The sequence below is a fragment of the Caretta caretta genome, chromosome 3 (assembly GCF_965140235.1).
Source record: "Caretta caretta isolate rCarCar2 chromosome 3, rCarCar1.hap1, whole genome shotgun sequence".
NCBI lineage: Eukaryota > Metazoa > Chordata > Testudines > Cheloniidae > Caretta > Caretta caretta.
In genome coordinates, this window is record NC_134208.1 from 210,855,038 (window position 1) to 210,976,438 (window position 121,401).

Below are 121,401 nucleotides of genomic sequence, written 5' to 3' on the forward strand. Positions count from 1 at the left end.
CCAGGGGTTCCTTGCACTCAGGCCACATGCCTGAGGCAACCGCAGGGACTCAGAGCCCCTGGTTAGGGGCATGCATGCTGCGAGTGGGGAGTGCACAGCAATGCACAGGGCTGCAACGCGGGAGCCTCAGCCCCATAGCGGGGGAAAGAGCCAGCCCCTTGGGGTAGAGGAGGGGCGGCCCTAGCAGTAGAGTGGGGGCGGAGCCAGCCCCCTGGGGTAGAGGAGGGGCGGCCCTAGCAGCAGAGTGGGGGCGGAGCCAGCCCCCTGGGGTAGAGGGGGGGCGGCCCTAGCAGCAGAGTGGGGGCGGAGCCAGCCCCCTGGGGTAGAGGAGGGGCGGCCCTAGCAGCAGGGTGGGGGCGGAGCCAGCCCCTGGGGTAGAGGGGGGGCGGCCCTAGCAGCAGGGTGGGGGCGGAGCCAGCCCCCTGGGGTAGAGGGGGGGCGGCCCTAGCAGCAGGGTGGGGGCGGAGCCAGCCCCTGGGGTAGAGGGGGGGCGGCCCTAGCAGCAGGGTGGGGGCGGAGCCAGCCCCTGGGGTAGAGGAGGGGCGGCCCTAGCAGCAGGGTGGGGGCGGAGCCAGCCCCCTGGGGTAGAAGAGGGGCGGCCCTAGCAGTAGAGTGGGGGCGGAGCCAGCCCCCTGGGGTAGAGGAGGGGCGGCCCTAGCAGCAGGGTGGGGGCGGAGCCAGCCCCCTGGGGTAGAGGGGGGGCGGCCCTAGCAGCAGGGTGGGGGCGGAGCCAGCCCCCTGGGGTAGAAGAGGGGCGGCCCTAGCAGCAGGGTGGGGGCGGAGCCAGCCCTACGTGAGGGGAGGAGCCAGGCCCGTGGCGTCAGGGCAGGGCAGCCCCGGAGGGGAGGAGCTAGCCCCGCAGGTTGGCGGGGGGAAGGGCCCGTTGCGGAGCCAGGCGCGCGCTCCCCTGTCACGTGGGGCGGCGCGCGGAGCTGACGCGGCGCAGGCGCATCGCGCGGCGATCGTGTGGCGGCGCGGCCGGAGTCGCGGAGCCGGGGCGGCCATGTCGGGCGCGGCAGGCGCGGCGGGCTCGGCCCGCAAGCGGCTGCTGAAGGAGGAGGACATGACCAAGGTGGAGTTCGAGACCAGCGAGGAGGTGGACGTGACCCCCACCTTCGACACCATGGGGCTGCGCGAGGACCTGCTGCGCGGCATCTACGCCTACGGTGCGGGCCGGGGCCGGGGCCGAGGGGGCCGGGCCGGGCGAGGCGAGGCGCTCCCCCAGGGCCCCGCGGGCCTGGCTCTCCCTTGCCGGTCCCCGCTGTGGGGGGGGGGGGGTCCCCGGGGCTCCGCGCGCGTGGCCGCCGCCCGCCTCTGGCCGCGCTCCCGCCCTTTCGCGCGCTCCCGGCGTGCGCGCTCCCGGCGCACAAAATGGGGCCCAGCGTGGGCGCCGGGAGCGTGTCCGCGGCTCGGCGGCGCCGCTCCGGGCCGGTTCCCCGGCGGGCGCGGCGCGGCGCTCGCTGGCCCGGGCTCCGTGAGAACGGGCGTAGTGCGGCCGGGGCCGGGGCCGGGGCCGGCTCCCCCTCGCGCGGGCTCGGCTCGCCGCCGCCGCCGGCCGGGCTGGCGTTAAGCCGCTTTCACCGGGCACGTGTGTGCTCGGCGCGGCAGGTCGCTGGGCTGAACGTTGCCCCTTCCCGTCAGCAGCCGCCGGGCGCGTGGCCCCCTCGCCGCTGCGCCTCTTGGGTTTGTGAAACACGGACAGCGCTGTAAGGTGTCTCTCTTTAAAACAACATTCCAGGTTTTGAGAAACCATCCGCTATTCAGCAGAGGGCGATCAAACAGATCATCAAAGGAAGGGACGTGATTGCACAGTAAGTGGGACTGCGCGCTGAAGGCGGAGGATGGAGGCGCTTTGTTTTTAAAAAGGTTGTTAGCAACTTAGCTCCTCTTTCCACGGGCCTCCGAGCTTTTTAAAATAATGGTATTAAACAAACCTTAAATGGTCAAGGTTTCAAGAATGAGGTATCGCCAGCAACTTATTGCTGGCTGTGATTGCATGAAAGAAAATTCACCATCTACAACCTTAAAAAAATGCTGCACGCAAGCAGAGTTCAAAAACAACATTGGGCTAGATGTGATCGCAGCTGAAATGTCGTTCCCCCTCCCCCCCATAATAGTTCACTACTTCTCATTTTATCATCCTTCTGTTAAAAGGAAAGCAGTGCAAGAGCTGCACGTGCTATCGCCTTGAGTACCTGTTGTCCCTACAATGACTGCGGCCATTTCTTGATAAGACAAGCGTTGGGGGAAAATAAGGGTTAGATTCTGCCAATGGATTTGCCCTGGTGTACTTGTGTCTGTACTGATCCATTTTCGGGATCTAGCCCTTATTCGTGATTGTGTGGTTTTCTGCAGACAGCGTGTTTTCAGATGTTAATGTGAGTGCTCACTAAACTACCTGTACCTTTTTTTTGCAGTCTTTATAGAGAGTTATATTTTAGGATTATACATTTTCAGTGTGTAAAATATGGTGAATGCTCTATTGCTTATTTACTACATAATTAACATTTTGCTCATGGTTTGTCAGGCTGCATTAGGATGGTAACTGGAATTTAAACAGCATATAAAATCAATTTTTATTACTAAAATAAGCCCTTAGTACATGATATATTGTGCCATATTTATAAAGCTTGACCTCAAATGTTAATTTCCCTCTCCCCCAATTCTCTTTATATAGAAGAGCGGTCTTTAACTCAAAGTTTTTGCTAGAGGCTCTTGGATTCAGCAGTTTTTTATTTAAATGTTTTAAAAGATTATAAAAAGAAAAGGAGTACTTGTGGCACCTTAGAGACTAATTTATTTGAGCATAAGCTTTCGTGGGCTACAGCTCAATTCATTGGATGCAAGCTCACGAAAGCTTATGCTCAAATAAATTGGTTAGTCTCTAAGGTGCCACAAGTACGCCTTTTATTTTTGCAAATACAGACTAACACGGCTGTTACCCTGAAACCTAAAAGATTATAGTAAGCTTAGGTCTTAACATTTTACATTAAGTTCAGATTTTATTTTAAACAGTTTTTTTTTTAAAATCTTAATCATTTAAACAATTTAAACTTTTTAAAATTTTTGTTCACACTGCTGAAACTTGAGTGGTCTAATGTAGAACTTATTAAAGCACAGATCTGGCAAATGTTTATGTATTCATTTAAATGTGTATGCAAAAGTTTGCAGGATTGGGCCTAAGTAACATATCTAGCCCTGTCTACCATGGGAAATTGTGTACACTTGTCTACACTGATGAACTTCCCTAAAACTTCAAACAAGTTTACTGGTTTTAAAATCTGATGGGATGTTTTTGTAGCTGAAACCTTGGTTTTACCTAATATGCCAGTGCTAGCCCATATTGGTTATGAGCTAGCATCGTGAAAGTCAATCTCAGGATTCAAGTTCTTGCCTGTAATAGGGTTCTGTCAAAGCTATGGAAGTGACCCACGATTGACAATGAGGGTCAGCCAGAGAGCCTATCTAAGCAGCCCCTAACCAGGGTTGACAACAGCTTGGGAGCTCATGTAGAAAGGCTATACTATTTACTACACCCATTACAGAAAGCATGCTACAATTCTATAACAAGTGTTGTGTGGTGTGACCTCCCGTAGATAAGCTCCCAAGTTGTGTTCATCTGTATCTGAGTAACAGTCTAGCTGGGCCTTCTGGTAGACCTCTATTGTCAGCCGTGTCTATCTAGTGGCTGAAGATGACATTCCAAAAGGAGAGAGAATTGCGCTTGTGCCGGATGTTTGCTCCTTTGTCAGGGGAGAGTGTTGAAGGGTTTTATAAAATCTGCTGCTGCTTGTTTTCATTTAGAAATCTGGGATTTTTTCTGCCATAAAAGACTTAGCCCTGTCTACACTAGGAAACCATCTGAAAATCTTCCACTGTTGCTTGCAGTGGTTCTTCCATGGAGTAAGCAACAGTGGGAGCCCTGGGATTGGCTGCCAGTGTTTTTAAACACTGTCCTAGAACCCTGTTCAGAGCAGGCTGAATCAACTTGTTAAAACAGTGGCAGGTTCTTAGCATTGCTAATGCCAGTGGACCTGAACCGTTAACCAGTGGTGGGAAATTTCTCTGTTGTCCCAAACTAGTGCCTGGGATAGCTGGAACTAGGGAAATAGCGACATTGCAAGTGTAGAGGGTGGAAGTGGAGCAGTGTAGAGATTTTTAGTCATGGGTTAACACCTGTTTGACTTCAGTGACTATTTGAATACAGGGGTTGGATAAAGATCTAGCACTACACCTTTAGGCTATGTCTACTCTACAGTCTGTTGGCATAACTTATGTCACTCAGGGGTGTGAATAAGCTGCCCCCGAGCAACTGTTACATCGACGTAAGCATTCGTGTGCCCAGCGCTACATCGGAGGGAGAGCTTTTCCCACCAACATAGCTTCTGCTGTTCGTGGAGGTGGTCGACGTAGAGCGTCTTCACCAGACGCACTGCAGCAGTACAGCTGCGCATGTAGACATGCGCTCAGTTGAGATATGAGCTCCCAGTAAACATGCTCTAAGACTCTCAGGAAAGTCTTCTAGCAAAGCTGGAGAAGCAGACTTGATATTCTTGGAGAGATCTAAGGTAAAATACAAGCAGAAAACACCTTTACCAACCCCTCTCCCTGCTTCTTTATGACCTGTTTTTCAAAGAAGCAAAATCATTCCCGAGTCGTCATCACAGGCGAATAGTCCCTTAGTTTGGAGACTGGGGTTCCAGAGCTGGGGATTTACTAGTGTCAAACGAGGTTTTTTTCATTATGCAAATGACAACTGTTAACTAAAATTTTGTAAGGTACATTGTTGAAAATTAACATTGTTAATTGTAAAATTGACTATTAAAGGATGAGCAGAAAAGTTAACTATTTTGTTTTGGGGAATGTTAAAATTAGCTGGGTGTGTTCTCCAGAAATAGATTCTTAAATGCTTTATCTTTTCAGGTCACAATCTGGAACAGGCAAAACAGCAACATTTTGCATCTCTGTTCTACAGTGTTTAGATATTCAGGTAACTTTCAGCACTTAAATAGACTACATTTTACAATTTTAAAATGAAACTTTTGAAATAGATTTAATAATTTATATGCATTTATTGTTAAGACTACAACTGGATGAGTGAAGCTTTAAACTGAAATCTTCTAACCATAGGCAATGGAATTTGTCAAATTTAATTTAGTCAGAGATTTTGGCTAAAATCCATTTCTACAGAAATTTAACTCTTGAGTCTACTTGGCTGTATTCCTATATTTTAATAGGCGTCACTGGAAGACAGACGTGGCCATCTTCTTTCCACCTTTCCCATGCAAGCAACCCATGAATTCATTGGATCCACTCATGTGGCTCAGAGAATTGTGGCCTAAGGAGGTTCTTTAAGGGAAAAATACTGAAATTTCATCACAATAAAGCTGATTTTTCATTATCAGCCCCACCTTCCCCAAATGCTCACATTTACATTCTGTAAATACTGAAGTAAACGATCAAGCAATTATAAAGAGACCAATAGTCCCTTTACAGTCTGGCTTCATTTATGAGTCTGATTCTTCCACTCGCAGCTCCCTGCAGTCTAGTAACTTTAAAATAAATTCACATTTTCCAAATGCTAAATTTAATTTTATGGGATGTTTACTTAAAATTTTCAGTGTTCCCAGTGGAAGAGATTTAAATTTTCGTCTCTTTGATTTTGACTAGTAAAATTATACCTGAGAAAATCATCTGATAAATTGTTTCCATCTTTCATGGGAAGTCCACTCACCGCTGGTGGCACCTCCTCCAGGTGTTGCGCCCTCCTGTAGCGGTGTCTCTCCCATTGTCCTCTTGCCCCAGGAACCGCAGCCTCCTCTCTGCAACTTCACCCTTTGGCCAGGTCACTATCTTTGTTTCCCCGTGCTGGGGTAGCAAAGTCTCTCTTGACAAATGGGCTCAGGCAGTCTTCCTGGCCAGCCGGTGCCACTTCCTCAAAAGCTGGTAGGGAAACCTGGGGCAGCCCTCTCATCAGCATTGAAGGCTGTTCCTTGCTGCTTCCCCTCTCTGGGTTTGCCAGCCTCCCAACTCCCTCCCCGCAGGGAGCAACTGTGAATTACCCATCTCCACAGATTGCAAACACTCCTCCCTCTTCTTAGGGAGTGACTGCAGCCTTTCCCAGCAGCCCCCACTGTCAGCTCTCTGGTTTATATAGGCTCTTCTGGTTCCTGCACAGGTGAGCTTCTTCTAATTAAGGCTTCTGTCTTAATTCCCCCCAGCTTGCAACCTCATAGATTAATTGGCCCCTCTGGCCTGCCTTTCAGGGCAGGTATTGGGAGGGCACACCATCATATTCATGTGCAAGCAACATTCATAATTAGTAGTTTTCAGAAAGTAGGACTGAGTGTCTAGTTGTAGCTAGCATAATGGAAAACAAGCCTGTGGAGTGAAACATGCTTCTGGATGATACTGTTGAATGTGATTTATGCAGGGAGGTATTCTCGTGTGAGTGGGTTCGAGCAGGAGCAACTTCCCAGATGCGTTGATTGACCCTTACGCATTTTGTACTAACATCTATGCTGAATCCTTCTTGGTTTCTGTCATTTCCAAGCCCTTTCGGATCCACTGCCCCCGTTATGTTTGGGTGATACTGGACTTGTTTAATTTGTCTATTGTTTCATTCAGGTCCGTGAAACCCAGGCATTGATCTTAGCACCAACGAGAGAGTTGGCAGTACAGATTCAAAAGGTAAGAACATTTGAAGCAGCCAAACTTTTGAGCACATTCTTCATGCCTGTAAGCTCTTTCCAGTGTTTTACAGATGTTGGTAAGTGCCAAGTGTTACTAGAACAGTTGGTGACTTTTTAGAATTTTGTCAATTTGCAGTGATTATTTTCCTCCAGAGAAAATGAAGTGGTGGCACATATACTTGTTACTGTATCTAATACTGTATTAAGTATAGTAACAAATTGATAATACTACTGGTTTTACTGATATTCCATAGGAATAACTCTTGATTAGCCCAAAAGTACATATTTTGTTGCTTGCTGAGGTACTGTTGGCGCTCTTAATGTTAGACTCTCTGACTGTACAGTGTTGGTTGTTCCTCTTCTTATCATGCTCACATGGTACAACAATTAACTTTTTGGCATTGTAGTGAGCCTTCTGTAAACACAGCTGTGATGTGTGCAGATCTCTTGACGGTGTTGTGAAGCTGAATTTATTCATCTTTTCTGTCCAGTCTGGGTGGGAGATTGCAGGTTTAGAAGATGTCCAGTGGAGTGGGTTGAAACCTTTGCCTTGATGCTGTGGATTTTTGGAATGTGGCACCATAGCATTTTCTCTTTCTTGGAACTTCAAAAAATCCTACAGTGTGTCCTGTGATTGAGAAACTCATACATAGCTAGAAATGCCATAATCAGAGAAAGTGTTGCCTTATTGATACAGATTGCAATTCCTCTTTTTAAATTCAGCTGCAAATTTTCAGACACTTGTGATTTGACCTACCAACTCTAATTTAAATGTTGAGGGAATTAGATTAATCATGGAGATACTATGTTCCTGCCCATAGTCCTGAAACTCCCTTATCAGTGCGGGAGATGTGTGTCTGTGCTGCTATTTCTGCATACAAAGTGTCACTGGAAGACCGACATGGCCATCTTCTTTCCACCTTTCCCATGAAAGCAACCCATGAATTCATTGGATCCACTTATATGACTTAGAGGATTGTGTCTCCAAAGATGCCTAAAGACATGACAGCAGTCCTCCCTTTCCCACTCTTGCTTTACAGAGAAAGCACAGGAATAACACCACAGGCTGGAGCAGGGGGCAGAAAGGTGTGTGATGTGGAAAGATCTGCATATAAATAGCAGGGTGCTGCAAACAGGGAGGGATCTGTCTAGGGATCTCATTGCAAATAGTTTACGTGGTGCTATTGTAAACTGTCTAAATATTTTTTCTATGCTGATGTGACACAGGGCCTTCTTGCTCTTGGTGACTACATGAATGTACAGTGTCATGCCTGTATTGGAGGCACAAATGTTGGTGAAGATATCCGGAAATTGGATTACGGACAACATGTCGTTGCTGGCACACCAGGCCGTGTGTTCGGTAAGGAGGTCACTGGCTAGCTATGCCATATCTGGCTTAATACCCAAGATACACATAATTACTCAGCATAAATTTTGTATACTTCATGTTTAAGGGATTGTTCTGCTCCTGCGAATGTAAGTGGTATGAAAACTCCATTTAAAGGGACACTGTAAACCTAAACACCCTAACTTTTACCAACCATTAATAGTAACTTCTAAGATCACTCCTGCAGAAAGAATTGGAGAGAGATATCATTTTGTAGTTGTTTTCAGTTTATCATGTATAGTCAATTTCACTTCTCTGAATAATGGGTTTCCTGTTTGTGTGGTATTTGCACAGCAACAAGGCAGAGAATAATTTACGAGGAAAATGTTATTGCGTACCCCCAGAAATGGGTATGAGGCTCGGGGGAGGGGGAGGAGCTGAAGCTACTTTAATTGACTAGATTAAAAATTGTCTGAATCCTTTTTATGTGGTTTGTAAAAAGTTCTCAGCAATATATTTCCACTCGAAACTAGCTACCAATCCTCCCCTTTTGGCTAGCCCAGCGTGCCAATGCAGCTTTGTTTTCTGGCTTCTCTATAATAACTTCAATTTTTACGGCTACTGAAAGGGGCCTGGATGACAGTATTGGAGACTCAGTTCCTTTAACAGTGCAGGCATGGCACGGCATGGGCAGCAGCAGTACAGGCTTCTCACACTGCCCTGCCAATGTACCTTAGTGCTGACTTATCTCCTGGGCTGAATAGCCCTCCTGTTCAGTCCTTGGACTCTCTGAGCCTGGCAACAAGTGTCAGTTCTGGTTGTATTTATAACGTATCGATATGTTTAGTTTGCAAAAGAGGAGATTAAGGGGTGGACATGGTAGCAGACTTGAAAGGCTGCCATAAAAAAAATGAAGAAAAGCTGTTCTCTCTTGTCACAGGGGGCAGGACAAATGGCAGTGGGTTCAAACTTCAGCACTGCAGATTTAGATTAAATCTCAGGAAACGCTTCCTAACTGTAAGAACAGTGGAACAGACTGCCTAGGAGGTTGTGGAAGCTCCATCCCTGGAGGTTTTCAAAAGGAGGCTGGGTAGCCATTTGTCCTGGATGGTTTAGACACAACAAATCCTGCATCTTGGCAGGGGGTTAGACTAGATGACCCTGGCGGTCCCTCCTAACCCTGTGATTTTAACATGGAGCCAGTCTTCATATTCCACAAAATGGGAATTAGTTGGTAACTACCCTCCTGGTCTGGATTGACCCACATGATAATAGTGAAAGGCTTCCATATCACGGGACCAGGGGCTATTCTGAGCCATCCAGAAATAGGAACGAAACCTGGATCCGTGTGATTGGTTTCTTGTGCAGCAGTTTCCAAAGGATATGCACATCTCTCTTTCCAGCTGAAGTCCCCCGTATCCTGCTGTCTCACTGGTGTTATGCAAATGGCTGCAACTCACCTGTCCTATCTTCCTTGCCTCAGATAGCAAGTTGTGTCCTGGGGCTTGGAATTCTGAATTTTTCCCCCTGTCTTTGGTCCCTTAACTGGCATGTGAGGAGCCAACCCCGAATACAATATACTCTTGTTTATTCAAAACCCTATTATCCAGATTTCCACATTATCCAAATCCTGTCCTTGTCCCCAACACCCCTGCCTGCATACAACCCCCCAGTTAGCCACTCTGCCTCCTGCTGGCATGCAGCCCTCCAGTGAAACCCCTTGCCACCCAGGTCCAACTGCCTATTCGCACATCCCCACCCCCACCTTCTCCCCCCTCGCCACCATCTTGCACCTCTGGGAGGGAGGGACAGCTTAGTGGAGAGGGAGGGATAGCTTAGTGGGTTGAGCATTGGCCTGCTAAACCCAGGGGTATGAGTTCAATCCTTGAGGGGGCCATTCTGTGTGACAGTTGTTTTTTTGGGGGGCGGGGGGGAGGGATAGCTCAGTGGTTTGAGCATTGGCCTGCTAAACCCAGGGTTGTGATTCAATCCTTGAGGGGGCCATTTAGGGATCTGGGGCAAAAATTGGGGATTGGCCCTGCTTTGAGCAGGGGGTTGGACTAGGTGACCTCCTGAGGTCCCTTCCAACCCTGATATTCTGTGACTCTGCTGCAGAGTTGCTCTTGTCACCTGGTTAATGCCGTAGCTCTGGCCCTGGCAGATGCAGCACCGAAGTGCCCAGCTCCCTCATTGGCACAGCCTCCATGCTGCTCCTTGGGCAGCATGCAGGATCCAGTGCTGGGGTGCACACCAAACTGAGCAACCACAGAAGGAGCCCAGCTGCTAGGGAGTCTGCTGCTTTGCTGTTACTGCACATGTGTAGTGACAGCAGTGAAATCTGTACCCTATCCATCTGTTTCCTCTGCAAGGGAGAGCCCTGGGAGGGTTGGGGTGAGAGGCTGTCCTTTCGATTATCTGAACTCCCAACTATCCAAATAGTGTGAGGGACACAGATTTTATTTGGATAAATTAAAGTATACTGTGTATGATTTCTGGGGCTTGCAAAGTGGTGTCAGGGCTGCAAGCACCCTGGCCTTCCTAGGTTGCCACATGAATATGGGGCAATGATATGGAGAGAATCGCTGCCCCAGCAGAATGCATAGATCAGTAGAACTGTCTGATGGTGGTGGTCAGGGAGTGTTGCAAGTATCTGTGTAGCTGGAAACTTTCATGATACTGAACTGGAATCTTGCAGATATGATTCGTCGTCGAAGTTTAAGGACTCGTGCCATCAAAATGTTGGTTTTGGATGAAGCTGATGAGATGCTCAATAAAGGTAAGAAATACCCTCTGCACGCCTTTCTCCTTCCTCCGCCTCATGCTCTAGTGTGCACAGCAGTGGGAATCCTGTTACCAAAGGGCGTGGAATGTAGCTGCTTAGAACTTCAGCAGCCCTGTGGCTGTACTTGCGACACCTAATCTGATACAGCGAGAGATCCCTTAGGAAGAACGCACACCCCTGGAACTAGTAGTCAGCAAAGCCTCAAACGATCTCCATTTTCTGTGGGGTTCAGTGGTTTTGCAGCGTGGGGGATAAGATAGAGTTGAAGTTGTTTGGGTGACTTTAGCTGTGAATTCACTACTTTCTAATGTTTGTCTTTAAGTGTAACCTTAATTTTGAATTCCAGAGTCAGTGTAAGAACAAGGTTTTCACAGAAAACGCAAACATTAACACTGCTGTGCTATTTGGTTTGCTTTGTCAGGTTTTAAAGAACAGATTTATGATGTGTACAGATACCTGCCCCCAGCTACTCAGGTGGTTCTAATCAGTGCTACCTTGCCTCACGAAATCCTGGAGATGACCAATAAATTCATGACTGACCCAATCCGCATCTTGGTTAAACGGTGAGTGATGCTCCCACGAGAAAAGCAGCTGTCGAGTTCCACCAGAAGTTGGGCTCTTGTCAGTCTCTGGAATTAGTCTTCCTCTGTAAGTGATGGCTTTTGAATGTGATTGCTTCAGATACCTTCATTGTTGGACTAGAAAGGGACTAGTTAAGGCTGTAAACTTGGTTTAAAGAGCAAAGCCCATTCAGATGTTTCTTCTAGTTTGGTGCTGTTTGCCAAGCAGCTTGCAAACCTTCTGTGCTAAAACTTGGGATAGTTTTGTTCTGCAGCAAACATCTCTCCTTCATAGAACTCTGTAGCTTCCCTCCAGCCTGGCTGGTAGCTCCCTACTCTGCTCCCCAGACCACTTCTGCTGCTTTTTCATGGCCTTCTCCCATGCAGTGCCCTCCTAGAAATCCCTTCTTCACCTCCGCCCTGCCACCTCTTGCTCCTCCTATAGAGGTGACCCAGAAGATATTTTGATGCCTCCTCTCACATCTTATAATGTGTGAGGTAGGTCTAAAAAGTGTTGCACCTTGGAAATACCTGGAAAGCTCAATTTGGGCTTCCTGGGTTTTGCTGGAAGACTTTTGGGGGAGGTGAGGTCTGATATGTCTCAGCTTTCACATCATAACCAAAGGGGATGGGGTGTTTGGATCTTAAACAGATCTCTCTTGTCCCAAATTCCCATTATACATTGGAGTTCTATGTGTGGCAACAAAACCAGAGTTTTAAGCAGGATAAGTAATGGGTCCTTCCCCTTGCTTAGCCATCTCTCTTGTGATGTCATGATCGCATTAGATTTCCAAAAAGAAAAGGAGGACTTGTGGCACCTTAGAGACTAACACATTTATTTGAGCATAAGCTTTCGTGATGCATCCGATGAAGTGAGCTGTAGCTCACGAAAACTTATGCTCAAATAAATGTGTTAGTCTCTGAGGTGCCACAAGTCCTCCTTTTCTTTTTACGAATACAGACTAACATGGCTGCTACTCTGAAACCTGTCATTAGATTTCCCGTCTTTCTGACAGAACTCCTAAGGTCAAAAGCAGCAGCATTGAAAATCTCACCTTTTGGGTCCTCTGTGTGTAGTGCACGGAGGGCACAAGCTCAGTTTTGTCATGCGGGTCACCTTTACGTCCATCCTCAAAGCACGCTTCCCAGAGAACACGTCTGAACCATTAACAGTACATGAACCATTCCCCAAATCCGCATAACCCTTAGGTTGTGCGCATCACTCCACATAAGTGGGTGCATGACCCTTAGCCTCCCCTGCATCACTGCTTCCTGTTGATTTAGGCCCCAATTCCACAAGTTGGTCAACACATGCAGACTCATTTAGCCCTTCACTGGGGTTCAGCACATGCACACAACCCTCTCACATGGAACAGCTTGCAGTCAGAGCCTTAATGGAACTTCCAGGCAAGGTCTCCCTCTGTCTGCTTTTTAAAGCACCATGTGCATGTAGGACCTTGTGTAAATAAAATATCAGCAGTTCGCAGTGTATGTGACAGTAGTATGAACTCTGTTCAGCGTGGTTGGCAGGCTGAAATGTATTGGCTTACAGATTGCCCTGAAGTGTCTGTCTATTAAAAGACACGATGGCTTTTTTCTATCTGCAGTGATGAATTAACTCTGGAAGGAATCAAACAGTTTTTTGTGGCCGTGGAAAGGGAAGAGTGGAAGTTTGATACACTGTGCGATCTGTACGACACACTCACTATCACGCAGGCTGTCATCTTCTGTAACACCAAGAGGAAGGTATGTCAGCTACGAATCAGTGTTCATGTTTACTTCTTTAGTGGTAGCTGTGTTGTTCCCTGGCCTGTCAGAGTTATCAGAATCTAATAATGTGAGACTGAAGACTAGAGGCCAACTGTTAGCCTTGGGAACTGTTAATCTCTGCAGTTTCTCTTACTTTAAACTGCAGCCTTCTGCTCCTGGCGATTGACTTTTAATAACAAAAGCCTTGAGTGGATATGCCAAAGAAAATTCCACTCACGGGTTAGGATCCCTCTTCTAACAGCTTCTTTCCAGGTTGTTCCTAGTAGAAGTAGGGAGAATCTGCTGAGGGGTCTGGAGGATTTTCCACCACTAGCCATTTTTTAAATCAAGACTGGACTAGAGCCAATCTTTTAAAAAACATCTAAACAGGAATTGTGGGGATGGTCTGGCCTGTGCTATGCAGGTCAGACTAGATGATCACAGTGGTCTCTTCTGGACTTACAATCTACTCTCTCTGTCATGCCTGCTGGCCCTTGGTTACAGTGATCAAGTCTCCTGGCTCAGGTGTGTTGGGTGGGATGAGCCCTGGGCAGTGAAGGCTGCTGAAAAGAGAGGAGGAGCATTGTCCTCCCTGCCCACCCAAACCTGGCCTGGGAAGTGTCAACTAATTTACCTGCAGCAGCCAGTTACAGTGGAATTGTAAATCATGTTGCTGTTGAACTACCTAGCCAGTCTTTTAACTAACCAACATGAACCGTGACTTGATATTGACTAAAGGCAGCATGTAATGGGCAGTAGAACCAATTGGAAGAGGGATTTTGTGCCCTGATTTGAGACTGTTCAGCTAGTAGCTTATGGAACTAGAACCAAATGGCACTGGGTGCCTGTTTGAGACATGCTAACCTGGTGCTGGGTTTCTTGTTGGTTAGGTTGATAGTGAGCTAGTCACTAACCAGTTATGTGCTGTCCTATTGCCATCCTGTCCACTAAGAAAATTGCAATCAGAGGTGGAGTTGCCCGTTTAGAACAATAAAATTGACTAGCAAGTAGAGATCCATAGTCCCCTTGGGACTATTAAAAACAAAACTGAACCCCGGGAGGAAATTCACTTAATCCATACATGGGGGTTGGGAGAGAAAAATACAACTTTTTCTATCACACAGGCAAGCCCACTGCTAGGTTTGGATCCCCCTCCTGATGTATAGGGGCAGCTTGAGCTGTCACTCATGGATGTTTAGGAATAGTGGAGCTTGCTCTTTCTGGATCAGCTGTCTCTCTCCCTGGATGGTTTTAATGCCCAGGCAAGTATATTGAAGGGGGTCCAGCTGTTCCCATGTGGAGTTAGTCCTGGCTGTTACTTATTAGCTTGTAGGAGTCTTGCAGGTGTTAGTTCAAATGCAGTGATCCACTGTTGCTAGGATCGAATTCACTGAACCTTGCATTGGGTCCGTGCTCCATAAATAACGGAAATGCTTCATGTTCCACAGGCAGGATGCTGACTGCTTTTTCCTCCTGAAAGTCTAATCTTCAGAAGCAGCCATGGAGATGTCTTGTAGCTCCCTCTAACATCTGTGCTTTTTCATGAAAGCTCCATAAGAGGGTGCTTCTTCAAGCATGGCTAGCAAACTCTTATTTCAGGAACAAAGAGCATGATAGTACATGTACAGAACTAATCCTCACTACCTGTTTGTGTGTGCAGGTAGACTGGCTAACGGAGAAGATGAGAGAAGCCAACTTCACGGTGTCCTCAATGCATGGTGATATGCCACAGAAGGAGAGGGAATCCATCATGAAGGAGTTCAGATCTGGGGCAAGGCAAGTGACTTAAATACTCTTCTGTGTATGGTGTTACAGCAAGAGACCAGGATTCCCCAGTGTCCTATGGAAGACTGGCTGAACTATGCCTTCAGTATCTGTCCTTCTGCATCTCTGCCCTAAAAGCCCCCTTCACCTTTTCACCCTCATTTCTGGTGATTCTAGAATAAGCTATAAGATGAAAATATAAGTTCTGAGACTCTCACTGAGATCACTGGACTGCTCTTCCATAGCACCTCAGGGTGGGGGACCTCTGCATAGGCTGGGTGGAGAACTGTGATGTTAGAAGTAGAATGAGCTCATGGTATTTATTAAGAGTAGGTGGGAGCTGGAGAAAGCTGCAGAGATTGAGCTTCATTTCTCAGCATGTGGAAGGAGTTGCCTCTGACTGTGCCATACCAGGCAGCTGCTGTTGAATGTGATACTTCGTACTGGAGGTTTTTAGCCCCCATCTTCCCCGACCCTAAAAGCTCTAGTTTCTTGTGTATTCTGCTGAGTCCTCCCTGGAGGAAGCACATAGCTGGTTCCCCCTGTTGAAGAACTAGAAGAAGGAGCCTCCTGCTGAAGTGGCAGAACATGAAATGACTCATTCCATCTGCTGAATATCAAAATGAGCTTCTCACCAGCTGTCCTGTCATCAAGGGGCTGGCGTGAGCAGTTTGATTACAGTAGAACCCCTGTTCGATGAACTAATAGGGGATCAAGGAGTTTGCAAAATTGAATACCTCAATTGTAGTAGCTCCAGTGTGGAAGTTGCAGCAGGTGCACTGCATCACTTTGTCCTTCAAAGCACTGCAAAGCCATTTAGTGTCAAGGGATGTCAACTTATCCATCAACATCACATTTGTTATGCCATGTGTATTTTGTCAGGAAAATGATTTGTATAACTGGTCAGTCATAAGATTCATGTTCGTAAAGTTGGAGTTTGACTGTAGCTCTTTGAAAGAGTTTTCTTATTAACTAGTTTCCTAAAGCTGCTAAGTGACACTGGGCATGTCAGTGCACCGCAGGAAGAGGGTTGTCAATATCTCCCTAACTCATTTCACAACACCCTTCCTGTGGGATGTGAGTGTAATAACTCTGCTCTTCTCTCTTGGCAGCCGCGTGCTTATTTCTACAGATGTTTGGGCCAGGGGGTTGGACGTTCCTCAGGTGTCCCTGATCATTAACTACGACTTGCCCAACAACAGAGAACTGTATATACACAGGTACGGGAATGGCTACTTTTATTAAGTCTGATTGAACTATGACTACCCAGTCAACTAATCCTGGATCCTTTCCTTCAACAGAATTGGTAGATCAGGTCGGTATGGCCGAAAAGGTGTTGCCATCAACTTTGTAAAGAATGATGACATCCGTATCCTGCGTGATATTGAACAGTACTACTCTACCCAGATTGATGAGATGCCCATGAACGGTGAGTGTAGGGTGCATCCAAATATGACTCCTAGCTCAGCTGGGCAGAATGGCAGCTGCCTCCTAACCTAGTTGTAGATCACCATGTAAAATATTACAACAATCAAATAGGGAAATGTAAAATACTAAATTTTATTGTACTGAAGTTTTTGGCCATTTGTAAACTCAAATCCTAGTGGACTGACAGGTGCTTGTATTCCAGTGAAGAGGCTGAAGCAGTTATGTGCATTGGCTGCATTACTGTGTGCTGCAATCTGTAGCATGTTCAGCATATGCTTAACTTATGTTCTTTCTCTTAATTCAGTTGCTGATCTTATTTAAAGAAGCAAGACACCTTGAAGACCAGTAGACGGGGAGAGCTCCATTTTAGACTTACTTTACAAGGACTCAGTCTTATGTGGTATTTTTATTTAACCGTGAAATTTTTGAAGTTCCCTTGGAGGAACATTGCCCTTTTCTTGATGTAATCTGCAAATTAGGATTTGTGTAAATAATGTGTTCACTTCCATTCTAACTACTATTTTCAATTAAAATTTTACCATAAACTCTTCATCTGATCACTGTAAGTTGGTAACTGGGTCCAAAGAGGGGTGTGTTACAGCTGGATGCAGCGTTATGAAAGGGCAACAGCTGTCACGGACTGGGGCCCCTCAACAACATAATAAGCAAACCTCCCAGTCATGTTTGTTCCAGTTGTAACATTCCTGTAAGTTCTGGCTGGTTTGTGTAAGGAAAGAAAGCCACCATGAGGCTGAACTCTTCCACTCTTGAAAAGCAAATAGTACTAGTTATTAAGATAACTTCATGGTGGCTCACTGCACAAGCTGTTTACTTTTGTACCAGACCCAATGTGAGGACATCTGTCTCAGTGAGGTTAGGGTTATCTGAAGTGACATGTCAGTGGTGGTAGACTATGGAGTGCTGAACAGGAGCAAATGTAAGAGCAACATGACTGCTTGGGAGTTAAAGATTTTGAAGGGCAGAGGGTGTTAGGGGAATGTCTTGACCTAGACAACTAGGTTTCCTTGCAGTGTTTAGTCTGACAAACCTTATTCATGGGGTTATTGAAAGCAGCAGGGGCAAGCTGAAGTGGCAGGATGGAGCAAGAGAATGGGGGGCTGGTCAGCACTTAGTCTGACATTTACAGGAGTCTCTGCAAACCTGTAAGCCGAGCAAAAGCATGATTTATTTAAAAAAGTATATTAAAAGAATAGTCACAGAAACCCAACCTGGATAGTGTGAAGGTTAGTTCTATCAGTAACAAAAAATAAGGATTACAGTAGCTTCAGGGGGCTCTAGTTCTTTTACTGCACAGTTCCTCTGTTGATTCAGCTAAAAATAAATGTCTGGTAACTTTCAGGAGCTCCAATCTTCTAACATGAATGGGGCTGGAAGGTGGTAGGAGTTGCAGAATTGGCAGCCCCACACATCACAAGGCAGGGGTCCCTTATTAAAGACAAACTTTAAAAAATTACCTCCTTCCCTTGGTGAGGGGAGGAGCTGGTGAGCAGGTCAGAATTTACTATTGTCATCTCACTGCCCTGGCCAAACCTAGCCAGCAGCTGGCTCCCATGGTCTGGAAACAATTTCCCTAGGGGGAAGGGCACTTCCTATTCAGTGCACTGCACTTGATCACTACCATGAGCTGTAAACTGCAGCATGAGTAGATTTTATGTTCTGTTAGGTGAAAGGCTGAACTCTAGCTCCAGTGTCAAGTTTGGGATTTCAGTTTCAAGTCTTATTTCCAGTACAGCTAATTTGTTGGAGTGAACTACTCTTTCAGAGCAGCAGTTATGTTAATATATATCTGCAAAAAGGAAAGGAGGACTTGGGGCACCTTTGAGCTTAACACATTTTAGTTGAGCATAAGCTTTCATGAGCTGTAGGTCACACAAACTTTTAGCAACTAACAAATTTATTTGAGCATAAGTGCCACAAGTCCTCCTCCTCTTCTTTCAGAGCCAGCATCAAATGTGCAAAATAAGATAGGTGGTGACATGCAGGGAGGTCTGGCTGATTCAGCACAATGGTAGGTGGTTGTCAGTTGTAACATGCCAGTGGTGTCAGATATTGGACAGTCACTTCACCTGTGTTTCCTCATCTGTAAAATGAGTAATACTTACCCCCTACTCCACATGGGTCCTGTGCGGATTAGTGAGTGAACAGCTGGACAGTTCTTTAGAAAATAAAGTTCTAGAAAATGCTTAGTACTGTACTTTGTTGTGGGACAGTATCCTTTGCTCATTCAGGTTTTTGAGGGTACCCATCACTGCTATGAGCCTTGCTGGTGTAGCTGAGGCAGGAGGAGGGTCTCTGACACTGGTTCTACACTGCAGTCCTCCCCCAGCACAGTCTGGATCCACATCAGCAGTCAGGCTTGGTGTTTGAGAGAAGAAGGTAGCCTACTGAGCTGTTCTAAGCCTTTCAGAAAGGAATCAGTTTTAGTTTAGAAGTAGTAATTTTTACAGCAGGACAACACACTTCACCCTCAGGAGGCTGTTTATAGAAGCATGGCAAGGTTTACTCCTTGGCCAGCTGGCTAAATCTAAATCAGCATCTTCTGAGAGAGTCTACAACTATCAGAAAAATCCCAGGTAGGGATTCCCTTGCTTTGCTCCCAACTTAACAGAGGAAGAGGCATAGCTTGATGCAGACATCAGAGAAACAGGTGCAGTTCAGCACTTCTGATTCTCAGCCAGGGTCAGGGTGGTGGTCTGGATTCCAATTTAAACTGTCAGTGACAAACAGGTGCAAACACTCCATCCAAAAGGAATAGCAATACACTTTAGTGGAGCCTGCTGAAGAGGTTTCCTGCTCTCCTCTGTTGCTGGCAAGAGGTGTTTTGATAAGTTCAGTAGGAGCCTGGAAGCATGCACAATGCTGCAGAGCAAAGGGCAGCTACTGTCAGTTCTAGGCAAGGACAAGGGGGGGGCTCAGCCAACCTTTTTCCACCACCAGTGTTCGGTCTTTAGAACATGCTTAGTGTCAGCCACACATTCAGAATCTATTTGTTTGGAGCCAATAATGTTCGGAGCCAATAAAGTATCTAAAATTAATGGAAGTTGCAGAATTAGTTAGAGCTGAGGATGAATCAACTGTATTAAGGATAGAGATTGTAACAGGAATCCACTTTATTTCACCTATAGTGCATGCCCACATTTATCCATCTGTTGAGCTGATATTTGACTAGCTTTAGAAGCAGGTGATTTCAGATGCTTAGCTCACTTAACATGGGTGGCAGGCACCAAAGAATGGGATTCACTGAAGCTGAGTAGAGAGCTGTGTAAGCTAGTCCCTAGGAAGCGACAAGGAGGGGTGTGGCCTGCTCAGAGGCAGGGAGACACAACTTTGTTTGGGAGGCAGTCACACTGCCACTGCTGAAGTTAGGTACCTCAAACAGGCCAGCCCTTTTGCATGGAGGAGGGGGGTAGAGACACCTACCCACAGCAAAGTGGTTAGGAGGTGCACCTGTGATGTGGAAAACCTGGATTGAAGACCCTGCTCCAAATCAGGCAGAGCTAGGATCTGAAAACAGGGCTTCCAGATCCCATGTAATTGTGCTAATCCCTGGGCTGTTGGACAGTGTGACTAAACAGAGCCCTTCAGCTCTGTGCAAGAGGGTAACACTGCCCAACAGTGCAGTACTGGCCTTACAGCACCCCCGTAGAGGGGGCGAGGTGCTCTGCTACTTAGAAACAGAAGACAGATGTATTTTAGAAATGATTTTTAAGCTTAAGTTTTAAAGCCTTTACAAGATTTAAGCAGCTGAGATTTTGGTGTAATCATGACAACTGGAGCTTTAAGAAAGTTTGAAGGCCTGTACATACAGCTGGCATGAATGCTCCATTCTACTCTTGCACAACAGTCTTGGATACAAGCAGCCACCTACAAAAGGGCTTCCAGCTGAAGGGAGGGGAGCTTCAGTGTTAAAACACAGTTTCAGGTGAAATCCTTATGGTAGCCTATAACAAGCCAGTTGACAGGCATAGAATTCCTCTTGAAGAAACCTGGATGAAAGACAGGTATTGGTACAGAGATGGAAAGCAGTTCAGGAATACTGAAATAAACTGAAGTTTAACTTACTCAGTGGGTTTAAGACAAAAGTTTTCTGAAACAAAGTAGACCGTGCAGAAGTCAAACCATATACTGTAGAAGGCATGTCAAATCTTCCACTTTAGAGCCAGAATTGGGAACCCAAGAAGTGTTGCCTGCAGTCATTTGATTGTATTTTAGGATCCCATCAGGCTAACATTTGTGTATAGGTTTCTAGCAAGACATCCAAGGAGCAGATGGTTTTGGGACAATTCTTCTACAGGTGACACACATCCTTCCACCACAACTTGATGGCCAGCACTGCCAGGAGTGTTAGAAAGGCTGCACCTTCAGGGGCTGTGAAGTGAGGTCGACAATCCTTCAGAAAGAAGAGAATGCTTCTTGTCAGCAAGTTAAAGAAGTATGGGCTGGATGAATGCACTATAAGTGGGTAGAAAGTTGGCTAGATTGTTGGGCTCAACGGGTAGTGATCAATGGCTCCATGTCTAGTTGGCAGCCGGTGTCAAGTGGAGTGCCCCAAGGGTCAGTCCTGGAGCTGGTTTTGTTCAATATCTTCATAAATGATCTGGAGGATGGTGTGGATTGCACTCACAGCAAATTTGCAGATGATACTAAACTGGGAGGAGTGGTAGATACGCTGGAGGGCAGGGATAGGATACAGAAGGACCTAGACAAATTGGAGGATTGGGCCAAAAGAAATCTGATGAGGTTCAATAAGGATAAGTGCAGGGTCCTGCACTTAGGACGGAAGAACCCAATGCACCGCTACAGACTAGGGACCGAATGGCTCAGCAGCAGTTCTGCGGAAAAGGACCTAGGGGTGACAGTGGACGAGAAGCTGGATATGAGTCAGCAGTGTGCCCTTGTTGCCAAGAAGGCCAATGGCATTTTGGGCTGTATAAGTAGGGGCATAGCGAGCAGATCGAGGGACGTAATCGTCCCCCTCTATTCGACATTGGTGAGGCCTCATCTGGAGTACTGTGTCCAGTTTTGGGCCCCACACTACAAGAAGGATGTGGATAAATTGGAGAGAGTCCAGCGAAGAGCAACAAAAATGATTAGGGGTCTGGAACATATGACTTATGAGGAGAGGCTGAGGGAACTGGGATTGTTTAGTCTGCAGAAGAGAACAATGAGGGGGGATTTGATAGCTGCTTTCAACTACCTGAGAGGTGGTTCCAGAGAGGAGGGTTCTAGACTATTCTCAGTGGTAGAAGAGGACAGGACAAGGAGTAATGGTCTCAAGTTGCAGTAGGGGAGGTTTAGGTTGGATATTAAGAAAAACTTTTTCACTAGGAGAGTGGTGAAACACTGGAATGCATTACCTAGGGAGGTGGTGGAATCTTCTTCCTTGGAAGTTTTTAAGGTCAGGCTTGACAAAGCCCTGGCTGGGATGATTTAATTGGGGATTGGTCCTGCTTCGAGCAGGAGGTTGGACTAGATGACCTCCTGAGGTCCCTTCCAACCCTGATATTCTATGATTCTATGATGGAGTAAATTGGCACCATTGTGAAGGCATTGTAGAATTCTCATTTATCTTTGTTGTAATTTACTAGATTGTCCAACACCAACCAAAAAAACCTTCAAAAGTTCTATTTGCTGTACTTTAAACTGCATCCCATCTTGTTAAATTTTAAAGAAACCACATAACCCAATATACATGCCTGTTTGAGTTTTTGTAGCTTGAAGGGTTGTCTCTTTCACCAACAAAAGTTGGTCCAATAAAAGATATTACCTCACATACCTTGTCTCAGTTAAACAAAGACTTTCTCCAGACTCAAAACACCTGCTACTCCAGAAAAAAAATAGACAAGCTACATTGATGTTCCAGGTGTTTCCCTATCTGAATTTATTGCCTATTGCATGAAACAATCATGGCAGAATTCCCTTATGCCTAGTGCATGTTATTTTTAGACTTCACTTGATTCCTTGATTTGTCTGAAAAAAAATTCTAGGAGCTTTAACCAATCAGTTTCATGCTTTTGCTACTAGGTAAGTAACTAGGGATGCAAAACAATCCACTGCGCAACTGATCATTTTCAGGTGAAACTGAAATAGTTAAGATGCTATTTAGTTACCCTTCTTAAGTTGTCTTATATATATTTGAAAACATTTTCATTCATATCAGCTTAATACATATGGAACTGAAGGTCACAATCCATAACAAAACCAAGTTTCTGAAAAATACAATCAATGAAGTTTGGAAACTGACATGCAACTCAACAAGTGACCTAGTGTGCTTTGTGGGGTATTAATTAGGATGAGATCTTATACCACCACCACCACTTTTGTGTGTGTGTTTTTTTAAAAAAAACACACAAGACTTGCTAGACAAAGTGTTCTCTTTCAAAGACAGACATTCCAGCATGAAAGGGGACCAATATACTTTCAGGTTCATCTTCATTAAAAGCTGGAGCATATATTTGTGCTAAGTACAGCATGCAATTCTTGTTTTATCTTTTCAGATTAAATAGCTGGCATGATTTATAGAGTGAGTACATGTAAACACCATTTCTTAAATAAGAGAGGAGTTTCATTTAATATATACACAACTTAGTTTAATCATGTACTGAAAATAAATTACAGGAAATAACTTTAAAATGCAACAGAGGACAATAAGTTTCACAACCAACATTCCCATTGATTTCCCGGGGTGAGAGATCGCAGTGCTCGAGGCAGGTAAATATCACAACTATATCAAAAACGTCGAACTGTTGATGCATTCACACGTTTACATGAGCCACAAGCATTCCATCACAGGGACTGTACTTAGCCTACCGAAGAACCAGGTTTTGCCATAAACTACAAAACTTTGATACAAAATTGTATTTATATATTTATATTTCATGTACACGCCCTATCTGACTTCTTAAAAATAAAAACTCAACACGCTGTACAAACCACCCTCACTCACTGCTTCCTAGCTGTAGGCAACTTTTTTTGGATGGAATTGCCCTCCAGGAACGTCAATGGCGTATTATTATACGCACGAAGGCTAAACTGCAGAAAAAGACAGCTCAGTTTCCTGATGTGCCTCTCCGACAAAGTGTGTGAATCAAAAAGGCAAGACAAATGTACACTTGGAATCACTTCCTTAGTTACAATAGTTAGTTCTAATGTCATTTTTTGTAAGGAACCAACATGCATTCGGATAACACTGGTGTAAAAAGCAGTCAAGCAAGATCCTCTTTATACAGTGGCTCAATAATGGCTTCACTGACGTTTCAATTTGACTCTTGATACAGTGATTTTATAAATCCTCCAGAAGTTAAAAGTTCCAATGGGATATTGGGTGGCTAAACACACTGTTACATGATTTCCTTGTACACATTTGACAATTACTTCCCTGAAATATCCTTGTAGAGAGGATACGTTTCCATTGCACGCCAGACTGCACCATCTCAGGAAAGGCGGAACGTCACTCACCCTGGGACACGTGCACAACACACTAAAACCGCATGTAGAGTCCCCGCACTTACCAGTCTCCATGGCACTGGTCTGTCTTAGAAGCAGATTAAAGAGAATGCTTAATGTTGACAAACTTATTTTTCACACTTGATGGCACCAATCAGTGAAGCCAGTCACACTAAACTACTTCTATAGTTGATTGTAAACTTTGGTTTATTTTTATTGAGTTCTCATTGTACAGCATGTCTAGGATGAGAGGGCAGAGTTGAAGAGGAGATGAATGGTCAGTCTGTCTTTAATCGGGCACGATGAGACACCTGTTCGGTCAGGCCTGCTTTGATAGAGTTTGTTACAGACTGCCTCATGTTATCCTCCATCAAATTATCACTCAGGGGCTTCAATACCTGTGGTATGAGAAATGTGCAAAATAAAGAGGAGGTAAATAAATAACCCTTTAAAAATATAAAATACAAGAATTCAAGTAATGAAAAAATTAAGATCTTGGAATCTGAAAAATAAACAAGAACATGATGCACTAAAGGAAATGGTGAAAAGCTGTGCTGCTATAGTAATGAGGTGAATCATGAACAAAACCGATCTCCTCCTACACAGCAGCATTTCACGGAATTCAAACCACTTTACAGTTCCTAGAAGATGGCTGTGCAGTTCCATACCCTATATGCAGCATCAATCTGGTATGTTTACAGCATTTATGCAGACCGGCCCAGACGGTCCTGCTTATTGTCCTATATGTGTAAGTGTGAACACTTCAGATACAGAAAGAAATGTAAAAATACTGTCTAATTTTTCTTCTTGTTATTGTTGGACGAGAGTCGCTGTCGCTGCGCTGATGTAAGAACACGGCGAATCATTCGACGTCTAACAACTTCAAAGAGTTTGGAACACACCTAAAATATGAATTCAGTGGTTAGGAAAAGGACTCGCAGCAAGCAGCAGGAAAATAAAGGCAACTAATTAATAAGACTAATTGCTGCTAATTTCTCACCTTCCTGGGATTCCTCTGAAGCAAAGAGAAAAAAGAAAAGCAGAGAGATTTAGAAGTGGTCAGTAGCAACAACATGCATGAGACATGGGACAAAGGAATCCATCTTCAGTTTCAGAATGATGATGGGCACATCTACACTACAGCTGCTGCAGCTGTACCCCTAGAGAGCTATAGTGTGGACGTTTCTTACATTGGGAAGAACCCATCCATCACAGATGTAGCTAATCCATCTCTCAGAGGTGGGAGCTAGGTCAACAGAAGAATTCTTCCATCAGAGGAGCCGCGGCTACACTGAGGGCTAGGTTGAACTAACTACAGCTCTGAGCAACACAAATAGGTCAATCTCATTTTTAAGTGTAAGCCAGGCCTTAGGCTAGCAATCGGAGAGGAACTGGTTCTTATCTCACAGTATAATGCATAGTCCAATGGCAATGACAGGTGTTGTCCGTGACGTTGCACTCCATATGTTTATGGAAATATGCTTACGAGTGTGGATATGATGTAACTGGAATATGCTTCATGCAAAAGATCCCTTGTAAAGTATCATTACAAAGCTTATAATCTACTGAGTGTGTTCATCTGATTTGTATGCATGTATCAGTCTTATACTTTATATTTCTAGCTTCAGATACAACTCTGAGGTCCTATTGTAATTATGCAAAGTGTGGGCCATTGATGATGGCTTACAATCTTGCTGGCTCCCATTGACTAGGACAATTGGTTGTAAATGGCTCTGTTTACTTGCAAGCCCTCCTGTGTTCATGTAAGCCAACCCAGAGAGAATGATGGAATCCATCTTAAACCTGGTGCTTTTCCATTTAGAAGGAGGGGTGGGGATCCAGAGAGACAAGAGATTCCTGCTTTGTGCAAAGCTATAAGAGGGGGGTGGGAGAGAACAAACAGGTGGTCCCAATCATGAGAAAGCCACTGCTTTTCACTTAAGATGCCTGCTGGAACTAACAAGGAATGTACCGAGGAAAGGATTGGGCCCAGACTAGGAAGGAGTCTAGTCTGTGAAAGAAGCTTATGGGAACATCTCTAAGGGTGAGATTTACCTGTAAAGAGTTTCTTAATGTATTAGGCTTAGACTTGTGTGTTTTGCTTTATTTTGCTTGGTGACTTACTTTGTTCTCTGTGTTATTACTTGAAACCACTTAAATCCTACTTTTTATACTTCATAAACTCACTTTTGTTTATTAATGAACCAGAGTAAGTGATTAATACCTGAGGGAGCAAACAGCTGTGCATCTCTCTGATTTAGTTGGGGATTGGTCCTGCTTTGAGCAGGGGGTTGGACTAGAGGACCTCCTGAGGTCCCTTCCAACCCTGATATTCTATGATTCTATGTTCAGTGTTATAGAGGGTGGACAATTTATGAGTTTACCCTATGTAAGCTTTATACAGAGTAAAATGGATTTATTTGGGGTTTGGATCCCATTGGGAACTGGGTTTCTGGGTGCTGGAGATAGGTGACCTGCTGAGCAGTATTTGGTTAAAGTCTGCAGCTTTGGGGGTATGGACCAGACCTGGGTCTGTACTGCAGCAGGCTAGCATGTCTGGCTCAACAAGGCAGGGTTCTGGAGTCTCAAGTTGGCAGGGAAAACGGGCTCAGAGATAATTTCAGCCCATCAGGTGACAGTCCCAAGGGGGTCTCTGTGACGGGTTCGGTCACAGAGTCTACACTAGAAAGGGTTAGTCAGTACAGCTGTACTGGCAAACCCTCGTAGTAGGAATGGAGCTTTCACCAGCAAGAGAGTTCCCAAGCAAAGTAAGTGACACCAGGAAAAGGCTTTTATGCTAGTATAACTGCATCTATACCAGAGTCTTCGTCAGCACAGCTAGGTCAGTTAAGGGTGTGATTTTCCTTCACACACCCTGAACCAACATAGCTCTGCCAGCAAAACTGAAGTGTTGATTTACTATGACCTGGTCTCTTCCTTGGAGTAAGGACCCAACCGCATGCTTAGAAACCCTAGTTTTACATGTGAAGCTGATGAAGTCTAGACTCGAGGAAGCCACTTCAAGCTAGGACAAAACAATTCTGAAGTCAGAATTTATATCAGACTGCAGGAGGGTATGGATTTTTTCAAAGCTTCAGGAATTAGGACACAGAAAGTAAATTACGAGAATTTAACTGATTTCCTCAAATTACAAACCTATTGTCTAGTTTTGCTTCCTGTAATTTGAGAAAAAAAATCTGTCAAAGGTAACCTACATAGCTGAGAACAGAGATTGATCATCCTGCACATTGCCCCGTACCATCTCACATACAGTAATCCTGAACTGAGATTCAGTAATTAAACAATCAGTTTCCATTGTGAGGCCTTAAGTATTTATTTTCTACCTCACACAACTATTTGCTTGTCACTTTTTAGCATCACATCTCTCATCTGAGATCTCAGCACAAGTCATTGCCTATTTTTACTCAAAGCATCACATCCACTACACTACAGGTACTAGAACTATAGAATCTCCAGTAACCTTTCCTAAAGGCATTCCCTATTCAGTCTCTGAAAAGCAGTCAAAAATCCTATGTTCTAACCTCAAAGTTGGACCCATATAGTTGGCCAATCAGATAAAGTAGTAACAAGATTGGCTTGAGGCTATAAAGGCAGAATTACATGTTCCCAGATTAAGAGTTGAATGAAAATTCATCTACCACCATTTGCTACCTTAATGTAAGGTCATATCATATGTTAGCTTTAAAAAGAAAGGCAAATTGTTCCAGCCAGTGGTTCTCCAACTATTTACCATTGTGGGCCACATATGCAGCTTTCTGAGTTATATACCACATCCACGCAAAATATATATTACTTGTATGGCCCTGAGAATGTCGCATGGGCCACAGCTGTGCACTGATTAGGCCACAGGTTGAGAACCACTGGTTCCGGCAAACGTTTTTACGTGGGCAACTATACTAGCCACTATGCTACTCAAAATATTATTAGTAATGTTTAAAACAGTCTGTCTTCCCAATATGAGAAAACACAGCCATCTCTCCTATGGAAGCTGCTGCAAGCTGGACTCCTTGCAGGTATTCATTACCTCTAATTTTCTTCCCTGCAGCCTTTAATTAGCTTTCTCTTCAGTGCCATGCATGCTGTCCAACAGCAAGGGGATGACAGATACAGAGATGATTCTGGGCAGTGTTGTGGCGTCACAGTTCTTGCTCCAGTAGATCAATGGAGTCTCGCATGCACCATATCAGAAATGAAGACGTTCAACAACTTCAACTTACCTCTCTAAGAATTCTTCACCGGGTTTTCAAACTTACCTTTTAGAGAAAAGTAAACAACAAGGATTTTTTTAAAAAATCCTTCCACTTTTGTGCTACTCTCAGAACTTAGTGTCAGCAAAGACCTCAGGTAATTAGACACTGGATGATATCCTGGGCTGGTTTTATAGTCTAATTTCTCCAAGGTATCCTCCTTGAAAGTTACACAATGTCTATACTTCTGAGTTCATTTTACCTTCCAGAAGAACTTGAATTCTTTAGTCTGCTCTAGAACAATTTTTGATTAACAGCATTAAACAGAAATCGTAATTGGCAAGTTCATCCAAGAAAGGACACTTTCATAGTTCAATAGATACCAACCTGTTCCCATAGTGCTTCAGCGATTTGATCAATGGCTGTTCCAACTTCTCTGAATTCCCCAGAGTACTTAACATATGCCCAAGTACAAAGGGATATCAGTGCTAGCCCCATGACGAGATTGCACAGGCTAGCGATGGAGTTCATACCAAGGAAGCCAGTCAGTCCTGAGATGATATACATGGCAAACATAACAGCAAACAGAGTGGCAGGGGTACGAGCAGCATAAAAGATGTTTTTGCCATCATTGTGCTTCACAAAGTTTGCATAGATTTCATCCAGCTCCGCCTCAAGCTGGTCCTGGTAGCGACGGCAGAACTCCTCTCCTCCCATTTTTTTCACAGAACAGAACTGTCTGACAGCTGACTCCTTAAAATCCTGGTGCTGTCTCTCCAGGTCTGACGGAGCAATGTAAGGCTTATCTCCTCCACAAACCTGTGAGAAGAATAACCAGACGTGAGGGGTCAGGGTACAGCAGGAAGAGCTTGTGCTGTCCAACGTTGCATTCGAAACAACAAACCATTACCTGCTTGATGTTCGATCCTTAGAGGGCAGTAGCTCGAGCACCACACTCGCCTGCAACTGACCACAGTCAGAACACTCCAAAGCTCAAGGTAAGCAGTTAAGACACTCCTGCTTCAGACTGAAGCCTAAGAATCAGAAATGGCCTCGACCATCTGGTAATGTTCAGTCTAACATGACTTTATATTCTCCAGCATCTTTTGTTGGGGGTTTTTTGGCAGGGGGCTCAGTGGCAGCAAGGAAACTGTGGACCTGCTGTAACATTCACCTTCACAGAATAAGTACACAGAAGCAAGTCTCTCCTTTTAGGTGAAACAGAATCTCAGAACCTCTTGGCTGTTAAAACAGGTGGGAAAGGGGTAACGAACTCTAGCCTTCGCCTCAGCCTCTGTTTTGGACCTAGCCGGGTGAACCTACCCACGGATGCCATCTAGGCCTCGTCTATCCCCAGTTTTCACTGGGCTGCAGCTGGGCAAAGCTATCAATAGTGGCACAGGCTGTAGCTGTGCCTGCAGACTTGGGAAGACAGCATTGCATCAAGCGACACTGTTCACTTAGGGGTGGAAAGCTAATGGCCCAGAAGGGTTAGAAACATTCCCTCCCCCAGTAAAACCAGAGATTCTGCAAAACGTGATGGCCCCAGCCTGGGAGAGCTTCCCTTTCTCCCTACGGAAGAATGGATTTTTTTAAAACCCTGCTGGCAGCTGTGACTGCATCCTGTAGATTTAAATATTCCATATCAGAAACTTGATTTCACAGGACTCTAATGGCTCACAGAGTCTGAAATATCAGTCAGATCTCTGAAGGTGCCATCTCTTCATTTCTGGACTACAGAAAGTAATCAAGTTGCTTGGGGGAGCAATTTAAAGGGATTCACCAATCTACCTCCAATTAAAGTTATGTGATTTTCTGGTCTGTTAAAAGGACACGTAAGACACCGCTTGCACGACTTCAAACTACTCAATTTCCACCCTCAGCAGCCTGGTTAACAAGAACAAATCCTAAGCTAGGATGCAAAGAGATGCTCTGGTTCTAAATGATCAGATGTGGAAAGGTAGCTAGCTTGATGGATCAGCCACTGTACCACCTCCAGCCAGACTAGGAGGCTACTGGGTTTAGCTAATGTAAGCCACTAGGACTGTACAACCAGTGTCTCATGAGCTTGGTCAAAGCCCTAGCTGTGTCCATCTCTCTGCTTGTGTTGCAGCCCCAGCCCCCTCTTGAAGGGGGCAAGTGTCCATTGCTGCCATGGGTCCTTTCCAAAAGAGCTTTTAAAGGAACAGAGGAAATGCTATAAAATCATTTAAGTGAAACTAGAAAATGGGACCCACAGCATGGAGTGCCTCTCACCAGTCAGTTGAGCAAAAGATGACCGAACCAGTTATGATGCAACAAACAAGAACCAGAGGCTGGGGAAGCGTTCTTAATCTGCTCAGAACTTCAACTTTGCAGTATTCTGAAAAGTGTCCAGCCCAGAAACACACATCCATAAGCACAGCTCTTTCAAAGTTGGGATGATTTCAAACACAGCAGATTTAACAGGTCTACCCAGAATCAAACACACTGGGCCATATTCTGAGTTCACAAAAACAAATGCTGTCATAATTCCTTGGCTCTTGGTAAATTCAGCAGTGTGTGAAGACAGACCCCAAGGAATACCCCAGCTGCCCATCCCATCACATTACCTTTTCATGAGTGCATCAGAGACTCACTAAGGGCAAGCAGGTGATTTGAATGATAAAGGCCTCCCTCTGCCCGAGGAGGTACTTGGGCATGCTCAGTTTCCTATTCAGTGGGTTTGCTATGAGCAGCTTTACTGAACAGCTGGGCTGCTAATCACAGCACCCTGCCTTTACAATTCTGAATATGAAGCCATGGTCTTCAGCAAGTCGACATGTCTGGTGCCATATTCTGAAGGGCCATGCAGGAAAGATGGGTTTCACTCCTGCTCTCTTGCACCTGGGTAATGGGAACCAGGGATACAGGAGAGAGGACAAGTACCTTGTGCCCCAGGGACCCTTTCTGGCAGATGATGGAGCTAGTCAATGCTGCTCTAAGGAGTCCCATCCAGTCCTCTTGAGGTAAAAAGGTGATCTGGGAGAGACTTAATGCTCTCAAGGGGAGATTAAGGACAAGAGTTTATACCAGCAACATGCACCTGCCCATCCATTCTGCCCCCTTCAAGGGAGGCATAAATCAAACTATCATTCTGGATGGTTTATCCTAGTCTTCTTTCTTTACATGGCTCCTGCTAAAGATCGGTCTGTAGAAGAACTCCTCTAATCTCATCCCGACCCTCTCCAATCTGGCATCTGCCCCTTACACTCCACCGAAACTGCTCTTGCCAAAGAGCAAGATGAACTTTTCCACACCAAAGCTCAGAACCAGTACTCTATCCTCATCCTCCTTGACCCATCAGCTGCCTTCAACACCACCGACCACTCTCTTCTTGAAGTCTTGTCCTCCTTTGGCTTCTGTAACTATCCTCTCCTGGTTCTTCTCCTACCTCTTTAATTGCTCCTTCAGTGTGACCTTCAGAGGATCCTCCTCATCCCCCCATCTGGCTCTCTGGGGTGATTCCAGAGGGCTCCGGCCTTGGTCCCCCTTCTCTTCTCCCTCTGCACCTTCTCTCTGGGTAATCTCATCCACAAATACAAATTCAAGTCTGCTGTTGACTCTCAGATCTCTCTCTCTCTACTCCAGAACAGTCGTCTTCTGTCCATACTAAAATTTTGGTCTATTTCTAATATCTTGTGGCTGTCTAGCTGTCAGCACAAGCTAGTCACAGCTAAAACAGAACTCCTTGTCTCCTCCCTCACCTTCTCAAACACTGTGGACAGCACCATCATCCTTTCAGTCACTCAGGCCCATAACCTGGGCATCACCAGACCACTCTAGGTCCTCACATCCAGGCTATGGTTAAGTCATGAAGGTTCTTTCTGCATAACATTTCTAAGCTAGGGCCTTTCTTATCCATCCACAGAGCTAGAACTCTTGTCCAGTCTCAAATCATCTCAATTACTACAACATCCTTCTTTCTGGCTTGACAAATGTAACCTAGCTCCATTTACCTCCAGTCAAAATGCTGCTGCAAAGATAGTTTTCTAGCCCGTTGTTTTGACCATCTCTCCTCTCTTTGCATCCTTCACTGACTCACCCTTCTCTATCACCTCAAACATAAAAGTCGCTTGTGTTTACTGTCAAGGCCGTTAATGAGCTCTCTCATTCATTATCAACTTACTGACTCCCACCTTTGATTGGCCTGTGATGTTAGCATCCATCAACCACAAGTTACATTCTCAAACAAGTCCCTTCATGCTTCTTCCCATGCTGCCTCTCATGCGCTTGCCAGCAGCCTAACTGTAGTGAGACCATTGCTCATCAAGATGACCAATATGGCCTCACTGTTTCCTTGTGCTTCCTTGTCTGTATCCACCTGTTCTTCCTTGTCATACTTAGATTATAAACTCTTTGGGACAGGGACCGTCTTCAGTATTTATACAGCACCCAGCACAGTGGGGTTCTGGTCCATGACTTGGGCTCCTAGGCACTATGGTAGCACTGATAATAAAGACTTGATTAAAACTAGTGTTAATTAAGATAAAGACCAAAACAATTATTTCTACTCTGTTCTTAGTGTCAAAAGTTTCAGACCCATCTGTCACACCAAGACTTGGTATAAAAAATGTTCAAAGTTATCCAGAAGATGTTTATAAAGACTTGTTTTGTTTAGCCACACTTATTTTGTACATAAAATATAACACTTGGGAAGTTCCTATAGAAACAGGATCTGTAAGAAAACATCTGTTCCTGTTTATTCCTTACCTGAAGTCTAAATTCTCCAATATTTCAATCATCTCCATGGCCAGTCATGACTTCAGGTGAGAAATAATTCAGCTCTTTTATAACAATTCATCTGAAAACCTCAAAGGTCTTCACAAAATGGGAATACTCCTACTCCATTTTATTACATAGGTATTGCCTGACTGGATCAGACCTGGAGTCTGCCTAGTCCAGTATCCTGTCTCTGACAGGCTCCAGCACGAGATACTTCAGAGGAAGGTATAAGAACCCTGCAATGGGTAGATGTGGGGTAATCTGCCCACATTAGGCATCATCCTGATCTCTAATACAGAAAAGACAGGCTTAATCCCTGAAGCATGAGGTTTAGTATCCCTTCCAAAGATTTTATCATCTAGAATTATCATCAGTGATAATCTTGATAACCACACGTACCCAATCTTTTTGAATCACGTTAAGTTCTTCGCCTCTGACTTTCTGTGGCTGTGAGCTCTACAGTCCATTTACAAATTGTGTGAAAAAGGATTTCCTTTCATCAGTTTTGTATTTACCACCTTTTAGTTTGATTCGATGGCATCCCCTTGTTCTGGGGTCGTGAGTCAGGGAGAACAAAAATTCCTGATCTACCTTCTGGGTACCATTCATTATTTTAATAGACTCATTCCCCTTTAGTCTCCTTTCTAAGGCAAATAATTCCAATCTCTTCTCTCATAGGACGTTTTTCCATGCCCTTCTTGTCAACCATCTCCAAGCTCTCATCATCTGCAATGTTGGGAATCATTAAGAAAGGGATAGATAATAAGAAAGAAAATATCATATTGCCTCTATATAAATCCATGGTATGCCCATACCTTGGATACTGTGTGCAGATGTGGTCGCCGCAGCTCAAAAAAAGATATATTGGAATTGGAAAAGGTTCAGAAAAGAGCAACAAAAACTATTAGGGGTATGGTACAGCTTCCGTATGAGGAGAGATTAAGTATGGGGCATTTCATCTTGGAAAAGAGATGATTAAGGGGGGGGATATGATAGAGGTCTATAAAATCATGACTGATGTGAAGTAAATAAGGACGTGTTATTTACTCTCTCATACAACACAAGAACTAGGGGTCAACAAATGAAATTAATAGGCAGCAGATTTAAAGCACACAAAAGGAAGTATTTCTTCACACAACGCACAGTCAACCTGTGGAACTCCTTGCCAGAGGATGTTGTGAAGGCCAAGACTATAATAGGGTTAAAAAAAGAACTAGATAAATTCGTGGAGGATAGGTCCATCAATGGCTATTAGCCAACGTGAACAGGGATGGTGTCCCTAGCCTCTGTTTGCCAGAAGCTGGGAATGGGCAATGGGATGGATCATTCCCTCTGGCACACCTGGTATTGGCCACTCTCAGAAGACAGGATACTGGGCTAGATGGACCACTGGTCTGACCCAGTATGGCCGTTCTTATGTCCTTATGCAATATCCTTTTTGTGGTGTAGTGGCCAGTACTGCACCACAGTAATCCAGAGGTGGCCATGGCACTAATTTACAGTAGCTACAGGAGCAGATGAACTCTTAAGTTGATGCTGTTTTCATGGGCACATGCTTCACAGTAAGTGAAAGACCTTCTGATATCTATAACATAGATGTACAATTGTATTTCAGAATTTCCCACATGGTGTCAATGGTTCTGTGATAAGTGGCTTTAAACTGTTGCCCAACTTTGTGGTCTGAGATTGCAGTGGGCCTTGGTAGTGTGTTCACTATAAAAGAGTACCTTCACAATGGAGTTTGAAGTAGCATATGGTGAATGAAATTGTTAGCTACATGTAGCTATTTGGAAGAAATGTTTTGGATTTTGCAAATACTGAATATTTAAGTACCTTTTAATCTTCACATTTTACGGCACATTTATATTGCTCTATAGCCTTACAGAAAATCATCAGAAATCAGTAGTGTAATATCTCCAAAACCCAAACAATTTTTTTTATATTTTTTAGTATGAACACTGTACGGTGATACTACTACCAGATGTATCTGTTCATTCTACTAGCTGCTTCGTATCTTTTTAATCAGCGGCTGTTAACAGAATTCTCAAGTCATTTAGCATGTAGAGAATACATCTCAATCCCACCCCCCTACCTCACCATCAATTTCCTTCTCCCTCCTTCACGAGAGATCTTGTGACTTTTGCAGCATGTGTGATCTTCACACATGGGAGTCCTGATGCTCAGCCAATTTGTCCATTAGTATGTTAACCGTGTAACAGTTTAACACCACATTACGCATAACTCTACAACAGAGGCCTTACTACACATACCACTGCCTTAATTTCGTAATCAACATACCTGCTCCATGCCTTTGTTGTAGGTGTCTTTTGCTCCTGCTACTGCAGCAAGATTGTTGGCTTCAGCTGTTGCCTTCAGAAAATGAAAGCATACAGATATTGATCAAGCACTGCACATGGTTGTATCCGACTTGCCAGTAACATTAGTTATACATTATGAAGCACCAACACCTTTAACCAGTTTTGTACCATTTAATTTTGAATGTTTACCCATTAACTTCAGACCTGAAGAAAACCTTCCATGTGAACAGATAAAGGATCTGCTGTAAAATAGATTAAAATAGCTCACTAGAAGCAAAGATTTCAGCCCTGGCACTCTAGAAAAGCTACGTATTATACATCCATATACCTGTACATGATCTTTCCATCATGAGATAGGTATGGAAGAGACTATTTTGATGGTTACCAAATGGAAAAGGATATCCAAATTAATGTTAGAAAGCGGTCAGGAAAAAATTCCATCGCTATATAAAAGGCAGTTTCCCCCCTCCCCTGAGTGTATTACCTCTGGTCAGGTCACAGGCCTGCAGTTGTGGGCTCAGAATTTATAGTAAGCAGCGTCTTTTGGGGTCATGCATGTGTCCATGTCAGAGCCAACCAGTCTAAATAATGTTAGAGGAGAGAATGTGGTCCCATCCTCCCTCTGAAAGTCACAGGAGGAAGGGAAGTGGTGATCCACTGGAGTCTATCCCTTGTCTTTGGATCTGAGGGAGCACTGGAAGTGGCTTTCTGAACCCTTACACAAGTCCAAGGAGGAGATGGTTCCTTGAAGGGGAGGTACCCAGAACAATTTCAGATTCTAAACCAAATAACTCCTCTGGCTTCTTTCACTAGAGGGGCTTTCAGCCCTCAAGACCCAAGAGGTAAAGCCAGCATAAAGTGAGCACCTCCCTTGTTGCAAGTCCTAAACCCCAAACAACGTAAGCATTGCACACTTGAGCAAGGCATGACTGGATGCACAAAGCTCAATCTAAATCTGATTTTCCTCTCTGGATCAGCCATAGAAAAGAATATTGGTACAGTTACCTTATCTGACACAGACCCACAGAGTGAAAAGTGGCCTGACACCATGTAAAGGTGCACTTAGTTAGTTACATGTCTGCACCAATCTATTAGCACTAGATACTAAGCTAATAAAAATAATACCGGAAACTGAGTCAAAATGTAGACAACATGGCAAGGTTTCGAAGGAGTGTATACGCTAATGTACAGCAGAACCCCAGTGGCTACCACTTCGGGGACTTGTGTGGGCTCAGAACCACCTGAAGTGGGTAACTGCCTCGGCCCTTCTTGAAGAAACACAGCTCCCTGGGTGCTAACACTTCATTCACAACCTTCAGTCTCTTGAAGAAATACAATCCTTAATGATAGCACAGAATTTAATTTTTATTTCTTCACTTCGCTTATGTTCAAAGGATAAGGAAATACCTGGAGCATTGATTTAGGATGAGGTAGCGCCTCTCCCTGATAGATTTTAATGTAAGCCTGAAAAACAAAACAATTACATTTTGTTTTATTGATTTTTTTTGACTTGAGCATTTATGATGGGAAGAAAGCCAGGGTCCAAATCAGTCCTGCATGTTAATCCTAAATATTCAATTAAGCAAATCTCTACATGTAAGAGTAAAATAATCTATAACTGACATTTACACGTTTCCCAACACTTTAATCCCTTTACATTCCAAACCCCTTATAATAAATGCTGTCCCTACTAATCTCCATATTGAGTGAATCAAAGCAATACTGTAGTGACACATGGCAATTAATATGTGCTTTTACCAAGATTAGAGCTATATGTCTATCATGGTATTAAAACCACTTTCTACTTCAGTGGTTCTCAAACTTTTGTACTGGTGACCCCTTTCACATAGCAAGCCTCTGTGCGCGACCCCCCCTTATAAATTTAAAACACTTTTTAACATATTTAACACCATTATAAATGCTGGAGGCAAAGTGGGGTTTGGGGTGGAGGCTGACAGCTCGCGAGCCCCCCCATGTAATAACCTTGTGACCCCCTAAGGGGTCCCAACCCCCAGTTTGAGAACCCCTGTTCTACTTGCTTCATTTGAAGGTTCTTCTCACTGACACGTTTACAATTTACACACACACACACAAAGTGAGTTAGGGATGAATCTTGGAGTTTTATTTTATTAAAAATACATCTCTGTTCAGAGACACCGCACCCCCCCCCGTTCAGGTGTGTCTGCATCACCAGGGCTGAGGCCTGCCGTACAGAAGAGGGTTTTGAAGAGAAAAGAGGCTACTACTGTTTCAAGGAGTGGCAGCCTGGAGCTCATCAGGGAAGAGTGAGCACTTATGCCCCCCCACACACACCCAAATGTATGTTGGGGGGAGTCTTTGGGGGGCTGGGAAGAACCCCTCTTCTGAAAGATGGGGGGAAGACAACCCTCCTCCCCCCCCGTGCCCTCCCCAGAATCTGGAGCAGCAGAGAGTTACATCCCATCTCCAGGAGGTGAACAAGTTTGGGGTGGAGGAACACTTATGTCCCCACCCCTGTAGGAATAAGGGATAATCTGAGGGAAGGTGAAGAAACTACCAACTTTGGGACATGGGAGACAACTGTTAGGGTGGCAGGGTGTGCTGGGGAAGCTAAGTGGGCTGATTACAATTGAGCTGGTCCTCAGCTCCCCACCCCTAAGAGCTTCAGTTGTCCTTTGTCCGTGCCTAGGAGGAAAGGAAGAGGACAACGCAGTGTGTCCAGTCTGCACACTCCTCAGAGGTTGGTGAGGAGCAACGCCCTGTATGCAGTGAGCTGGGGAAGGAACTTAGGCCTTCTGGGTCAGATTAATGGGAAACTGGGGCTCTGGTCAGCAACATGGAGTTCACTGCTTTGGGCCAGTTGCACTAGCTAGCACACTGAACTCTTTTGTTGTTCCTCCTGTATCCCTCTCCTTCATAGTTATTCATCTCTAGGAGTGGGGGAGGGAGAGAAAGATGGGATTTCTCCTTCCTCTGCCATTAGTCCTGGTCCCTGATGCTGATGTACAGACCTCTATGCTTGGAGTGAGACTTCCACTTTCAGAAAGGAAGTCAAAGAACAGGGCACCTGAGCACCCAGAGTTTTATGTTATGAGACAAGTGGCCAATCTGCACGGAATTCTTCTGAATAATGTACAACATGAACTAAATCAGAAGAACAGCAAAGTAAAGCTCTCAACTTCACTATTTTCTGACTTAAGGCTGCCCTCCTAATCTTAGTTCTACTCCCTTGTGCCTATATGTTGGGAATCTTTATTTGCATGATCACATATTAGTCTTTTCACAGCACCCCATGTCATTCATTGCATAGGTTGGACAGTGCAATGTGAATCAGGCAGCTGTTCTTAAATATTTATATATTTTATCCTCACTTTTCAGGGTGTGGTCTCTTCCACATTCACTAAACATTCAGTCCCTGAACTAAGTGCGGTAGAGGTCCTATGGAGAAAAAAATCTGCATGCAATCATGTAATTAAAGACTGTCCTACTACATTGGCTCACCAGGGCCAGGGTTTTGGTTGTCAGTGCTGCCTTAACTTTGGTATTTCCTGACTCAAGTGCTTCACTTTGAAACCATCACATTCTTTTAATGTAGATTTTGATCTGGAATTTCCAAGGGGATTTTGTTTTAAAGAGAAGTTTGATCATGAAGAACTATTTGCTAGGTAGCAATCAAACATTGCTGGGTGTGTATAGTGTGCAGAACACAAAGGAAGGGTTGCTGCAGGGCCCCTGCCTCATGCCCTACATGCCCTCACAGATCCTACTTCGCACACCCCCTCATATTACAAATTAAGTTCTTCAGAATTTACCCACACATGCACAAGTGGAGCCAACACAACATGTGAGGTTAGGAAAAACAACCCTTTTCTTCTCTGACAACAGCAGCGCGCCTGCATGATATAGACGTGTTTAAACCCTTGCAATTCTCCCCAGGTCACAACAGATTTTTCACCAGACCACCAAAAGGCACACTGGAAACTTAGGAACTACACACGGCTTACTTGCAAGTTCCTGCTGTAACCCCTGAGACACCACAAGCCTTCAAAGGTGGCAGAAGTGTTTTGCTTTGGTTAAACAGCAGCAGCATGTGCTCCCTACACATACCATTAAAAACAGCTTTGCCATCTTTATTCTAATGTTTCAAAGAAGAAGAGTTCTCAGGTTGAGAGAGAACATGGACAATTTCAGCCCAAAAATTTGATTAAGTTATGAGCTTGGAAAACAGGCCTTCAAATGGAAGTGCTTAGACAACTTTAATTACAAGTGTAACTACACACAATACCTATATTTAAAGTTATATCAGGACCAAGATTGGCACTTTGCTCTAATTTGTCTCAAACTCAGTTTAAGGACACGAAGTAATAATCTCTATTCAAGAAAAATATGTCAGATTTGCCTTTTGGTCCTACACCTATCTAAAGGCACAGCCAAAACAGCAGCTCACTTAGGGCAGGTCTATACTACGGGGCTCAGTCGAACTAAGTTATGCAACTCCAGCTACGTAAATAACGTAGGTGGAGTCGACATAGCTTAGGTCAAACTTTTGCGGTGTCTATACCGCGCTCTGTCGACAGGAGAAACTCTCCCATTGACTTACCTTATGCTTCTTGTTCTGGTGGAATACCGGAGTCTATCAGAAAGCAATCAGTGGTCGATTTAGCAGGTCTTCACGAGACTAACTAAATCGACCCCCAGTGGATTGATCACCGCATGCCCTCAAGTAAGTGGAGACAAGCCCTTAGAGCTGTACTGGTGGAAAACCATGCATACCAGTTTCAGCAGACGTGCTGAAGTTAAAGTCAAAACTACCTAAAGCTCATCAGTGAGTGGCAACCTAGATACTATCATCTCTTCTTTGGGAACGTATTCTAAAATTAGGATAAATTTGGTAAGGCGTGAAAAAATAATTAGTACAAGAGTTTGCCTACCTTAAAATATTCTACAAGATCTCTACAAGTCACCTTGGATCCACTGATCTCTTTCTCTACCAAGTTTTCAGGAGCAAGTAGTAATGGAACCAGATTCCGCAGCTCTCTCTTGAAATCATCATCAATGTCTGGTGGAAATTGAATCAGCCGGAGAAAAAGGTGGTACGTCTCAATTTCAAGCAATAATGAGTTTCTCCTCTAGAAAAACACACTGACAACAAATCCCTTTAAAAAAACAATGCTTCCTGACTCAGAATAATTTGCTTATCCTGAAGAAATTTTTAGGGCTTAAAGAAACACTTTGACAATTGGAAACTATTGTAAAATTAGAGTAGGGTTTTTTCCCTTCATCTATATAGTACTGGAGTAACTAGAATAAATTCTTTGAAGACCGCTCACAGTATAACCGCTCAGGTCTCTGCTCCCTGCACATAATTGGTGGGAACTCCACAAGATGCAAGAATTTTTTTTTCTACACCACCCTTTGGCACATTAGCAACTTCTCACCCACCAAAATGTGAGTGGAATTCCTAGGATTCTGCTTGTAAATCCTCTGATTTTAGGCACCGCATAATCCCACAGCTGGCCATCTTGGATAGTGTTAAATCTGCAAGGTTACAGCCAACAGCTACCTGAGAACTTAAAAAGCAACACAGAACCAGGAAAAAAATAATCACTTAATTCCTCCATATGTTTAACAACCCAAAAAGAGAATATGCCAATGCACACTTCTAAGTTTTACCTTTCAACCCCAAACTCTTCAATAAATTTAAGGCAAGATTTAAGCAAGTTCTATGCTACAGCAAAACAATTCCAGTGATATATATCCAAAGCAAATTAACACAATGGAATGCTTCCTACCATTCAACCTCCCATCAAAATTTGGATTAGTCGCAACTTTAAGACCAGGGTGGGGCAACAGGAAACAGCCAAGGTTGCTGAAACATGAGCGAATATGCTTCCTTACGTTCTGTAGCTCTTCGTGCTGGTTTTGCTTTACCTGAAAAAAGCAAAGTAAGAATTCTAAATGGCTCTGTGGAGCTGACTGCAAGATTTATAATTGAATTTAATGGCGGAAAGTTTATGAATAGATTTAACATAGTCTAGCCTTTTTCTGAACTTCTATAAAAATGTAGATCGTACAAAGGCAATCACTTGATGTCACATATTTAAATATCATTTGTATTGAGAAAATAGCAAGCAGAAAATATTTAGCCAATCGTGTGTAGCTATCTCAAACACAGAACAGCACCTGAACTAAGGAACCAGTGTGGGTTTTGTAAGTTGTAACTTACCTGCAATCGCTTTTCTAGAAATTTTTTTCCTCCTTCCAAGCCATACGAGTGTTCATAAGGATAGCTCCAATCTCTAATTAAGAACATTAGTGTCTACACAGAAGAGTACAATAATAATGAATGGTTAATTTAATATTCCTTATAGCTGCAGAAAATGACAGAGAATCAAGAATTCTACATCTGCGGCTGGTAATTCAACAAACTATAACCCCAAACCTGATTAAGCTGAATACAAGACACTTGTTATTCCTCTCTGTTGTGAGTAAGAACAGCTGAAGGAGCACCTTCAAGCTAGCATGTACTTGTGACCTTTGATAGCGAAAAGGACACTCTCACCTGTTACTCTAGTTTTTCTGTCTCTTGCCAGCCCAGATATAGGAGTGTGATCCTCCCTTCCATCAACTGGAGACATGAAACAGATCTTATGACATCACTCCCCTACCAAGAGGGGAGCTAGCTGGATGGCACTAGCTATGTACACTTACAGTATTTTGCATATTTAGTTCCTAAGTAAAAGCTAGGACCTAGCAGAACCACCACACATGGAACAAAAAGAAGGATTTGGGAGACACCAAATTAACAGAGAGAAACTGCAAGGGAACCCTAAGATCAGGATGTTCACAGTCCCTTGGTGTAAGCCTGCCTGGAGCAAGCAGATATGAGCACCAGAGCCAGAACACCCATTCACCCTACAATTTGCTATTAAAAGATCCACTGTGCTGAAACCCCTGGCTTTGTCTCTCCTCAAAGATCACTGCTTCAGCATAAGGCACAAAACAGGATTGCCAGACAGTGTAATATTGTTGACAACACAGTCTGTTTAGACTTTTAAAATCTAGCATGAACTATGTAAGGGCACCTACAAAAGAAGAAGGAACTTGAGAGGTTCCAAGTCCGCTCACCTCCACAGCCAAATGGAATGGGGTGAAGCTGGGGCTACTGCTCCCTACATAGTCCCACATTGAACATTTGGGTCTGTACATGAACACGTGAGAGTCCTAAACTGCTTTCCAGAGGACTTCAACATTGGTAACTAGTGCACACTCCCTCAAGAGTGGGGATCTATACTGCCATAACTCCAAGGAGAGTAAGACAATTTGAAGGATTCAGTGCAAGCTGTTTTGGAAATAGAGTTAAACATAAAAACCCATCACTACCTTAGGAGGGCTAAAAAGTGGAAAAAAAATTAAAAACACTTTGTATCTTAAACTCCTTGTCAGATTTCCTTCAGCCGTTTCAGAAAGATTCTATGCTAGCCTAAGTTCACCTACATGAAATTCCATCAAGCAGTTACCATGGTTTGATTTTTCACACACATCTCACCCAGACCTATAAAAAAAAGACGATGAGCTTCAGCCCAGCTAATTTCTCTCCATAATGTAAATTAACTAATTTCCTACCCTTATGAACAGGTGTTGAAAAACTAGGTCAGCGGTTCTCAAACTGTGGGTCAAGACCCCAGAGTGGGTTGCAACCCTGTTCTGATGGGGTCGCCAGGGCTGGCTTAGACTTGCTGGGACCTGGGGCCAAAAGTGAAGCCTGAGTTCCACTGCCTGGGGCTGAAGCCCTGGGCACAGGACTCGGGTTACAGGCCCCTTGCCTGGGGCTGATGCCCTTGGACGGTGGGGTTCGGACTTTGGCCTCCACACCCTGGGCAGCAGGGCTCAAGCGGGCTCCGGATTCAGTCTCCTCTCCTGGGGTCGTGTAGTAATTTGTCGTCGTCAGAAGGGGGTTGCAGTGCAATGAAGTTTGAGAAGCCCTGAACTAGGTAATTATGTAAAAAGGTTAGAGTTTAGAGTATATATTACCTGAAATGGCTTTTGGTAAATTTCTTCCATAGCAAGTCTTCCATACTCTGTAAACAACTATTAAATGAAACTGTTAAGAATAATGCCATACACAGATTACAAAAAGAATTTGTGTTGCCATTAAGAATACCATCTTTTATCAATGGCAAAATTAGTGGCTTCCAATTTTTAATTGAATTATCAAGAATAGCCCTGAAGTTAACCCTAGGCACCTGGAGGATGGGAATACCAATGTTCAAGAAATTGCACTGAGGGAGGACTATCCTTTCCCTGGTCTCTCAAGGAAGTCTGCATGTCATTCCAGCAAAATACACTCCTCTTCATGAAGATCTCCCCTCCACCTTCCAATGGCTCTCCTAGACCCCACAATGGTCTCTGAAAAGCCCCCAACCCCAATAGGCTTCCAGCTTCATTATCCAGATCATCTGCTCTCACATAGCTGTTACCTTCCCACCCTGTGGTTTCTTAAGCTAAAGGAGTACCCCTGCCCAACCTCTCCATCCAGGCCTCCCTGGGCAGCCACCATCTGACATAGCACGCTCCCAACTCCCCCAAGGAGTGCCCCTCCAAAGTGCTGCATGTTGATTTGGGTTTCTACAAAACATTCCTCATCAGAGGCTCTAGATGCCTGACACCTCTTACAAATAAAAGCCAATTTAGAATTGCAGCAGCTTCACCAAATCAGAAAGGACAGACCAACCCTCACGCCAGCCAATGATTCCTACCCACCAGATACCCTTCCCAGCCTGCAACTCCTCCCTCCCTTTTCAAGAGCATAGGAAACAGACACAGCAAGCTCTGGAGATCAGCACATTTCTATTTTAGCCTGGGGAAAGGGGAAAAGAAGGGGATCCAGTTTGCACTCTGCACCATACAGTTGGACAGAGATATGGTCACTTAGAATCATAGGACTGGAAGGGACCTCGAGAGGTCTTCTAGTCCAGTCCTCTGCACTCAAGGCAGAACTAAGTATTATCTAGACCATCCCTGACAGGTGTTTGTCTAACCTGCTCTTAAAAATCTCCAATGACAGAGACCTCAACCTCCAGAGTCAACATACAGGCAACTAAAGCCGATCCTTGAACACGTATTATATCACAGCAAGAAACTCAAACAAGCCACTGCCTTTTGCGCAAGCTTCAGCAACAGAACTGATTAAAGGCGTAGCCCCAGGCAGTGCAGTAGTCTACATGAGACTACAAAGGCTTAGATTGTGGTTGCGAAGTGTGCATTCAAGAAAATGATTGCAGTCTCTTGGCCAGGTGCAGATGGAAGAGAACCATCCTACTCACTGCTTGTATGTGATCTACCAGGAGCAACAAGGTATTAGACTGCAAACTCTAGTAACAAATAGTAGCACACACCCTTAATTTCATCTTCTCTTCTAGCTGCTTCCACCATTTTACCAACATCACTCATCTTGTATAGCTTGAGCTTTCAGCCAGCTTGTTGGTTCAATGCAAGTAAGACAGCTGGATGTCATCAACATAGTGAAGATACACAGTAGCCTTACATCTCCTTACTAGCCCTTCTAGTGGACCCATGTCCATGTGGGACGACTAGGGAAAAAGAGATGGAACCCTGTGAAACCCAATTCAAGAGCACCTTTGACAGAGAAGAGCAGTTATACAAAACTAGCCTCTGGAGCCTCTCAAAGACAGGAATGAAACCACATTTGGGAGGCCCCCAGCCTACTTCCATTGATCATAAGGTGGCATTGATTTGGCTGTAAACTCTAGCAGTATCTAATATAAACATGGATACCTGGGGCCTATTCCAGCCACCATGTCACTCTGGAAGGGGACAGGGCCCATAAAGTGGACACTAGAGGGACACAGCTGGTGCTGCCAAGTACGCAAACAAGGACCTTCAAGGACAAGCCACAGATTCCATTTCCCTAATACAAGTATCTTCCTGCCCCCACCTCAAGGCCACTGGAGAGAAGAGCTGACACAGTGATTGCATTGGTCTCCTATCCCCCTTTCCCAACTTCATCCACCAGGCAGTTTCCCCTCCCCAATCATGAATCTCACCCTCAAGGTTGACAACTGGAATCCAATCAAAGTACCAAAGCCACCTGGGAAATCAGTTTCCCTTTAACCTCTAAGAAACTGCTCAGTTCTTTTGCTCAGCTTGTACTCTGAAAGGTCAAACAGTAAGAAGCACTTATGTATTAGTTGTGAAATGCATTTCAAAAATGTCTAATTATAAGTTGGCTCCTACTGTTGGCAGCTGTCACCTTTTGCGAAGCTGAATGTGCCGGGGAGCCTGGTATCAGGTGACGTGTTAACCAGTTTCAAGCTGTGGCAGGGGCCATGGTCTGAGCAGCTGGAGATGGGAGACAGAGGTTTGGCTAACACAAAAGCCAGTCTCTTCGGGACTTCATATTTATTTGAAAGAGACCAGGCTCGTGTTCCATGCACAAAACCAAAACCCAGCAACCTCTGGCCACTCTCTCCTCACGTGACTTAGAAAGAAGAAAATGCAGGTTACAAACAAGACAATTCTTCCATCACTTGGACAGCTTCTTGTCGGTCTACAGTCTTGCCCACACTAAAAAGGTGTGCCACTTTAACTAAATAGGGGTAGTTAAAGCAATACAGCCCCCACAATGTGAATACACTTATCGGTGAAAATGCATCCACACTAGGGCTTGCACTGATAGAACTATTTCAGTAAAACAAAGCAATCACACTATCTAAACACAATTACACTGGTGCAAATTTCAAGTGCAGGCTAGCCCGAAAGTTCTGAACCTTAATCAGACACAGCTGTGCCTAATAGTATCCCAAACTGGCAGTGCCTCCCTGAGCCAACTGTGACTCCTGCTGGAATTTATCTAAAATAAATCCATCAGTCCCCTCGGTCTGATTTGGCAGACCCTCTGCTTAGCAGCATCGCTGGGTAGATGTGCCTCTTAGCCAGGGAGCCCCCTCCAAGGGAGACAAAAAGACTTTCACACCCCATCACACTAACTGCCTTTGCTTTACCAATACCTTAATTGCTTTTTAAAAGATCGTGCTTACAACCAGTTGAAAAAAAATACATTTAACCTGATCCAAAAGTTGTTTACAATCCCTTAAACAGGGTTCCAAGAGTTTCAGATTGCCAAATCAAGCAAAATAGGGAACTGAAAAAATTCTAAGAGGACAGCACTTCAATAAAAGCCATATTAAGTAAACTCAGTTTATATGTACCTGCAAATGTTGGAGATCATCTTCTTGAATGTTCTGGGACAAGTTGTAAACCTGTAAGAGATATTGCAGTTCCAAGACTTTTAGCAGAAGAAAGGTTTATTCTTTATCTTTCCGTAACACAGATTTAGTCTATAGTGGAGAACTTGAGTATTCACACCACCTCTGCTGAGGTCGAAACAGCCAACGGTCACTCTTTAGTCAAAGTGGTATCACGTACTGCATTTTCAAAAGTGCCACCTGGGCATACCAACAACTTTGGACATAACTGCTGTTAAGGGTGATTAGTTTCCTAATCCTAGCTCGTAAGAGTTCTTTCAAGAGTGAATGAGCTGCAAACTTTTTATTTTATTTTATTTGCTGAACACCCCCCCCCCCCCAGTTGAATAAGAGGGGCACACGTTTAACATTAGGAGCTTGAAACTCAACTCACCTCCCTCTCTATCCCCAACTCAGATTGCTTGGGGCAGGAATAGGAGATGCCCCAGCACATGCTACTGTGGTAATGTTGCATCAGACAGAACCCCACTGGTGTTGGACCACATAGAGTTGGATAGCTCTTTGCTATATATTGCTTGATTTAGCAAAGTTCTGTTTCCTTTACTTTTAAATATCCCAGCTGACATAGAACTTTGCCAACATGGCAAATAAATCATTACCTCTCCTGAGCCCCCAGGATTGATGAGACAGTACGAATACTGAATGTTGAGGCATAACTCAAAGCAGAGTTAGTGATCTATGGCTAGTTTGGAGTCATACAAGCCAAGGGTTCAGGAGAAAAGGATAAGATAATGTATTAAATGCCTGATATTGTGGCATGTCAGCACAGTATTTCAAGGTTGTTAGAATGCTCTGAAATGTACCTTTAATTAAAAAAGTGAAACCCACAAACCAATCTTCAGAAAGATTGTGATATACTATTGTTATTTGCAACAAGCAAGATTTCCCTTTCTGTTGAAGTAAAGTATCATTCCCACCCCACAAAAAAGTTTACTTTGTGAAACTGACTATACACAGATTTCAGAGTAACAGCTGCGTTAGTCTGTATCCACAAAAAGAAAAGGAGTACTTGTGGCACCCTAGAGACTAACAAATTTAAAGCTTATGTTCTAATAAATTGATTAGTCGCTAAGGTGCCACAAGTACTCCTTTTCTTTTTGACTATACACAAAGTATCGAATGCACAGATTCCTGTTTGTATGGGTCTTTTGGACAGCAGCAATGAAGGGAAAAGCCAGTTAAAAACAGACAAGACTGTAAAGTCATACAAGGTGACGGGGGACTGCAGGGCAAACATACAGTATCTCGTTTTTTAAAAGTGGACTAGATTTCAAGTTGACAGTGTCTCTGTAAACATAGCTACAAGAACTCATTTTTTATTCTTAAATGTTAAAAGTGGGTAATAAAAATGATAGTGTGTTTTTTCCCCTCATGACTTAAAATTTATACCGATAGATTTAGAAGATGCCTTTGAAGGGTACTGTCACCTCCTGAGAGGCGGGATTCTGTATATGTAGGAATTTGTTAACAGATATATACAGAGGCCTACATTTTCAAGAGTTACAAATGAATGAGTGTCCAATTTAATACTCCTTAAAAACACCTGGTCATTTTTGAAAATTTAGACAAGCCTCAAAACCGTATTCAAGAGACATGCTGCAAGAAGTTTGACAGAAGTTTAACTGTCGCAGCAGTAGTCCATTTAGAGCTTGTTGTGCAGGGTCAGCCCTCCCTTTGGATAAGCTGGGCTGCTCAGTGATTTTTGCCATGCATCTTTGTGGAGGTGTCACTACATATATATATATATATATATATATATATATATATAAATCAATTTGGGATTCCCCTAGTAGAATCTGCAGCGCAACAGAACTAGGGACCTGAAATGGGGGTAGTGTTTGGGTAATCTCCGCTCCAAAGAGAGATTCATCTGAGATACTCTAAATGAGCGATGGAAATCTAAAAGGTCTGCCTATCCCTTTAAGGCAGGACTACAGATATATTTTTAAGATGTCTTCTAAGCCAAAGAGGTTTAAAAGCTGCCATTTATCAGCACAGCTATTCTCACCTGGACAGAACTCGTCATGGTGCTCAGAGCAAACACCGTCGCACAGTCTTTGATAGTGGATTGGCTATCGAAGGCACCTTGGGTATCCATAAGTAGTACAGCCACCTAAAGATTTTTAAAAAGCAGCAATAATTAACCAAGATGTTATGGTTTCACCTCTAGGCTGCTGGGTCAGATCCAGTTCAGGTAATGGAAGTCGTTGCCCCTCTGTTGACTCATTAAAACCGCGTTGACAGTCTTACTTCAGCTCCCAGTGGACAGGTGTCCACAACTCAAACCACTACCCAAGAGTGACACCCTTACTGGCATTCTGCAGAGAGGCCAACGATACACAGATACAGAGTTAGCCTCTCCCCCCAAAGTATCCTCAACCTTGACCAATGAGGCACTCTTACAGGGCACTGTAGCAAAGCCGACCCTTACTGTTGACTGTGACACACCAGACGACTTCAGTCTCTGGGGCTAACACTCCAGCATTTTTCATGAACACTAGATGTGTGACAAAGCTTACTTCAAGAACATATGAAACAATTAAACATTTTCTGAAGGAAAACTAGCTGTTTCCTGCTAAGTAAGTTGACAATTAATTAAGTGATGAAACAGTGAAGCAGTCTTGACTCCAAAACGCATCTACTGTCTGATCCCCTAGATCTTTGAAATAGATTCATATTTCCTTTTCTTTCAGTTATAAAAGGCAGAAAAAAAAGAACAAATGGGTAACATTACACAAGCTGCTAGAGACAAGATCCCACACTTTGACCATTCTACAATCACAGAACCAGTCAGCTAGCCCCGAGTTAAAAATCATGGAAGTTACAGAGGCAACTCTATACCACTCAGGATGAAAGGTTCTTTCTAACATTCACTGAGGCCACCATCTACTTAAAACTTGTAACATTATCCAGCCAATGAAGCTGCCAACTCTCCCTTTGGGCTCTAGCAGTGCCATGCCTATGAAAAATATCAGTCAAGAGCTCTGGGAGGCAGGGGGGGACAGGCTTAAGAAGATTTAATCCTTGTTGTCAGCAGTCACTGCATATTTCACTACACACAATGCAACACGTGACCCTTTGCTTCACTGTGAAGAGGTTATACATAAAACTTAAATCTCAAGAACCTCACATCCAGAACCATACAGAGAGGGATCAACAACTTCCACACACACTTAAAGCCTGGCCTCCAGGGATTTTGTGGCCATGTGTACATTCCACTGGAGCCTAACTGCAGGCTACGACTGCGTCTCATTTTTGCAGAATTCACTAGCTTTTTCTGCAGAATACTTCCAGTTGCCAGAACATTTGGCTATACACGACGGTCAACAGCAGTCACTTCTAGAAAGCCTTCCACAATAGCCACAAAGTATCTGAACAGCAACAGGGTGGAAAATATAAATATATATATATATATATATATTCTGGCAAAAGGCTTTGGATCAAAGCTAGAATTTCTCCCTTTCCTCCCCTCCTGTACACCACCCCATCTCATAAATAAATTGAAATTTTATTCTTAGAAACTATTAGGATTAATACAAAGGGGGTGACTGAGAAACCTGGGGTATCTGACCACTTAAAAAAATTAAACATCATAACCAAATTCATGAAGGCAACAAAAGCTTAAGAGGTCATAAAGAAGAATGAGTCCATTTAGTCATAGAAATGCTTACCTTTGTCCCATCAGACTTGCCAATTACAAACACTTCGCTCCAAATCTGAATGCCAGTTGTTTCTCTTTCACATCCACCTCTCCATGTAAATCCAGTCAATGGCTCGTTGTTCCCACCTATCCAACATGAGGAATTCTGTTAAGAGAAAGACACACACTTACTCAACAGCAAGAGGATCACTTGTAGGATTGTATTTTAGCACACTTCCATATACTTCTCTGGTTTCTTAGAACAGGCTTTCAAGTTACAAAAAGTATTAGAAAAAGAGGTTGCTCAGCTGTACTTGGAGTCTGAGATAACTACCTGCAGGTCCTGTGGTGCTCCAACTCCCCTGTGTCTTGACTGCTTCCCTCGAGAAAACTTTGGCCTTTAGGGTTGTCCACATACCCCCACCCCATAAGGGGCTGCGACCAACAGTTATTTCATAGAATGATAGAATCGTAGGACTGCAAGGGACCTCAAGGGATCATCTAGTCCAGTCCCCTGCACTCATGGCAGGACAAATATTATCTAGACTATCCCTGACAGGTATTTGTCTAACCTGCTTTTAGCTTTCAACTTTATACCTTTGACTTCAGAGTAGGGATGGAGAGTGGGTCATATGGATATGCACAGTACACCTCAAAAGAACTACAGAAAGACTCATTACCTGTACCATTTTGAGTGCATCCACGGCTGCAGTATTTAAAACACCTACTTCACTCTAGAAGGGCCTGAATAAGGGAACTTCAGCCTCATGTCCCTAAAAACATTTGTCCCTACATCCACTCATCAGGAAAATAGATTTTAGCCCCCTCGCCCCCACCCACACCTCACTAAAGCTCACGAAGTGCTCAGGTCCCACAGCGAGAGAGGAGATACAAGACCCTCAAAGGGCAGACAGACGACTAGAACCACCCAAGAAGAAAAGAACAATGGTAGTGACCAGCAAGTGGTCCACAAACCAGTTTGGGAGTTGCTGTCTAGGTTTCAACCTGCCCCGGTAATACTTAAGAGCTCACTTTATAATGAATTTATGAGCTAGCGTCTCCCAGTAGTGGTCAGGATTCAGGGAAGTAAACTGTCAAGAGTGTGGTAGGTAGAAGTCAGAAGCTACCTTAGAAAAAAATTTAAGGCGGGGACAGCCTCTCTATCCCTGCAGAAAGAAGAATCAGCCAGCAGAGCCCATAGTTCAAACTGTTCTAGCTGATGCTCCTGAGAAGAGGAAATCAGTCTTCAAAAACTGGCAGCATAAAGAGCAGTGGCTCATAGGGGAGAGTCCAACAGTTTCATAAGCACCAGATTTAATCCACAAATGCATCTGTTTACATAGAGGTGGGAAAGAGCAGGAAGAGATTATTGATGAATCTTTTCACTGTGGTGTGTCTACATACAAAGAGGTAGATGGTAGGCATATACAGGAGTCAAGTCAAATCTTAATAAAGGGACGGCTTGATTTTAAAGGTTAGGAAATGGCCCATTGGCAGAAGACTAGATGCAGATGTTGAATCGATTTATTTTCTCTGCCTGTGTCCCAAGAACCCCTTACTGGCAGCTAGCCAGGGGGTTATAGGAATATCTTCTGGTATGTACATCCTGGTTCACCAAAAAGCATCATGTGAGGTCATCAATAAAAGCCATGGTCACACTGGTCATTAATATTATTCTGACATGTATGTACAGATACTATATAAAAAATATGATTTTGAAGTCTTTATCAAGGCATTCATCACCCGCAGAGGTGAAAGACAGGTTTTCCTTCAGACAAGAGGTAAGAAATGTCTCTCTCTTTTGGGATGTAAATTATAGGTGCCGACTTTCCAATCTGCTGGGGGTGCTTGAACCCTGGCTCTGCCCCAGGCCCTGCCCCCACTCCACCCCTTTCCCCAAGTCCCCATCCCCACTCTGCCTCTTCCTGCCCCCCCTCCACCAAGTGTGCCATGTCCATGCTCCTCCGCCCCACAGCCTCTTGCACACCACGAAAGAGCTGATCCCAGTGAGCAGGAGGCACTGGGGGGGAGGAAAGGGGAGGTGCTGATCGCAGGGGGAGGGGCTTCCAGTGGGTGCTTAGCACTCACCATTTCCCTGTGGATGCTCCAGCCCTGAGCACCCATGGAGTCGGCACCTAGGATATAAATTAAGCCTATTTACAGAGGAAGGTAAATGTTAACAAAGAGATGTTAAGTCAACAGGGAAGCACCACACAGCAAAACACAAGCCCTGTCTGAGGACAGACAATGCACTTTGAGGGCACATGCACGAGGCAAAGATGACACCCTGTCATCCTGCACCTAAGAAATAAGTGGATAGCACATTTACATTCATGGAAACAGGACCTCAGCCAATCTGGTTGCAAATGCTGCAATGGACTTTGTGTGCGAAGCTTCTTTAGACAGGATATTAACCTGTTAGTTAAGTTTAACCTCTAGAAAGCACGTTATGATTTGTTTTACATGTAATGGTTTGTTTCCAATATATTTACTTACTATCACTTGAATCTGGAATGTTTGATAAATACCTTTATAGTGAAAACAAGAATAAGTTTAAAGTGCTGTGATATTAAGCAATGCGCTGATCCTAAATTGAATCCATACAAGCAGGAGCGCACTGTTCCTTTGGGAACAGCAGACTTGATAATTCTGTGAGTAGCCAGCGTCAGGAACTGGTAGCACAAGGGAATGCTTCAAAGGGACCGGGGTGCACCATTTATTAAACTGCAAGGCAAAGTCAGGGCTGACATAGCGCAGAGGAGAGCGCTTGAGTGACTAACAGGCTGGTGCTGTTAGAGAGCTGATACCCAGCTAAGCAAAGGCAAGACTCCCTCATGCTGTAGGCAGGGGTAACATAACTCATTACATATCTTTCTGTAACACTTGTTCTTGGAGATGTGTGTTGCACACGTCCATTCTGCTGCAAGTGTGTGCGCGCCTCAGGCATAGCTGCTGGAGATTTTTCCCTTAGCAGTAAATGCTGGTGGAGTGAAAGAACCCTCTGGTGCCTCATGCCACTGCACACAGTACAAAGGGCCATGCTGCCCACAGCCCGCCCCTCCCCCCCAGTTACCTCCTACCAGAAAGGCTGATAAAGAAGGGACAGAAAGGGAGGGGTCATGTGCAACACATCTCAAAGAACAAGAGTTATAGAAAGATACGTAACCATTTCTTTGGGTGATTGCACATCTATTCCACTATAGGTGGCTCACACGATGTTTGAAGTGGAAGTGGGCTCGGAGCCTACATGAACAGGGATTGTTGGACCATCTGTCCAAATCTGGCAGAGTCTCTAGATTGATGAAAGATGGCACAGTGGGAGGCAAACATGTGACAGGCAATCAGGTTTCTCCGTTCCAAATGTCCAGTATGGGAACATAAGCCAAAAAGGCCATGGAAATTGCCCAAGACCTGGTTGAGTGAGCACCCATTTTACTTGGAGGTGCAGAATCAGCCAAATCGGGGTCTCTCTCTGCGACACACACAAATCCAGGAAGAGATCCTCTGGGTGGATAGTAGGCGGCCCTTTACTCTGTCTGAAACTGCAACAAAGAGCTGAGACAAAGACCTGAAAGGCCTAGTCTGATCCAGGTAAAAAGCCAAACCTCTTCTAACATCTGGAGTATGGAACTTTTCTTACCCATTACTTGAATGAGGCTTTATTTTCTGACTTTCTTCCATCATACTGCCTAAAGTCAATCTCTTCCATTTTGCTATATACATTTGTCTGGTAGATCGCTCTGGTTCAAGATCTGCAGCACTGGTCTGAAGAGGGTGAAGGAGAGGTCATTCTGGACTTTGAAGTTGTGGTGTCAACTCTGTTAGCTCTGAAGTAGCAATTGTCTAAACAATGGAACACGGGGCTCTCTCTCAGGGCAAACCCAGTTAACATACTAAACAACAGCTGCAGAACTTGAAGGCCTATGGAACACAGGCTGCTATTCCAAATGAAGTAAGTTTCCTTATTTGAATCAAGCAAAGATGATTAGTTGCCTTGCTCCAATGTTCTGCATGTTCCTCATTTGGTACCAAGAAGTGATACAGGCAGTCCTTGGACTTGTGACAATTGGTTCCTGAAAATCACGTCTTAAGTCAAAATGTCGTAACTCAATTTTCCCATAGGAACGTCGGATCGACGTTCTTCAGAGGAATGTAAAAAAACACCATCTCCCACCCCCATGGTGCATTTAACTAGTTGCACAAGGGTGTATAGGTGGGATCAGTTATCCATCCCTTTTTTAAAATCCAGATACAGTTTTGGTCTGACCACTACAGAATAAAACAAGACAAGCGGGGTGGAAAGCCTCCATATTAGATCTAATCACAGAGGAAAATACCCAAACCAAATTCAGTTTTACTTACATGGCGCTATTGGCCATACAGATGAATACAAGATAATGAGGTCATGGGTATGGAAAAGCTTACACTCCAAATTTACAAGAGAGTTATTTCACCCAACTCTTAGTAAGGCCTTAAACTGTGGCAATATCTTGCTCTCTTCCCCAAAATGCTCATTAATCAGCACATCTGCCATTATTTTAAAGCAGCAAATAGTTTGACAGCAGCAATTTGAAGTGGCCTAGGATTGAGTGTCAAGATTTAGGATGAAATCTGGTTCCCTTGAAGTCAATGTCAAAACACCTCATCAACTTTCGTAGGGTCAGCATTTCACCCTTAGTTTACTTTTTAAAAAGGCAATAATTTACCCTGGTTCTCACTGTCAAGGACTGATGAGCACACACCAGAATGCCTTTGAGGCCCCCTAGCATGGCAGTTAATTTTGTATTACATATTGTTTCTACTGTCCATGGGAGATGGCTGTTCAAGGTCACTGTTCAGTGAGCAGATGAAAGATACTTGAACACATGTGCACTGTTGTTAGCTTATATAAGTACTGATATGTAGATTACAAGTTTGTTTTCTGTAACTGAGAAATCTAGAAAACATTTAATTGCTCTTAACTGCCGTTAAAACTTTGCCACTCTTCCCCTTACTTAATTCAATGTCTGAATTGAAGCCATTTATCTTCTTTTTAAAGGCCACAAACTGAAACAGTAAACAGTCAAAAATTACAAGTATTATGCAATCATGCTTTTTTAAAGTCTGAAATATTGTTGCTATAGTGAATTAGTCCACCTTCTCCACAAATCCATCTTCTTCCATGCTGCACCTTATACATATAGCATTCTCCCTCATCTCATCTGGAAGCCACTACCCTCTCTCAAATCCTTCCTCCATGCCAATTTCTGCTGTGACACCAACAATAAGTTAAGCTAACCACTGTAGGAAACAAAAATACTTACAAAGAATATCTGAACATTCTTCAGAACTGAAGATCAGTATTACTAATGCATCACACGTCATAGCTTCTGTCAGCTGTGCACCCAGCAGGGGCTCCATGCATTCTTCCATTCCTCCCCATAAGATCATAGAATCATAGAATATAAGGGTTGGAAGGGACCCCAGAAGGTCATCTAGTCCAACCCCCTGCTCGAAGCAGGACCAATTCCCAGTTAAATCATCCCAGCCAGGGCTTTGTCAAGCCTGACCTTAAAAACCTCTAAGGAAGGAGATTCTACCACCTCCCTAGGTAACGCATTCCAGTGTTTCACCACCCTCTTAGTGAAAAAGTTTTTCCTAATATCCAATCTAAACCTCCCCCACTGCAGCTTGAGACCATTACTCCTCGTTCTGTCATCTGCTACCATTGAGAACAGTCTAGAGCCATCCTCTTTGGAACCCCCCTTCAGGTAGTTGAAAGCAGCTATCAAATCCCCCCTCATTCTTCTCTTCTGCAGGCTAAACAATCCCAGCTCCCTCAGCCTCTCCTCATAACTCATGTGTTCCAGACCCCTAATCATTTTTGTTGCCCTTCGCTGGACTCTCTCCAATTTATCCATATCCTTCTTGAAGTGTGGGGCCCAAAACTGGATACAGTACTCCAGATGAGGCATCACCAATGTCGAATAGAGGGGAACGATCACGTCCCTCGATCTGCTCGCTATGCCCCTACTTATACATCCCAAAATGCCACTGGCCTTCTTGGCAACAAGGGCACACTGCTGACTCATATCCAGCTTCTCGTCCACTCTCACCCCTAGGTCCTTTTCCGCAGAACTGCTGCCTAGCCATTCGGTCCCTAGTCTGTAGCTGTGCATTGGGTTCTTCCGTCCTAAGTGCAGGACCCTGCACTTATCCTTATTGAACCTCATCAGATCCCTGTGGGCCATCCCGCCACCCCCTCATATTTCAGGGCCTGAAATGCTATGTGCCCCTTTTCCTTCTTCCTCCCTCACATGGCAGAGGTCTGTGTGCACCCCTATTCTTCCCATGCCTCCCCCTATATTAGGATACCCTAATTCCCCTCCCTGCTATCCGCTGCCATTATTCTCTTTCTGGGAGATGAGTGATTCAGGATGTTCAGAGCAGAGATGAGATAGAGGCATTGTTATGTTGCAAGGAATTAACAGGCATCATCAACCAATTCTTTGAGACAATTGCAGAGGTGCTTGCAGATGTGCTAATCTGATGGTCATGCTCCATTTTTCCTCTTTAGGTTCCCCCAAAATCAATAGGGCTCTGGTTATTGATGCCCAGACTATTCCCTGAAATACTTGAATTGAATGGATGCTATATTCAAATGTTATCACATTACAGACAGAGAAATGGCATCATGATGAGTGTAAGGCCTTCACAAGCTCCGCCAACTTGACACCATGTCAATATTTCTGGAGTCAGAAAGGCAGGGTTTTGGGGTTTTTTTGATGGTTTACTGTTTTTTTTTTTAAAAAAGAGTATGGTATATAAACAAGGTCGCCAAAGCAGAGAGCTAGCAAATTAGGTGGTATCTTATTTATTCCTGCAGGAACAGCCTTCAACTACTCACCTTGTTGTACATATATCTAAGCATGAAGTCCAGTAGAAATGATTTCCCTTTGCGGAAAGCCCCTGCTACAGAGACAACTACTATATTGAGATCTTTTATGTGTTCCTGAAGCAAAATGTTCTCCAACGCCTCTTCATCAAGTTCAAAGTTATGGTCATCTTCATGCGCAAGAACAATTTGTATAGGGCAAGGCGTCTTCAAATCTGCTTCATCTTCCAAGTCGACCAGGGCATCGGAGTCTACCAGGGCATCCTCCTCAAAACTCTTATCTAGAGATTAACATTTGAAAAGACAATTAGTGAATCAAGCTAAACATATAACACTTTTCTGAATTCTGATAATGAAATTACAGGTCACATACTTTTGCCAGACCTGACGAACTCTGTAGCTCAAAAGCTTGTCTCTCACTAAGAGAAGTTAGTCCAATAAAGGATATTTCCCCACCCACCCTGTCTCTCTAATACCCTGGAATCAACATGGCTACAACACTGCACATATACTTTTGCCATGACTAATCTGATGACGCATGGGTCAAGGCATTATCGTATTGCTATGAATGACGACTTTGCAGGTATTGTAAGTTGTCTTGGGCCAGCTGTCAGAATTAATAATATTCTCCATTTCATATGGATCTTGTCCCCAATGGCACAAGTTCTCTTTGACATAGAAACTGTCTATTTTTATGAGTTCCATATGTAACACACTGCAGAGCAGCATCTGTATCTTAGCACCTCAACTTTCTTTCAATTGTACAGGAGTCTTGCATTCCAAAATTATCTTTTCAGCATTAATATTCTGAAACCCTCTCTAAGACCTTTGGAAATGTAGCTTCTGTCACAAACAAGGATCTTTGCTACCTCTTCTCACTTAAATAGAAATTAACATAAAAATTGTATGTTAAAGGGGGACATAAAACTTATTTTTAGAACACTACTATATTTCCACTGACACAAAAGATTGACAGTCTGACAATTTTGGTTACCAAATTGTACTAACTTAATATTACCTAGTGTTTCACAGAGCTACACTGAAAATGACAGTGTTGAAATTTATGAACTGTTTCTTTCCAATTCCAACACAACACTGATTTTAAATCACTAAGTAAGTTCATTGGGAAGTTTGGACTTTCAACACTGCTTGTTAATAATTAGCTAACATTGAACATACAGAGCTAGAAGCCATTTTAAGAGAACACGAAGTAGTAGGCAAGATAAATTTATGTATATATCCCAAATGGGCATGGAAAATGCAGGCGTGATTTTGCACCACTGGAAGAAAGTGTCTTGAATGAAGCATTAAGATGGTATTTTCAAAGTCAAAGATTTAGAAACAGCTTCTCTTTCTTGAGCTGACAATTCTTCCTGGCCTAGCAGAGAATAAAGGCCACCATATCTTTGTCACAGTTTCACGTTATACATACAGACAGACATTAATAGCAGCAAGTCCCAACTTAGCCCTGAAAGCACCAGAATTGGCCTTCTCCATCAACAGGGTGCTAAGAGTGCTACAACTCAGGTCAACCTCAAACCTTCATTCAGATTCTCCTGCAAGTGAAGAAAGTCAAGACTAAGTATTCCCAATACTGTATAAAAAGCCCAAACAGAAAACACATCTTTAAGATTCTCTAGAAAAAAGGGAGAAGGCACAAACTTTTGTTGTTCCTTGAAAATTCACCTTCACATTTATCCTTGAGCACTAAAATTGAAGATCCAGCAAAAGTTGGAGATTATTTCCTTTAAATATTCATGTTAATATGCAAGGGCTTATTCAAAACTCCAATGTGCAAATCCATTACGTGGGCACACAAGGCATCCCTGATTTCTGTTGTGCATGTGGATCCAGCAGCAGTCAGCACAGGTGCACTATCTGGTTGCGTGCACTTATGCAGAAATCTGGCAGCATCTTGAGTCCACTCCTAACAAAAAGATCCCTCCTCCTCCCTGTGTGCAAAACACAGCAAGCCACAATAATGCAGACAGTGCGGACTACACTGGCATACAAACGGTTCTGAAGGCAGCCCCAACAGGATTTCAAAGGCATATTCCACCACCATTCTACAGTCACTGGGCCTGCAGCTTACCCTTCTTCTGCCAGGTCCTCTGAAATCATGGTATGGATTCATAAGCTATGGCAACAATGGGTAAGCAGTGTCCCCTAGAGTAATAGTGGGGACAGTGTTCCATTTATAATGTCATTTGGTGGGAACAACGTCTAAGTTTGTCCGTGAAGGTAAAGTCCCTATCTCCAGAACACCCTGGTGGTATGCCCCCTGCCAGTGCATCCCAGTGGTCAACTAGAGCCTGCCTAACGACTGAGTCATACCCTTTGTAGTTTACGTATGCGCGCTCCTTGTGGAGAGCGATCTATATCCACGAGTCCAATCAATGGCCCCAGTGCAGTTTAGAAAGCCCCATCAATCAAAGTCAGCAACTATTCTATAACATTTGTCATGCCCACCACCTTTGGTGCATAGTCCCGATCACTTCACAAACCTCTGCCCCTGCTGTGGTTGCTGCTGCTACGTGTCCCCATAGTGAACATGTTCAGGGTGGGCAGAGGTACTACTTGGATTTGTTTAAAATAATTGTTCCAGGGATCATTTGAGGGTTGATACCAATTTGCTTCTCCTTTCCCACTAGAAGTGTGTTGAAAGAAATGGCTCAATATGCCACACCAACAGGGCTTCTGAACGCAGGCATGATCCTATTTTCCCCCCACACTTTAAGTTACACCTGGTGGAATACCAGGTCCATGTAGGCTTTAGTTTGCTCTAATCTCCAGATGATTTGTGTATAGCTGTAATTCACAAAGAAAGCAAGCATCTTGGGTGTGAGGCTTTCCTGACTGGGTTCTAGTCAAACCATAATGCACATTGCGGTCATTCCAATTTGAGCTGAAGGAATGTGGAAGTCCAGATCCCACGGAGAGTCTATAGATAATCTCAATCAAGCCCAGGAGGTAGAGGTCCCACACCACCAGGATGCAATGCAGCAGGTACTTGCATGAGTAGTTTTTGCAGGTATCTCAGGATCCAGTGACAGCTGTCTCTTGTGGGAACATACCAGGTATAAACAAATGATGCTGCCACCATTTGACATACTGATAGCAGAATCCTAGCCAACATCTGCTGGTTCTGACATGTTATTTCTGGCAGGCCTACAGTATCCTGGATCCTGCTCTCAGACAGGGACACCTCTGAGTAGAGCACCTACGGATTCCAATTGTTTTGTGGCACAGTAAGACATTTAATAGTTTACCACAAAGCCTAAAGACTCCAGTGGCCTGACAGTGACCAACTGTTTGATTCTTGGTAAGAGCTGTCTATTGTCATCCAGTTCTAAGAACACATGCACTCCAGTCTATGAAAAAGACATTTCTGCTCCCAAGCATTCTGAACACGATATCTCATGGCTTGCTTAAATAAAAAAGGGTAGTGCTCAGAGTTTATAGTGCTGAAAAAAGGCTTTCAAAGCAGTGGGGAACTGTCAAAGTTCCTGCCTGACACCTCATTTTCCCTTGAAGGCGCTACACTTCATTTTGAGCACCCTGCATCAGTACCTCCCTCGGCTCTTACAGAAATAAGCTTAACGAATAATTACCACAAGGCTCTTTTCTCCTCTTAGCTTTCATAGGAACAGAATGATCTTTAAAACCTTTCTACTTACAGTCCCAAGATTAACTGAATTTCACAGGAAACATGATATTGTCTTCATTCCATCAACAGCAGATGTGCAAACTTTAGAAGTCAGGCAGATCCTGTGATAAGAGTCTCAGATTTCCTCAACTCCTACAACTGTGTATATTGTCTGGGCCTTGATAGAGTCAAAGCTAAATAGTTCTGGTCCTATATCAAAGATGAGTATTGCAGAGAACACATGTTTAAGTTAGTGTTAGAGCCTATTCCACCAGGGATCTATAAACAGAATTTGTCACACAGCACTCTAGAATCAACCCTTTACACCTATCCCACACAGCACTGTTAAGACATACTTGCCTGTATGTCTCAGTGTATTCAGTTTTCCAAGTTCAGTAGTCAGGTCTGGCCTAGTTTCCTCAACTAGTATTTTCCACACAACTAATACTATTAGGCACAGCTACATGAATTCAAGTTGGAGGCATACACAAAAGAGATTTAGTTTCCTACCTCAAAACTGAACTCTGGGGAATGGGTCCATCAAGTATCATTACTTAAGAGTTTGCGTTTATGAAAGGTTAATTCTAGTTAAGTCATGACTAAAGTTGAGCATGATACTAAGTTGCAGGCTTGAGTTTGCAACATGGATGAGATCTGGAACAAAAATGCACTCGGGGGAAGTGTGAGGGGAAGTGTTCCTCCCCCCACCCAAAAAAAATTGTTTTTTGCTTGGTACAAGTGGGGGAGGGATTATGCAGCTGCATTTGGCTGCTGAAAAGCCTTGGCTACTAGCAGGTCTTGAAAGACTTACCAAACATCTACTAGCCAGCGGGAGATATAAAAGGCAAGGGTAAGAGTCCATTCATCAGTGATGTGAAGGAGCACCAAACTGATGAAAAACCAAAACTCCGGATGCTGCGATTTCTACCAGTGTTTTCTCTGGACATGTTTAGACCTCCATCTTCTCAGCCTCTGTCTTGTAAGACCTTACAACAATCGAAAGTAGAGCCCTGCCTGGGACTAGCATAGAGCCCTGCAGCGGGACTCTGATCCCGTAGGACCAGCTGCCATAACAGCAGGAATAGGTGGGAATGAGATTTTAAAAAGTCCTGCACAGGGCTCTAATCTGAAGCTCCACACTCTTACACACCAAGGATGCACAACAGAAGGAGGCATTTTGTCTCTTCTACTCCTCCAAGCCACATGGCTGTCAAAAGGGGGGCCAGGAGAGATAGAAGAGAAGTCATCTCAACTAGTGTAACTCTTCAACCAGCTTTTTTATTTTATTTTATTTTTTTTAAAGTGGCGTGGGGAGGGGAAGTGTCCTTTGCCTCAGTGAGCATCTACTCTCCTCAGGACTCTCCAAATCTTTCCTGGCGTGTGGTGCCCAGTATTGGACAGTATTTCAGCCGAGTCCTCACTAGTGCCAAGTAGAGCAGGACAATTATATCCAGTCTCTTACATGTCAGCCTTTCACAGCTGCATTACATTGACTCATTCAGTGTTATCCACTATAACCCCCAGATCCTTTTCTGCAGTACTACTGCCCAGCTAGTTATTCCCCATTTTGCAGTTGTGCATTTGATTGTTCCTTCTTAAGTGAAGTAACGTGCACTTGTCTGAATTTCACCTTGTTGAATTCAGACTATTTTCCAATTTTCCAATTTTGAATTCTAATCCTGTCCTCCAATGTGTTTGCAACCCCTCCAAGTTTGATGATATCTGAAACGTTTATAGGAACACTCTCCACTACATTATCCAAGTCATCAATGAAAATATTGACTAGTACCAGCCCCAGGACTGATCCTTGCGGGACACCATTATATACATCCTCAAAAAAAGAAAAGGAGTACTTGTGGCACCTTAGAGACTAACCAATTTATTTGAGCATGAGCTTTCGTGAGCTACAGCTCACTTCATCAGATGTTTACCGTGGAAACATCTGATGAAGTGAGCTGTAGCTCACGAAAGCTCATGCTCAAATAAATTGGTTAGTCTCTAAGGTGCCACAAGTACTCCTTTTCTTTTTGCGAATACAGACTAACACGGCTGTTCCTCTGAAACCTATATACATCCTGTCATTCTGACAATGAACCATTGATTAACCACTCTGATTTTGGTCTTTCAACCAGTTGCACATCCACCTAGTAATTCCATCTAGACCACATTTTCCAAGTTTGCTCAAAACACTGTCATGTAGGCCTGTGTCAAAAGTCTTGCTACAATCAAGATATATTGAGTCTACTGCTTCCCTCCCTTTCCCCCTCAACTCCTATATCTGATACAGGAACCTTTTTAAATAAGAGGTGCTGGCTTTTTTAAAAATAGATGTTGTTTTGCTCCTATGTGGATATTTATAAGGGAAAGACTGATACAGGAGAATCTGGAAGGGAGTACACAAAATGCTATCACATGCACAGTCAACTGAAAAAACTGGGGAATTTTGTCTCGATAACTTTCCAGTCATAGCGGGAACGAGTCCTGTGGCACCTTATAGACTAACAGACTTATTGGAGCCTAGTCTATGAAGGTGCCACAGGACTTTTTGATGCTTTTACAGATCCAGACTAGCACGGCTACCCTTCTGACACTTTCCAGTCATAGTAATCGTGGGTTTTGCTTGTAAGCACACTAGGTACCAAAATTTCAGACAAGTCTGTTTTAAAGTTTATAGTGGCCCCTTTTAAAGGGAAGTTTATTATGATCAGAAAGTTTATTATTTGAGCTTTTGGATGTAAAGTTTGAGCTAAGATTCCAAGCTAGTTCTTATTGAGTCTTGTACAGTGTGAAGAAGCATAATTTAAATTTTTAAGGCTCCTGTCAGACCTTTTCACCACGCTAAAGGACCGGCATTTTTTAGTCTCTCCCCTTTCTCTAGCGAGAGAGGCCTGAGTGTGGTTAGTGTTTTGGGGTAGTGAACTGAATAGAGAAAGTGTAGGCATGTGTGAAATTTTAATAGAGTTACAAGTTCTCTTAAGGGTCAGATGCAAATAAAATTTACTTTCCTTTAGTTAATTTATAAGCACATTTACAATATCTAGACAAATAATTCATAGTTCAGTTATGAGACAGTGCTGCTACCCTAAGTGATAAAATATTTTTTTTAAAAAACAATTGTTATCTGCCCTTTTTTCCAGTGGCCTCATTTTGTAAATTCACAGCAAGAGTCGCACGAAAGCCATGGCACCGCTGCCTTCCTACTGCCGACTCGCAAATGCTGCCAAGCAGCTCATTTTAAGGCCAGAAATAATTAAGTGTTTTGAATATTTCTGCTATAAATAGGGCGGATGAGTTAAGTTCCAAAGACTTGTTTGGATATCCAACAGGAATGAGGGGGAAATGAATATTTAATGCTGCGCCTCCCTCCCCCCCCATCCCTTTCTAATTACAGAATTTCTGTTTCTTATGTTTGTTAATTCTGGATTGGTTATATGAAACCATAAAAAGGCAAAGGACCTGAAGCTGCATGGCTACAAGGGAATGGGGAGAGAGAAGATATTCTGGTGACCAAGAAACCCAAGAAGTGTCACAGCTAATTAGACCATAGGTCTATCTAATCTTAGATAGCCAAAAGAAATCAAAGGTCTGTTTATGGAAAGGTTTGTATAAAAGGGCAAAGGAAGAGTCTTTCCCATTAAATGGAAATATTGGAAAGCTAGTGTTTTGTTGTGTGTTTAATTGAAGAGGAAATGCAGAAGACTTTTCTGCAGGCAGTACATTACTGCAGGATAGGTGGCAAAAAGTTTACACTCCTCCCCACCCCAATATATTCAGCAGTTTGCTTCCACACAAGTTGGGCCTTGGGAAAATGCTGCAGTAAGTAACTGCAAAGACTGTAGTGGCATGAAATGTGACACAAACCCAGTCATATTTCACTATGCACCTCCTGTTTTGGGGACACACTATGGATCAAGCCCCTGAGACAATTATGTTCATCTATTACACTGAAGAGGAAAGTTTGGTTTGGTTTTTTTTAGGGTTGGGGGTGGGAAAGGAGGAGACAGTGACAAACTTAAAGTTTCTCTTCCTTCTCACCTAGAGGACTTTTATTAGCACAGGACTTCCACACATAGCAAGACCCCAGCAGCACCAGCAAAATGAGATCTACCAGGACAGTGCCAAGCTGCATGATGCTGTTCTGGGAAATATTATGGTAAGTTAAGACATGTGAATGAGGAAGAAAAAATGCAGCATCTCAAGTTCCCCTGTCCCCAAAAGAGTCTTGTTTACTGCCTCCAGAAATGGTCAGATCCCATAAAGCACATACACATTGGGAAGGCAAGCAGAACTTGTCCAAACCTCAGGCAACCAACTTCTTGTATGCTGAAGTAGATTTAATAGCATGCATTATCAAACTGGGATTGTATTGAAATTTGTTACTTCTCCAAGGCCAACTTGGGTTCTGTATTTGATTGTCCAACAGGAAAAGCTGATCATCCTGATTTTTCCTAGACAAAGATGAATGTTAAATTTTAACTGGTTGTGGGAAACAATGTTAGTGAAACTACCAGGTTAACTTTTGCTAGACGAGGGGGAGAAAGCTATGTGTAGGAAGGAACAGCACAAGTTCTTCCAGTAACAGCAGAGGACAGGGTGAATACAAGTTAATGATTTCTATTTAAATTAGATATTTTGATTTATTAAATTTTTTTCTTGAATCCCTGAGTCTCATCAAAAAATGAGGTAAAGGCTGCTTTCTAATGAAAGAATGGGGGAAACATCTAACTTTTGAGGTCAAGCTTTATAAATATGGCACAGTAGGTCAGCCTAAGTCACTTAGGAGACTGTCTCATTTTCAAAAGACTTAGATGAGTAGGAACGTAAGTTCCAGTCATTTTACTCAGGTGTATTCGAAAAATTTCCTTGGCTAAGCTGAAATAATCAGTTTAATTAATGGAATACAGTTAATCCTCCTGTTTAATAAATCATTTAGTTGTACATGTGGAACACTTTGATAAGAGAAGTTTCTATATCCATAACATTTAAGGTTGTTTTGTTAAATAAAAATAAGTTTTATATGCTGTTTGGAATTTAATTACACAGTTACCATCTTAACACAGCTTGACAATTCATGGCAAAAAGTTAAATATCTAGTAAGTGAGCAATATCTCATTCACCACTTTCTACCATACTAAAAATGTACATTTAAGAATCTGAAAATGTTAAATTATATAACTGCTTAAATGAATGTATATCGTTATAGAGTATCCTCCTAGGTAGTAAAAAGAAGTACCAAATCTAGTGTAAAGGCTATTTAGTTGTAAATCAGTGTTTTAATAGTTATATCATCCAATGAGAATGCACCTTTCTTTAGAAGAGAACTGAAGTACAAATGGAAAAGCTGATTAAAGTTGATTTAAATCGAGGCTTTCCACTTGGTGATTTAAATCAATCTGGCCTCCCAGAGGACTACTCAAGATAGAGAGAATTGCAGCCAAACAAGCAAATTTCCTTTCCCTGGGTCCCCTACACCTTCCCCACATGAGAACAAAGAAAAATTCTTATGCTGCTCCTGCATGAAGCATTTCTTCATCATAAAGGTATTGAAGTTCTCCAGGATCATATCAGTTTCACTCCATTAGGTCCTGTTTACACTACAATTTAAATGAACTTTGTAACCAGTTGGTGGCATGGATGGCACTAATACAATTTATGTCTACATACAATGTGTATTTCTGTTAGGCTTGGTCTACACTAGTAACTTATGTCAGTATAACTACGTCACTCAGGTGTGTGGAAAAATCTACACAGTTATACAGACCTAACTCCCAGTGTACATAGCGCTATGTCGACAGGAGGACTTCTCCTGTCGACACAGCTAGTGCTTCTTGTGGAGGTGGATTAACACGACACCAACGGGAGAAGTTTTCCCATTGGCGTAGTAGCATCTTCACTGAAACGCTACAAAATTGCAGCTGGACAAGTGCAGCTGCGCTGCTGCAGCATTTTAAGTGTAGACTTGCCTTCTAACACCCTTTTTAAAGGATGAATAATGTGGAAGAGAATGACAAGATGGCAAGGATTATGAAAGGAAGACAGGAGGGAGCTGACTGTTTCCCTCTTTCATCAACCAGGTGAGTTTGAAATACTAATCCAATATTGCTATAATTATTACTGACCTTCACTTTTCTACACAGTGATCATATACACACAGCAACCCTTTATCATTGCCCTTTATAGTCTTTAAAACCTTGTTTTCATTTGAAGGGAGAGTCACCTTAATCATGCTTCTGTCTGAAGATTTACTAACCTATTATTATAGGACCTTAATATCACTATAACCAATACATGGAAGCTTGCCCCCAGTTTATTTTGGGCACCTAAGAAAGTGTATTCTCAGTTTCCTCAGTTTGTGTGGGTCTTTTTTAGACATTTCTTCCCTGTTGCCGTGTAAAACACAAACATTACAGTCACAGAGCTGACACAAAGACCCCAAGCAAGTACAATAATGGATTACTTTTTACTTTTTGAACTCCACATCTAGCCAGTTCTAATGCTCTATAAAATGGGAAGCTAGTCATGTATTTTGTACTACAGAATAGTCTAGTAGGATATTTGGTTAACAAAAAGGACCAAAAGAATGTTATGCCTGCAATGCAAAGTACTTAAATGGCATGTTATTCTTGCTTATTCACATTCTATTAGATGAGCCAAGTTAAATCCTCTTCACACTCCATACATCATTTTTTCATAAAATCAAGATTCCTGTGTAGTGTCTGAATGCTCCACAGATGTCTCCATTTCCATTCTCTAAGTTTTGTCCATGAAGTACTGTATGCCCGTTTTTATAGTTGATCTTGAATACTGCTATTAAGATTAGTTCAACTTCCATGTATAATACCATTAACCTCAGTTTATACTAGAAGATTCTTTTCTTCACTGTTAAACCTTTAGGAATGTGCCATGTGATAAGGATTCAGCAGCTGACCCACACAGTTACTACTTATTTCTACAGTACTTTTAGTACTAGCAGATTTCTTGCATGAAGCTCTAGGAACTTTGCACTTTTACAAAAATGTACGTCTTAGAAGTAAAGCTATAAATTTGTAATGATAAGATTACGTAACACATGTAAGGAAGCTCTACCTTTCTAGAATTAAGGTTTAAAAGCCTGTTAGCATTTAGAGACAATACTTGCTTTTAAATATTTTGTATTTTACTTGAACCCAATAGATTTCATTAACTGCACAGGTTTCCCAGACAGAACCACTTCCAGGGTGGTCTTTTTAATGTAGATGAGACACCCAAGTCTTACAAACCCCACAACGCTACTATAAGAACATAGGGCACATAACACAGCCAACATGAAATAAGGTCCCAACTTGATAAATTTTAATTGAAGTTCCACTTCCAACCAACAGAATAGTAACAGTGATAAGACGAAGTACCTCGTTAAAGCTAATGGCATGGAAATATAATATTTAGCATTAAGTGTTACTTTATACATGAACAATTAACAAGAACTCTTCTTAATAGCTCAGTAAAGTAATATAAGTGTATTTTGTATGCTTACATTTTAAGGAAAATGTTGAGGAAAAGTTCTCTCTCTTTTAAATAGAAGATATTTGATCACAACAGCCACCAACACTACATGGCAGGCTTTGCAGCTGAAATTCTCAGTGCCATTCTGTGTATTCGCAGGAAGTCAGGATATATGCATTTAAACAGGATCTTAGCTGTTTAGAAATTCGCCTGCTCCTCACCTGAAACGGATACTGTGAGTTTCCACAAGTTGTCAGTCCTCTGTGCTGTGGCCAGTATGCTTCTGTTCCTAATTAACTCCTAAACCAAAGGGATCTCAAATCAAACCACATTCAGGCCTTGTCTACCCTGGCAAGTTTCTGCGCAGTAAAGCAGTCTGCTGCATTGTAACTCCCGAGTTGAGCACACGGTCACGCCACTGAGTGCACAGAAACTGTGCAGTTGCAGTGCTGTAAAAAACCCACCCCGATGAGAGGCGTAGAGCTTTCTGCGCCAGGAGTACAGCACCACAGTGCCAGTGTAGACACCCTGGTCGATTACAGAGCTGCTATCAGCCTCCAGGAGGTGTCCCCCACAGTGCCTTTTCTTGCCTTTCTCTGGTCATCAGTTTGAATTCTACTGCACTGCCCTCAGGTGACCAATAATCCCCACCCCGTATATTCCTTGGGAATTTTGAAAGTCCCCTTCTTGTTTGCTTGGTGACTTGTGCAGTGGTTTCAGTGCATCTTTACAGCAGACCATGCCTGCTCCATGCACCAGGCGATCCCCATGTTGGGGTAATGCTGGGCTGCTGGACATCAGCAGCATTTGGGGAGAGGAAGCTGTCCAGTCCCAGCTATGCTCCACCCGTAGGAATTATGATACCTACAGACAGATTTCACAATGCATGACAAAGGGGCCATGACCAGGACACACTGCAGTGCAGGGTCAAAGTAAAGGAGCTGCAGAACACCTACCACAAAACGCAGGAGGCAAACCGCCGCTCTGGTGCTGTGCCCATGAGCTGCGAGTTCTACAAAGAGCTGGACGCAATACCTGGTGGCAAGCCCACTTCCACTGTGAAGCCCCTGTGGATACTCCATTGGCTCACATGCCCAGCCGAGAATGGACTGAGCCAGGAGGAGGAAATCTTGGACAAGGTTGTGGACGGGGACACAGAGGCAGAAGATGACTCGGAGGTCAGAGATGCATGCAGCCACTTAGTGCTCTTTTCTACCCCAGAGGAGCCTAGCCAGTCACAGCTGTCGGATCTTGGCGAAGTGCAAACGGAGGCCCCTGGTAAGTGGGTTTGATTTTGGGAATTGCTGAAGCGAGTTGTTGGGGGCAGGAGGGTTGCAGAAAGCAGGCTTGTGTCTGTATGATGTGCGTACCACCACATGCCTAGTCTGAGCAGCGGAACAGGGTGTTGACTGACTCCCTCACTTCACGGGAATCTGCATGACACCATTGCTGCACAGAGGCAAGACACATAAGGAAGCTGCAGTCTTGGAGAAGAACCTCCCTTGATTCCCTAGCTCACCCTCAGCAGCGAGATATCTTCCATAATAAACACAGCCTGTGGAAAATGTGGGGACAAGGATGATTATAAGCCACCCCCTACAGTGCTGGCTCTCCCCAAGAGCCACTCCTGCCCCCATCACAGTCCAGTCCTGCAGACTCCCAGTACCCACTGCAATCAACACCCATCCCTCTGCAGTTTAGCCCTGCTGAAGTATAGTACCCGCTGCACTGTACTCCAAAGGACAAGGTTTGATAGGATACCTGGACATACACAAATCTTTAACCATCCCAGGACCTCACCTCCTCCTGCGACCCTCCCTTCCCCCTCAGTGCGGATATGTTTTATTGTTTCTCTCCCCAATCCAGTAGTTTAATAAAGTTGTTTTGGTTTGAAAGCAATCGTTATTCCCTTACTGAAAGCAAACAGGTAATTTTCTTACACCTTCATAGTGCATTGTCTGCACCAATCACTATCACCTCCAAGCATTACAAGCACTGCACTCCCGAGCATAGCAACAAATATTAGTGGCTTTCAACTTCAAATCACTGACTCAAGGCATCCCTGATCCTTATGGTACCACACTGTGCCCCTCTAATAACTCTGGTCTCTGGCTGTCCAAATTCAGCCTCCAGGCGCTGAGCAAAGCTTTCACCTTTCCCTTCACAAATATTATGGAGCATATAGCACACGGCTATAAGCATATGAATACTGTAATCAGCCAGGTCCAGCCTCCCATACAGACAGTGCCAGCAGGCCTTTAAGTGGCCAAAAGCCCACTCAACAGTCATTCTGCACTTGCTCAGCCTGTTGAGGAACCGCTCCTTGTTGCTGTCAAGGTGCCCCGTGTATGGCTTCATAAGCCACGGCACTAGGGGGTAGGCAGGGTCTCCCAGGATCACAATGGGCATTTTGACTGCCACTACAGTGACCTTCTGGTCCAGGAAGAAAGTCCCTGCTTGCAGCTTCTTGAACAGGACAGTGTTCCGAAAGATGCATAAGTCATGCACCTTTCCGGACTAGCCTGCGTCAATGTCCGTGAAATGCCCACGGTGATCCACAAGCACCTAGAGAACCATTGAGAAATACCTCTTGCAATTAATGTACTCTGTGGCTAGGTGGCCTGGTGCCAGAATTGGAATATGCATACCGTTTATTGCCCCTCCACAGTTAGGGAAGCCTATTTGTGCAAAGCCATCCACAATGTCACGCATGTTGTCCAGAGTCATGGTCTTTCAGAGCAGGATGCAATTAATGGCCCTGCACACTTCCGTCAACATGAGTCCAATGGTTGACTTTCCCACTCTGAACTGGTTAGCGATCTATTGGAAGCAGTCTGGAGTAGCCAGTTTCCACAGTGCAATCGCCACGTGCTTTTCCAACAACAGGGTAGCTCTCATTCTCACGTCCTTGCACCGCAGGGCTGGGGCAAGCTTATCCCACAGTCCCATGAATGTGGCTTTCCTCATCTGAAAGTTTCTGCAGCCACTGCTTGTCATCCCAGAGGTGCATGACGATGTGATCTCCTCTCAGTGCTTGTTTCCCGAGACCAAAAGTGGCGTTACACTGTGGTTAGCACCTCCGTGAATGCCACAAGCAATCTCATGTCGTACATACCATGTGTGGCGAGATCAATATTGCACTCCGCTTGCCTTTGTAGTTAAAAGAATAACTCCACTGCCACTCGTGACGTGTTACAGTGAGCAGCATATTGGTCAACAGTGCAGGATCCATTCCTGCAGACCGAAGATGCAGAGTGCACGGTACACAAACCATTGAAAGACGGCACCAAATGTGTTCAGAAACACAGGGATTGCTGGGATGCGAAGCAATGCATCACAGGCCATTGGGATGGGACAGGACCCAGGACGCCCCGTGACTCCTTCTGCCTTCCCACAGCTCCTAGCAGCAGCAGAAGAGATGCTCTGTGGGATAGCTGCCCAGAGTGCACCGTTCCGAATACTGCTGCAAGTGTGAACATGCTATTGTGCAGGCAGCTGACAGTGTGAACACACAACAGCGGTTTCCTTTCAGCACTCTCTGAGCGGCGCTGTAACTGCCGGCACTAACTCTGCCAGCGTAGACATACCCTAAAAAGATTCAGGAAAGCAACAGCCAAAAGCAAGAAGCAGAGAAAGAAAAGGGGCTCCTCCTCCTATCTTTTTACCTACTCTCAAGAAAGAAGTTACGAGACGTAAGTGGTACAAGCCAGCCCCTCAGGAGTTTGGAGGGGGCACTAACAAGATTTGGCTTATGTACTAGGTTAAAATAACTGCACTTCACGCCACACCTTCTTTATCCCAAACTGAACTGTATCACTGAGTGAGAACAACTTTCCTGGGAGCGTGCAATGTAAAAATATAGACCCTGTATCGCAGAACAGGCAGTCAACATTATTTCTGCAATAGGATTTTCCACACACTTTTTACAGTTTGACTGAAAATGAGGTTTCATTTTACTGGTAGTCATGCAGTACAAACTGCACCAACATACATGTTAAATATTTTCCTGATATCAATAAGAAGTTTTTTATACAATGTGGATTGTTATAATATAGACAAGGTTATGTTAATCTACTTTTTCCTTCCATCTTAGTGTGTGACTGCAGCTTTATTGAAGATGTTTTGGGGCCTGATTCTGATTTCACTTACACAGTTTTGCACCAGTAAGACTTAACATAAGAACCACCATATTGGTCAGAGCAGTGGTCCATCTATTTCAGTATCCTATCTTCTGACAGTGGACAGTGCCCAATGCTTCAGAGGGAATGAACAGAACAGGGCAATTTTGAATGATCCATTCCTTCATCCAGTCGCAGCTTCTGGCAGTTGGAAGCTTAGGGACACCTGGAGATGGAGTCATGTCCCTGACCATCTTGGTGACTAGTCACTTCATTAAGCATAGATCATCACTTATCTAGTTCTTTTTTTAACCCAGTTATGCTTGAATAATTATGTGCTAGTTCTGATTTATATCTATGTCTATGCCCACACTTTGAAACCTATTTCGTAGATCTGTGGATTTTTTATTTGTGCAAACATGCAAGGAAAAAAAGCTGAATGCTCAGGCTGAATTTCAGAGTCTGGTTTTCATTCCAGTTCTTGAAGAGCAATCCATGGAGATCAGTGGTAATGTGCATGTTCCATCTTGCCATACAGTAGTACTACATTCCAGGTCAGTTGTGCAACAGCAATTAAAGCAACCATGTGCTCACTCTCTGGTCAGAAGATAAAATATGAAACTGAAGTTGTTAAAGAGAGAACAGCTAGAGAAAAGGAAAGATATCAAGAGATAGGGAGGGAAGAAGCCTGCATCCAACAAGGAGAAAACAGCAAAATATTCCTCTTTCAGAGAGCAAGCCATGAGCAAGACATGCCAAAAAATGCAAAAGTTACAATTTAAGTCCCTTCCTATGACTCCATGTGTAGCCTGGAATAAGTCACCAAAACCATCTCCAATCCCCAATCTAAATACCCTGAACTATAATATGGAGATCGTATTTACATTCCCCACAGGATTAGTTTTTGTGAGGCATTTTGCAGATGCAAATAATTCACTTACATAGCACTTTACATGTTCAGTTTTCTAGTGTCTGCTCATGACTACCAAATTACTTACTGCTAGCGAGTGAGCTGCAGAAAGAAAATGCTCTTTTCCCCCAACTACTCTTTGTAGGACCGCCCCTTAGCTTCTGAATAGCTTAACAGTCTTGATTGTTTAATTTTTACCCATCCCTAAATAGCAGCTAACCACTAGCCAATACTGAGAGAGGATACAGGGATACACAAGCACTTCAGAATATTTGATCTGAGATTGATTAGTGGGAGGGTCAACTGCATTTTTAATGTATTTTCGGAGAGAATCTTGTTTTAGTCCAGTTTCAAAGGTATAATTACACATTCCCATGAGCACTGACAAATTTCAGACAGACAACCCATACAAAAACTTTGGGTATTAACAGGAAATGTTGACTTTGAAGTTGAGGAGGCTAGCTTTCTGTTTGGAGAACTTTCAGGCAGTTTGTTGTCTCTAACACTGCACCTCTGGGTTGGTCATCGGCAGCAAGTATCAAACCTGGGACCTCCAGTTCTAAAAGAATATGCCTCTACTGAGTGAACTAGACGACCCAGCTATACTAAAACTGTGGCACGTTCATCAATCTCCCTATGTGTGGCCCACTGAGTGGGTGTGTTACATCCAGCTCAAACTAACTTGACTACCTGCATCTACCCACTATTTGAAAGAGTTTCCATTTCCCAGATGTCAGTTTAATAAATAGATATATATTACAGCTAGTCTTATGAAATACTTGCTTTTGAATTGACTTTTTTGCCAATCCAGGATTTCACAGGAAATTAGTACTAAAATGTGATCGGTCCACTGAAAAAAACTGATAACTATATGCTACACAAACCTGGCTGTACGCAGTGGTAAAATAATGATCATCTAAATTTCTCTGCTAGGCACATGACAGCTATCATGGTTTGCACTTGAACTTGAAAAGTTCCTCAAGACAATGGTTAAAGAACATAAGAATGGCCATACTGGGTCAGACCAAAGGTCCATCCAGCCCAGTATCCTGTCTGCCAACAGTGGCCAATGCCAGGTGCCCCAGAGGGAGTGAACCTAACAGGTAATGATCAAGTGATCTCTCTCCTGCCATCCCTCTCCACCCTCTGACAAACAAACACAGGCTAGGGACACCATTCCTTACCCATCCTGGCTAATAGCCATTAATGGACTTAACCTCCATGAGTTTATCTAGTTCTCTTTTAAATCCTGTTATAGTCCTAGCCTTCACAACCTCCTCAGGCAAGGAGTTCCACAGGTTGACTGTGCGCTGAGTGAAGAAGAAATCCCTTTTATTTGTTTTAAACCTGCTGCCCATTCATTTCATTTGGTGGCCCCTAGTTCTTATATTATGGGAACAAGTCAATAACTTTTCATTATTCACTTTCGCCATACCACTCGTGATTTTATAGACCTCTATCATATCCCCCCTTGGTCTCTTCTTTTCCAAGCTGAAATCTTGGTCTCCTCTTTTCCAAGCTTGCCTCTAATCTCTCCTCATATGGGGCCCGTTCCAAACCCCTAATCATTTTAGTTGCCCTTTTCGGAACCTTTTCTAATGCCAGTATATCCTTTTTGAGATGAGGGGACCACATCCGTATTCAAGATGTGGACTACCATGAATTTATATAAGGGCAATAAGATATTCTCCGTCTTATTCTCTATCCCTTTTTTTAAACGATTCCTGACATCCGGTTTGCTTTTTTGACTGCCGCTGCACACTGTGTGGACGTCTTCAGAGAACTATCCACGATGACTCCAAGATCTTTCTCCTGATTAGTTGTAGCACTGTATGTATAGTTGGGGTTATTTTTTCCAATGTGCATTACTTGACATTTATCCACATTAAATTTCATTTGCCATTTTGTTGCCCAATCACTTAATTTTGTTAGATCTTTTTGAAGTTCTTCACAGTCTGCTTTGGTCCTATCTTGAGCAGCTTAGTATCATCTGCAAACTTTGCCACCTCACTGTTTACCTCTTTCTCCAGATCATTTATGAACAAGTTGTGGTCTCTGGCACTTTCTGGTGGTCCACAGAATGAAAGCAAGGATCACACAGTGGGAGTGCTGCATGGACCACTTCATATAAGCATTTATAGGACCAATGCCAAAGGAATACCAATTGAAAATAATGGGGTTTGTTTTTACTTACTAGTAGGATTTAATAGCCAAGATTACGGTAATTGAAAGCAAAAAAAACAGCCTATTTACTTTGTGCACAAAAGCACTGTATGAAGTCAGTTTCCCTGTGCCCCTTGCAATCAGTTTCCTCCCTTGTTGCCAGAATTTTTTTTTAAACTTATGTAAATAGTGCCCTTTAAACAGTATGCCTCAAATCTATCAGACATGGGAAACTTTTTAAAGTTAGTATATTTCAAGAAGTTTGAGTTGTAGGTCCCTTTAAGATACTGCAGATACTACCAGATATTAGAAATGTGACTGGCCCAATCTGCATGCCATTGCATGAAGCAAACTTCCAGTTTACACAGTGCAAACACAACTTTCTGATTTTATTTTGAACATCTTTTTAAAAAATCAATATAGTTAAACATATTGGGGGCTTTCTGAAAACCCCCAAGATCTTCCATAGCTTTAAACTCACAGACCTGTGTGGTGTTAATCATTTAGCTTTACAGGAAATTATTATTAAAGAATAGTAATATTAGGGAAGTCTTACAGTTGAAGCATGATATGATCATCTACTGATTCCCTAGATAAGTACTCAAAAACATTTCCTGTGAAATTAGTTGCCAAGTACTATAGCTGAGTTATTTCTATTTGTACAGATACCCGTACTCCTTTCAGAGTACCGCATGACAAAAATGAACTGAAAGACTGTTCTTCAATATCATTAACCTGCTTTTATCCATAAAAGAAGACCATTCCTTAGAACAGATTAGTTTGCTCTAGTATTCATGTGACAAGCATAAGTTCCAATACTGCAATTGGATTCACATGGGCAAACCTATGCAGAGTTCCACTGACTTCAACACTCAACTGCAGGACTATGGCAAAGCTCTGAACACATGAGGGAAATGATCCATTAACGCTCAGGGTAAAATATTTTCATTTTAACAGGAAAGAGGCACCACTGCCAGACAGCTTGAACTCAGATGCTGGTTTATAAAAGTGGTTTTTGTTTTCACAAAAAACTAAACAGACTTCTTCACTGCAATGTTTAGAAGTCATGTTAAGTTTAAGATTTTAGTACAAGTGTAGGTATTTCAAAATTCCTCTACAGTATTTGGATTGCAAGAATTGCAGCATGGTGTAAACAAGAACTATATTTCTGGGATTTCACTCAGCTTGGACAATAAGAATGAGAAATAGAAAAGATTAAGACGTGATCTTTAATAATTTAAACTGTTAGTAAATCAAGTTTAAAATGTTGGTCCAGGATGGACTTAATGAAATGCATGCAAGTTGGAGAACTGCAAGTGCACAGTGCAACATTGTGTACACACACACACACCCCGAGTGTCACATGCAAGCAAGAATGCAAACCACTTCAAACTCTGAATTTTAAACTTGATATGCCCCTTTGAACTTTTGCAGATCATTCTAAGAAGTTCAGGTTGTTAAATGGACACAGCAAATCTGCATGTTTATTGTTACAATGCAATCTTTTAAGTGACTGGAAATCTTAACTTGGGACCTAAAGTATAAGACATCTGTCATCTTGCCTGATCTATAGATTATGCATTAGGCCTCAAGTCTTCTGCTAACTGTAGGTTCTTTGCTTTACTGCTGAATATAATAAAGGCAAGCTAGCCTGAGGGGCTACAGTCAAGAGCAGTCAAAGCTGGAACAGCTTTGGTGGTATCCTTTAAGTACGGAGTTTGTCCTATGTCCGTGACTCCTCAGAACTGAGCAATCAGATTTTGACATGGTATAGTGTGTTTTGACAAAGGATATGAACAGTCATAACTTTTTATTTCCTCTTATCCTAACCCTGGTGAAAGGGTTGCAATTTGTGATTGTCATATAAGACTGAATATTCAGTTATGTTTTACGCTAAGTGAGAAGAACATGCATTTAGTTTTGTTCCAATTCTAGTCTGTACTCAGAAGTTCACTGCCACCATTTTTATTGTACTTGGCAGTATGATCAAGCAAGCTTCATGATTGGAACAGCTCAGATGTTGCCATTAAGAACATTAGCAATGTGAGGGAGAAGACCTAGCAGCACTTACCCCTGCTATGGCCAACTTACATCAGTAGTACTAGTCTCCTATTCTAAAAGTGTTATTTTAACTTGCTCAAGTGTGAGGTAGCAAGAGAGGATCAATAGCATTTCACTAGTCTATTTAAGTATTCAGCAACAGTATCTTATTGTAGAAACAATGAAGAGGTAACATTTTCACTAACTTTACTGAAACATTTGTGCCAAAGTTTTCAGAAGTTGCCTTTGATTATGGGTTCCTAACTGGAGAGGTCTTGGGCCTGAGTCTTAGGAGTGCCAAGTCAGTGGAAGCTGTAGGTGCTCAATACCCCTGAACTTTAGGCCCAAGATGTCTTCTGAAATTCTGACTTATCTGTATTTGAAGGACTGGTGGCTTTCAGACATGGATATTGGCCACAGTGCAAATGTTTTACTTCTAGTTTGAAATAATTTCATCTAAGAGCTTTTAGGCCTGTATTCCCTTAAGTCAGTATGACTTTTTAGTGGAGTTAATCGTGTTTGAGTTTGTCTAGTATTTCCTTAGACCACCACCTCCCTATTTTCTTGAAGGCAGCACACTTTACCCTGAAGGACAGAATTACTGTTGAACGAATATAGATTTTTGATGAGGAAGAACATTATTAAAAGCTGTAAATTAAGGGAAGTATTCAGGTTATTTCCCCCTTTCAACAGGTTTGCAGAGTATCTGAATCTGTAAGTTCCAGTTTCTACTTCTGCCAAGATGTCTCCATATCCAGTGGACTAGCAAGTGTATCACCGCTAACCAATGGCAGCATGTGGTATCTACCAATCAGCTTTTGGTTAACAATGCTGAATTCAACCACCTGGTTTTCAAACTAAGTGTTCCAATCATGCAACAGTGTAATTAACAAAATGTTGTAAGTCTGCCCAAAGCACTGAGACTTCAACATTTGACTGAAGAAATTATATTGTATTTTAACTCCCCAAGAGCCTATGACTTAGCAAAACATTGCCTGTCTTTCTAGCTCTAAAATCAGACAGTCACATTCTCAAATGTTTGGTTTGTTCTTGAGCCATACCATACGACCTTAGACTCAAATATATAGGAGTCTAAGTAGCAAACCCTTGAAGACAGTAGGTCCCATTATTAAGAGAGGACTTGCTACAAGAACATTGATGCTCCAGTGTACAAATCGGCTTCCATGACAAACAGTATATTAGTACAAGCATATTCTTGTAAGGGGGCAAGGAAAGTCTAGTTTCTCTTCATCGGATCTCTTCTCAGTTGGTCAGTAAAATTTCACAACCAGACCCCACTTTAAGTGCTGTAACCAGAACCAGTAAGCACATTACATATTACTAGGGCTGTTTAGATTTTATTCGAATGAGAAAATAAGTTGCTCCCATCATTTAGGATTTGAGTCATTAAGGTTTTACATGACTTAACATTTTTATCTATATTACATTTTCTGCATTTCCCATCATCATAGTATCCAAATGCTATCCTTTGCCTTGGCTTATTTACAGAGTTGTAGAGTATTACAAATGTATTCTCCCTGAGAGATTTGGCAACAATTATGCACATAACTTATGACCTACACAAAGGCAAGGTCCCCAGGTCACTTGCCAGCCAGAACCACGTTGCAGCATAGGGTAAGGTCACTAAAACGTTATCAGTTCAATTCAGTGTTTCCACCCAACTCCCTCTATGCACACACTGAATGTGTTGTCTCAGACTCACTACAGGAACCATCTGCGCGGGGCAAAGCTCAAAGAGCCTTTCCCTACGGAGGGCCAGGAGCTGAGAAGCAACAAATGAGGGACTTGGAAGGGATAAAACTGGCACTTCAGGATTTCTGTTCTACTTAAAAGTAGGTCACAGCATAAATGAACCGCCAGGACCGCGCTCCAACGCGAGCGGATTCCTCCCTGCAGCCGGCTGCCGCCACTACGGGCAGGGCGACCAGAGGGGGGACGGGGGCAGGCGCCCCCGAATACAGGGCCTGCCCCCATCGCACCGGGGCACCGGCGCCCTAGCTGCAGACCTCAGCTCCCAACACCCGCCCGCGGCAGCTTTCCTGCCCACCCGCCGAACACGGGACACAACAGGACCCACAAGTGTGCGGGCCAGACCCTGCCAGCCACCCCCCCAAAACGTGCCGGGCAGGCCCTGCGACATGCAGCCGCGCCCCCAAAACACTCATGAGAACCTGTCACCCCCCCCCCGCCGCCGAGCCGAGCCCCCCCCGCCGCCCCGGCCAGCGCGCCGCCCCCCCCCGCCGAGCCGTCCACCCCCCCCCGCCGTGCCCCGGCCAGCGCCCCCCCCCGTCACCCCGCGCCGAGCCCCCCCCCCGCCGTGCCCCGGCCAGCGCCCCCCCCCGTCACCCCGCGCCGAGCCCCCCCCGCCGTGCCCCGGCCAGCGCCCCCCCCCCGTCACCCCGCGCCGAGCCCCCCCCCCCGCCGTGCCCCGGCCAGAGCGGCCCCCCCGTCGCCCCGCGCCGAGCCCCGGCCAGCGCGGCCCCCCCGTCGCCCCGCGCCGAGCCCCCCCCCGCCGTGCCCCGGCCAGCGCGCCCCCCCCGTCACCCCTCCCGCCGTGCCCCCCCGCCGCCCCGCGCCCCTCCCGCCGCGCCGTGCCCCGGCCAACCCCCCCCGGCCGCCGCCGCCGCCACCCCGCGCCCCGGCCAGAGCGGCCCCCCCGTCGCCCCGCGCCGAGTCGTCCCCCCCCCAGTGGGCCCCCACTCTGCCCCGGCCAGAGCCCGCCCCGCCCGACGCGCGCCAGAGCCCGCCACCCCCGGCGCTGGCCGGAGCCCCCCGGCTGGGCTGGGCCGGGCCGGGCCGGGCCGGGCCCGGCGCTTGGGGCAGGGGCAGAGCCCGGAGCCCCGGCCCGGCCGCTCGTTACCTGGCGGCCCCGCGCGCTGGCCGCCCCGCGCCGCGTCCCCTTCCGCCATCTTGTCCGGGTTTAAAATTAACTCCGCGTGACGTCAAACGCCGCCGCGAGACCTTTATCGGCCGGCAGCGCGCGGCGCCGCCAATCCCGCTGCGGCGCGTGCCCGGCAACTGCGCCGCCGGCTCCGCCCCATCCGGGCGGGCGGCCCGGAGCCCGCGGGGTCCGAGCGCCGCCGGGTTCCCTGCCCGCCGGGCGCCTGGCTGCCGGCGCTGCCGGGTCCTAGCGCCCGCTTGGGCGGCCCTCCCCCGAGCTAGGATGCCAACCCTCCAGGATTGGCCTGGAGTGTCCAGGACTTAAAGATTCATCTTTAATGAAAGATTATGACATGTGATGAAATTTCCAGAAATACATCCAACTAAAATTGGCGTCCCTACCCCCAGCTCCAGGATCCCGAGCGGCCAGGGCCCGGAGCCCTCACGGAGTCACCGAGCCCGTCCCCCAACTCACCCCCACCCACCTCCCCTGGAGTCATCCCACCAGAACCCCTCAGTCACTCCACCCATCTCCGCTAACTCACCCCATCCATCCCCACAGCCCTGGAGTCACCCACCCATCCCCCCCGACTCACCCCTGCCCACCCCCGAGGCCTCCCCTGCAGAATTACCCTTGCCCAACCCTAAAGTCATCCCCCTGAAGTCACCCCTGCTTCCCCCTCCCCAGAGTCACCCCTGTATAAACAGAGTGAAATGGGAGTGGGTGGGACCCCAGCAAACATGAGGTATCAGGGCCCCAAATCTTTCTTGTTGGGCATGCTGAATCAGCACCTGGTGTGGCTGCAGTCACTCATCCCAGCTGACGTGTCCTACCCAAGTCGGGCTGCAGGCCGTGCTGGTTCCTGGCTACACTAATTCCCTATGGGGCCTTGGGCAAAGTCAACTGATCACTCTCTGTGCCTCAGTTCCCCATCTGTTGAATGGAGAGAATAATTCTGACCTACTGCACAGTGAAGATCCTGGGAGGGAAGGTGCTCTGGAGATACCAAAGAGCATCCTCAGGATGGTGTTAGAGAGGGGGAGATGGGTGGAATCAGAATAACGCCTCTCACTTTCTTATCTGTGACACATCATCCAGGAAGCAGCCCAGAACCTGGCTTTAATGCCGCTGGATTCACACACCACTGCTGCAGCTGGCAGGCATCGGTGGAGATGGGTCTTTGCTAGCTTAGGGAGCATGGAAAGGATGTTCAATGTCACAGTCGTGGTTGTCACCAGTGGGGGAAAAGGTTGCGGCTCTTTAGTGTCATTTAGAGTCGCTGTTGAGACTGAAGCTGGCATTAGCTACACCAGCCCCCAAGGAATGGCTTGCATGACTGCTTCACAATCTTAAAAATATTGCCCCATAATTGTTACAGATCTGGATTTTAAAAACATGGGCACCATAGCAACTCTTGTATCGCCTTGATAAATCTTGCCCTTTCAGATTTCAGCAATCAATAGGGGTTCCTAATGGCATCAGGAGTGCTAAATTCTGCCTCCAGTGCAATGTGATTGGGTTGGATTTGCCCATGATCATAACGAGTTGTTTTCCACATCTTTTTCTTTTTTTTGCACGAGTTTCTGGCTGCTTTATGTCACCGGACTGTACTGGTGAGTCTGGCCAAAATGTCCTAATCTGTGTTCGCAAAAAGAAAAGGAGGACTTGTGGCACCTTAGAGACTAACCAATTTGTTTGAGCATAAGCTTTCGTGAGCTACTGTAGCTTAGAATCATAGAATCATAGAATATCAGGGTTGGAAGGGACCCCAGAAGGTCATCTAGTCCAACCCCCTGCTCGAAACAGGACCAATTCCCAGTTAAATCATCCCAGCCAGGGCTTTGTCAAGCCTGACCTTAAAAACCTCTAAGGAAGGAGATTCTACCACCTCCCTAGGTAACGCATTCCAATGTTTCACCACCCTCTTAGTGAAAAAGTTTTTCCTAATATCCAGTCTAAACTTCCCCCACTGCAACTTGAGACCATTACTCCTCGTTCTGTCATCTGCTACCATTGAGAACAGTCTGGAGCCATCCTCTTTGGAACCCCCTTTCAGGTAGTTGAAAGCAGCTATCAAATACCCCCTCATTCTTCTCTTCTGCAGGCTAAACAATCCCAGCTCCCTCAGCCTCTCCTCATAACTCATGTGTTCCAGACCCCTAATCATTTTTGTTGCCCTTCGCTGGACTCTCTCCAATTTATCCACATCCTTCTTGAAGTGTGGGGCCCAAAACTGGACACAGTACTCCAGATGAGGCCTCACCAATGTCGAATAGAGGGGAACGATCACGTCCCTCGATCTGCTCGCTATGCCCCTACTTATACAGCCCAAAATGCCATTGGCCTTCTTGGCAACAAGGGCACACTGCTGACTCATATCCAGCTTCTCGTCCACTGTCACCCCTAGGTCCTTTTCCGCAGAACTGCTGCCGAGCCATTCGGTCCCTAGTCTGTAGCGGTGCATTGGGTTCTTCCGTCCTAAGTGCAGGACCCTGCACTTATCCTTATTGAACCTCATCAGATTTCTTTTGGCCCAATCCTCCAATTTGTCTAGGTCCTTCTATATCCTATCCCTCCCCTCCAGCGTATCTACCACTCCTCCCAGTTTAGTATCATCCGCAAATTTGCTGAGAGTGCAATCCACACCATCCTCCAGATCATTTATGAAGATATTGAACAAAACCGGCCCCAGGACCGACCCTTGGGGCACTCCACTTGATACCGGCTGCCAACTAGACATGGAGCCATTGATCACTACCCGTTGAGCCCGACAATCTAGCCAGCTTTCTACCCACCTTATAGTGCATTCATCCAGCCCATACTTCCTTAACTTGCTGACAAGAATACTGTGGGAGACCGTGTCAAAAGCTTTGCTAAAGTCAAGAAACAATACATCCACTGCTTTCCCTTCATCCACAGAACTAGTAATCTCATCATAAAAGGCGATTAGATTAGTCAGGCATGACCTTCCCTTGGTGAATCCATGCTGGCTGTTCCTGATCACCTTCCTCTCATGCAAGTGCTTCAGGATTGATTCTTTGAGGACCTGCTCCATGATTTTTCCAGGGACTGAGGTGAGGCTGACTGGCCTGTAGTTCCCAGGATCCTCCTTCTTCCCTTTTTTAAAGATTGGCACTACATTAGCCTTTTTCCAGTCATCCGGGACTTCCCCCGTTCGCCACGAGTTTTCAAAGATAATGGCCAATGGCTCTGCAATCACAGCCGCCAATTCCTTCAGCACTCTCGGGTGCAACTCGTCCGGCCCCATGGACTTGTGCACATCCAGCTTTTCTAAATAGTCCCTAACCACCTCTATCTCCACAGAGGGCTGGCCATCTCTTCCCCATTTTGTGATGCCCAGCGCAGCAGTCTGGGAGCTGACCTTGTTAGTGAAGACAGAGGCAAAAAAAGCATTGAGTACATTAGCTTTTTCCACATCCTCTGTCACTAGGTTGCCTCCCTCATTCAGTAAGGGGCCCACACTTTCCTTGGCTTTCTTCTTGTTGCCAACATACCTGAAGAAACTCTTCTTGTTACTCTTGACATCTCTCGCTAGCTGCAGCTCCAGGTGAGATTTGGCCCTCCTGATTTCATTCCTACATGCCCGAGCAATATTTTTATACTCTTCTCTGGTCATATGTCCAGCCTTACACTTCTTGTAAGCTTCTTTTTTATGTTTAAGATCCGCTAGGATTTCACTATTAAGCCAAGCTGGTCGCCTGCCATATTTACTATTCTTTCGACTCATCGGGATGGTTTGTCCCTGTAACCTCAACAGGGATTCCTTGAAATACAGCCAGCTCTCCTGGACTCCTTTCCCCTTCAAGTTAGTCCCCCAGGGGATCCTGGCCATCCGTTCCCTGAGGGAGTCGAAGTCTGCTTTCCTGAAGTCCAGGGTCCGTATCCTGCTGCTTACCTTTCTTCCCTGCGTCAGGATCCTGAATTCAACCAACTCATGGTCACTGCCTCCCAGATTCCCATCCACTTTTGCTTCCCCCACTAATTCTACCCGGTTTGTGAGCAGCAGGTCAAGAAAAGCGCCCCCCCTAGTTGGCTCCTCTAGCACTTGCGCCAGGAAATTGTCCCCTATGCTTTCCAAAAACTTCCTGGATTGTCTATGCACCGCTGTATTGCTCTCCCAGCAGATATCAGGAAAATTAAAGTCACCCATGAGAATCAGGGCATGCGATCTAGTAGCTTCCGTGAGTTGCCGGAAGAAAGCCTCATCTACCTCATCCCCCTGGTCCGGTGGTCTATAGCAGACTCCCACCACTACATCACTCTTGTTGCACACACTTCTAAACTTAATCCAGAGACACTCAGGTTTTTCTGCAGTTTCGTACCGGAGCTCTGAGCAGTCATACTGCTCCCTTACATACAGTGCTACTCCCCCACCTTTTCTGCCCTGCCTGTCCTTCCTGAACAGTTTATAACCATCCATGACAGTACTCCAGTCATGTGAGTTATCCCACCAAGTCTCTGTTATTCCAATCCCGTCATAGTTCCTTGACATCACCAGGACCTCCAGTTCTCCCTGCTTGTTTCCAAGGCTTTGTGCATTCGTATATAAGCACTTGAGATAACCTGTTGATCGCCCCTCATTCCCAGTATGAGGCAGGAGCCCTCCCCTCACAGACATTCCTGCCTGTGCTTCCTCCCGGTATCCCGCTTTCCCACTTACCTCAGGGCTTTGGTCTCCTTCCCCTGGTGAACCTAGTTTAAAGCCCTCCTCACTAGGTTAGCCAGCCTGCTCGCAAAGATGCTCTTCCCTCTCTTCGTAAGATGGAGCCCGTCTCTGCCCAGCACTCCTCCTTCATGGAACACCATCCCATGGTCAAAGAATCCAAAGCCTTCTCTCCGACACCACCTGCGTAGCCATTCGTTGACTTCCACGATTCGACGGTCCCTACCCAGGCCTTTTCCTTCCACGGGGAGGATGGACGAGAACACCACTTGCGCCTCCAACTCCTTTATCCTTCTTCCCAGAGCCACGTAGTCCGCAGTGATCCGCTCAAGGTCATTCTTGGCAGTATCATTGGTGCCCACGTGGAGAAGCAGGAAGGGGTAGCGATCCGAGGGCTTGATGAGTCTCGGCAGTCTCTCCGTCACATCGCGAATCTTAGCCCCCGGCAAGCAGCAGACTTCTTGGTTTTCCCGGTCAGGGCGGCAGATAGATGACTCAGTCCCCCGGAGGAGAGAGTCCCCGACCACCACCACCCGCCTTCTCCTCTTGGGAGTGGTGGTCGTGGAACCCGCAACCTCAGGACATCGCATCTCATGCCTTCCAACCAGCGGAGTCTCCTTCTGCTTTCTCGTCCCAGACTTATCATCTGGTCCACTCTCCGCAACAGTACCAGTCCCAGGCAAACTCCTGCTGTGAGCTGCTCTGCTGTCCCCTGCTGCTCAGCTGGTTCGCCAGCTTATGCTCAAATAAATGTGTTAGTCTCTAAAATTTCACTAAACTTAATGATAAATGTTTAGAAGCCTCTTTTGAGGTTTCTTACTTAATAGCAAAAGACAAAAAGCCACATACCATTGGGGAAACACTTCTTCTTCTTGCCGTGGTAAAAATGGATGAAATAATACACGGAAAACAATATGGCGACAAACTAAAATGCATTCTTTTGTCAGCAAATACTGTTGGAAGATGCATAGAAAACATTGCTGAAGATTTGAAGAAGCAAGTATTAGAACAAATTACGCAGCATGGGAGGTTTGCTACACAGTTGGATGAAAATACAGATGTTTCTAACATGTCTCAGCTTATGGTATTTGCCAGATTCCAAACTACTTTTTTGCGAGCCACTAAAGGAAAGATGTACGGAGAAGACATATTCTCAACAGTAAATGACTTCTTTAATAAAAACAATGTTTTATGGAAAAACTGTGTAAGTGTAACCAGTGATGGGGTGGCTGCTTTGACTGGAATAAAGAAAGGATTCCGGGGTAAGGTTACAGAGATAGCACCACACGTGAAATTCATTCACCGAATCATTCATAGGCAGGCTATTGCAGCAAAGAAGTTGGAGCCAGAAGTGCACAAAGTGCTACAGGACGTCATCGATGTGGTTAATTTTATAAAAACAAGACCTTTAAATAGTAGAATCTTTATAATACTTTGTAATGAGACGGGGAGTGACCATGAAAATCTTTTGTACCACACAGATTATCACTGGTTATCTTGTGGAAACGTGCTTAAAAAAGTGGTCGAACTTAAAGATGAGTTGTGCATTTTTCTTTTACAAAAAGACAAGTGTTCCAAATTTTGCTGACCTTTGCTGTGATGACAAGTGGCTGTCAGTAATATGCTACCTAGCAGATATTTTCGAAAAAATAAACACACTTAATCTGTCCCTTCAAGGTAAAGGTGACGTTTGAACGATGAGTGAGAAAGTAACTGCTTTTCAAAAGAAACTCGTGCTATGGAAAGAGCATTTTGAAAACGGATGTTTGGAAATATTTCCATCGTTATGTGATTTTGTTGCCGAAAACGATGTAAGTGTGTCACCTATAAAAACTCTCATATCTGCAAAAAACTTGGAAACAGAATTTTCTAACCTGTTTAAAAATCTGCCAAATGAAGAGTTTCAGTGGGTTTTGAACCCATTTGTTAAAAATATAAAAATGGAACACCTTCTGATTAGTTTGCAAGAACAGCTGGTCGACATCAGGGAAGATGGAAATTTACTAGCTGAATTTCAACAAAAACACTTTGCATAATTGGTGGATGGGATTGAAAAATGAGCATCATGATTTAGTAAGCGCAGCCAAGGGTGCACTTCTTCCATTGGGATCTACGTATCTTTGTGCGGCATCTTTTTCAGCTATGACAGCCATTAAAATCAAGGTGCGAAATAAACTGAACTTAGAACCAGACCTTCAAATCGCTGTATCACAAAGTGTTAAACCAAGATTTTCAAAAATAATGAAGCATAGTCAATCACATTGCTCCCACTAAAAATATGATTAATAATAATATTTTAGTGAGAGCCAAAAGGTTTTTTGCACCGTTAATAAATAACATTTAAAAAAAATTATTTTAAAAATATTGTTTATTTCATCTTTATCTCATCCTTTTTTAATTTCCATTTTTGTGTATGTTTTATAATGTACATAATATATTAGTACAGTAGTACATGTATATAATTTATACATCAATAAATATACATGTATTGGGGGTGCGTACTCAAAACATTTTTTACTGATGGGGTGCGCGATCAAAAAACTTTGGAGACCACTGGACTAGATGACCTCCTGAGGTCTCTTCCAACCCTGATATTCTATGATTTTATGAAACATTTCTGCTGTTCTTGGGTTTTATAAAACCTTGTTTATACAAATCTGAAGTTGACCTCACAGTGTCCCTTTAAATGGATAACTGTATAAAGAGTTGAGTTTGGCACATGAAGGTTTCACCTCAAAAATGCTTGCTATTGCTAAATGTCACCTGAACATGCACAATTAAATTAGCTGGGATAACCTTAAGCAGTCACTTGTTACAGTAATATACTTGTCTGGTAACTTAGCTTCTTTTATTTCACTGTGGCAAACTTTTTGTAGAAGCCATTTTGTCAGAATATTTTTGTTCTATACTTACCAGAATGCCATAGGGTATATCTACACTTCAATGAAACACCCGTGGCTGGCCTGTTTCAACTGACTCAGCCTCGTGGGGCTCAGCCTATGGGGCTGTAAAATTGCAGTGTCGACATTTGGGGGACCCCAGGAGGTGGGAAGGTCCCAGAGCCTGGGCTCCAGCCCAAGCCCGAGCACTGCACAGTAGTTTTGCAGGATCTGAGTCTAGGACGCACCATGAGTGAATGTATCAGACTCTGGCTCAGTAAATTAAGCTACATAGTCAGAATGTGAAGCAATGCAGATGAACTAATCAATGTAAAGCAGAGATGTTATCCTAAGACCCTTCAAAATCAGCGATGTTATTAGAAGCAGAGAGAAGAGAAATAAATTCTTTCAGACCAGAAGCAGTTTTGTGCGGCCTTGCAGCTGGTGGTAATGCATGTGTATGACAGATGCAGAAAGCCAGCTCCTCAAATACCATTCATTTGTAAGATACCATTCTTTCTGGTGACGGTCTGGGAGCTGCTCTGGGGGAAAGAATAAAATAATATTAAATTTAGCTGTCATTATAAGGATTTGGAGCATGTGTTGCTAGGCACCAGCTGCAGGAAAGCCTATAGGTGCTCTCACCTGCTGGGTTTGATTTGTTTGTGGGGATCCCACACAAGTGAAAACTGACAGGTGCAAAACAAGAGTGGAAGCCAGGCACCAAATATATTTAAAAAGGGGCATAATCCGTAGTTCTCAGATTGCAGCCATTGCTGCAGAGTTTACATAGGACTGTGCCTTTAAACCCAAGGAGCAGTGATGGAACAGAAGAGGGATGGCCTGGACAACACTACAATGCTTTATTTTCTGGCAATGCTTCATGAGGCAAAGGAATACAGGTTCACTAGAAGTTTGTAGGTTGTCCTCAGTGTGGGTGATACACAACTGCTTGTGGATTTAAAAGCAGTGTTAGCAAGCTTGCAGGACCAGATGTGGATGTGAAGGAAGCTTTCTCCACAAAAAGAAAAGGAGGACTTGTGGCACCTTAGAGACTAACCAATTTATTTGAGCATGAGCTTTCGTGAGCTACAGCTCACTTCATCGGATGCATACCATGAAAACTGCAGCAGACATTATATACACACACAGAGATCATGAAACAATACCTCTTCCCACCCCACTGTCCTGCTGGTAATAGCTTATCTAAAGTGATCATCAAGTTGGGCCATTTTCAGCACAAATCCAGGTTTTCTCACCCTCCACCCCCACACACACAAACTCACTCTCCTGCTGGTAATAGCCCATCCAAAGTGACAACTCTCTTAACAATGTGCATGATAATCAAGGTGGGCCATTTCCTGCACAAATCCAGGTTCTCTCACCCCCTCAACTCCCTCCAAAAACCACACACACAAACTCACTCTCCTGCTGGTAATAGCTCATCCAAAGTGACCACTCTCCCTACAATGTGCATGGTAATCAAGGTGGGCCATGTCCAGCACAAATCCAGGCTTTCTCACCCCCCCCCCTCTTTTTTTTTTTCCCGGGGACACACACACACACACACAAACTCACTCTCCTGCTGGCAATAGCTCATCCAAACTGACCACTCTCCAAGTTTAAATCCAAGTTTAACCAGAACGTCTGGGGGGGGGGGGGGTAGGAAAAAACAAGGGGAAATAGGCTACCTTGCATAATGACTTAGCCACTCCCAGTCTCTATTTAAGCCTAAATTAATAGTATCCAATATGCAAATGAATTCCAATTCAGCAGTTTCTCGCTGGAGTCTGGATTTGAAGTTTTTTTGTTTTAAGATAACGACCTTCATGTCTGTGATTGCGTGACCAGAGAGATTGAAGTGTTCTCCGACTGGTTTATGAATGTTATAATTCTTGACATCTGATTTGTGTCCATTTATTCTTTTACGTAGAGACTGTCCAGTTTGACCAATGTACATGGCAGAGGGGCATTGCTGGCACATGATGGCATATATCACATTGGTGGATGTGCAGGTGAACGAGCCTCTGATAGTGTGGCTGATGTTATTAGGCCCTGTGATGGTGTCCCCTGAATAGATATGTGGGCACAGTTGGCAACGGGCTTTGTTGCAAGGATAAGTTCCTGGGTTAGTGGTTCTGTTGTGTGGTATGTGGTTGTTGGTGAGTATTTGCTTCAGGTTGGGGGGCTGTCTGTAGGCAAGGACTGGCCTGTCTCCCAAGATTTGTGAGAGTGTTGGGTCATCCTTTAGGATAGGTTGTAGATCCTTAATAATGCGTTGAAGGGGTTTTAGTTGGGGGCTGAAGGTGACGGCTAGTGGCGTTCTGTTATTTTCTTTGTTAGGCCTGTCCTGTAGTAGGTGACTTCTGGGAACTCTTCTTGCTCTATCAATCTGTTTCTTCACTTCCGCAGGTGGCTATTGTAGTTGTAAGAATGCTTGATAGAGATCTTGTAGGTGTTTGTCTCTGTCTGAGGGGTTGGAGCAAATGCGGTTGTATCGCAGAGCTTGGCTGTAGACGATGGATCGTGTGGTGTGGTCAGGGTGAAAGCTGGAGGCATGCAGGTAGGAATAGCGGTCAGTAGGTTTCCGGTATAGGGTGGTGTTTATGTGGCCATTGTTTATTAGCACTGTAGTGTCCAGGAAGTGGATCTCTTGTGTGGACTGGACCAGGCTGAGGTTGGTGGTGGGATGGAAATTGTTGAAATCATGGTGGAATTCCTCAAGGGCTTCTTTTCCATGGTCCAGATGATGAAGATGTCATCAATATAGCGCAAGTAGAGTAGGGGCTTTAGGGGACGAGAGCTGAGGAAGCGTTGTTCTAAATCAGCCATAAAAATGTTGGCATACTGTGGGGCCATGCGGGTACCCATAGCAGTGCCGCTGATCTGAAGGTATACATTGTCCCCAAATGTAAAATAGTTATGGGTAAGGACAAAGTCACAAAGTTCAGCCACCAGGTTAGCCGTGACATTATCGGGGATAGTGTTCTTGACGGCTTGTAGTCCATCTTTGTGTGGAATGTTGGTGTAGAGGGCTTCTACATCCATAGTGGCCAGGATGGTGTTATCAGGAAGATCACCGATGGATTGAAGTTTCCTCAGGAAGTCAGTGGTGTCTCGAAGGTAGCTGGGAGTGCTGGTAGCGTAGGGCCTGAGGAGGGAGTCTACATAGCCAGACAATCCTGCTGTCAGGGTGCCAATGCCTGAGATGATGGGGCGCCCAGGATTTCCAGGTTTATGGATCTTGAGTAGCAGATAGAATACCCCAGGTCGGGGTTCCAGGGGTGTGTCTGTGCGGATTTGGTCTTGTGCTTTTTCAGGAAGTTTCTTGAGCAAATGCTGTAGTTGCTTTTGGTAACTCTCAGTGGGATCATAGGGTAATGGCTTGTAGAAAGTGGTGTTGGAGAGCTGCCGAGCAGCCTCTTGTTCATATTCCGACCTATTCATGATGACAACAGCACCTCCTTTGTCAGCCTTTTTGATTATGATGTCAGAGTTGTTTCTGAGGCTGTGGATGGCATTGTGTTCTGCACGGCTGAGGTTATGGGGCAAGTGATGCTGCTTTTCCAAAATTTCAGCCCGTGCACGTCGGCGGAAGCACTCTATGTAGAAGTCCAGTCTGCTGTTTCGACCTTCAGGAGGAGTCCACCTAGAATCCTTCTTTTTGTAGTGTTGGTAGGGAGGCCTCTGTGGATTAGTATGTTGTTCAGAGGTATTTTGGAAATATTCCTTGAGTCGGAGACGTCAAAAATAGGATTCTAGGTCACCACAGAACTGTATCATGTTCGTGGGGGTGGAGGGGCAGAAGGACAAGTGTGCCAGGATCCCTGATCAGGATGACTGAAGTTTTCAAGGGATTAAATAGCAAATTGAATTTTTTAAAAAGTAGAGTTTAAGAGTCCTAACTGGCTAAAGCTTAAGCATTTGCTTGAATTAACTAATTTCATGCAACATCAGGGCAGGATCTTCCCAGAGATAGCATCAGCAGGACAGAAATTGCATCACATTCTGATGCAACATTGCATTAGTCTGCCGCCTTTTAAGTATTCATCTAAAGAGAGGGCCAGATCATGACCCCAGTAAGGGTGCCGTGCACTGGTCCTATTGTGCAAAGCAGCCTTACCAAGTTACAGGGGCTTCCCATCCCCTGCCCTAGGAGAATCCCTGGGTGGCATAAAGCCAGCGTCAGTCACCATGTGGAGATAGTGTCTGGAGAACCACTGTGCTGGAGCAATCTCCTGCTGCTGAAAAGTCACTTAGGAGCTGTTGTGGCTAGGCACAGCTTAGAGCAGCCCTGAGGCTGCTTTTACCTGCATTGATGGACAAACTGGCCCTCACGCAGTCTCAGGACTAAGGAAGGGAAAAGGTGGCATAATAACCCACGGCCTGCTTCGATGCTGCTGAGGACCCAGCCTAGAGGCTGAAAGAATAAAAGTATTGCATTTGCACTGAGCTTGCTGACTTCCCCTTTCTAGCAGAACGCCAGTTTCCCAGCATTGTAGCTGGACAGCAGTATGTATGACTCTCTGTAAAACTTTGCAGCAATCTAAGGTGTGCTCTGAGCGTGAGCAGAATGATCTGGCAAAAGAGAGGGCTGCAGGGCCAGCCCCACAACAACAGACCTGCACAAATGCCACAGGGTGTGTCTATCCTGCACCGCAGACCGAGGTCTGCGGGGCCCACGCCTGTGGACTTGGTATTTCCAAGCCTGCACTTGCACTGAATTGTAAACCTAGGCTCACAGTCGCTGTACCCCTGTCTCACAGCCGTGCTAACGCACTCAGGCAGCACTACACAGGCCTTCTGACTCAGGTCTGCAGGCTGAGCTGCGTCCATGCTGAAAAATGGCCGTGCTTGGACCCGAGTCAGACTGATGTGTGAGTGGACAGAAGTGGGTCTTGGGCTCAAATCGGAGTCAGAGCCCAGGGTTAGTGTTCAATGTAGACATATCCATAACGGCCAAAACATTCCTTACCTGAGCTTGCAGTGGTTATCCCTACATGGCCTGGGCCTCTGGGTACACGGAGCGAGGCCAGAGTGCCACAGGGCCCATATATGGTTCCACAGTCCGGACGGAACCATTGGGGAGAAGAAACCTGTTGATCTTGGCGGAAGCCATGTTGACGCAGGGATTGCTGGCTCAGGAGCATCATGGAAGCTTCCCCGAAGGCCACAACTAGCATTGCACGCAATGGCTCCTGCTCGGGAAGGCCCCCAACAAGGGACCTGGCACAAGCTTGCAAGGACTCTGCCAAACGTGTAGTCGTTGCCTCCAGACGGTGCCCAGAGGCAACCCCCCATCCCCAGCTAGGAGGACTGTTATGAGACAGGTAACTAACAAGCCAGTTAACAGCCACAGCTCTGGCTTTTCCCCTTTTGTTCTGCCTGCCCCAACCAAAGATGAGTTACTGCCACTCCCACCCACTTCCTGTCATGTCCCAGCAGTTTGCTGGTGGCAACACCTACCGCTCTGCCGTTGCTGGTCGGTGACAGCCTATGTGATAAGGATGTTTGCAGTGTCATTGTAGCCCTGTTGGTCCCAGGATATTAGAGAGACAAGGTGGGTGAGGTGATATCTCTTATTGGACCAACTTCTGTTGGAAAGGGAGACGAGCTTTCGGCTACACAGAGCTCTGCTTCGGGGCTGGGAAAGGTACTCCGAGCATCTCAGCTAAACACAAGGTGGAAGAGATAGCACATCTTGTGTGTGATAAGGAGCCAGTTCTGCTCCCTTTAAATAAATGGCAACTCTCCCATCAAGTTTCCATTCGGTCGGCAGAGGAGTGGACTCAAGGCCTGCTGTGGTTATATCCAGTATTGTGCTTTGAACGTACACTAAATAATTGCCATTGCTTCCCCTCTGAGATAGAATAGAAAGATCAAGGCTTACCAAACGTGACACGGAGAAAATACGGGGTTCAGCCATTACATACGTGCTTCGGATCAAACCGGAAAAACGTGGGGGCCTTTCGTTTCTTATAACAGTAAAATCAGCTCTGAACTCTTAGTGTTTCCGTCAGTTCTTCTCAGCATGGGAAATGTTTTCTTCATCATTCAGCGTCACTTTTGGAATTTCCCTTGGTCTCTTTGGCTTGTCCTTGTCCTTGCACCTGGATGGATCTTTAATCTTATGCACCAATATCTCAGGCGGTGTGAATTGCCACCGTTACTCTGACGTCAGTGGAGAAACCCTGACGTACAGCAGCTGCGGCTCTGCAGCGTCACAGCTCCCTGTGCACAGGCCCCGGTAAGGACTGTGTAAGTGGTTGCATTGTTATCTGCTGGCATGCAAAGGGTGATCATTATGCCGTGAAACCCTATTTGCACCCTTTGCTGTGATGTGGGCCTCCAGGGAAGTCATATTCCACCACAGGACAAGATTTACAGGCTCCACAAGCAGGTGGATGTTTTTAGCAGGCAAGTTCAGACAAGCTGCACAGAGACGCTGGCGTGTTTAAAACAAGGATTTCAGTGTCCATTCCCACAGCAGCATGGTAGCTCAGAGCCAGGGTAATTGCAGCTTGAATTCACCGCCGAGCATTGCTCCATGCGGCTGCTAGCGAAGCCCCCTCTCCCCATTCAGAACAGCAGCCCCATGGAACTGTTCCAATTTACTAGACTAAGTCCTTGGCTATAGCAGCCAGCACCCACCACTTCCCATTCAACGGTGCGTGCCCTAACCTGCTGTGGAGGCAGGGCTGCTCCCAGTGAAGAGACTGGAGTTGCAGAAGCCAAAAACCACTGTGGTTAGAGCACGCACCATGGGATGGGAGACATGCAGCATGCTGGGGCTCTGCACATTGACTTGAAGGCCCAGATTTTGCTCCCCTTAGAGTAGTACCAGTCACCTTGCACTGATCCCATAGGGCCACCCAAAGAGGAAGGAACTACCGGCAGGGTCGGGCCCTAAGGCCTGGTAGGAGAGTCCAGTCAGCCTTTAATAGAAACAAGCCATGTGTGTCCTGGGACATGAACTGTCCAACCCCTGTGCTAGGGAAGCACAGATTTTGATCATGATTCCCCAGTGTTTCATTTTGCTTTGGCACCGTTTTTTAGTTTCTTCACGAAAGGCTGAAGGTTCCCCTGCATCTCCAACATCTTGTCCCAGCTTCGGAGCAGCCCAGGAGGGTTGGGACTCGGGGGACCAGGCTCTGATACTTCTTGCAGTTTCAGGGTAACTGCACCCCTGTTTCCCACTCTGGGGCCCACTCCAGGGGAGGGAGAGGCAGTCAGGTCTCCAGTCAGGGAGCCATGCCCCACTCCCTTCTGACCGGGAGTGTTAACGGTGCGCGGCCCCCTGCCACAACCCGTGATATCCCCAGCAAGCCAGGCTGCCTAGCAGCCAGCCCCTGCACGTTGCTTTCTCTCCAAGGGCTATGAACAGGGCATTGCTGGAGTTACAAGTCACCACACAGCTCTTTCTAAGCAAGCGCCTTTATTCCTAAGGCTAAAGCATGAAAGAGAAAGCACCTAAAAACCAGAACGCATTCCTATAGACATGCTACAAGCTTACCAGAGGTCACCCCTAGCCTATGGGGCCCTCGCAGGCCAAACCCTTCCCAGGGGCCCCCATGGACAGAAGGGTCTGGCCATTGTCTGGCTCAGGAGGAAGGCCCTGTGCCAGTCCATAGCAAACACCCTGCTTGGTCTGAGTCTCTGGAACACCCAGTGTGAACACGTCTGTGCAAACCTCTGCAGGGAGCAGCAGCTCTCTAGATTTGTTGCCAAGAAAGCTAACAGCATATTGGGCTGTATTAGTAGGAGCGTTGCCAGCAGATCGAGGGAAGTGATCATTCCCCTCTATTTGACACTGGTGAGGCCACATCTGGAGTATTGCGTCCAGTTTCCCCCCCCCCCCCGCCCCCCACAGAAAGGATGTGAACAAATTGGAGAGTCCAGCGGAGGGCAACAAAAATGATTAGGGGGCTGGGGCACATGACTTACGAGGAGAGGCTGAGGGAGCTGGGATTGTTTAGTCTGCAGAAGAGAAGAATGAGGGGGGATTTGATAGCTGCTTTCAACTACCTGAAAGGGGCTTCCAAAGAGGGTGGATCTAGACTGTTCTCAGTGGTGGCAGATGGCAGAACAAGGAGTAATGGTCTCAAGTGGCAGTGGGAGAGGTTTAGGTTGGATATTAGGAAAAACTTTTTCACTAGGAGGGTGGTGAAGCACTGGAATGGGTTACCTAGGGAGGTGGTGGAATCTCCTTCCTTAGATATTTTTAAGGTCAGGCTTGACAAAGCCCTGGCTGGGATGATTTAGTTGGGGATTGCTCACCTGGTTTGAGCAGCGGGTTGGACTAGATGACCTCCTGAGGTCCCTTCCACCCCTGATAAGTCTTGGACTGGGACTCAGGGATCTGGGTTCAATTCCTGCTGTTGCCACAGACTCCGTGTGACCTTGGATGACCCATTTGATCTATCTCAGTTCCTCAGTTCTCCATCAGCATGTCCGTACAGCACCTGGCACAACAGGGCCCTGCTCTTGAGGTCAGGGTCCCATTCTGTTGGGTGTTGTATGTACACACAGTCAGAGAGTCTCTGCCCCAGAGAGCTCGCAGTCTCAACAGAAAAGACAGACACAGGGTGGGGAAAACAGGGGAAGTGACTTGCTCAAGGTTGCAGAACCTGGTCACTGGCGGGAACAGAATTCAGGTCTCTGTATCCCTGATCCCTTAGCCCTTGCTGCTTCCCAATTGCAAGATGGTTTCAACATGTAGTCAGACACATGCCTCTGCTGGATACAGCGAAACCTCTCCATAGGGAACATGGGTGCCACTGTAATACAAACAACAACAATCAAGCTGGCAGCGGCGGGGAGACATTCCTAAGCTCGGTATGGAACAGATAACAGCCCCTCCATCAAAGCTTTGTTTCAGAAGGGTTTGCAGCACAGCTTGCTGATAGACATGCTCATAGGGCCCGATCCTCAGCTGGGGAAAATCAGCATCGCTCCATTGATTTCAGGAGAATGATGCTGCTTCCTGGCTGCTGAGGGCTCCGTCTCTCGGGTAGGCAGGATAGCTGGAATGAGTAACACATCGAAGGTAGCTGAGAGGTGGGGACCAGGGGCTGCCGGTGTAAGAGTATGCCGCATGCTGTATAACAAAACTCCAGCGTGCTGCATCCTGCACAGCCAAAAGTCTTTTTTTCAGCACATGCTGCCACCCCGGAGCGTTGAGCGGCATCTCTGCTCTGCCAGGCCAGATTTCTTGCAACCAAATTTGAGCACCTGTGCTGGGGGCTTAAAAGGGAACAACCCAGCTCAGAAGGGGGAGGCTGGGGAGGAAGACAGCTTGATCCTGGGGGCTCCCCAACAGGGGTGCTGGAGAACCCTTCCTGCTTGGCTCTCTTAGGGCCCTGGGTCACAGTCCAGCAGAGCGGGATGGCCCGGGCTCCCTAGCCGCCTGTCCCTGCTGCACTGGTAAGAAGCAGGCAAGGACACTGAAAAGCCCAGGTGCAGCTAAGCCTATACACGGGCGAGAAACTGGATGGAAAGGCCTCCCCGCTGGGACGTGAGGCTGGATGTGCTACCCACTAGGCCAACTGGCCCTCCGGGGACTCTATTACAGGGCCGGCTGCAACCCTGCCAGCTGATGCCGTGCCAAGAGCGCTAGGCAAAGCAGCGCAAGCAAATAGCGAGGGCGACAATATTCTTTACTCATTAGGTCACCTGCGGGCTGCTGGATTGCATAAGGACACCCCATCCCAAGGCTGCCTATGTTTAGCAGCATGGGTCAGAGGTCTAGCACAGCATTCGTTTGCTGCGAAGAAATGTTCACGAGCGGCATATTAGCCTAATAGTTTGGTGACCCAGAAAACTATTCTTTTTAATAAGTAACAAAATATGCCACTGTATTGTTTCCGTGTCTTAAACGACATGTTAGATGAGTCGCTTTTAAAGAGCTGTACAGAACACAGATCAGGTTACAACTGATCGCATAACAAACCCCAAAATTACAATATTGTATTGGCACTCATATTTTACAATCGCTGGGTTAATTTTGCAAAGGCGGGACATTCAGCCTGCGATTGTTATTGCTGGTGTAGGAGAAAAGAGTAAAATGGAGATGAAATATTACTCAGGGAGACTTCACGCATTTGGAGTTGATCAAATGACAATAAACTTCCAGAGCTGAATTCGCAAAGCACCTCACCGCCTAAAAAGAAAAATTATGGAGGGCGAAAGCAATTAAATTCACTACCTCGTTTTGATTGTATTAGATCTAAATTCATTTGAGATCCAGGGATTAAGAGCTGGCCATCTAAACTCAGATTAAATGGTACATAACCACCACAAAACATATCTTAAAAAACACAAAACACTTAGAAAGGTGTTAGGAAACAGAAAGCTGGATTGAACAACAACATAGCCGCGTTAAACTGGCATGTCTGGACTGATCATATAAAACAGGCCATCCCAGCAGGAACAATGTACACGCCTCTCTGCATAATAGCTTTAAGGCAGCTTGGCCTTAAATAATACAGCCCATTGTAAGCAGTGTAAAAAAATCAAATTGGAGTGTGCCAGAGGGGAATAACCCGATATTAGTTGTTCACATACCAATGCTCTGCTACCATCCAGCAGCCAGTCTTCCAGACCCTCTCCGGTTGCAAGTTTACTTGAGTTCACAGTCGTCAACATGTCCACTTTAACCGCTTGAAACTCAGCGGATGTAACGACAGGGACAACAAGGTATCAACTGCCCCACTTGTCACAATGGGGTGTTGACTCTGAAACCGAAGGATGGCAACTTTGTTAACTGTTTCTGTGCCAATCATTTTAGCAGAACCATCCAGCTACTCTTCTTATCCAGCCTGGTTGGATAGTATGGTTTGAGAGAGACTGTATAGTCTCAAATGCTTTGCCCATTCTAGTTTTAAACAGACCAACGTCTCTTGGTGATTGTGTGTGAGAGAAGCGAGGGAGCTCTTCTGATTTAGCTTCTCTCTCCATCTAATAGTAATAATGCCTCACTGACACACAGGCCATCTGAGAGGCTGCTGGGGACCTCACCTTCCTCTGAAATAGGGAAGTATCATTACCCCTGCCTTAGAGATGGGAAACTGAGTGAGAGTCTGTGTAACACAGGGAATCCATGGAAGCCTGGGAAATTGAACCCACGACTCCAGGCTCACGCATTATCCCTAAAACCATCCCTCCCCTCTTCCCGTGTGTGGTGCTTTCTCGTCATCCTTCCCACTCTGTCCCAATTTCCCTCAGTTCCTCTCCTTCTCTCTCCACCATCCCTCCCTCTCTTCGCCTCTCACCCGGTCCTTTCTTCTCCCATTTCTGCTGGTAAAGTCCCCACCCATCTTCTCCCCCAAGTCCCTCTCCCGTCTTTGTCACTCCTCTGACCCCCATCTCCCTGCGTGGTCGCGTGGATTAGAATTTGTGCCCCAAATGCCAATGAGGCCAGCGTGTTTCCCAGGTGTGGCTCCTAACACTTGGGTGCGTTCAGGTGCTAGACTGTTTGGAGCGTACCTATGCGTGCTGCCATGCTCCCAGGTGTCTGGGTCTGCCCAGGTAAGGGGGGTAAGAGTGTCATGGCACAAAAGGGAGTCTGGCATTTGAAAATACAGGCCTTAAACTCCTCTTCAGCTCATTCAAGGAAAACATTCTGTGCCAGTCAAAGCCAATGTCTGAGATCTCTCCCTGCCCCAAGCAGTAACAAGCTGGCACACATCGAAGCACTGACCTACCGAGAGATTATCAGCTGCAGATTATATAACAGAGCAGGCCAGAAGCGACACTGAGGATCTTGACCTCAGCTATATGACACCTTCCTCCAGAAGAACTTCCAGTCTAATCTTTCAGCCCTTGAGAGAGTGACCCCAGGCAGAGGACATTGTCCTGTCGAGCGCTTGTCATCGATAGGAATGAGACAGATGGAGTTCGCGGAGAGCTCTGCGCTGGGTCAAAGAGCAGCACTTTAGGGATGAAGTAAGACCCAAATGAGAGATCCACTGTGGGCTGGAGCGGTAAACCAATAGAAACAGGAAAATTATTAATGGAGAAAGCTTAAAATCAGGGGGAGTCTTGTCTTTAGCATCAATTACATACAGCCAGGTTCAGAGGTAAATTATGGGCCAGGTCTTCCAGAGCTCAGCTCCCAGCTGAGAATGTAAACCAGATTTCCAGAAAGCCTCAGCCTCCAGCAGCTCCCATGGCTCGTGGTACGGTTGCCATCCTGGCCAGCCCCACAGGGGTTTCATGGGGCCCTCCAGAGCTAAAAGCATATGTCTCTCCAGCCTGGGCTAGGGAGGCTGCCGCTGCCGGGGTGCTACGCTTCCCGTTCTGTGGGGTGCAGAGCTGGTCAGGTACACACGCTGACGGGTGGGTTACGCTCACACTTTTGAAAATCTGGGTGCCTGAGTGGGAGCTTTTAGGTGCTGAGCTCTTGGGGAACTCCGCCCCTGCCTGTAGAGCCTTGTGTGGACACATCATTGGTATCCGCATCCGACACGTGGTCTGCAAAAATGGTCCGCGGGTATAAACCAGAGATCCACGGATTTGCAGGGCTCTGCCTACCTGGTCCCCTGAGGAGACCTGCCCTGCAGAGGGCTGGGGGTGCATAATGTGCTGGGAGATGGGCGATGCCCGTAATTCCCTCTGCGGCTCCTCAGGAGCTGGCCAAGGGGAGATTCCCCAGGGAAGCCCTGAGTCAGAGGACTCTGATGGACCCATTTCAGCGAGCGGCACCCAGTTTTGCTCTGGCCTCTCCCATCCTGGGGGTTTTGTGCTGTTGCAACCTGACCCCCTGCTAAGGTTCCTCCACCAGGGACTTCTGCCAGGGTTTAGGCCCTCCGAGAGAGCCGTGTTGAGCAGGGTCCGCCGGCTGCAACCTCTACGTCAGAAACCTGGGGTTCGGATATTAACGAGCGCAAAGCAGGCGGGAGCCTCCTGCTGGAGAGCAGCCAGAACGCATGGGGCAGCCGGTCAGTTATTTCAACCCGCCCAAAGGGTCACAACCTTCAGGGTCTCTCCTTAGGACCGGCTCACAAAGTGCAAGGCACATTAGGTAACCCAGCCCCTCCCTCCCCCCGCCGTACTCGGCTGCACCAGCATCGGTGCTCCAGTCAACTCGGGGCACGCGTGCCGAGGCTTGGGGTGGATCTGCAGTTCTGGAGGTAATAATGCCATGACAGAGGAGCCACACTGGCCGTTGTTCACGTGCCTACGAGGACGTGGAGAGCCAGCTCCATAGGCGTGCCTGGGGCCTGGGCTGGGGAGAAACTGGTGAACGTGCCTCTCTCTTTTAGTGGGTGTTTTTTGGTTTGTTTCCTTTTCGTTCGCCAATAAAAGTGGCTTTTCCTGGCACAATCTCAAAAAGGGGAGCTGGAAATGCAACCTCCATCCCCCCACTCGGCAGGGCTTTGCTCCTGCCTGATGTAAAGGGCTTTCCTTGGAGGACTCTGCTTGGCCAGGACCTGCATTTCCTCCCCCCCGAAGGTTTGTTGACTGTACCCGGACAACTCGCGTGGGAAGATGAGCGTGTTGCATACGTGAGAGCCACCCCCTCGGCCGATACACCAGGGACTGAACCAAAGCCCTCCAGTCGCAGCAGCAGGAGTGGCTTCAACTTGCGCTAACGAGCCAACCGGTGATAGATAGGGACTACAGCAACTCATCACCACTGTTTGTGGCCCGGCCCGGGCCCTGTCACACACACTCGCTCGCTCACCCAGGGCTTACACATGCATCAAAGAGTCTGTCCAGACTCCTCCTGGACCAGCTGAAGGGCTCTTCATAGGTGGGGCATGTCGGAGACATGAGGTCCCTGCTGTTCACTGGTAATGGGGATAGTGCTGTGACTACCGTGTGCAGGCCCCCAACGGTGGAGTTAGGCACCCACGTACCTTTGAGGAGCTGGGCCCGGGTACCTAAAGTTTGGCTTTTAAATCTTCACCCAGGCCCTGAGCTAGGGGCCCAGTTTTCAAATGCTGAGCACCCTGCAGCTCCATTGAAGGCCGTACGCCAGGTAATCAGGAGCCTACATGTGGACAACCATCTGGGGGCAGGTGTGCAATTACCGCAGTTGTGCGGCACCAGTCAGATGGTCGATTGCTCACCTGAGTCAAAATCAGGCCTCAAACCTTCAGCTCCATGTAATACTGATTTATGTTTATCTACCCCTCGCAGCGCAGTTCTAATAAAGCTGTGGAGGAAATAAATCTACTGATTTTCAGTAACTGAGTAAGCATTTCCTCGGCCCCGAGGCTATCGTCAGACAGCGCTGCTGCAGTCCAAGATCAAGAGCACGTATATCTTGCAAACATGCACAGATGAAAACGTTGAAAGGGCAAGATCAAGATGTGGAAACCCCAGTACATTAAATCCGTGGATCCGTCTACACATGGGCTAGAGCGCTGCCAGCTGAAATTCAATTCAGTTTAAATATTGAACGTGGGCACGCAGGGAACCCTTATCTCCAAGGAGCCGGGAGCTCTGTCACTGAATTCACTCTGACTGACGCCGCCACTTCTGTGCACCAGCCCCGTGAGACGACTCAGCAGAAGTCTGCTAGTTATGGAACACTGAGCGAACTGCTCAGAGGAGTTTATTTGACTAGAGTTTCAGTCCATTAGCTTCTGCAGCATCTGTTCCTTTGTACTCTTCAGTGGCAGCAAAGAGCAGCTCGTTCCATGCTCTGGTCTGAAACTATTGCCCTTCGATGTCACAGCATACGGCCGAGAAGCGTTCAATGCAGAGGGTGAAGTAACATTTTTAATATGCAAATCTGTTACACAAGCGAGTCAGCCGGATGTTTCCAAAGCTGCCTAGTGGGTTTTCACCCCTGCCAGTACGTGACACAGCTGTGGAAATGTGTGACTAATGAGCGGACAGGGGAACACCTGGGCTTTGTTGCATGTCATGCTGTCATTGAGGAGTAATCCTTTTTCTTTTTTTTAAACGTGTAAACTTTTTTTAAAAGGCTCCCCATACATACAACTGCCAGCTGCCCCTCACCCTCTTCAAATAATGCAGCCTGCCCCTTTGCTCACACCGGCTGCCCACCCTAACCACAGGAAGCCAACTCATACTAGTACAGAAACTGCAGCATTGAAAGTGAGCAGAGGGACCCTTCCTCTTCGCCACTCTTGGCCTGTCTTGTCTGTTTCGACAGTGAGCCCTTTGAGGCAGGGTCTGTCTTACTATGTGTACAGACAGACCCGAGTACAACGGGGCCCTGGTCTTGGGTCGAGCTTCTAGGCGCTACTGCAATCCAAATCAATCCTCAGAGCTGGGCGGACCCTGGATTTTTCTGTTTCACAGGAAAATTCTGTGATGTTCTAAAGTTTTTCTGAAATGAGAGACACACACAAAAAAGAAAAAATTAAAAATTCCTGCAAAACAGCATTATGAAAACCGTTTGGGGTCGATTTAAATGTTTTGATAAAATCAAAAACGTTTCATTCTCAGGCAGGACCGAGTAAACCCTGATCACCCCAGACAGGGGTTTGTCCCACCGGTTCTTAAACACCTGCAGTGATGGGGATTCCACGCCCTCCTTAGGTAACCTCTTCCAAAGTGCAACTGCCCTTAGAATTAGGAAAATCTTTCTAATATCCAACCTAAACCTCCCCCACTGCAGTTTAAGCCCATTACTTCTTGTCCTACCTTCAGTGGACCCAGAGAACAATTGATCATTGTCCTCTGTATAACAGCCCTTCACATATTTGCAGACTGTTGTCAGGTCCCCCCACTTTGGTCTTCCTTTCTCAAGACTAAACACACCCAGTTTTTTAACCTTTCCTCATACCTCAAGTTTTCTAAACCTTTGATCATTTTTGTTTCTCTCCTCCGGACTCTCTCCGGTTTTTCCACATCTTTCCTAAAGTGTGGTGCCCAGAACTGGACACAGTGCTCCAGCTGAGGCCTTACCAGTACTGAGTAGAGCAGGACAATGATCTCCTGTTAATATGCCCCAGAATGATATTAGCATCATTTTACAATTGCATCACATTATTGACATTCAATTTGTGATCCACTATAAACCCCGGATCCTTTACAGCCGTACTATCACCTAGCCAACTAGTCCCCATGTTGTAGTTGATTTTTGCTTTCTACTTGTAATACTTTGCACTTGCCTTTGCTGAATTTCATCTTGTTCATTTCAGATCAACCCTCCAATTTACCAAGGTCATTTTGAATTCTAATCCTGTCCTGCAAAGTGCTTGCAACCCCTCCCAGCTTGGTGTGATCTGCACATTTTAAAAGCATACTCTTTGCTCCGTTATCCAAGCCATGAATGAAAATGCTGAATAGCAGAGTTATATAATACAGATGTATTATTGATTATATACTATATAATTTAAAACATTGAAAGGAGAAGTCATTTTTTCCAAAATGGAAAAATAAAAAATGTTCTGAAAAGACTGAAACGGTTACAGCCTGATTGGAATGTTCAGTTCCTGTTCTAAATCTTTTAAATCCACATTTCCACAAAATGTCTGGCTCCTGATAAATCAGCCTTTTCTGATGGAAAAATGTTCCACTGGGAAGTTTTCTGACCAGCTCGATTAATAATTAATATTAATAAATACAGCAATAGTAAAAAGAAAAGGAGGACTTGTGGCACCTTAGAGACTAACCAATTTATTTGAGCAGAAGCTTTCGTGAGCTACAGCTCACTTCATCGGATGCATACAATAGTATTTACTATTAATAATTAATAAACAACAAAGGATCAAGTTGGTGAATGGGCCCCAGTTGGGATCTTTATCAGCTCTGGACATAATCTAATCTCTTCACGAATGGTCTAGAGGAGAGAAAATGTCACATTAATGGCATCCACACATGACGGATGGCGTCCGAGCCCGAGGGGTGATAACTGTCTATATTAGGGTCTTACGCTGCTCCCCGTGGGTGTAGTATCTGGGCACTGTCCACATAAAATCAATTGCAATGGACCAGTAGATTTCACGGAGTCATTGGCTCTTCCTTCTGTCTGGGCAAACCCTCTGCTTGGGGTACAAGGGTGAGAGCAGCTGTGTCTGCTGCCGGAGGGATCTCACCGGCCCATCTCCTGTGGTGGAACCAGGGGAGGGACGCGTGGCCTCTGGCTGGGATTTCCCTCAGCTTCTCAGAGGTTTGGTCTCAGAGGGTGCTTTTCCTTGAAGCCTTGGCACTGGGGGATGGAGCTCACTGGCCCAGTCCCTCAGGGCGTTTGCTGAGCTCGGCTTTTATGCGTGGCTCTGGCGAGGTTTTAAGAGTCACAAAACATTCATACACTAGGCAAACGTGCCCTCTGTTCACAAGTGCACTGCAATTGCTGCTGACACCTTCTGACTCAGACGCTGACATGTCTCAGAGTGGGAGAGTCTTTGCTCTGTAATTTGGGTTTAGCCAATTGGAACTTAAGTGTGTGCTTAAAGTTAAGCATGTATTTAAGTGCTTGCTGAATTGGGGCCAGTGTCTCTTGGTGAATTTAGCTTTTGAAAAGCTGTGTTCTACAGAGGCGTCTCAGACCCAACAGGATCCATCCTTGCTGCATGACAGCACTTTATATCTTGGTTCTGCTGCAGCGATCCTGGGATGCAGAGACAGGGAAATCTCGAACAGGAGTAGACAAGGTATTTTAGTTCTTTACTGGGCACTGGTGTGACTGCTGCTGGAGTCCTGTGTCCAGTTCTGGTGCCCACAATCCAAGAAGGATGTTGATGAATCAGAGAGGTTTCAGAGAAGAGCCTGTTTGCTCTAACCCAGCCCAACAACGGGTCTTTATTGGACAAGAAAATCACAGCAGAGTAAATGTCACTAGGCTGCCACAATTAATAAATAATAATAATAAAGTCAGACCCTCCAGAAATTGACACACATCCTTTAGCAAAGGCTAGTCTATGGGTTTGGGCTAGAACTAGAGGTAAAATCATTTCTTTTCCCTCAATGACCCATTGCAAATAATCCAGATCTTAACCCAAATCACGAACCAGAGGATTTCAAAGATGAGAGAGCCATGGAATGCACATGGTTGGCCAGCTATTCAGTAAAAAAAACTCGACTTATTTACTGGTCAAAGCTAACTTTAGCTGGCCCACTCTCCCCTGCACCACTGCTTTCAAATCAGGCACTATGTTTCTTCACTTTCTAGAAAACCTGTTGCATACGAAAGCTCACTGTAACAGAGGTGATGGCGTCTGGGCAATAAGGAAACGAAAACATTTTTAAGAATTTATATCAATCTTTGCAGACAGCTTTCCTAATAAAAAAAAGTGTCCACATAGGACATGCTGAGGAAAGGACTTGGATAGACAATTCACCCCAGAGGGAGGGTGTTTGATCTGGAAAAGAGGAGATGCAACTACAACAGTGGTTCTCAAATTTTTGTACTCAAAGAATCACAGAATATCAGGGTTGGAAGAGACCTCAGGAGGTCACCTAGTCCAACCCCCTGCTCAAAGCAGGACCAACACCCACTAAATCATCCCAGCCAGGGCTTTGTCAAGCCTGACCTTAAAAACCTTTAAGGAAGGAGATTCCACCACCTCCCTAGGGAACCCATTCCAGTGCTTCACCACCCTCCTAGTGAAATATTGTTTCCTAATATCCAACCTAGACGTCCCCCACCTCTGCAACTTGAGACCATTACTCCTTGTTCTGTCATCTGCCACCACTGAGAACAGCCGAGCTCCATCCTCTTTGGAATCCCCCTTCAGATAGTTGAAGGCTGCTACCAAATCCCCCTTCACTCTTCTCTTCTGCAGACAAAATAAGCCCAGTTCCCCCAGCCTCCCCTCGTAAGTCGTGTGCCCCAGCCCCCGAATCATTTTAGTTGCCCTCCACTGGACTCTCTCCTATTTGTCCACATCCGTTTTGTAGTGGGGGGGCCCCCAAAAACTGGACGCAATACTCCAGATGTGGCCTCACCAGTGTAAAATAGAGGGGAATAATCACTTCCCTCCATCTGCTGGCAATGCTCCTACTAATGCAGCCCAAAATGCCATTGGCCTTCTTGGCAACAAGGGCACACTGCTGACTCATATCCAGCTTCTCATCCACGGTAATCCCCACGTGACTGGTAATCCCAGGTACTGGTGACCCCTTTCACATAGCAAGCCTCTGAGCGTGACCCACCCTTATAAATTAAAAACACTTTTTAAACATATTTAACACCATTATAAATGCTGGAGGTGGAGCGGGATTTGGGGTGGAGGCTGACAGCTCATGACCCCCTACGTAGTAACCTCACGACCCCCAGAGGGGTCCCAACCCCCAGTTTGAGAGCCCCTGAACTACAATCTGTAGCATAATAAAAGAAAACGTATTTAAGATACTGTATCCACAGTACCTCACACCAGTCAGGTTAAACTAGATATACAGAGTGAGTGGGGGCTACATGCTGGCAAAGTAGTGCTGAAAGGCGATTTTAGGCTTATGTGGTGGACACATCCAAGCCCTGGAACACTGGGATGCAAAATCCATAACCGAATATCACAAATTGTTGGGTATCTGTTACCAGGAGCCTTTGTTGAGCTCCTGGGGCTTCCTCGCAGAAATGATCACACAAGAGGAAATGAAGAATTAATCTCTCCTCTGCTAGTAGCTACTTGGCTATGGATGGCCCCTCCTTGGAAAAAGAAAAACAGCCCAGCCCTTGCGGGACAGTTCACAGAAATACGGAGATTGTGGTTGTGGAAAAATTAACACACCAACTCCATATGCTGCAAAGTAGGCAGAGGACAGAGAGAGTCTTAAATATTTACCTTTGATTCACCACTCAGCTACAGTACATTCACCAGCACACTTGTCCAGTTTTTTTGAGCATCAACATTGGATAGACATGCCCGGTCTGTTCCATGTGTATAGAGAGATTTCACTGAATTTAATAAAATCACAAGAAACAACTTAGATGACATACTGACACTCCCTCTGCCATGGGAACACCCTGTCCAGCAGAAAGCTCTGCTGATTCTAGAATGTCTCTTCAAACAAAGCTCCCTGTTGGAAGGGTGGTTTTGTTTCTGGTAGTTACATGGCAAGGATTTGTAAACTTGTTAAAACTTCCTAAATAGTTTAAAAAAGATTTTAAAAATCAAGACTGATGTCTTTCTAAAAGGCCTGCACTGGGAATTATTTGGGGGCAGGTCTCTGGCCAGTGCTGTATGGGAGGGCAAAGTAGATGATCACGGTGGTCCTTTCTGGCCTGGGAGTCTGTGTATATGGATGCTGGTCACCCCCTTCTCATGATCCCCTGTTACGGTAGGAGAGAGAGTGAAATTGAAGCCAAGCCTCAGGCTCCCGCAAAGCACCAGTGAATTTTGAATGAAAATACTTACAATATCGCTCACGCCAACCGTTCAAAACGTGTCCGGCTCCCAAAATCATGAGATTTGGTATAAAACTCATGGGATACTTAAAAATATTTTTAATTTTCTTTGTATTTTTAATCTTTCTGGGTCACATTTCCAAGCTTTTTACTCCACAGTCAGGTGGCCTAGAATAGGGGTGGGCAAACTTTTTGGCCCAAGGGCCACATCTGGCTATGGAAATTGTATCACAGTGTATTTCATGAAAGCTCATGAAATTGGGGTTTGGGGTGCTGGAGGGGGTGAGGGCTCCGGATGGGGAGCGGGCTGGGGGGGCAGACACGAGGAGTTCAGAGTGTGGGAGGGGGCAGAGGGTTGGGATGCGGGTGGGGAGGTGGGCTCTGGGGTGCAGGAGGGTGAAACCGAGGGCGGGAGGGGTTTAGAGGGTGGGCAATCAGAGCTGCAGGGGCGGCACGTGGGGCAGGGGTAGTGCGTGGATCTCCCTGGCTGCCCCTATGCATAGGAGTTGGAGGGACGACATGCTGCTGCTTCTGGGAGCCGTGCAGAGCCACAGCACACGTGGAGCGGGGCAAGCCCTGGACCCTGTTCCCTGGCAGGAGCTCCAGGGCCAGATTACAACGTCTGACAGGCCAAATGCGGCCCCTGGGCAGTAGTTTGCCCACCCCTGGCCTAGAAGCTTACTGCTTTGAAAGGACAGCAGAGATTTTCAAGCAATAACATGCCTCCTGGAGCTGGAATTTTACAAAAGACACTAAATATTGAGAGAGGCAATAAAATCTTGGGAATTGGCAACACTGTCTTGACTCACCATGTCCTTGGGAGTCCCCCCGTGCAAATGCGGAAATCACTGTATACAAAGGACCATACATGTGGATTCCTCCATAAATGCTGGATTTGTAGCTCCTTGGGGCATCCTGCAGGAGCTAAAGGTTACTTGGAAACCAAGATAGGCAACGTCTCTATAAGCCTGCGTGAAGTTTTATATAGTCTGACTTTTCCACAACTGAGCCTAAATCGATTCAATGTCCCCCATATCATGATCCAAAAAAGAGAACTCTGGACCCTATCATCCAGGCAGCAAGCTAAATTCAGGTTGCACTAATGCTCATCAGACATCACAGGCAAAGGGGTTGTATTACCCAAGTCACTTAAGAGTTACTTACCAGATATTCCAGCAATTACCCGTATCAGTCTAATGGTTAATTTATACAATTTCTCTTTTCATCTGTGAGCCGGAGGGGTCCAAAGGGCAGTGCTTTGAAGTATAGCAGAACCTCAGAGTTACAAATACCTCGGGAATGGAGGTTGTTCGTAACTCTGAAATGTTTGTAACTCTGAAAAAATGTTCTGGTTGTTCTTTCAAAAGTTTACAACTGAACATTGACTTAACAAAACTTTGAAACTTTACTATGCAGAAGGAAACTGCTGCTTTTCCTTTTTTTTGTTTTAGCAGTTTACATTTAACACTGCACTGTACCGTATAAAATGATGGGGTCTAAATTAACTGTTCCCACTCAAGAGATCTTGGAGTCATTGTGGAGAGTTCTCTGAAAACATCCACTCAATGTGCAGCGGCCGTCAAAAAAGCGAACAGAGTGTTGGGAATCATTAGGAAAGGGGATAGATAATAAGACAGAAAATATCGTATTGCCTCTATATAAATCCATGGAACACCCACATGTTGAATGCTGCGTGCAGAGGTGGTCGTCCCATCTCAAAAAAGATATATTGGAATTGGAAAAGGTTCAGAAAGGGCAACAAAAATGATTAGGGGTATGGAACGGCTTCTGTATGAGGAGAGATTAATAAAACGGGGACTTTTCAGCTTGGAAAAGAGATGACTAAGGGGGATAAAATAGAGGTCTATAAAATCATGACTGGTGTGGAGAAAGTAAATAAGGAAGTGTTATTTACTCCTCATAACACAAGAACTAGGGGTCACCAAATGAAATTAATAGGCAGCAGATTTAAAACAAACAAAAGGAAGTATTTCTTCACACAACGCTCAGTCAACTTGTGGAACTCCTTGCTAGAGGATGTTGTGAAGGCCGACACTATAACATGGTTCAAAAAAGAACTAGATAAATTAATGGAGGATAAGTCCATCAATGGCTATCAGCCAACATGGACAGGGATGGTGTCCCTAGCCTCTGTTTGCCAGAAGCTGGGAGTAGGTGACAGGGGATGGATCACTCAATAACTGCCCTATTCTGTTCACTCCCTCTGTGCCATCTGGCATTGGCCACTGTCAGAAGACAGGATCCTGGGCTAGATGGACCTTTTGGTCTGACTCAGTCTGGCCATTCTTATTTGCTTCTTTTTCTTTGGTCTCTGTTGCTGCCTGATTGCATACTCCCGGTTCCAACTGAGGTGTGTGGTTGCCTGTTTAGTTGATAACTATGGTGTTCGTAACTCCTAGTTTCTATTGTATGTGGGCCCAATCCATTCTCCACTGTCCCACCCCCAGACAGTCATTTACACTCTGATCTGCTAGCATTTTACCCCTAGTTTGCACTGCTATAAATAGTTACACAGGGGCCAGGGCCATGGAGTGTCAGACCCTGTGTCTCTTACCAAAGAAACCCAAGCTCCCCATTCAGGTTGGACATTTATTCCAGCGTGGCTCTAGGAGGCGAGTGAGTGGGGCTCAAGCTAATTATGCCAAGTCTTCCCAGGTGTGGATCACTGGCAAACCTGGAGATGGGACACACTGGAACTGGCTTCTCTTTTCCTGCTGGATCTACCAAGAAACAAAAGTGACCCTGGCAATTGCCCCTTGCCGAAGGGTAACGTCTATCCCTCATGCAACAACAGAATGAGCGACCACAGAGGGCGAGGGAGTTCTGAGCAAAAAGCACGAGGGGATGTGTCGTTGTCATAGATTTCAAGGCCAGAAGGGATTATTAGATCACAGTTTGCCAGACAAACTTTGCTCCTTTTTTTCTGATAGGATTACAAAGCCCAGACCCTCAAAGGTATTTAGGTGCCTAACTCCCCTTGATTTCAATGGAATTAGGAGCCTACCTTTGAGGATCTGACCCAGGGGAATGGGCCAGCTGTAATACACCTGGATTTCAGTCAAGCATTTCTCAGAGCCTGAGCTGCAAAATTAATTCAGATTGACTGTGTGAAGGTGTTGTTATCTGGCCTGGAAACCGGCTAAGAGAGGCCCAATGAAGGGTAATGAGATGAGGGTACTATAACTGAGTTTAGGGCAGGGCTATGGGGTGCAACCCAGGGATCTGTGCAGGCTTTGGTCTTATTCAATCACTTCATTAATGGGCTAGAAGAGGGAGTGCAAATATAATTCTCACTTGTTTCTCTGCAGGTTGGTCAGTGCAGCCCAGGCCATGGGTTTCCACTGATTCAAACAGATAGAATAATCATGATCAATCAGATGAGAGTATTTTCATGGCTCCTGTGGTCCTCCTCTCTGCTCTCCACAGCCTGGCCCCTTCCAGATCCCCCTCTGGCCATGTCTACGCCACACACTAACATTGGCGGCTGTAGGGTATGCATAGCTACACACCACAGCGAGCTGTACCCACCCATCTGTGAAAGGCTCCAGCGGGGGGACCTGGCAGAGCCTTCCCTGCTGCCTTCCCCCTCCCAGCATCTCTCCCTCCTGCTGGAGTCTTTTCCTGCAGTGGGACACTACACTGCTTAACCCAGCGGTCAAGGCAGGGAGGTGGGGTGAGTGAGTAGAGAGCGGTGTAGGGGACGTACTCTGATACATACCCAGGCCCTGCAGATGTCCCTTTACTCACCTAAGCCGTGCCTCACGGGCTACACTGCTATTTATACCTGGGGGACTACGTGCATAGGTACTCCACATGCTGGCAAAAGTACACTGCACGCTGCATGAACCTTCAGTGTAAGCCTCTGGCCGTGACACCCAGCCTGGTCTCATGCATCGTTATGAGGCTGTGGGAGAAAGAGCCCAGTCACTGACAGGTGCTTCCAGATACACCACAGAGGAAGGACAGACCCACGGCTGAGGCACTGGGCTGGCACTCAGGGGATCTGGGGGCAACTGAAGTTCTGCCACAGGCATCCTGTGTGATCTTGGCCAAGTCACTTAGGCCCCAAATCAACAGAAGTTAGGACCTAAAAACCTGCGAGGATCTGGGGCTTAGTTTCTCTGTACCTCAGCAAAGCGGGGACAACTGCTCTTCCTTTAACTGGCTTGTCTATATAGAACGTGAGCGATTTGGGGCAGGGACTGTCTTTTACTATGTGCCTACATAAGGGGGTACCAGTCTTCACTGGTGCCCCTTTGTGCTACCATCATGAATGTCTTTGACCATAGGTCTTTCTTTATGGCCCCTAGTCAGTTTTCAGCCCCCATAACAATGCTCCTTCCTGGCTGAGCTGTTTTGAATCGATTAGACTGTAAGGTTTCATGAGAGAAAATCAAATACTTGACTAAAGCCCGACCCCATGACAGCAACTGGTGCCCCTCTGCCTACTTATTTGTAATTCTACCCCGAAAAGCAATCACAGTGGTCTGGCAAGACCTGTTCTTTATAAACCAGGCTGTCTTTTATTAGTGTGGCATCTGGGGGCCTTTGCATACATTTGGAAGCACATCAATTCCCTCAAGGAAGAGGGCCAAAAGTCTCCTTCCCTCCCCCATAAATTAAAGCTGCTTATGCAAGTGGAGTCAAATCTAGGTTTAGGAGTCCTCCAGCAGCAGGAGTTCTTTTGCAACGCCACTCTTAAGACATCTTCCTTCACGCCAGGAGAGCACGAGGAAATATCTGGGCCTTTCACTGACCCGTTAAGTCAACACAATTGGACTGTTCTGCACCAGGGATGAATCCCAAAGGGGTTCTCACGGTGATGACTCTGCTCTTTCCCTCTTTCAAAACAGCACCTGCGCTCAGTGGGGATGCTCTGTGTTTGCGATGATAAATTACTTGCAGTCTATTACTCAGCGGTAGGTGTCTCTTGCACTAGTCAGGTTCCAGACAAGGTGTGGGTCCCCGGTAAACAGAGGCAATGCTGGCATTCTTGCTGTGTGGAAGCAAATTTGCTTGTGTCTGCAGCTTGTAGTTTTCTTCAGTAAATACCTCCTGTTTAAGATGCACTGTGATACCACACAACACAGTATGGTGAGCACAATCATGCAGATGGGCAGGTTCTCCTCCTGAGCAGAAACACATCATTAGCCAGCTCCTAGGATCAAATCATGAGTCTTTCCCAAAAAGAAGAGGCTGGGATCTCCCTAGTCACAGGCTTAAGAGTTTGAAGGTGTCCTGGCAAAGTTAACACCAGCCTGGGGGAAGCTAGTAAAAATGGTTTTAATCACTCTGTTAAACATGACACTCCAGCAAACACTGGAAACCCAGCTTAAGGTAGGAAAGGGGGCTATGCAAACCGTGCAGGGTGTGTTGACCAATGCTGCCAACTCTTGCGACAGTTGGAGTTTAACTTAAAGCCTCGGGTGATGACATAAGACTCTCAGCGTTCATTTAAAAAACAGTATGTTTCCAGCCCTCACGGTTGCAGAGAAAAGCCTGAAAATGTGACCTGAGGGCAGCCCGAGTGCTCAGAAACCAGAACGCAAATAGAGAGAACCTGAAACCTATTATTAGTGTTTAAATCTCATGATTTTGGAGGGGCCCAACTCACAATTTCCAAATACTTGGAGTTGGCCGCACTGTGTGAGGGGTCAGTCACCATTTGTGCATCTGGAGTGAATGAATTATGCAAATTTCATGCTGCCATCTGGGGGTGTCTCATGGAATGGCAGGAAATGTTCACAGGGTCTTTTATATTGACCTTACTCTAGGTGAGTTCCCTTTATCCTGGTGCCAAGGGGTCCACTCACCGCTAGGGGCGCCTCCTCCTGGCTGCTCTGGGGATTAGCTCCTCCCAGGTGCTGTACCCTCCTCTGGCCGTCTCTCTGCCTGTTGTCCTCTCTTACCCTGCAGCCTCTCGCTCCAGGAGCTGCAGCTTCCTCTTTGTGACTCAGCCCTCTGGCCAGGTCACTGGGGTCCTCCCCTTCCAGGGTATCAAAGTCACTCTGGGCAAACTCTCCCCGGCAGCCTGCTCTCTGCTGCCGGCTCTGCGCCCCTTCCCCAGCCCAGGCCTGCCCTCTCCTGCGGGTGCCAGCTGAGTAGAGGGGCCCTCTACTCAGCAGCCAAGCTCTGCACTAGCCTATTCCTCACTGGTTTCCCACCCCCATTTCTGGCTCACCACCCTCCCAGGGAGGCATTGGAGACTACCCTCTGTAGTTCCAAACACCCCTCCTTTTGCCCAGGGAACACCTGCAGCCTCCCTCTCTGCAGCCCCCGGCTGCTCTCAGCTCCTGGACTTTACACAGGCCCCTGCTGTTCCTGTCCAGCCCAGCTGAGCCTCATCTCTAATAAGCCCCTGCTCCCTGGCTACTCCTCCAGGTGCAGCCTGGACAGTTAACTGCCCAGCTAGCCCCTTTAACCTTCCAGTCTTGACACACCCGGTGCAGGTCAAGGGAAAAGGCAATGGGTGACAACAATACCTGTAGGCACTGTAACTTGCTCTAATCATCAGCCGGAGAGTCCCTGCCCCTAGCAGGCAGCAGGGCATCCTATCCAGGCTTCTGTCAGCAGGGTCACGGAAGGCGGTCCCCGCTATGAAAACAGGAACCTTTTTGGCCTAAGTCTCTTACAATTGCTTGCTTCTGAAACAGACCCTTTCACTGAATTTCCCTGAGTTTGCTGCCTGGTTTTTCTCCATGTCAGAAGATCACACACTTGTCTCAAAGGGTTGCTGGCCTCAGATCTTTCGGGGCAGTGGAGCTAATGCCCTAGGGAAGACAGGGGTCTCAAGCAGAGGCACCAGTTAATGCTAACTGCTCTCCAGAGCTTGAGCTTGAACTAGCGGGGTGCTGAAAGCCACAAACCTGAAGGATAAAGTGCAAGGGATACCAGACCCAGTACCGCTGTCACTCGGTTAAATCAGCTGTATTTACACTGTGACTTCACTTGCCTGAGCAACTGAGCTCACCTGGAGCAGGAGGGCCCTTCTCCCTTATTCAACCATTTCTGCCCCCTTAATTTTGCTTCTGGGGCTAGAGTCTCAGCTGGTGCCCTTGGTACAGATGCAGCGAGATCATTTGCACGAGTAGCTGGTATGGCCCACTAAGTACAGCACAGAGTTACACACACATCTATGTACTAAGGGCAAAACAAGCCCCAGGGTCAGGCACATTTAAAGGCCAGATTGGGTCCCATCCTTGTGTAGGTGCCCAGCTTGAGTGCAGAGAAGGAGCCTTGTCCTATCCTCACTTCCCACGTGCAGGGCCCAGGGACAGCTGCCTTCCCTGTACTCTCCTCATTTGTGGACTGCTCCCTGCTGACAGCAAGCTGGATGTGAAATGGATTAAACGTGTGACTTGCTCAACTTCCCCTCAAAGCACAAGATTTGCAGGGCTCCTATGCCATTCCCCAATGCACCCGATGCCAACACGCAGACTCAGCTAGCCAGAGCTTGTCACTCAGGCATCACAAGCGGAAATAGACCGTTTCTTCATGCACGATTAAATGTGGCAATGCAGGCTGAGAGGAGGATGGGGGTGCCACTGATGGGGGTGGGGGATGATGGAAGCTGGACATTATTCGCTTAGCCCCAGATTCTCAAAGGTATTAGACACTTAACTCCCACTCCAATCAATGGTAATTAAGCCCCCTAACAAAGGGCTGATCCTGGTACTGTGCTGGCAATCACTTTCCTATGGGGCAAGCTTTTTCCTTTCCAGAACACAGATGAGCAGGAAACGCTAGCTCCTACGACAGGCATTTCCACCAGCGTTAGCTTGTAGTTTTATCTGCTGTCACCCCCAGTGACACCGGCATTAGCCTGGAGCAATCAGACCCCAGCTAGCTGCAGAAGGCAGGCAAATTGAATTCAATCCCTGGAACCTCACAAGGTGCTGGAAACACATCACTATTGTTATTCACACGGCAAGGGCTGCCCCTAAAGAATGAGGTGTAACAATTAAGAAGGACACAGAGTAGACTGAGATCTTCATAAGTGCACACTTTGCCAATCTTCAAATCAAACTGGCTTCCTTTCAAAGGCCAACTTTTCTCCAAGCAAACAGGTCGTTTCAGATGTCTGCTCCTACGGAAGGAATTCCAGAGTTTGATATTTTCCTTGCTTCAACCAACCTTTGCCACCAAATCAACACACCAATGGGAAAAGAGTGCCAGTGTTAACTCACAGATTCATAGATATTTAGGTCAGAAGGGACCATTATGATCATCTAGTCTGACCTCCTGCACAATGCAGGCCACAGAATTTCACCCACCCACTCCTGCAAAAAACCTTGCAGGTGATCTTCAGCCTGAAATGTGATGTTCTGCAGTTGTCACTCACTGCAGAGAATGCTCTGCCTTGACCTTCAGAGTACAGTGCATAAATAAAAGGCGGTCCTCCATGAACGGGGAATCACAGAATATCAGGGTTGGAAGGGACCTCAGGAGGTCATCTAGTCCATCCCCCTGCTCAAAAGCAGGACCAATCCCCAACTAAATCATCCCAGCCAGGGCTTTGTCAAGCCTGATCTTAAAAACTTCTAAGGAAGGAGATTCCACCACCTCCCTAGGTAACGCATTCCAGTGTTTCACCACCCTCCTAGTGAAAAGTTTTTCCTAATATCCAACCTAAACCTCCCCCACTGCAACTTGAGACCATTACGCCTCGTTCTGTCATCTGCTACCACTGAGAACAGTCTAGATCCATCCTCTTTGGAACCTCCTTTCAGGTAGTTGAAAGCAGCTATCAAATCCCCCCTCATTCTTCTCTTCCGCAGACTAATCAATCCCAGTTCCCACAGCCTCTCCTCATAAGTCATGTGTTCCAGTCCCCTAATCACTTTTGATGCCCTCCGTTGGACTCTTTCCAATTTTTCCACATCCTTCTTGTAGTGTGGGGCCCAATATTGGACACAGTACTCCAGATGAGGCCTCACCAATGTCGAATAAAGGGGAACGATCACGTCCCTCAATCTGCTGGCAATGCCCCTACTTATACATCCCAAAATGCCATTGGCCTTCTTGGCAACAAGGGCACACTGTTGACTCATATCCAGCTTCTCGTCCACTGTCACCCCTAGGTCCTTTTCTGCAGAACTGCTGCCGAGCCATTCGGTCCCTAGTCTGTATGGGTGCATGGGAATCTTCCGTCCTAAGTGCAGGACACTGCACTTGTCCTTGTTGAACCTCATCAGATTTCTTTTGGCCCAATGCTCTAATTTGTCTAGGGCCCTCTGTATCCCATCCCTACCCTCCAGCGTATCTACCTCTCCTCCCAGTTTAGTGTCATCTGCAAACTTGCTGAGGGTGCAATCCACACCATCCTCCAGATCATTAATGAAGATACTGACCAAAACCGGCCCCAGGACCGACCCTTGGGGCACTCCGCTTGATACCGGCTGCCAACTAGACATGGAGCCATTGATCACTACCTGTTGAGCCCGACAATCTAGCCAGCTTTCTATCCACCTTATCGTCCATTCATCCAGCCCATACTTCTTTAACTTACTGGCAAGAATACTGTGGGAGACTATGTCAAAAGCTTTGCTAAAGTCAAGGAATAACATATCCACTGCTTTCTCCTCATCCACAGAGCCAGTTATCTTGTCATAGAAGGCGATTAGATTAGTCAGGCATGACTTGCCCTTGGTGAATCCACTAATGTAGTGCCCATCTTTAAAAAAGGGAAGAAGGAGGATCCTGGAAACTACAGGCCAGTCAGCCTCACCTCAATCCCTGGAAAAATCATGGAGCAGGTCCTCCAGGAATCCATGCTGACTGTTCCTGATCACTTTCCTCTCCTTTAAGTGCTTCAGAATGGATTCCTGGAGGACCTGCTCCATGATTTTTCCAGGGATTGAGGTGAGGCTGACTGGCCTGTAGTTTCCAGGATCCTCCTTCTTCCCTTTTTTAAAGATGGGCACTACATTAGCCTTTTTCCAGTCGTCCGGGACCTCCCCCGATCGCCATGAGTTTTCAAAGATAATGGCCAATGGTTCTGCAATCACATAGAATCATAGAATATCAGGGTTGGAAGGGACCCCAGAAGGTCATCTAGTCCAACCCCCTGCTCAAAGCAGGACCAATTCCCAGTTAAATCATCCCAGCCAGGGCTTTGTCAAGCCTCACCTTAAAAACCTCTAAGGAAGGAGATTCTACCACCTCCCTAGGTAACGCATTCCAGTGTTTCACCACCCTCTTAGTGAAAAAGTTTTTCCTAATATCCAATCTAAACCTCCCCCACTGCAACTTGAGACCATTACTCCTCGTTCTGTCATCTGCTACCACTGAGAACAGTCTAGAGCCATCCTCTTTGGAACCCCCTTTCAGGTAGTTGAAAGCAGCTATCAAATCCCCCCTCATTCTTCTCTTCTGCAGGCTAAACAATCCCAGCTCCCTCAGCCTCTCCTCATAACTCATGTGTTCCAGTCCCCTAATCATTTTTGTTGCCCTTCGCTGGACTCTCTCCAATTTATCCACATCCTTCTTGAAGTGTGGGGCCCAAAACTGGACACAGTACTCCAGACGAGGCCTCACCAATGTCGAATAGAGGGGAACGATCACGTCCCTCGATCTGCTCGCTATGCCCCTACTTATACAGCCCAAAATGCCATTGGCCTTCTTGGCAACAAGGGCACACTGCTGACTCATATCCAGCTTCTCGTCCACTGTCACCCCTAGGTCCTTTTCCGCAGAACTGCTGCCTAGCCATTCGGTCCCTAGTCTGTAGCTGTGCATTGGGTGCTTCCGTCCTAAGTGCAGGACCCTGCACTTATCCTTATTGAACCTCATCAGATTTCTTTTGGCCCAATCCTCCAATTTGTTTAGGTCTTTCTGTATCCTATCCCTCCCCTCCAGCGTATCTACCACTCCTCCCAGTTTAGTATCATCCGCAAATTTGCTGAGAGTGCAATCCACACCATCCTCCAGATCATTTATGAAGATATTGAACAAAACCGGCCCCAGGACCGACCCTTGGGGTACTCCACTTGATACCGGCTGCCAACTAGATATGGAGCCATTGATCACTACCCGTTGAGCCCGACAATCTAGCCAGCTTTCTACCCACCTTGTAGTGCATTCATCCAGCCCATACTTCCTTAACTTGCTGACAAGAATACTGTGGGAGACCGTGTCAAAAGCTTTGCTAAAGTCAAGAAACAATACATCCACTGCTTTCCCTTCATCCACAGAACCAGTAATCTCATCATAAAAGGCGATTAGATTAGTCAGGCATGACCTTCCCTTGGTGAATCCATGCTGGCTGTTCCTGATCACTTTCCTCTCATGCAAGTGCTTCAGGATTGATTCTTTGAGGACCTGCTCCATGATTTTTCCAGGGACTGAAGTGAGGCTGACTGGCCTGTAGTTCCCAGGATCCTCCTTCTTCCCTTTTTTAAAGATTGGCACTACATTAGCCTTTTTCCAGTCATCCGGGACTTCCCCGGTTCGCCACGAGTTTTCAAAGATAATGGCCAATGGCTCTGCAATCACAGCCGCCAATTCCTTCAGCACTCTCGGATGCAACTCGTCCACCAACTCCTTTAGCACATCCGGCCCCATGGACTTGTGCTCATCCAGCTTTTCTAAATAGTCCTGAACCACTTCTTTCTTCACAGAGGGCTGGTCACCTCCTCCCCATGCTGTGCTGCCCAGTGCAGTAGTCTGGGAACTGACCTTGTTCGTGAAGACAGAGGCAAAAAAAAGCATTGAGTACATTAGCTTTTCCACATCCTCTGTCACTAGGTTGCTTCCCTCATTCAGTAAGGGGTCCACACTTTCCCTGACATTCTTCTTGTTGCTAACATACTTGAAGAAACCCTTCTTGTTACTCTGAACATTTCTTGCTAGCTGCAACTCCAGGTGTGATTTGACCTTCCTGATTTCACTCCTGCATGCCCAGGCAATATTTTTATATTCTTCCCTGGTCATTTGTCCAATCTTCCACTTCTTGTAAGCTTCTTTTTTGTGTTTAAGATCAGCAAGCATTTCACTGGTTTCAGAGTAACAGCCGTGTTAGTCTGTATTCGCAAAAAGAAAAGGAGGACTTGTGGCACCTTAGAGACTAATCAATTTATTTGAGCATGAGCTTTCATGAGCTACAGCTCACTTCATCGGATGCATACCGTGGAAACTGCAGCAGACTTTATATATACACAGAGAATATGAAACAATACCTCCTCCCACCCCACTGTCCTGCTGGTAATAGCTTATCTATAATTATCTATAAGCTATTACCACTGTCCTGCTGGTAATAGCTTATCTATAATTATCTATAAGCTATTACCAGCAGGACAGTGGGGTGGGAGGAGGTATTGTTTCATGGTCTCTGTGTATATAATGTCTTCTGCAGTTTCCACAGTATGCATCCGATGAAGTGAGCTGTAGCTCACGAAAGCTCATGCTCAAATAAATTGGTTAGTCTCTAAGGTGCCACAAGTCCTCCTTTTCTTTTTAAGGATTTCACTGTTAAGCCAAGCTGGTTGCCTGCCATATTTACTATTCTTTCTACACATCAGGATGGTTTGTCCCTGTAACCTCAATAAGGATTATTTAAAATACAGCCAGCTCTCCTGGACTCCTTTCCCCCTCATGTTATTCTCCCAGGGGATCCTGCCCATCAGTTCCCTGAGGTTGTAAAAGTCTGCTTTTCTGAAGTCCAGGGTCCGTATTCTGCTGCTATCCTTTCTTCCCTGTGTCAGGACACTGAACTCGACCATCTCATAGTCACTGCCTCCCAGGTTCCCATCCACTTTTGCTTCCTCTACTAATTCTTCCTGGTTTGTGAGCAGCAGGTCAAGAAGAGCTCTGCCCCCAGCTGGTTCCTCCAGGACTTGCACCAGGAAATTGTCCCTTACACTTTCCAAAAACTTCCTGGATTGTCTGTGCACCGTTGTATTGCTCTCCCAGCAGATATCAGGGTGATTGAAGTCTCCCATAAGAACCAGGGCCTGCGATCTAGTAACTTCCGTTAGTTGTCGGAAGAAAGCCTTGTCCACCTCGTCCCCCTGATCCGGTGGTCTATAGCAGACTCCCACCACGACATCAACCTTGTTGCTCACGCTTCTAAACTGAATCCAGAGACACTCGGGTTTTACTTGAGGGAAGTACTTGAGGAGCTAGCTTTCAGTGGAATTTCAGGGCCAGGCCCAAACAGGCACTGCAGTTCCAGGTTCTCCAGGGAACATGTATTGTTGCTTTGCGCCCTCACCAAATCCTGCAGTTCTGTAGAAAGGTAGAAGCACCCGTTCCATTGCCAGGAGGTCTACGCACACTCACAAACAGGATTTATTCCCTAGTTCAAGATTTACAAAACCAGATTTTTACACTGTTACACTTGTGTGAACCTGGAGTGACTTCCCTGAAGTTTAATGGAAACACTCATGTAACTGAGATCAGAATCTGGCTTCTGTTGTTTTCAAGCAGAGGAACAATTCACAGCAAACTAAGCCCAAACACAGGTTATATT

General features: G+C 45.5%; 2 protein-coding genes across 6 annotated transcripts; one reads left to right on the forward strand and one right to left on the reverse strand.

Annotated features, from left to right (window-relative positions):
- Nucleotides 1–949: 949 nt before the first annotated feature.
- On the forward strand, nucleotides 950–16,852 carry EIF4A3 (eukaryotic translation initiation factor 4A3). The gene is made up of 12 exons (XM_048842252.2): nucleotides 950–1,166; nucleotides 1,739–1,811; nucleotides 4,924–4,990; nucleotides 6,628–6,690; nucleotides 7,920–8,052; nucleotides 10,715–10,795; nucleotides 11,223–11,364; nucleotides 12,969–13,107; nucleotides 14,771–14,886; nucleotides 15,987–16,094; nucleotides 16,176–16,303; nucleotides 16,607–16,852. Exons 1-12 carry the CDS (start codon nucleotides 1,004–1,006, stop codon nucleotides 16,621–16,623), a joined length of 1,230 nt encoding a protein of 409 aa, XP_048698209.1. The 5' UTR covers nucleotides 950–1,003; the 3' UTR covers nucleotides 16,624–16,852.
- A 6,034-nt stretch (nucleotides 16,853–22,886) lies between these two features.
- On the reverse strand, nucleotides 22,887–80,203 carry ATL2 (atlastin GTPase 2). 5 transcript variants are annotated; one of them, XM_048842247.2, is made up of 15 exons: nucleotides 80,060–80,203; nucleotides 56,832–57,100; nucleotides 49,977–50,111; nucleotides 48,314–48,418; nucleotides 46,249–46,299; nucleotides 43,052–43,108; nucleotides 41,244–41,336; nucleotides 40,810–40,948; nucleotides 39,949–40,076; nucleotides 36,446–36,502; nucleotides 35,019–35,090; nucleotides 28,365–28,796; nucleotides 24,770–24,784; nucleotides 24,561–24,671; nucleotides 22,887–24,167 (listed from the first exon to the last, which is right to left on the reverse strand). In XM_048842247.2, exons 1-14 carry the CDS (start codon nucleotides 80,106–80,108, stop codon nucleotides 24,564–24,566), a joined length of 1,710 nt encoding a protein of 569 aa, XP_048698204.1. In that variant the 5' UTR covers nucleotides 80,109–80,203; the 3' UTR covers nucleotides 22,887–24,167; nucleotides 24,561–24,563. The 5 variants fall into 5 exon arrangements, with proteins under 5 accessions (XP_048698204.1, XP_048698202.1, XP_048698203.1 ...); XM_048842245.2 differs by lacking the exon at nucleotides 24,561–24,671; XM_048842246.2 differs by having other exon boundaries at nucleotides 22,887–24,671.
- Between the last annotated feature and the right edge of the window lie 41,198 nt (nucleotides 80,204–121,401).

Coding starts and splice junctions, on each gene's coding strand:
- ATL2 (XM_048842245.2), bottom strand. CDS start 80,108: ATGGCGGAAGGGGACGCGGCGCGGGGCGGCCAGCGCGCGGGGCCGCCA. Junction 57,101..80,059: donor CCAGCGCGCGGGGCCGCCAG/GTAACGAGCGGC, acceptor GTTAATCTCTAG/ATAAGAGTTTTGAGGAGGAT. Junction 43,109..46,248: donor ATGATCTCCAACATTTGCAG/GTACATATAAAC, acceptor TTCATTTAATAG/TTGTTTACAGAGTATGGAAG.
- EIF4A3 (XM_048842252.2), top strand. CDS start 1,004: ATGTCGGGCGCGGCAGGCGCGGCGGGCTCGGCCCGCAAGCGGCTGCTG. Junction 4,991..6,627: donor TACAGTGTTTAGATATTCAG/GTAACTTTCAGC, acceptor TGTTTCATTCAG/GTCCGTGAAACCCAGGCATT. Junction 13,108..14,770: donor TCTGTAACACCAAGAGGAAG/GTATGTCAGCTA, acceptor TTGTGTGTGCAG/GTAGACTGGCTAACGGAGAA.